This window comes from Hylaeus volcanicus, chromosome 5 (assembly GCF_026283585.1).
Source record: "Hylaeus volcanicus isolate JK05 chromosome 5, UHH_iyHylVolc1.0_haploid, whole genome shotgun sequence".
NCBI lineage: Eukaryota > Metazoa > Arthropoda > Insecta > Hymenoptera > Colletidae > Hylaeus > Hylaeus volcanicus.
The window spans coordinates 13,104,899-13,245,076 of record NC_071980.1 but is presented as its reverse complement, the minus strand read 5'-3'; the positions used below and the strand labels follow the sequence as shown (position 1 = coordinate 13,245,076).

General features: G+C 38.3%; 15 protein-coding genes across 24 annotated transcripts in view; 4 read left to right on the top strand and 11 right to left on the bottom strand.

The window, feature by feature from the left end:
* The window catches only part of LOC128877583 (DNA polymerase epsilon catalytic subunit 1), an 8,914-nt gene extending 1,885 nt beyond the window's left edge, over positions 1 to 7,029 (bottom strand). Inside the window, exons 1-21 of the mRNA XM_054124998.1 lie at positions 6,745 to 7,029; positions 6,558 to 6,678; positions 6,258 to 6,476; positions 5,955 to 6,187; positions 5,637 to 5,877; positions 5,233 to 5,549; positions 4,906 to 5,152; positions 4,289 to 4,841; positions 3,759 to 4,200; positions 3,456 to 3,693; positions 3,042 to 3,395; positions 2,760 to 2,974; positions 2,513 to 2,696; positions 1,895 to 2,440; positions 1,563 to 1,804; positions 1,284 to 1,488; positions 1,038 to 1,213; positions 791 to 960; positions 369 to 705; positions 103 to 292; positions 1 to 36 (exon numbers count right to left, since the gene is read on the bottom strand). The exon at positions 1 to 36 is cut by the window's left edge and continues 131 nt beyond it. Coding sequence (XP_053980973.1) covers positions 1 to 36; positions 103 to 292; positions 369 to 705; positions 791 to 960; positions 1,038 to 1,213; positions 1,284 to 1,488; positions 1,563 to 1,804; positions 1,895 to 2,440; positions 2,513 to 2,696; positions 2,760 to 2,974; positions 3,042 to 3,395; positions 3,456 to 3,693; positions 3,759 to 4,200; positions 4,289 to 4,841; positions 4,906 to 5,152; positions 5,233 to 5,549; positions 5,637 to 5,877; positions 5,955 to 6,187; positions 6,258 to 6,476; positions 6,558 to 6,678; positions 6,745 to 6,830 — 5,352 coding nt within the window. The 5' untranslated portion in view covers positions 6,831 to 7,029. The remainder of the gene's footprint in view (positions 37 to 102; positions 293 to 368; positions 706 to 790; positions 961 to 1,037; positions 1,214 to 1,283; positions 1,489 to 1,562; positions 1,805 to 1,894; positions 2,441 to 2,512; positions 2,697 to 2,759; positions 2,975 to 3,041; positions 3,396 to 3,455; positions 3,694 to 3,758; positions 4,201 to 4,288; positions 4,842 to 4,905; positions 5,153 to 5,232; positions 5,550 to 5,636; positions 5,878 to 5,954; positions 6,188 to 6,257; positions 6,477 to 6,557; positions 6,679 to 6,744) is intronic.
* Positions 7,030 to 12,413: 5,384 nt separating this feature from the next.
* LOC128876631 (pinin-like) lies at positions 12,414 to 14,931 on the top strand. 2 transcript variants are annotated; one of them, XM_054123152.1, is made up of 6 exons: positions 12,414 to 12,533; positions 12,612 to 12,794; positions 13,139 to 13,331; positions 13,415 to 13,588; positions 13,688 to 13,982; positions 14,058 to 14,931. In XM_054123152.1, exons 2-6 carry the CDS (start codon positions 12,634 to 12,636, stop codon positions 14,372 to 14,374), a joined length of 1,140 nt encoding a protein of 379 aa, XP_053979127.1. In that variant the 5' UTR covers positions 12,414 to 12,533; positions 12,612 to 12,633; the 3' UTR covers positions 14,375 to 14,931. The 2 variants fall into 2 exon arrangements, with proteins under 2 accessions (XP_053979127.1, XP_053979126.1); XM_054123151.1 differs by lacking the exon at positions 12,414 to 12,533 and having other exon boundaries at positions 12,542 to 12,794.
* A 9,575-nt stretch (positions 14,932 to 24,506) lies between these two features.
* On the bottom strand, positions 24,507 to 44,842 carry LOC128876630 (paired box protein Pax-1-like). Of its 2 annotated transcripts, XR_008457079.1 has the most exons (4): positions 44,055 to 44,842; positions 27,699 to 28,340; positions 25,824 to 26,707; positions 24,507 to 25,699 (listed from the first exon to the last, which is right to left on the bottom strand). XR_008457079.1 is itself a non-coding variant. In XM_054123150.1 (3 exons), exons 1-3 carry the CDS (start codon positions 44,071 to 44,073, stop codon positions 26,202 to 26,204), a joined length of 1,167 nt encoding a protein of 388 aa, XP_053979125.1. In that variant the 5' UTR covers positions 44,074 to 44,842; the 3' UTR covers positions 24,507 to 26,201. The 2 variants fall into 2 exon arrangements, 1 of the variants encoding a protein (XP_053979125.1); XM_054123150.1 differs by having other exon boundaries at positions 24,507 to 26,707.
* A 3,570-nt stretch (positions 44,843 to 48,412) lies between these two features.
* Positions 48,413 to 52,029, top strand: LOC128877400 (snRNA-activating protein complex subunit 3). 2 transcript variants are annotated; one of them, XM_054124681.1, is made up of 6 exons: positions 48,413 to 48,996; positions 49,083 to 49,269; positions 49,346 to 49,624; positions 49,704 to 49,948; positions 50,032 to 50,323; positions 51,889 to 52,029. In XM_054124681.1, exons 1-5 carry the CDS (start codon positions 48,800 to 48,802, stop codon positions 50,300 to 50,302), a joined length of 1,179 nt encoding a protein of 392 aa, XP_053980656.1. In that variant the 5' UTR covers positions 48,413 to 48,799; the 3' UTR covers positions 50,303 to 50,323; positions 51,889 to 52,029. The 2 variants fall into 2 exon arrangements, with proteins under 2 accessions (XP_053980656.1, XP_053980657.1); XM_054124682.1 differs by having other exon boundaries at positions 48,857 to 48,996; positions 49,103 to 49,269.
* LOC128877397 (protein O-mannosyl-transferase TMTC4-like) lies at positions 50,333 to 53,593 on the bottom strand. Of its 2 annotated transcripts, none has more exons than XM_054124676.1 (11): positions 53,452 to 53,593; positions 52,911 to 53,366; positions 52,660 to 52,843; positions 52,404 to 52,583; positions 51,882 to 52,342; positions 51,432 to 51,812; positions 51,249 to 51,356; positions 50,999 to 51,140; positions 50,815 to 50,929; positions 50,561 to 50,743; positions 50,333 to 50,492 (listed from the first exon to the last, which is right to left on the bottom strand). In XM_054124676.1, the coding sequence occupies exons 2-11, from the start codon at positions 53,246 to 53,248 to the stop codon at positions 50,356 to 50,358; spliced, it is 2,229 nt and encodes a 742-aa protein (XP_053980651.1). In that variant the 5' UTR covers positions 53,249 to 53,366; positions 53,452 to 53,593; the 3' UTR covers positions 50,333 to 50,355. The 2 variants fall into 2 exon arrangements, with proteins under 2 accessions (XP_053980651.1, XP_053980652.1); XM_054124677.1 differs by lacking the exon at positions 53,452 to 53,593 and having other exon boundaries at positions 52,911 to 53,136; positions 53,218 to 53,359.
* Positions 53,594 to 53,637: 44 nt separating this feature from the next.
* Positions 53,638 to 55,078, top strand: LOC128877402 (protein Mpv17). Its single transcript, XM_054124684.1, has 5 exons — positions 53,638 to 53,780; positions 53,935 to 54,108; positions 54,186 to 54,301; positions 54,418 to 54,639; positions 54,730 to 55,078. Exons 2-5 carry the CDS (start codon positions 54,018 to 54,020, stop codon positions 54,856 to 54,858), a joined length of 558 nt encoding a protein of 185 aa, XP_053980659.1. The 5' UTR covers positions 53,638 to 53,780; positions 53,935 to 54,017; the 3' UTR covers positions 54,859 to 55,078.
* Positions 55,079 to 55,251: 173 nt separating this feature from the next.
* On the bottom strand, positions 55,252 to 59,558 carry LOC128877398 (glutamate--cysteine ligase catalytic subunit). The gene is made up of 9 exons (XM_054124678.1): positions 58,871 to 59,558; positions 58,104 to 58,213; positions 57,815 to 58,000; positions 57,557 to 57,729; positions 56,993 to 57,207; positions 56,518 to 56,886; positions 56,084 to 56,434; positions 55,830 to 56,011; positions 55,252 to 55,741 (listed from the first exon to the last, which is right to left on the bottom strand). Exons 1-9 carry the CDS (start codon positions 59,018 to 59,020, stop codon positions 55,573 to 55,575), a joined length of 1,905 nt encoding a protein of 634 aa, XP_053980653.1. The 5' UTR covers positions 59,021 to 59,558; the 3' UTR covers positions 55,252 to 55,572.
* A 754-nt stretch (positions 59,559 to 60,312) lies between these two features.
* LOC128877401 (60S acidic ribosomal protein P0) lies at positions 60,313 to 62,401 on the bottom strand. The gene is made up of 5 exons (XM_054124683.1): positions 62,341 to 62,401; positions 61,791 to 61,881; positions 61,290 to 61,700; positions 60,834 to 61,178; positions 60,313 to 60,583 (listed from the first exon to the last, which is right to left on the bottom strand). The coding sequence occupies exons 2-5, from the start codon at positions 61,842 to 61,844 to the stop codon at positions 60,446 to 60,448; spliced, it is 948 nt and encodes a 315-aa protein (XP_053980658.1). The 5' UTR covers positions 61,845 to 61,881; positions 62,341 to 62,401; the 3' UTR covers positions 60,313 to 60,445.
* A 174-nt stretch (positions 62,402 to 62,575) lies between these two features.
* Positions 62,576 to 64,660, bottom strand: LOC128877399 (serine palmitoyltransferase 1). Its single transcript, XM_054124680.1, has 2 exons — positions 63,411 to 64,660; positions 62,576 to 63,328 (listed from the first exon to the last, which is right to left on the bottom strand). Exons 1-2 carry the CDS (start codon positions 64,309 to 64,311, stop codon positions 62,823 to 62,825), a joined length of 1,407 nt encoding a protein of 468 aa, XP_053980655.1. The 5' UTR covers positions 64,312 to 64,660; the 3' UTR covers positions 62,576 to 62,822.
* Positions 64,661 to 65,052: 392 nt separating this feature from the next.
* On the top strand, positions 65,053 to 82,230 carry LOC128877396 (adenylyl cyclase-associated protein 2). 4 transcript variants are annotated; one of them, XM_054124672.1, is made up of 9 exons: positions 68,378 to 69,443; positions 70,025 to 70,237; positions 72,058 to 72,412; positions 72,482 to 72,766; positions 72,907 to 73,145; positions 73,228 to 73,406; positions 73,489 to 73,695; positions 80,315 to 80,455; positions 80,547 to 82,230. In XM_054124672.1, the coding sequence occupies exons 1-9, from the start codon at positions 68,807 to 68,809 to the stop codon at positions 80,628 to 80,630; spliced, it is 2,340 nt and encodes a 779-aa protein (XP_053980647.1). In that variant the 5' UTR covers positions 68,378 to 68,806; the 3' UTR covers positions 80,631 to 82,230. The 4 variants fall into 4 exon arrangements, with proteins under 4 accessions (XP_053980649.1, XP_053980648.1, XP_053980647.1 ...); XM_054124674.1 differs by lacking the exons at positions 68,378 to 69,443; positions 70,025 to 70,237 and adding an exon at positions 65,053 to 65,212; XM_054124673.1 differs by lacking the exons at positions 68,378 to 69,443; positions 70,025 to 70,237 and adding an exon at positions 66,016 to 66,162.
* On the bottom strand, positions 73,702 to 79,700 carry LOC128877395 (homeobox-like protein HDP1). Its single transcript, XM_054124671.1, has one exon. It carries the CDS (start codon positions 78,258 to 78,260, stop codon positions 73,893 to 73,895), a length of 4,368 nt encoding a protein of 1,455 aa, XP_053980646.1. The 5' UTR covers positions 78,261 to 79,700; the 3' UTR covers positions 73,702 to 73,892.
* A 137-nt stretch (positions 82,231 to 82,367) lies between the features above and the next one.
* Positions 82,368 to 115,664, bottom strand: LOC128877394 (uncharacterized). 2 transcript variants are annotated; one of them, XM_054124668.1, is made up of 13 exons: positions 114,821 to 115,664; positions 92,026 to 92,197; positions 91,924 to 91,947; positions 91,445 to 91,560; positions 91,128 to 91,365; positions 87,967 to 91,023; positions 87,172 to 87,369; positions 86,264 to 86,966; positions 85,756 to 85,956; positions 84,877 to 85,035; positions 83,885 to 84,162; positions 83,612 to 83,809; positions 82,368 to 83,477 (listed from the first exon to the last, which is right to left on the bottom strand). In XM_054124668.1, exons 1-13 carry the CDS (start codon positions 114,902 to 114,904, stop codon positions 83,236 to 83,238), a joined length of 5,670 nt encoding a protein of 1,889 aa, XP_053980643.1. In that variant the 5' UTR covers positions 114,905 to 115,664; the 3' UTR covers positions 82,368 to 83,235. The 2 variants fall into 2 exon arrangements, with proteins under 2 accessions (XP_053980643.1, XP_053980644.1); XM_054124669.1 differs by having other exon boundaries at positions 84,877 to 85,011.
* Positions 115,665 to 126,675: 11,011 nt separating this feature from the next.
* Positions 126,676 to 128,181, bottom strand: LOC128876557 (uncharacterized). 2 transcript variants are annotated; one of them, XM_054123023.1, is made up of 4 exons: positions 128,107 to 128,181; positions 127,724 to 127,868; positions 127,434 to 127,617; positions 126,676 to 126,891 (listed from the first exon to the last, which is right to left on the bottom strand). In XM_054123023.1, the coding sequence occupies exons 1-4, from the start codon at positions 128,108 to 128,110 to the stop codon at positions 126,676 to 126,678; spliced, it is 549 nt and encodes a 182-aa protein (XP_053978998.1). In that variant the 5' UTR covers positions 128,111 to 128,181. The 2 variants fall into 2 exon arrangements, with proteins under 2 accessions (XP_053978998.1, XP_053978997.1); XM_054123022.1 differs by lacking the exon at positions 128,107 to 128,181 and having other exon boundaries at positions 127,724 to 127,909.
* A 3,188-nt stretch (positions 128,182 to 131,369) lies between these two features.
* On the bottom strand, positions 131,370 to 134,000 carry LOC128876556 (uncharacterized). Its single transcript, XM_054123021.1, has 4 exons — positions 133,858 to 134,000; positions 133,590 to 133,712; positions 132,978 to 133,491; positions 131,370 to 132,490 (listed from the first exon to the last, which is right to left on the bottom strand). Exons 1-4 carry the CDS (start codon positions 133,998 to 134,000, stop codon positions 131,984 to 131,986), a joined length of 1,287 nt encoding a protein of 428 aa, XP_053978996.1. The 3' UTR covers positions 131,370 to 131,983.
* A 546-nt stretch (positions 134,001 to 134,546) lies between these two features.
* Positions 134,547 to 140,178, bottom strand: part of LOC128876555 (uncharacterized) — a 24,268-nt gene continuing 18,636 nt past the window's right edge. The window contains exons 7-12 of the mRNA XM_054123020.1: positions 139,841 to 140,178; positions 139,228 to 139,408; positions 138,637 to 138,800; positions 138,096 to 138,299; positions 137,740 to 137,907; positions 134,547 to 137,062 (exon numbers count right to left, since the gene is read on the bottom strand). The exon at positions 139,841 to 140,178 is cut by the window's right edge and continues 32 nt beyond it. Of these exons, the coding sequence (XP_053978995.1) occupies positions 136,470 to 137,062; positions 137,740 to 137,907; positions 138,096 to 138,299; positions 138,637 to 138,800; positions 139,228 to 139,408; positions 139,841 to 140,178 (1,648 nt within the window). The 3' untranslated portion in view covers positions 134,547 to 136,469. The remainder of the gene's footprint in view (positions 137,063 to 137,739; positions 137,908 to 138,095; positions 138,300 to 138,636; positions 138,801 to 139,227; positions 139,409 to 139,840) is intronic.

The following is a 140,178-nucleotide window of genomic DNA, read 5'->3' as shown; positions in this document are numbered from 1 at the left end:
AATTACACTTGTCATAGGATCGCCTGTTGCCATGTCCTATGATAATGTGGTTTTATAGAATTATATCATTTAATTTCTCTTAGATAAAAGAGCTTTGCTTACTTGAACAGACGTTAGTTGCTGATTATGAAATGCAACAAAGGAGCTAGTTCCATCGACATCGTGAATATGATGGTATTGTAACAACGTATTCACTGCTAAACTTTCTAATTCTAATTCAATGCATATACTGGAATATGTGCCAGAATTATTTGCAGCACAGTGTGTACTTTCTTCAAAGTCTGTCAATAGTCTGCAAACAATCCCATTAAAAAAAAAAAGAAAAAAAATTTGTAATAGATTCAAATATAATCAAATATAATTACTACCTATTATCGTCATTTTCACTGCCTCCTAAATCTGGCTTCTCTGTTGGAGAACACCATAACACAAAGTTACTTTTCTGTAAGTTTCTAGCATAAAATAAGTCAGCACCAAAGAGGGTGGGATCTGCGGGAATATTTCCAATAGGCGCATGAAAATATCTACATTGTTCTGCCATCAATTCGACAATTTGTTGACTCTTGAAATAGTGACGTATCATTATTTTTGCACCAACTTTTTGCCACTCCAGTGTACTGTATAAGTCTTCAATATCTTGCACATGAGTATTAATCATTGGAAAATCGTTGAGTAATGGCATATGAGACAGTAATATTGTTTTATCTATGTCAAAAAAGCAACATAAAAAAATTATTTTTAAACTACACAAATTATGAAATACGATGCGTGGAGTTCCACTAAAATTTACCGAGAGCAGTTTGAGTAATAAATATCGTTGCACCGTGTCCTTCATTTTTATATGCAGTTATAGCTGCTTGCAGAACACGACATACTTGTTGAAAATTTGTTTCAAATCTCATTACGAATTGCATTGATTCCGGCAAAGTCTTTACTTTGTCTTCCCCGCTCATTGATACACTACCAAATAGTCAACTCATAACATTATCAATATAGCAGAAGTATTATTCATATATAATAGAATTCATCAATCTTACGCTGTCTTCCGTTCTTCGACGTATAATGTGTTTAAATTAGCCATTTGGTTCGACGAAACTTTGTCTAACACAAATATATGAGCTCTCTTGCTCGTATTTAGGAAAAGCCCCCACAATGCTCTTTGATGATTTGAACTCCAATGATGATACAGGAAAACGTAATTAATTTCATGAACCTAAGATAAAGGAGACATTCTCTTTCCAATCTCTAAATCACGATATAGTACGAAAATAAAAATACATTACATTCTTAAGGTATGGTTGTATAGCGATACTCTTAAATTCTAATTGATTTAAGTTGAATGTATCTGCACCATCCGCTATATGACGTGCCGCCTTGCGATCTACTGTGCATATACACCCTAACTGAAGAATAGCTCTAAACTCTAATGTCATTTGAGTCTCATAAATTCCTTCAATTTCTGGTTTACTTAAATCTTCTAGAAGCTCTCTTTAAATAAATTAAATGTGTTAGAAAATATTTTAATGTAAGAATTAAAAATAAATTTAATAAATGTAACTTACTGACTGTGCTGTAGATATTGCGCTTCTGGGACTGAGTATCGATATAAGTTGTGAACAGGTCGTGATCGCGGTAAAATTTTAGAGCTTTTCGTCCAAGACACCTTTTTACCAGGTTCCGGATCAGGTTTTGGTTTACGAGTATTCACGTAAAATATACGAGGCACTACGAGGCGTAACTGATGAAGATCTTGGTCGACCAATACCCACAACCGAAATAGACCAGGCTCTTTTGTCTCTGATATCTAAACGAAACAATGAATTATTCATATAGATGTGTATATATACATTTCCCATCTATGGAAATGTAATACGCTTAATAAACACATTCTTACTTGAATAATTTGCCAGGCCCTGGTAAGTAATTTATTCTGAGCTTGTCTCAAGAAACCACCTAAAGTAGCTGTTTTGGTATTTCTTTTAACGGCCCAACTAGCAGTATTGTCGTCGTCCATTGATGTTTTACTTCTTTTATTTTTTTGTCGTTGGCCTCTTTGCTTAGCTTGATGGGCCCATTTTTGTTTATGGAATTCTAACCACTTCAGCCTTTCTTCGATTGTCGTTCCCATTGATGGTGGCGAACCCAAAACATCTTTCCAGTTCTTATCGATGTCATCATCTTTATTTTCATCTGAAAATTGTCTTTTCCTTTTATTAACGACTGGCATTGGATGCTTAAATATCTGTTCTCCGCCCGCTATATCTTCAATATCACGAGAACTAGATGGACCCGGCTCTTGGTCATCATTATTATATTCTTGATCTCTTGGTGCTGCTGAAAATATATCTGTTATTTTCTTCTGTTTATGCGTTGCGCTCTTCTCCATTACTTTTTTGTGCAGCCAGTCTGGATGCTTTACTCTAGGTACAGGATTGTGAAGCTGGAAGAAAGATATATACGTAAATACAAAAAATTAATAATTGTAATTTTACACAAGAAGAATAATAAGTACTCCTTGCATTGCCGCTGGAATGGTGATAATCTTTTGAATAGTATTTCCAAGTCTTTCAATGTAATAACTCCAATCTAAAATTTGCCGTATATCATCACTTTGTAAGCCAGGATCCTTTAACCATTTACGCAAATAATGCCTTCTTATAGTTGGTTCCGATTGAAAAATGGCTAATGGTATTGCTCTGCAGTGTAACAAATTCATGGTTTAATATAATGTAGCGTAAAGAATGAACTTTTATTATTACCGTTCCGTAACTGGTGCACCCTGAGGTTTATTAGCAATGATGTATTTACATGCTAGACCAGCATCTTTCACCATTTGATCACCTAAGAACTCGGCCAGTCTTTTAGCAGTGGAAATGGACGTAGACTTTTGCTCTCCGTACTCTTCTAGTTTACGCGACATCGATTTATTTTCGGATATAAGTTCGAATAGTTCCGAATCCGGCATATCTGAACACTAAATTTTGTTTACAATCAGTTAATAATAGAACAAATTTGGCACAATTAAGAATATTTGTATTCACCTTGCTATACAAAATATCGAGCCAATAATCTGCATCTTTAGCCACTGACGCGTAGCACTCTTCCAGCGTGCTGCCCTTCAAGAAAGATTCAAACACAGAAGTCTGGAAAATTTTGATCAATTGAAGTTCACCCCTTCTCTTCACTTCAAACCCTTTCAATTCGGCCAAAGAGCCGTCAAAATTAAAGACCGCGTATCGCTTCTTTAATCTTTTTCCTTCTTCTTTTGCGGCAGGCAGTACCATAGCCAAGTAAGGACCGTCCACTTCGAAAAATATAGAATTTTCGCTTCTAATTTTATATGTTAAATTTTCAGGATTAACAAGTTCATGATACACGTCATTAGTGAATTGGTCCTACAAATAAAATCACAGAGAATAGTTTAAAATGAACTAGATATTCCAAGATTAGCTTACCTTCACCATAAAATTAAGGATAGCGTTCGGATAAGATATTGCAAGCTTCGACTTCTTTGGATGAGTGGTGTGGACGACCACGTTATCGGGGAAAGATGCAGGCAATACGCACCAAATACCATCGGTATCTAATTCCAATGGACGGCCAACTTTTTCTATAATTTCTCTAGCTTTCATGATGATATGTGCTCCTGTGTAACATACTATACCGCCCATTTCCATACTGAACCATCGGGATCTGGAATACGAAGAAACCACGTCAATAGTTCTAAACGCGAGGATCAATGTGTAATGCATACATACCCCTTTCTCATAACGTAACCATAGAAAGAATTTAAAATACATTTGTGGGCAAGTTGCAAAGAATCATAGAGTACTTCTCGACTCTTAGCCGATTTAATATCACCCGCGTCGCCCTTTGCTACCGCTGCCGCTACTTGTTGCTTCGCAACTTTAGTAAGCGCTTTGTATTCGTATCTTCTATCTCTGAACGCTCTGACAGTGTCAACGTAAAACGAATTCTCTTTCTGACAAATCGTTTGTGTTCTCTCCTCCGTTCTTGTAACTTTAACTTTCTTATATGCTTTTTTACAATATTCCGTAAGTCTCTTTTTCTCGTATGCAGCTTGTTCTTCATGAGACAATTCATGATAAGCTCGACGGGGACCGCCAGGAAATTTCGGTGGAAACTTTTCGGTTTCCAGCTGTTGTTGTATTCTTTGGTATTCGCTTAAGCTTGCAGCCACTGAAATTTGAAAGAAAAGTATACGTTTACTATAGTGAATCCTATTAATGTCTTTTCAAGTGTTTCAAGTGTCTTTTCTTCGTCTTACAATATTCTCCTCTCCACATCCACTTCATGTTCCTCTGACAAAGAGCTGCTGGTTTGTTGTAATCGCACGCAGCGCAAACGGTTTCATTTACCATCGCGGATGGTTGTAAACGATTAGTTAAAATAATGTTTGGATACATGGCACCGACATCTAAATGGTAAATCACAGGATTTTCTAATCTTAAAGGCTGACTTCTCAGGGCCTCCAATTTAACTTTGATTTCCTCGACCACTTCGTTAAAGTTCGTGACCATATCTATGGGTACTTTTTCTTCTTCTTGAATGGCATGCGTCAGAGCATTCTCAACGCCATTTATTAGTTCATCTACCGCACTAGTCTCTATCTTAAAACGGCATGGAATATCAGCTCTGAAAACCCCAGACTCTAAGGCCTCCACGTGTCCTCCTACGTATGTTTCTTGATCCAGTAAATGGCCATCTTTAGTAAATTTGCTTAACTCTGTTTCTTGTTTATTTGGAAATATAATATTAGCTCGAAAGGCTTCTACCATCAAAAGAGATTCGCATAATGTACCGGATCCCTTCCTAAGTACCTGTACATGAATAAACATCATTTTAATCGTACATTACGCGTTACATTTTACGTGAACAACTTACTTCGTCTGGTTCCATGGGAATGATAGTGCACAATGCAAATATAAAAGGGTGAACGTATTTATAATAAAGATAATATGTTGCAACTGCATCAGAGACTGAATAGTTTGCAAGAGTTGCTGGTTCCTCGGATGCTAATCTACACATATCTTCAGGATCCAGTTCTACTGGATCATATCTTAGTTTAGCTTTTGCAACAGCTTTCAGGTTTTGAGAACCAACTGGTAAGTATGAATCGCGCCTTACCCAACTATTATTAAAAATTCAAAATTAAAACCAATACTTTGTATGATTTTCAAAACAAAATTAATTTCATAAACCATGTAATACCTTAAGCAATCCATATGCATAGCTGGCCTACAAGCATAAACTCCATCGCGATTTTTTGAGAAACCAATCCGATCCTTCATGTCCATATTATGGAATGCTGCTCTGGTTTCTACAAATGGCCAATCGAAAAAATCACCGTTATATGTTACAAATATGTGTGGTCGAATGTCGTTAATGTGGTCAAAAAACTTTTTAATCGTCGCTTTTTCATTAGGTTCATTGAAAACAGTAAAAAGACCCTCGAATTCCGGTTTCGGGGTATACTCAAAATCTTCGATGTCGCTTGAAATTATTTCTCTATTCGTTATTAAATAGCCCTAAAATTAAATATGGTGCGTGTAGTAGGTAATAGTCTTACGTCAAATATTAAATTGTCAATAATACTTCTATGAAAAAATAAATACTTGTCCATCAATCATGTATGATATCATCATGATTTGGTCTGTATTAGCATCAGGAAATTTTAAAGGAAGCTTTGTAGTTTCAATATCATAAGCCAGCACAATGGGATCTGGAGGTTCAATCATGTCTTCCCTCTTTGTAATAATTGGCACTTCGTTTCCTCTTGTTTTTACTGAGTACCAACTACCACAAAAAATTTTCTTGTCTATAGAGATTCGTACATGATGTGGTACATCATATTCTCTACAATAATAAATATCTCATTACAGAAGAGCACAAACATTATTAAATGCAAAACAGTATCATATTATGAAACATACCTTATGTCAAGAATATTATCCATAAAATCTATAATTTGCCTTTTGGAATTTACCACTACTTGATCAGGATTTAACACGTTTGATAACATATCTGTGTAGAAGGTATGATTTTTTTCTCGTTCTCTGTTTGCTTTTACAGCTTTCATGATATCTCGTTTCACTTTAGCCAAGTCCAAAGTATTGGCAAAAGATAGTTTCATGTATTTTTGTTTTAGACCAATCAAATGGTTTGGCTAAGGAAAAGAATAAAAATACCGCATTATCCTCTTAAACATTTTTCAAATCATTTCAATTAGATCATACCAGGTCAAGATCTTCCTTATAAAGCGTTTCTACTTTCTGTATAAGACCACTATATTTTTTATTTAAACCAGTAGAGGTTTCTTCGTGCGAATCTTTTCTACATAAAATATAAAAATATGGACAATATGGATACGAGATCTTAAATCTAGTACAATCTTCTTCTAGGAAATAATAATCTACCCCACTGAACAATCTTTTATCATCTTCTATAATTTCTGTCTGTAACAAATATTAATATAATTTAAAGAGCAATACCACAGAGTGATTTGATTAAATGATACTTAGTATATTTTAACTTACTGCATGCATATTAATCAGAAAACCTGTTCTTTCTTTTACATCGGCTACCCTGTGGAATCCATATAAACCGTCTATTCTAATATTTTCATTGACTTCCTTTAATCTTCCTCCTGAGGTCTCTCTAAAAAGTATAAAAATAACAATACAATGAAATTGAAATTTACATTTCAAATTAAAAATATTATACCGTGATGATTTTCCTTCCTGACTCTGGTCATTTTTTAGACTTGACCTATCAGCCCTATATCTTCCAGTATTTTGCAAACTTGTCATGTTGCGTAATTGTTAGTCACATAGATAACAATTCGTATTATCCCCTGTAATAACTAATGCAAACATCAACAAATAGTGTAAAGAATATTATCGAAAATTGTTGTTATGTATGAAGGCACAACGGTTTTCGAACACAACAAGAACAGGTTGTAATTTGCCCGCCAAATTGGCGACGCCAGTAGATCCTATCAGTACTATCATACTATGTTACTATATACTAGTGATCCTCCAGGATAGTACTACACGTGCTTCGTTTCTGATTGGTCGTCGGCATTGGAAACAAAAACCGATAACAGACAGAGTAAACGAACAAAGACAAAGAAAGATAGGTTGAAGACAGACAACCTTCGACCATATAGTAGATACATAGACCGCTCAAGCCTACTCTTCGTACATTGAGCGGAGTGTAACTATCATTTTCATACCAACAGACCGCATCACTGTCGTGGAACCACCTACAATTTCGTTTCCTTTTTCCTAATCGATAATCCTCGGGAATTTTTCTTTATGTTTGTAGATCATGAATTTCTAGTAAGTTTCTTATGACGCCAAACAATCGAATTCAGTCGTAGGGTACATATAACTACCAAGAATAATCGAATAATTAATTATTATTTAATACTTTTTAACAAAGAAATAAATCACTAAATCACTCTCTGAGGGGGTGAACTAACAAATTTTGTCTCAAATATAGTAGCAGTCAATTACTAAACTATACTAATACTAGTTTTTGTACCAATGGCGCCATCAGTGGGAAAACGCCCAAGTTAGTAGTAAATATTTCCCACTATTGCTATTAGATGACGCTGCTAGCTAAAGAGTCGATAATTATTGCGGGTATGCATTGCTTGGCATACTCGTGAATAGTAAACGTTTTCTGTTTTATTTATAAGTGTAGGACAGGGTCTTTTTGTACTTCGCGTTTTCTATTAATAAAATATTAATTTTTATATATAATACTATTTTTTAAACGAATTTAGTCTCGAAATATTTGTGTTTATTAATAAACACAATTTGCTGATAGTATTGAATTAAAATTCAATAAATACTATATGATTCAATTTACATTATTGAAATATTTGTTTCTTTGTAAATTTTTCAAACTACACATTCAAATTCTATTTCTATTTGAACGTGTACAGTAGTAAGTATAAATTCTTTCCGTTTAAAATTTGTCGATATGTACAAAAAGCACGCTTCGCGATAGGTCGATTCCTGCGCCAAAGTAATATGATTTGTACTTTTTCGAATTTAAAAATATCCTTTTGCAAGGGAGTCACCTGTTAGGAGATAAATACGAATCTTGAAATTTTTAAGTAATTTATATTATTGTAGTCATGCTAATAATATTTTTTTTAGAATTAACTCAATTTTGATTAAACTCATTCTTTTTCATAATTAAATTTGTTCAACTTAATGCATACTTATTTTTCAATTTTGAATTTTTACTTAGTAAAAGTCGAGTCATTTTATTTAAAAATAAAATAATACTTAACGAAAAGATGCTAGCCCGCTTAGGTTCTATTATAATAGAACCTAACCTAAATATAATAGAACCTAGTAATTAGATAATTATAATTACTTAATTACTCTTTCAAGCTCAGGATTTTCAGGTTTAATCCATCAGTATTCGTTGTCTGAACTCATTCACGTGCCCAGGTGCTACTTGGATGAGCGAAGGCAATGGGCACGATGACTTAATCTGTAATATTAATCCATTTTTATATGAGCGACTGACTTTGTGCAAACGTATTCGTGCACCGGCGCCGGCGTACTTTCCACATGTGTGTGTGTGGTTAGGATGTGGAAGTGCGTCGGTTAAGAATTTCTTATAATCTACAATCAGAGTGGTATTTATTAATACCAGACTTTTACTGTACTGTGGTATTAATACCAGATTTCTACTGTACTGTGTTATTTCACAATACCAAACTTTAACGTCAAACTTTTATATACAATGAATTATTTCACGATTAATTGTTTTATTAAATACATATTTTCATATTGCATATGGTGATAATTGTAATAAGTACTCGATTGAATATATATAAAAAGTAGCTTGCCAATCTTACTTGTATAACAGGACGACAATTATAAATTGATGAACCTGTATATAATTTTTAATGATTGCATCACCTTAAAGTATCGCGTATAAATATTTATATATAATATTTAGATATACGCAATGGTCGCTAGCCTTTGTCAGTCGATTTCAGGAACTGGTACGTACCTTAAGGTATGTACTCTAAATTTAGAGTGTGAATGTTATGTATGGTATCCTCGGGTGTCGGAGGTGTCCCGGGACACCTCTCTAGTTTAGGTCGCGCCCGAGGACCTTGAACGAGGATGTTTGAACGTATGTGTTGGTGTGATTGTTTTGGCATTTTTAAATATAGGGTTAGGTAGGTAGGTAACTTCTGGTGTGTATGTTAAATCCCAGTAGGTAGGGTCCAGGGCAGATCTCGTCACTTTAGTTGGGTAGGTCGCGCGCGTATGTGATGGGTCTGCACCTGTAGGTGGATTTGAGAAATCGTTGCAATGACGATGCAAACGGAGCTTCTGTCCGTTTGTTTTCGAATCTGCTCTCGATTCCTCGGGTCTCGACTCTCTGAGTCGTTGCTTCGCGGTCGCGGTCGTGATCAGGTTCCCTCGAGGTTCTAGACGTATGGTTCACGTGTGGTTCACGTGTGGTTGAACGTCTACGTATTGCACTGAATCTCGACCATAGCTATAAGTTTCAGATGGGACAATGCGTCCGAAGAAAGAAGAGGCTGTATGCCGAAGTGGTCCTGACAAATTGTCGCAAGAAAGGGCTGCAACGAATGGCTCTCCATCTTCGAATTCGAATTCGAAGATGGGGAGTAATTACTATTACTATTTTGTCACTGTACTCGCCTGTAGTTGTAGTAGTTTGTTTCTTTGGGTCATGTACCCCAACGTGGGATATCATTGCGTGTCAATTGGGCAATTCGCGTTTTGTTTTAGTGTTGCGTATGAAGATATGAATCGCGTTCGTTTGTTAGGATTGTTTCAATTGCTTCGAGTTATATATCGCGTCCGTTTTTAAATAGTATTTAGAGTCAATTTAGCTTCTAATTGCTATGTATAATGTCTAATCATATCGGGTATATTTTATTTAACATAAGGTTGAATTGTTTCACTGTTATGAACCATAATATATTATTGACGTCTTATAAGACGTCCCTGTGCTATCTGGGTACTTTCCTAGTTACATATTTTATATATTTCAAAATTACTATCTTATCAGTAGTACGATAATGATGATGATGATGATAGAGTCAATTAACTATTTGATGTTTGATATTATTAGTGAATATTCATTATTAGAATTGTCACGCGATATAGTCTATCTTTTAATTGCCGTTAACTTCCAAGAATTTTGAAGTAAGAATGTAGAGAATATTTCCGGAAATATTGAAAATTTGTTGCATAATCAAAATTTGCTCGCGATCGTTATCCAATTTCATAACGAGTAAAAAGCTTACACTAAAAGAGTACGCAAATGCAATTCGATGCTTCGTATCAATATGAAAACTCTGACTAGAGTCGATATTATCTGTGTTCGTTATTATTCTTTCAACTAAGAGTAGAGTCGTTACGGAAAGTTATTTCTCACTTTTGCTTAAATTATTATAAAATAATACTGTTAATCTTTTAAACTTTTTTTTCTTGGCGTTAAGACGCAGTTCATTTCTGATTCAAATTTATTTTCAAAGTATTCGTGTCTCGAAACTCAAAATTTAAATTGAACTTCTTTCTATTTCAATTTTACTACGATTGGCAATGATTTTCATATCGAGTAATTTATGTGTGTACGTTTGCACCATAAAATATTCTTCTCAGCTTTCATATTTTGATTTGTATATGTATATATTTTAATCTATTGAACAAGTTTATGTTTCAGAGACGATATTCGTCTTGAAGAGGAATGGTCAAAACCAATTAAATACAGAACTTGAACTGGTGTGTCTGAAAAACCAAACTTTATCAAATTCTGTTTAGTATGTTCCAGTTCATGCTTCAGAAATTCTTCTTGCACTTCATCGAACATCACCGGAGGCTGGATGTGTTGACACAATTAGATTTATAACATATTTGTAAGAAAAGCGTAAGTAGATATAAGAAAAATACGATAGTGATTAATTATACATATTAGCCATTCTGTATTAAGTTATTATATATAATATTTAAATTTGAGCGCTCAATTAGCTAGAAACAGTTAGTATTTAACGACAAGACAGACAAACAGTAAACTAATTACATTGATCAATGTATTTTCCCCATCTTCCTTTCCTATCACACACGTAGTACTACATCAGTGTTAATTAAGTAGATTATTGCATGGATTCTTTGTATAATATGTATGCATTTCTCTTGATACTTGTGGTGTTAATTAAGTAGATTATTGCATAGAGTCTTTGTGTAATATGTATCCATTTCTCTTGGTACTTGTGGTGTTAATTAAGTACATTATTACATAAGTGGCTTGTTGGTTGCATAATGTTTTTTTCTATTTTTATTAGTGCATGTCAGGGTGGCAGGTACAAAACCTAGATTAAGGAAGTGTGGCTAGGATGTGGTTTTGTCTTGGCCACCAAAATTTTTGGGCTTCCATATGCAGCAACCTCCACGTGGTGAGATCTGGGCCCTCTATATTATTTGAAGTATGTAATTGCTAACTGCATCGCCAGTAAGGGTCAGATGACATTATCAATTGCATACCAAATAATATGAGCTAATAGCTGCAATGTTTCTTGTTTACAAGTAAATGAAAATATGCAGTTTTAGAATTCACTTAGAATCACTATTATACATGTATAAGAGAGGGATGATTATTTTTAGATTTTATAAGGTCTAAAGATATATCTATTCTAGTCTTCAACTTTAATACATTTTAATTAATACATCTATGTATATGATATTTGAAATATAAGATGTGGTTTAATGTATCCAAGTTTACTCTCGAAAACGTTAAACGTGAATGTTATAAATACTGGTGCCTTTAAAAAGGTTATGGGTGAACGGGTTAGCTTAGAAATTTTTTGTTCCCATACATAGTGACCGTCTTTTAGTTGTAGCTAATTATTGAACTATACTAATACTGGTTTTAGTACCAATGGCGCCATCGGTGGTAAAACGCCCAAGTTTGTACTGAAAACAGTTTCCTCTGCTTCTGTAAGATGACGTCACTGATACTTTTAATCATTTATTCTGTATTTTTTATAAATGCATAATTAATGCGATCCTTTGGTTCATAACACTTCTGAGTGTTTCGAATTTATAATTTTTATGAGTTATTTGAAGAAGCAATAATTATCGACGCTTTAGCTAGCAGCGCCATTTAATAGCGGTGGTGGGAAGTATTTACTACAAATTTGGGCGTTTTCCCACTGATGGCGCCATTAGTATAAAAACCAGTATTAGTATAGTTTAGTAATTGATTGCTACTATGTTTGAGACAAAATTTGTTAGTTCACCCCCTCAAATAGTGATTTAGTGATTTATTTCTTTGTTAAAAAGTATTAAATAATAATTAATTATTCGATTATTCTTGGTAGTTATATGTACTCTACGACTGAATTCGATTGTTTGGCGTCATGAGAAACTTACTAGAGATTCATGATCTACAAACATAAAGAAAAATTCCCGAGGATTATCGATTAGGAAAAAGGAAACGAAATTGTAGGTGGCTCCACGACAGTGATGCGGTTCGACAACAATCGTTGTGACCTGTTAAATAAATTAGTTTTGCGATTTCAGTGAACGTGGCTAATTTAAATAGATGAGAAAATTAGATCCACAAGAGGCCTGGGGGGCTGACAGGTTAGAAGCACAATTAGAAGCAGCTCGAGATGGTCTTCGAGGGCTTGATCGGAGTATTCGAAAAATCTTGGGCCGGGATCTTCCTGATGGAGAAAACGGACCAGTACAACCACCACCAAGGTTAAATTCATAATAATTCTTCTGTAAACGTTCCTAAAATACCTCAGAAAAATGTATACACCCTGCAGAATATATCTTATTCCATAATTTCATTGATCAATGAATAAAACACTGTTGTCTATAAACATAACCTAGTTCTCGTACGCTTCGACCATTTCATTACATTTCACACAATTTCATTGCATTTATTTGTAACAATTCAGCAATATAATAGTAAATTCATGTGCTAATTTTTTTAATTTACGTTAAACTGGTTAAGCCAAGTAGAGTTGTTAGTCTAAGCAATGTCATTGATTTATTGTGTATAATTGTTCATACATTAATTTGCAATTCAATTTTAATAGGCTGACACAAAAGAGGCCATTACAAGAAGATAGACGACGTATTGCATCTGATTTTGTCAACAATGATGTAACTGGTGGAAAACGAAGATGGCAAGGTTCAAATGGGGAACCAAAAACAGTTTTCAGTCGTTTAAGTGCACGCGTTCCTTCCAATAATGATGATAGTGCAGATGAAGATGATACTATTTTCAAAGTATGATTATATTACATATACTTATTATCATTTATCATTTTTAATGCATCACTTCAAATAATATTGTTAAATATCTACTTTAGCCAGCTGTATCTTCGCGAATAATAGCAACCCCACGAGAAATTCCATCTCGACAGGAAGTAATCAGGCGAGAAAGGACAGATGAACGGAGTCGGCAAAGAAATAAGCGAATGTTTGGAGCTCTTTTAGGTACACTACAGAAATTTCGTCAAGAGGAAACTAAACTTAAAGCAAAGGTACACCTTTCATTGATATTAATGAATGTCTAGATTTTCGCATTGTAACACGCAGATTTGATTGGGCAGTATTTATTAATTATGGATTACATTGTATAGGAAGATAAAAAAGCAGAAGTAGAAGCGAGAGTTGAGGAGGCTCGGAGAAGAGAAAAAGAAGAATTGCGAAGAGAAAGGCAACAACTGTTTTTGTCACGCAAACGACAATTAGCAGAAGTACGAGCGTTGGAGGCAAAGTTGGCGCGTAGTCGACAATTTCAGGATTGGCGTGCTGCGCAGTTACCACTTGCTTCGTTTATAAAAACGCGTGCGCAACCTCCTATTTATTATGCACCGAAGCGTAAACATCCGCAGACCGACGTTCTCCTAACTCAATCAGCAAAAGAACTTCATGGTGCGTATTTTTGTAACGAGCGTTGCTTACGGTAAGCAGAAAATCATTACTTTTTGTTATTATTTTGTGTTACAGAGGAAATTGAAAGAAGGGAAAAAGCATTGGTCGAAGAACTCGAATTAATAGAGGTACAAGTAGGTCTTGGAAAGCATCAACAGAACTTTGATGGGTCCGCATCGCTAAATGCGACCGCTGAAGTTCAGCAGTCGGTAGAAGAAGGGGAAGAAAACTGTGATCCGAATCCGGAAAAGAATTCGGAATCGGAGACTAACGAAGAACCCGAGAATATTTCGGTGAAACCCGAGAAGGTCGAAAACTGCGATATATCGAAAGAAGTTGAAAAAACGGAGGAAGTACAAGTAAATGAAATAAAGGACGAGAATAATGGCTAGTATTAAATGTACTTACGACGCTTGTACATATTACGTACATTGGATGGTCCAACGAAAAAGGAAATGGAGTTTTTCTTACTCGATACTTTATGCGTGTGGATAACTTTTACAATTTTTGAGAAAATTTCACTTTCTACTTGTTCTCATACGGATACAAATTCATTCCCTTCGTCGTATCGCATACTCATTTCTTCATCAAGCGTCGATCGACGGGTGTCGTTCAAATTTTCCATAGACATAAGAGGTTAGTTGCAGTTTACTGAAATTCCCTATTTTTTAAATGTTGCATATTTGTATTATGGTTATCGTAGTGTGTCATTTAAATGATTACCACTCATCGAGTAGAACAAAACAGTCCGGTGAAGAAGTAAGTATGTCGATAGCATACCATAAGACAATTCGAAATTTGTTTCGATTGGAAAATTATGTATAATAGTCTGTTCATCGTTTTCTTTGTATCAGTATGTCTTTTAATACATATGCGAGAAAGAAGAGCATTAAACGAATTTAATGCTTTACGTGTATGATCAAATAAAATATATAGATATAAACCTCGAGCGTGTCTCCTGGTGATGTAGCGTAGTCCAAATTCTTATACGAATTTGTACATCTCCGTTCTTCTAATTAAGCATGACATCAAGAGAATTCGTCGCGTATCAATGAGGGTAAAAGAACACGGGTAATTTTTCTGCATAGCAATATTAATAAGCATTCGAGTTTCGCAAAGATCGACCTTTCCTGCCTTGCAAGACGGAACAAGAATCCTTGTCTATTCTTTATAAATTGGAAATAAGAATTAAAGAACCTATGAAAAAGTAAAAAGCTCGCAGAAGTAAATTTACAACAGAACCTTTTATGAAAATTTGATTATTTTCGCTTTATTTGACTCTTGTTTCGTAATTATTCCTTTATAAATTTTACGTAACTGCAATAAAATTAATCGTAAAGTTGAACACCGACAATTTTTACACAATTATAATTTCCTGACTGTTTAGTTCAAGTTGAATATGACAAATTAGGTACATGTATCTGTTTAAGGCAGCGGCCATCCTCGACGCATTTCTCTTGCGTTCTTTCGGATGATCTTGGTGCGTGCACGTTGTAAAATTAGTCGCTACTTATCCAGAAATTCCAAGCAAATCATGAACGCAGCAGAGCTAGCGATGGGATCAATCCATTATGTACCTGCAACTTGTCATATTAATTAATTTTCTCTCCTTGATATCAATGTAATCGTTATTTACGATACATTCATATCTTTTTCATTAAATACGACATTTAAAACAAAAAAAAATCGCGTAAAATGTGGTTCGATATTTCCAAGCGTTCGCATTTCTCTATCGATAAGTATACACCGTCGATAGGTATTTCAGAAACGGTTCAACTCGATCGAAAGTGCAAATACTGCAATTAATCTATTAATACCAGAGTAACAACATTATTAATTATTCAGAGAGCTGGAAACTTCTGTAAGTAAAATTTGTATTTATATCGATATAATTATTTCTATTTTTAATATTTCGTTGGTTTCCAGGTTCACGAGCCAACGATCGAATTTCAATACTTCGCAAAGTACAGAAATGGGCAAAATTCTTATCTAGATTCAATTTCGAATAACATGTGAAATATAAAAGATAAATAACTTTTTATCAGTTACTTGTTGAGTAACACTTAGAATTTCAATTATGGGATGAAATTATATTTCATAGTGAACGAATACGCATCGCCAATAGATCGATAGATATTTCTATTGGCCATCTTTTCCAATGAAATTTTCCTCGTAGCTGCCTTGTCTTGCGACAGAAAAAGGAACAGTCGGTAAGAAACGTGATTAAGCGCGGCAATTCGTTAACCAATTTACACGAGGAACGCGGTTTGGACGCTCCGCCGGCAGATTCTCTGAGACTTTCTATCTTCCCGGTAATATTCGAGGGCAGGAGGGGATGGTATGAAAGGGGCGTTCCGCCATGCAACCTCGGAATATGGCTAATGCGTCTCCGTGCCGACGTCTATCCTCTTTCCCTCCATTCCCTCTAGTCGTCGACGAAATAGACACTCGGAATGGTAAAATAGTAACCTTTTTACAGAATCTATACCGAAATACAAGCCACAATAATACTCTGTACCAGGGAACCGCAATGCAATTATAAACGATTCGTAACAGAAAGTTTGTCATTTATCATTGATCTGACGCAGCAATTCTTAACTATTATTCTGATCAGAATAAAGCGAAAGTAAATATGAAGGAAATATGAAATATTACTCTGCAATGTTAAGCATATAATAGGTTGTCAAGTTTAAGTATAAGCAAGGAATATGGTTCTTTGAGATTTTCGCGAATCTACTGTTAATGTTAAGTTAAAGATAATACATGAGGTTAACATCGTATTGATAATCGTTTTGGTGTCTATTTTTTCTATGCTCAGTAGCAGTAGCATAACTAGGGGGTGCAATGCATACGTGGCACGCAGGAAGTCAATTTCTAGGAGCCCAAATTTTCTAACAAACAAAAAACAATCAGATTATTCCTATTTGCACAAACTTTTGTTCGTAAATCTAAGTTCCTTTTAAACATCCTACCATTTGCTTGATCTTTGCTCTTCCATTTATTTTTATTAACTTTCCTTTCTAAGAGTCCAGTTTACGCCAATGTCCAATTACTTCAAATATTTGACTTTTACCAGTGTTGCTAAATAAACAAGGAAAGTTTGTGCAATTTTTACAGGAATGTTTGATCCAAACACTCGATTAATCTTTCTTCTTCCCTTTACTTTTACTACCTTTTCTTTGAAAAAGCCCAAGTTGCACAATTATTAGTTACTTTAAATATTTGCCGCTTATAAGTAGACTGCGGATCTTTATGCAAAATAAAATCTTCGCGAACGTGCCTACAAAAATTGATCTTAAACAGGAATTAATTTTATTCTGCAAATACATATTATGACATGAACTATACCTTCAATATTTTTTATATTCTTGCATATTGCTTGCATTTTGTAGTTTCTTGCACATTGAAATTTCCTATAAATGCATAAAGATCCACAGTCTACTTATAAGTGTTAAATAAGCAAGGAAATTATCTTGAATTTGTCTGTATACAGGGGTGGATCGTGACCGCCATTTTGCTGGTCGAGGAACAATTCCCTAGAAAAAGCGGGAGTCGGGATAAATATACGCCATTTCCCGCGTATCGCGCGGCGCCGGTCCGCGGAAACGAAAAAAGGAAGTAGATCGAAAGTAAGACTGACGACGCCCGGCATCGGGTAGCGCAGAAGCGTGAAGCGTGCGACGCGACGCTCAGCGTCACGAAGACATGAGAGAAGCCGACAGGGGCCGGGGGGACTCGGAGCTATTTGTATACACCGAATGGAAAACGTGGCTCGACTCGTCTCCAGACGAAAGGAACGGGAAGCTTTCTTAATTACCACGTTCCACCCTATTCTCGCGTTTTCCTCTTTACTATTCGCTATCGCGAAAGACGAGGCTACCGCTGGAGACCTTTAAACAAAAGGTCGAAAAATTTAATTAAGTATGGCTCATTAAAAGAACCCAACATATCTTTCTGTTAGTAAGGGAGCGTTTCCATATTCATACCACTTCAGATATTTTAGTTTACATTTACTACAGTAAAACTTCATTTATATCAAATTGTAGGGCCAATTTGATAAAGCAAGTATTAATAATTATTATTTAGTAAGCATCGAGTATTAGTAAAAAACATATATCATGAGATCACAGCCGGCCTTTATAAAGGGGCCTGGGTGTAAGAAATCATTTGGGGCCCAACTAAATTTTTTGTAAAGTAAACAAAAGTACAAACTCGAACATATATTGCTAATCCATGTTTATTTAATGTGTGATTTTGTTTTTGCTAATATATTAATTACTTCAGAAAAATTAGTGCATTCAAAGGTTCTGCGCACATGCTTGACTGAAGATAATTCTTTATTAATTTTAATTTGCTGAAAGAGCGATCAGCACTTGCTATAGTAACTGGCAACATAAAGAAAAGTTTTAATACAGTTAATACATTCAGAAATAACTTATTCAATGTGCAAGAGTACATAGTGTCTTGAGTTTCTGTAGTTCTTGATCATGTTGGGGCCCCTGAATCGCGGGGCCCCGGTTCATAGCATCAGCCGCACCCTCCAGATGCCCAGCCCTGCATGAAATATTAAGTATAAATTATGTTTCGTTAAAACAAAATTAATTATTGTCATTGAAAACTTTACTAATTACTAAATTCTTCGAATCTTGCAAACATTCCAAATTAATTGCATTCGGTTTCCTTTGTGCTTTCAATCATTTAATAACTCCATTCGAAGCATGGAGGGCATCAATACGTTTAGGAACTACTTCATAGGGACCATTTTCAAATTGTCTATCTTTCCAGAAATGGAGTAAAATACAAGTACAGCAGAAATTCACTGAATCGGACATTGACGAAAATTTCGCCCCGACAACTGGAGTTTCACTCGATACTGATTTTCACGGATATTAATATTATATTTCTCGAGTAGTTCGTCAGTTCGAGAGTGTAGCAAAATTGTATCATCCTCGTCACGCCGCTCCTCGTTTTCAGAAAATCGAGCATTCCCCGGCCAACTTTAAGAGAACCTTCCAGTCGTAGGAAATCTCGGGCCATTAAATCGCGCGTGCACTTCTAATACATTCTACTCTATTCTAAGCGTGGCAGATATGCGCCAAACCGTCCCCTCTCGCGGAGGGTTTATTTACCCGTTAATTTATTAGCGCGTGTTGCTCGCGGCGCAGCTCGTAATCGAGCGCGACGAAGTTCGCGAACACTGAACGCCGTAACAGCAAACGCTACCCACTAGAAGTCACCGTATTTTAAAGGGGTTGCCGCAGACGCTAGAACGCGGACACCTTTATCTCACGCTTGAATCTACCTCCAACGAAAAAGGACTCGACGTGTATTTGCCGTGGAAATTTATATGCCTATTCACGGCCAATGTCTGTCCACTCCTCTGATATTAGAAAGACGAACAATTCGGTGAACGCGTAACCGAATTGTCTGCGCTGCATTCCGCATCTTGAGTCATTCTCGCGGTGGAAACTAACTGTGGACGATACAACATGCCGAAGTATTCGGATTCTTATATTGCTGATACATACACTCTCCTATGCAGGATGCTATGCACCGGGGCCCGCGATTGAGGGAGCCCCAATATGATCAAGAACTAAAGAAACTCAAGAAATAATGTACTCTTGCACATTGAAAGTTGACAATATTACTATCATTATCGGTATGAAGTGGTGAGCGTTCTTTCAACAAATTCAAATTAATAAAGAATTATCTTCGGTCAAGCACGCACGCAGAACGTTTAAATCCACTTGCTCTATTAAGTATCGGAAAAGAAATTGCAAAAACTTGTAACTTTTCTGAAGTAATTAATATGTTAGCAAAACCAAAATCACACATTAAATAAACATGCATTAGTAATATATGTTCGTGTTTGTATTTTCTTTACTTTACAACAAATTTAGGGTCTCAAAGGGTTTCTTGCACCCAGGCCTCTTTGTAGAAAAGCCCGGCTCTGCTCCTATACATTAAACATGTTTCATTCATAAATTGTATGTATATAACGTTTTACAGATATACTTGGATCACAGAGAACGTGAAGAAAATAATTAACCTACTTAAGGATGCAGATATTCGATACACATCTAACAATAAGAACAATTACATAAAAGACAGTCGCTAATAACCAAAGTCGTTGATGCGACGTTAAATATGGAAGAATAAAAGAGCCTAGAGTGGACTTGGATTAAGCATTTCAGGATCTCAGGATCTTCATCCTGTTGGTGTCATTCTTTTAACGCGTTGATTGTCAGATCAGTAATCGTCAAAATTTCTACGAGGTTAAAATTTTGTTTCTACTCAATTAGAAATGATGTAATTTAGCATTTGTGACGAAACTCGTATTTGCAACCCCTTTGAAATTCATCGATCCTACCAACATTTATTTTCTTCGATCCACTATGGGCTCGTGTAACAGGTCACAAGCTAATGCATCAACATTTTATCAAGTAATTTTAGTTTTTTTCACAAGTTTACGAATACGTCTTAATTATATGTATAATGTCTCTGATAACTAGACTGCGGATTTTTATGCATTTATAGAACATCTGAACGTGCAAGAAAATATATGATGGACACAGTAGCCAATAAAATAAAAAATATTAAAAGTAAGTAGGTTCAGTTCTTGTAGGTACGTTTACAAAGACTTTATTTTGCATAAAGATCCGCAGTCTACTGATAACCAATAAAGCCAATGACAATATTGACAACGGCTAGCAGCACCATCAACCTGAAACATCAAAGTAAATGGCCACGCGTGTGTGACGTGGCGGTCAACGTGTTAAGAATCAATCGTCCCAACAAAGAGTTTTCAAGAGAACGCAATCCACGAAGGTTCCCTAGTTTCTCCCTTTCCTTCGCCGCGCTTAATAAGAACGGTGCGCCCTTAATGAGAATGAAGAAAGCCGACACCGAACGACTTCCAAAGAAGTAGCCCCGTGGGCAGGTTCTGTCGCTCCTTTGACTACAGAAACAGAGTATCGGGGCGGGGTATCTCACCGCAGAGTAGATAGGGGGTGTTCGTATTTCAAAGGGACGTCCGTCACGCCGCAACGGTTCTCATTAAGTTATGCGCGCCCAAAACGTCAAGAGGAAAACACCATCGCTCAGTTATATGTCGAAAGGAGGACCGACAGACCAGAGACTTTTACGCGGAAGCGGCTCGTGAACGTCACCTAACCGAACGTCGCTCTTTGAGATCGTTTCCGATCACTCCGATATCCGTTCGTTATGACATAATACGATGTCTTGCTAAAATTTGTCTTTGATTCGTCTTTGAGGAATCGGGGAGAGAAAATGGCCCTTGGCGTGCTATTACTAAGGCAGCTTCATTAACCCTTTCGATCGAGACATTTTTAACCGACTTTGAAAAGGAAGAGGTTACTCAATTCGACATGTATATTTTTTATTTTTAAGATACGTTCACCGATTACGCCGAGATGCCTTGACCAATCGGGATGAAACCTGTTGCATCTTGTAGAGCATGTCTTCGGGGTGGTCTCATTATCAAGACATTTTGCGATATCTCATTTTTTACTCGTTTTTTTTTCAAAAAACCGAAAAATTTTGTACTGCTTCTTACTCCGAGATCGATTGACCAATCGGATTGAAACTTCTTGCATCTGGTAGAGTATCACTGGCACTTGGTCCCATAAAAAAATCATTTGACCTTGGTTTATTTGTTACCCCTTTAAATCACTTTTTTTTGGGGTAGATTGGGGTAGATTATAGAGGATGTCCCCTAATTGGCAGATTTGTTTGTATTTATGCTTAATCTTTGGAATTCTTTGTTCTAGATCAAGCCTGGCAGGCCTCAAATAGTTTCACGGGCCACTTTGATAAAGCGTAACGTTACAGCGAGCTGCACTTTAGATAAACATACAGGTTAAAGAATATAATACATATACAAAATACCGCTCGACGTCTTTGTTCCACTCTTCTCTATTACTAAGAACAAAAATGTGTGGATTGTTTCTTTATTCATTTATTACATAACTGTATTCAAATTACAAATGAACGTTACTGATGGTTGCCTATTGGAACCGATTCATCCAGTAACGTTTGACGTTCGTAGATATCAGATATAGAACTGGAGTTCGTAATCGCACTTGCGCGTTATAGCAATGACACATGTAAATTTTCATTTATTAATGTTTTAGATCCTTAATGAAAAGTCCTGTCACCCCCTTCTTGTGTGACGCCATGACCAACATGTTGAAAATCTTCAAAAAATCCACCGAGCCTTGAAAACTTGAGTACTTTGGAGGCTTATTATTTAAATTCGCAGGAGAGCCATAAGAGAAATGTTTCAATGGCTTTTTGAATAGGCTTCCATTGGAAAAACTATCATTGGTTATTTTGGCCGAGGCCCATGAAGTCGGGAACGCCGAGTGGGTGTCTAATTTCGTCGAAGAGGAGGGATTTCACGCTCGATCGACGCTGATTGGACGGCGCCGCTCCGTTTGCTTTTATATCCCAGTGTGTGCGGGCGCACGGGCACCCAAGGGGCGACTCCACGCGATCTGTAGCCGCTATTTATCTGTTCTTTTACCGAGTAACAAACACTTGAATGTCTCGGTATTGTTGACGTTACAGACGCGTGTAGCCAACGTATAGCTCGTATATTTGAGGCTGTAGAGTGTATGAAATGTAAACCGTGGATTTACATACCCTCGACCGATGGGGTTGAAACAATTTTCTATTACAGTTTGTATTTCCATCAAAGCTAAAGTAATCTACCCATTTTATGATCTATCTCTAAGTATCTGTAACTCGATTCAACGTAAATTAGTCGGCAATTAATTTTCACTGCACTAGTCGAGGGTTAACTGCGTTATTCCACAGGGAGGATCCGTTTCTGTGAAAAACAAGCGAGGAACGATTGATTTAGTAGTAAGCTTGTACGCATTAAGAACGATATCGCAGCTCATTAAACATTGCGCGCGCATTATCAACGGTTACAGAGAAATGGTTCCGATTATTCGGAATGGAAGCATCAATCACGCCAGTCGCTATCGGCCGTTACGCACGTATGTTACAAGACGCACAGCGTCGCGTCCGCGAGAGACAAAACGCTGTGTTACAATTATTTATCGTTGCCAGCGAATACATTTCACGACTGGTGCAACTCTCTCCGATACACGCGGATTTCATTATCACTGAATAAACTCGCTGCTTGGTGGAAGTCAACAAACCAATCCGAGAACAGATATTGCTCGAATTGTCGAAAGGTGGTCATTGAACCAGTTTATTAACGCTAAAACTAAAACTGCTTTGAGATGTCTCGATTGTCGAAAGATGGTCATCGAACTAGTGTATCAGCAATTAGAGTAGGTTCATGCAGATAGCTAGGAAAGCATTGCGATATTATACGTTATGTATACAGTGTACAGCATACGCAGCATTCTTTTCATTTCAGGTTCTCGTTAGTTCTCCTCAACTGCAATGAAATTGGGATGTAACGTACAGGCTCCTCGCGTCCATTCGCGAGACTCTCAACTATTACATTGGCCGTTTTTCAAGAGCCGACTAAAATGAATACGCGCATTGTGCTTCGATCGATTGGAAACTCGATTGCGCGAGCATGGACAACTAAATCCCGTTTTTCTCTCGCTGTCTCTGAAACGAACTTTCCTCTCGAGCCACGGAAGTCGTGACCATTAAGCAGATCGTCGCGGAAGATTGCCTTCTGCTGAATTGGCACAGACTGTTGGGTTCTCCGGCCCTTATAAGAGATCGTCTCGATTTTAATAATCGTAATTCTAATTCCATTTCTGTTTTGTTTTTAGCTATCAATATCTAACCGTTCCGTGGCGAAGATGACCGAAATAACAGCGAAATGGTATCACAGTTTATGCAGTCAGTTTCAATTTCGGTTTAATTTAAATTCCAACGAATTTCACTTGTCGCTAATGGACCGAACAATGGCACTTTCGATCGTGGTTTCGGTCATTTGGGCCATCCAGGCGAAAGAACCGTATCATTCAAAGGTCTGGGCGCACCGTGCCAAGAAGGTCCGGAATCGCAGGGAATCTAAAGCGCTGTTGTATTCTCGAACTCTTCAGCGTGCCAACCGAGCCGCGAGCTAGGAAGCAGATTAATGTCGGCTACGGAAAAATTTCGGTTAATTATAGTGGTGCCGTGGCGCAACGAGGAGAGAGTCCATCCGAGATGCATCGTTACCAGCTAATTCTTTCAACGTCCAACACCAATCTGTGCTCGTCTCCTGCTAAACATTTACGAACTGCCGAAACTCGACGGTAACTCTAACGCGCTAACGCGGTTTCGTTTATTGACATTTAGATTGTAAAGAAGAGTTTGTTTTGTTCATCGATTCGTTTTAGTGTAAGATAGCGTTGTAAGTCGTGAAATGCGAAATATTACGATAATGTGCCATTTTTCCCGTCTAAGATTTAATTTCACCTGCTCTCGGGCTTGAGCCTTCCTCGATTCCACGAGTCGGTCTAAAATAAAGAGAATCCATAGCGAATCTATGGATTGGCGTAATTTATTTAAGAGGTAAGGCCACTTCAGAAATTTCAGAAAATCAATTTTTGTTTGTTAATATGTTGCCTTAAATCTTTAAGAATAAGAAAAGCAATATTTCATAGCCCAGGGAAATCTCAAAGAGGTCGTTTTCGAATGTTCTCCCAAGGTATCTCGCAACGCGCACCAACCACGCGGCAATGACACAGCGGACTACGTTTTTCAAATCGGGCGAAACGATAACTCCTACAAATCAGGTCCTATTCTCTTAAAATTGGCCTGGAGTGGCCCTCACCCTTTAACCATTCCAACGCTATCGCAAACCGTAACAGTAATTGAAGAAATCTTACCTGTAGCTGTCCGATGGCTGCATTCGGCATCGAAGGATCGAAGGAATCGGTCGAAAGGTACGTCGTCTTTAACTTCGAGGAAATTATATATTTCCCAATGAGAAAAGTTACATTCCATACAAAAAAAAAAAAAACATAGCAGAAGACGTATGGTTACGCAACCGTGAAACGATTGTACTCGTTTATCAGTTAAATAACAGCGATATAATCCTTTCAGTTCAACGTACAGATTCGACGAGTTATCGCGTTGGTCACAGTCTATCTCGAGAACGGACAACGCTCCCTTAACGACCGCGTCGTTAAATCTACCCAAGGATCGAACGAACATACAAAAACGGACGAATGGGATAAACTCTGAAAAGTGTGTAAATCTTTACAAAAGTTGCAACAATCTTCTCGCTCCGTTGTTTTCCTCCAGTTCGTCGGGTATACGGTAAATACTTACATAGAATTACGTTTCTTTATGGCACTCGGAAAAAAGGCACTTTTGGCATTCAATTGATGGCACACGGCGATAAAAATATATAATACTGGTGACGATATGTCCTTCTCGTAGTTTTCATCGTTCGAGTTACCGGCAACGAGGTTTCACGAATGTTCTCCGAGTCTCGTGATCACTTGAAACGATATCATTCGTTTTCTCTTATTGTAGTAAGGCACAAGAATCTCTTTCGCGCGAAAACATCTACGGATACTATGAAGATACACTTTTAAAAGTATTGTTTACGATAAACCACATCTTCTCACTACACTTGTCAGGCCTGCTCCATTTGAACGTATTCAGCTCACAGTTACGCATTTCTTTCAGATCGCTTCGACGATGAAACGCGTCCAGTCTCACAGGAAATCATCCCCAAGTGCAACTCACTCTTTTGCGTAGCGATAGTACTAGAAACGACGAAGCTGTTGTTGTACGATTTTGCAACAGTACGGTTAAAACTTTAATAATTATTTGGAAGTTTCAAGACTTTCGTATCTTAATCTCATTATTTCTTTCTGATATTATACTAACCTGTTAGGTAATACGAGTACCACGAGACCGTATGAGCCGTTCACTGCACAAATCATGTAGCTCCACCCAGTCACATAAAAATTGTAACATTAATGACGATTATTTCTTGGCTATTCTTTCTTATTAATTTTATATACCGTTAGATGAAAGCTACATTTGTATTTATCCATTCTCCAATATTTATTTGAATTTATATTATAAAGGGAATTTTAAGAAACAATGTACATTATTTCGTCGCATTTCTCAACCTTTTGTTTCATGGAGTTAATCAATTTGTGCAATGAACGGCTCATATATCGATAGCTTCGGCATTCCAGACACTAGCACCAAACTAAAGTCCCTCGAAAAGCGAGAGTTACACTTGGACCCGTCTCCTTGTCAATTACACGGACTGGTTGGTTGGCTGTTCGCCGCGGAGGACTGCATCATGATTGTCTGGACGGCGAGGACAGGCGAAGCGGTCACCACCGGCGTCGCATTGTCCCCGTGGTGATGACGATGATGATGGTAGAGTGCCGACGCGTAATACTGCTGATGATGATGGTGATGCGGATGATGGTAACCGCTGACGCTGGTTTCCTCGTTGTCATTGTTGTTGTTATTGTTGTTGACAGTGTTTTCGTTGGACTGGTGATGATGATGATGATGATGATGGCCGTGATGATGATGATGGTTGTTGTTTACAGCGATGCATAACGGCGAGGTCGGAGACGTCATCGGCGAGGACGCTGAAGAGTTGACGGTAAGATTGCAACCACTGGCGAGGATGTCGTGGACCGTATGAGGGCTAGGCCACTGGAGACCACTGGCAGTCGTCGTCTGGTGACCGATGTGGATCGCGGTCGGCGACGATGGCGACAGCTTGCACGGGGGCGTCGGTTCAACTGGAAACGCACCGGTACCGAATTGGTAGGAACGGGTTGTTGCGAATTCGATAATCAGCGCTCGTATCAGGATGGAAGAAAGAGACGCGACTGTTGCCTGATATCCCGCGAGCTCGCTGCTAGAACTGAATAGAGCCTGGGTCAATCCACGCCAAATCGATCGCTTCCTGTACTCGAGGTTACGAATATCGATGAAATTAACCCTTTGCATTCCAAGCAATTTGGTTCTATACAGATAGTCAACTCCGAGACCATTTTTCTTAGATTTCTAAGCTATGGAATGGCCACGAAAAACTCTTTGCAGTTTGTCAAATTGTATGATTTTTTTTAGAATTTTACATTTTTATTGATCAAACAATCATACACAATTAATAGTTTGGTGGAAATATTGTCCTTTGTTTGATTATTTATGTGAAGTTGTACTCACGCGTAAAATTTAGTTATCATTTGTTATTATTGTATAAGAGTATGTTTCACGTATTAATTTGAGTAGCAGAAGTATAAGAGGCATGAATGTTTGGAATAATCTAATATATAGCTGTCTTTGCGATGCAATATTACTGTGTGTGTGACGACTATACCTGTCGTACCTTGACTCTCACGATACACATAGGTCCGCGCTCTGAAATCAGGACGCCACAGCCGACTGGTTGAAACTCAATGACAAATTGTGGGTGACAGGTGGCCTTAGGAGTGCATAGGGTTAATGTATCCTACGGTCTTTGTAAACACAAAGGTTAAATGGCTCAAAGTAACGAGTACAGAAAGCGATAGATTTGGCATGGAATGAACCCTCGATCTTATATGCGTCTTACGAGTAAAAAGACTAGGAAACGCTGTCACAGCGGGTAGGTTCGCGTAGACGTCTGTGACTGTGCGTACAGTTTGGAAAAGTTACTTGGCAAGTTGATAGCAAAGCGTAAGTTTGAAAATGTTCTCGGTCGGTATCGATGCGAAGAAGTAGAGACAGAGAGGAATTTCAGCTACCAACCTGGATGATGATGATGATGATGGTGATGCGTTACAGCGGGTGGCGGCGTCGCGTGATAAGGCGTCGGCGGATAAGGGACGGGACAGAGTGCAGCTCCCGCGGCGGCCGCTGCCGCGTACAGGTGATGATGGTGATGATGCGCTGGATGATGATGATGCAACGCGGTAGCGGCGCCAACCTTGTTCCTCAGTATCCTGGAGATGCTGCTCACCGATGGCACGTTGTACTTGTCGCAAACGCCGTCGGCCAGCAGACGATCCCTGATCTCCCAAGCGAAGATCCCTGGATCCTTGAGCTTCAACTGCTTGATGTACTGGACCACCTTAGGCGTTGTCACCCGGGGCTTGCTGCCGCCGATCGCGCCAGGCAGTATGCTGCCAGTCTCGTGGTAACGGGCCAAGATCTTGCTGACACAACCATGGCTGACCCGCAGCTGCCGCGAGATGTCGCACGGCCTGATGCCCAGCTGTGCAAGCTCCACTATTCGCAACCTGACCGCGTTCGGCAGGGGTCGTCCGTTCACAAACACACCACCCAGTTGATTCACCTCGCCGTACTGTTGCTGCTGGTGCTGGTGATGTTGCTGTTGCTGTTGCTGCTGCTGCTGTTGTTGGTCCGCGCCCAGCTCGGCCGCATTGTTCTCTGCTCGCGAAAAGAGGGAAAGTGAGGATTAGATCCGTGTGCGTTCGCTGAACCAGAGGCCAGAAATATTGGCGTTTTTAAAATACCGGGGCCCCAGGTAGCGGTAGCTGCGAAAAGGAATGATAATGAGACTGGGAAAGCCGATAAGTTTACTTGCGTAACATAGTAATAAACTCCTTACGATTTTTGGTGGAAAGTAGCGCCAGTAATTATTAACACGTTCCGTAGCAAACCGTTTTTCCGCGACTTATCGATGAGGCCATTTGATATTTTGACGAAAGATTGATATATTATCAGACGATATTTCGTTACATTATCAATCCATAAGTAGTTAGCTAATTTAGAGCAGTTATCATATCGTGTACCGCTTGTGCTGCATTCTTTGGATGGAAATATATTTTACAAAATTAAATTTATCGTAAAATATATGTTTTCAGCGAATTAAATAAATATGTACCACCGGTGGTACACGTGGCACGTGGAACGTGTTAATGAATCATTTATTATTCTGTTATTTTTCTCAACTACATACGAATTCACTCTCCTCTGATCCGAGGTTCGTCGAAGGACCAGCAGTTTTGGACCGCATCGAACAAGAAAAACGAGTGGCATCGCTCGATTGGGCAGACCTTTTGGACCCTTTGGACCTTTTGAAGCTTTTTATAGTCGACGTGTCGTAGTCGATTACGACGAGGGCTTTCGGCCCATTAAACTCTAAATTTTATTTTCTCCCGGCGTTTCGGTTACGCGACACCCCCGGTTTCCGAGTTCGCGTAGCGCGCCGCCGCGCCGTTTCTGCCGAGGGTAGCGATACGATTTTGATTAACAAAATCGTCGCCAGCCGTTGCTTTACAACGGCCAGTCGGAATGCAATGGAGCTGCGTCATCTAACAATAAGATCGAGTCGTCGAAATAACGCGACGATAATATACACCGCATCGAGACATACACCTGGTGTCGAGAGTTCGTTTTAATGAGATGCAGATGTATACGGGCTCCGTGTCGTTCCTGTTAATCCAATCCGCCTTGTGTAACAGCCCTTAATTAGCGAAACGATGCCCTAGCAATTGCTTCTAACTGCATTCCGAAAACCCACCCAAAATTCCGTCAGTCGGTAACCAAAGACAAACAACCCGTTGCGAGCATAATAAGAAGAGCTATCTTTAACCCAAGACTCGAGCTACACTCCGACTTTCCCTGATACACGACAACAGGGGAAACTCGTTACATCCATCTCCATTACGTGCGAAACAAATTACGCGGACCGCATACCGTTTTCGTTGCGTGGATTTCGTATTGATTTCGCTGAACCAGAGGCCAGGGGCTGTAGCTGTGTTTCATTGTAAATGTAGCTACAGTACGGGCTTAGCGGTCCCGAGGTACCTTAATTAAAATGGGGCCAGTAGGCCCCAGCAGACATGTAAAGCAGTGATGGGCAAAACCCTAGACTTTGAATAAATCTGAAGTTTGCCGACGTGTTTCTCTCGTTTCCTTCTTTGGGAAATGTTCAAAAGAGGAAACGAGACAAACATATCGGCAAACTTCAGATTTATTCGAAGCCTAGGGTTTCGCCCATTACTGATGTAAAGGAACGTAGTGTAAGTAATTGACACGTTAACTGCCGCGTGCATTTTACGTGGTTTGCCCATAGCGCCAACATGAATTTTTCATTATGCGATATGTATATTATGTTAAAGTATTATCCACGGCAGGTAAGATGGGTTATGCAATGGTATTTAATGTATTTTTCGTGGTCACCGGTGACCCCCACGGCAGTTAACGTGTTAAGGATTAACCCTCTGCACTCGAAGCCATTTTATTCCAGAATGTGCTAAGAGGAATCATGTTGTATTAAATAACGTAGCATAAAAAGCATGTAATTTATTGTCACGCTATTGTGATTTATTGATTGATTATTTGATTTTAATTGATTCACGATTGCTGAAAAGTTACTTATCTTCGGTGTATTATTCGAGTTGTTTATCTGGACAAGAATTCCCATGTTTGGCGACGAGAGGAAGCGCGAAGTCGTCCCAGACGGAACGCGGAGGACGCTCTTTCCTGTCCGCGGAAGGGACGCCGACGCCGCCGGTGGTGAAATTTATGTGGCTCTCTCCTCTTTCTCCCTTCGTTTCTCTTTCCGTGCACCGAGCAAGCTGGCCGGAGGTACTACGGAGACGAACAGGAGCAAATAAGAAAACCGCGGTCGGAAAGGAGGGCCCTACGATGGCCCTCGTGATTCCTGGAAGTGGAGCACCGTCGCCGACGCCGACGCCGCCAACCGTAGAGACGCGTTTTTGCGAGAGCGCCCATCGACCACCATTTTTTTTTCTCTTCAGCCTCCCCGCGAACCCCTCGATTTCCCTTGCGATGGCGAACTTTTTGGCGAAGGCGCGACCCTTTGCTCTTCCCTTTCAACCGTCAACGTTGAGCCAAGGATGTTGTTCGCGACGTCACCTGTGTACAGGTGCCAGTGCTTTTCATCGAAGAACCATAGAAATTCATTTTGAAAGTTATGTGTCAAAGAAAATGAATTCGAATGAAATACTCGAACTTCAATGAAGTTTCGGAGACAAATACCACAGAATATGTTTGGCTAGCTGCATCCCGGTGTTTCACACTTGTGGAATACTATTTATTTTATGTCGTTCGCATTCGACCGCGTGTTCTTTCGTGAATCAGTAGGTGACTATCTTTTGTTTTCCATAACTCAGATGTTTAAATCGATATTTCCGAAACGTTGCAACCCCTTTTTACCCCCTTAGGGGTTGAATTTCGAAATATCCTTTCTTATTCCTTGTATACGTCATGAAAAATTTCAACTCTGTGCAAAATTTCAGCTTTCTAGGTTCAAGGGTTTAGCCTGGACGTTGATTTTAATCAGTCAGGACTTCATTTTTATATAATAGATTATGTAGTTTCCAATCATCTACAGCAGTGTCATAATCACAGCAGAAATTTTCAAGAGTACATATTGGTGCGGAGTCCACGTGATACTCGAGTGATGGAATGCTACATGAATGGAATGTGGCAATATTTAATAAAAAAGAGACTACAGAAATTTTATAGTTACGGTATAATGACTGTCAGAAAGGTGAGAAAATATTGTAAAAAGAGAGAGAGATCACTTTCACATATTAATTTGAGTAGCAGAAGTATAAGTGGCATGAACTTTTAGGACGACCTAACACATATAAATGCATAACTATTCTTCAGCGTCCGAAGAACACATACGAGACTCGTTCCAAAGGTAAACTTGTTTCATCCTGATAATAAAATACACCAAAACCTAGAGCATCGTATTGCCATCGACTGAGTGATTGCTTCTTTCCAGGTACTCGAATCTGAATACTGCAGTCGATGAAGGTAGATCGATCCGACGAAACTTTTCTGCCAACGTCAAACTTTTTAATTGACGGAGAGGCATCACGAGTTTTCCGGGAATTACCCCGACCGGAGGAGGAGTTTTTTAGCAGATCGACGATTCGTGGAACGACCCCGACGTGGCCCGTTAAACTCCAACGATTTGGACTTAATGATCCGCGTTACGTTAAAAGCCCCGTCTTTTTGCGGCGAACAGTCGATCGCGAGGGAGTAGCGCGCGCTCGTTAAACAAGGAGACAGGGCTTCGTGGTTTATGTCGGCTCGTTTATAGGTGAGTAATTAATGAGCGGATAAACCGCTGCTTTGATAGATTTACAGTTATGATGAATTTCGTGGCTTTTCAGGGCCTCGGCTGTTTCTGTCAGCGCCCGCGTGAACCGTGAAGCAATATTCTTCTCCGAGGAGCGATTCTTGACTCTTCACGAACGGACATTTTGGAGCACGAATGTTAAATAAATGCAGGACAATAATATACAGTCCATTTCATAAATATTCGTAGCGTCTATGTCTGTTGAAGAAGTTTGACTAAATTAAATAATAGTTTTGATATTACCAAATGAATTTTTCATTATACATTTATATATCTTTATATAGATGAACATATTTGTACAAACATACATTTGGAAACATCAAACTTACCATTTAATTCAACCCTTAGAAGCCTGATTTTCCAAATTAAATATTAAAAAATATCAATGTATTTATTATTTGAACAATTTTGACAGCTGACGATTATTTCTTTATCATATTTGAAACTTAGGGCATTTAAGAGTTAAACAAATATCTTCGATAGACACAGAGGGTACGAATATTTTTGGGACTGACTGTATATCGAAGGGTTAAAGAACCACGCCGAGATATAGAAATACAAATTTGTATCGTGTAGTATCGACGTTTGTGAAAAGCACGAAGGCTTTATTTTGGTTTTTTTTTATGGGCCCCCTTTTCATCTACTCGGGAACCAATGTTTCCTTGACCCTCGAAGCATTAATCTCCAGATCTCTAAAGTCTCCGCTACTAGAAATCCTATACGGGTCAGTAATAAATTAGTAATATCGAATGGGTCCCCAACTCTCCCACGCTAGAGAGTAGAAAATATTATGGGTAGACGAAAAACAATCGGATTACGTTTCTGGGCGAAGAGTTGGTTAACTAAATAACGGAGGTGTTCAAGATAGTAATAACAGTAACGATAACGATACCTAAGGCAACGCTATAGAGCCAATAATCTTAACCTCTTCAACCCTAGTGAGACATATACGAGACGTTCACTACACAAATCGACTAACTTCGCCTTTTGAAAAATCTTAAAAAGTATCAAAGCACTTGGTATAGTCGTAATTTTTTTATATTTATAACTTTTCTGAATAGCAAAGATTAACACCATTCAATTACAAACATTATTGCATCGCATTATCATTATTTGTACATTGTTTCGTCGTATTTCTCAACTTTTTGTTTTATGGAGTTAATCGATTTGTGCAATGGGTTAAGTAAACCCGCAAGAGTGTTGATTACAGTATCACCAGAGGTCCCAAAACACAAGTCACCGGAGAAGAGCGAAAGTCCCGGCGTCCCAAACGAGGGATCATCCTCCTCGTGTGGACCATGTGGCGGGGAGACGCGAACGCGCACACACGCGTGCAGCACTCATCTCGCTCTAAATACGTGTATTACACGCGTGTAAAATTACTACACGCGTCGGGGCTCTTTGATCCCGACCATTCATCACCGCACGCTCGAGAAAAAGTCTAATAATATTGCGTGCACGGCAACGTTCACGCGTGTGCGTGCGTGAAATGGCCGGATCGCCGGGTTCCACGCGACGATCCGCAGATGTATGCGACCGCTCGATCTTCCTGCAACGATTATATTCCTCCTCGATCCGCGACGATCCGCCGGGAAGCTCGGGCTAGCCAGAGAACGGAAGGGAGATAGATAGGGGGTTGTACTTTCTCTGCGAGACAACTGTGGACTTATTGTCGAACGTTCCGAGGCGAATCAGCCGCAACCATGCGTTATGCAATTCGTCAGAGATGGGCAGAATCTTATTCGAATAAGAGACGACGAGTAAACAGTACTCTGTCAAAGAATAAGTTTCTCTCTACATGTTAATATCATCGTTAGTTGACTGCTGATGTTTATGCAAATTCATGTTTTTGCAGATACAGAGAAAGATTTGAAAGAAACAAGTTTAAATGAAAGTACATCTTATTTTCTAAACAGTGTAGTGTGTACTGGATTGTTGATATTTTAACATATTGTTGTACTTGCGCATATTTTCATACATTTTCCCATATTTCCACTTGTTATAAATGCATAAACATCCACAGTCTAGTTATAATGTTTGTTGCCTATAGAATAAAGTAATATTAATGATGGTATTTTATATAATTTTGCATTTGTTACATTCTTATATATTTCTCCATACCTTACTATTATTGCATAAACATCCACAGTCTAATCATTAGATATACATATATGTACATTCTATACATCCTACACATTTCTAGGAAATTTGAATGTGCAAGAATTTATAAAATGCATACAGTATGCAATAATATAAAAAGCATTAAATGTTTATGTGTATATATATACAGGGTGTCCCAAAAATGTTGTAACACCTTGAAAGAGGTGGTTCGGGAGGTGATTTGAAACAACTTTTTCCTTAGCGAAAATGTTATCCGAGGCTTCGTTGAGGAGATATTAACGGAAAACACTGACCAATCAGAGCGCGCGGATACCATTGGAGCGGGGCCGCGCTTGTACGCGACAAGCGACTCGACGTGCATCGAAGGACATTGGACGCGGCCACTTAGCTCGTAGCCTTCGCTACCACGGCCGCTCCAACGGTATCCGCGCGCTCTGATTGGTCAGTGTTTTCCGTTAATATCTCCTTAACGAAGCCTCGGACAACATTTTCGCTAAGGAAAAAGTTGTTTCAAATCACCTCCCGAACCACCTCTTTCAATGTGTTACAACGTTTTTGGGACACCCTGTATATATATAAATATATACATTTATATATATATATATAAATGTACCTACGGAACTTGAACCTAAACAGGAATTTATTTTACTCTGTAAATAAATGTCTCTGTAAATATATATAGATATTTACAGAGTAAAATAAATTCCTGTTCATGTTCACTTTTCATAGGTACATTTGCAAAGATTTTATTTTACGCTTCGTACTTTATGTTTGGTTTTCTTTAGACGAAGACTCAGATTTCATGTTGTTTTAGGCTCAACGAAAGAATAACGCGACACTGTAGAAGTCAAGCTTGCGATCGAGATTGATAGCGCGACAATAACTACGACGGTGATTAATAACGTTCAGTCACAATATCTGCCACCGTTAATATTTCGTTGCTTTTATAACGAGCGCTTCGATTCTGTAGTTAATTGTGCTCTTTAGGGAAGTGGAGTTGGGCGAGAATGATGCGCGAGGTGCGTTACGCTGATGGAATTACACTGTCCAAAATGATCGTAGTGTCGCGAACGTGTCGGAGATGAAAGAAATATAGTTGCGCCAACGTCTCCTATAAACGCTACCAGAGAGCTTAGAGTACCATCAATTTCTGCGAGTTGTTGCTTACATTTGCCAAAAAATTCACTTTTAAATTGATCGCGACCGCATTTTCTGAATGAAAGTAGTCTCTCTCTCTCTATCTCTCTCTTTCTCTCTCTCAAACACATCGTGAACATCACTCACGGGCAACCTTTGTAATTCCGCGCAAAACGATAAAGTAATTCGAATAAACGACCGCCCAATTATTTCGAGCGATTTGTGCCTTCAATTCCAGAGTCCCCGTGCTCCGAGAGATACCGGGGAGACGCAATGAAGCTCCAATAAGAAGTGTCGCGCGCTGCAACGGAGAAGGATCGGCTAATTTCGTAACTGGAAATTTGCGAAAACGATACCCCGGGGGGGCGGAACAAATTGTCGCGGACAAAAGGACGAGCAAAAAAGCCGGCCGCGGTGTATAAGTAGAGAAGCGAACGCCGAGGCATGGTCCGAGATGTGGGCGTGCACGAAACGAGTGATGGATGTCAGTGTCACCCTCGAAAACATGTGTTTCACTTACGTAGATGCCCCCGAACGCGACCAGTGTTTGTCTACCATTCTCACTCGCTAATTATCGACCCCCGAGCCACCGTCCCCTTTGTCGGTCTCCTTCGCTTTTATAGAAACGGATCTTTAATTTAATTTCAGCGGTGCCAGGGCGCACATGTCAGTGCTTAGGTTCGTCGAAGCGGCGCGTCAGAAATTAAACCTTCTTATCCTCGGGCGTCAAGTTTAAACCGTCCGAGGAATCGTCTAACGCCTCGGATTAATGTATCGTTAAAGGAAGTTTTACTCGAGGAAATTCGATAAGAGGAATAAGTTGATAAAAAGGAAGATGGTCTCTGCAGAAAGCCAGGATCTGTGAGAAATCTGACGCAGTAGTAGAATTCTGGAATGTACGGACTTTTACTCGAAAATTTGATCTACTTTTAGGAGTCCTACAGACCAGACGGAAGAGTGGAAGTCACTTGTACACTTTTCAGGATATGACGAAACTTCATAAATTTTGACAATTAACCCTCCATGGACTTCATTTATGTCTTCTGCAAACGACTTGCAAGAAATTTACTCTCATATTTCAGGTCAATTTTGATATTGGTTATCAGAGACATTATACAGGGTATCACGTTTAAGTTGAGATTGTACAAAATCTCGAAGGCACGTGATTTAAAAAAATTAACTGACTGTCATTTGGTGTTTCGAGTGGGGGATAAGATGGCACTACTAGTTTTTTAATCCGTGGGCGTTTTCAAGCTTATTTCAAGGTGATTTTCTCTTACTTTTTATCATAAACCCATATTTTTTTTATTTCAGAATCACTACGTAAAAAGGTAAAAGACGGACACGAGTCCATCCGAGGATTATAATTAGACTGCGGACGTTTATGCGAATTCATATCTTTCCAGATTTAGATAAAGAACTGAGATTTAAATGAGAGTACGTCTCATCGTCTAAACAGTGTAACATGTGTTACTGATATTTTACATATTTTTGTATTTGCGCATATCTTTCTACATTTTCCAATATTTCCACTTGTCATAAACGGATAAACATCCGCAGTCTAGTTATGTTTGTTACCTATAGAATGAAGCCTAAATCGTCACGTATATCCACGACCACATAGATGGGATGTCTCCTCGTAAGACAGCACTCTTGAGAATCTGTACGACAGTAGATAGTCCCGAAGTCTGGATTCAAAACGCATTTTGGGCTTTGAAGTTTCGAAGACTGACTGAGGAGGAAATACGACTATTTCGAAGGGTCATGAATCTCAGAATCGAGTCAGAGTGTCTGAGGACGGGGTGATGCACGTAACGCACCTAGATTCGTACCACGTGTATCCGCGGCCGTTCGAAATAGGCCTGTCAGGCTTCGTCATTATTTCCAGAAGTCTCATAACCTGGGCACCAGCCAAACGGCATTATCTCCCACCGGAAAAGGATTCTTGGCAGATCAAGGCGATTTTTGCATCGCCGCGTCTAAAATCGGTCACAGTGTCGAAGCTTCCTCGATTACGTTATCGCGCTCGATGGAATAGACCAAACGTTATCGCGCGAGCTCGTAAATTCGTGACATTTTGAAAATGTATCTTATCCGCTTATCGGCCAAAAAAATCGATCCCGAACTTTTCCTTAGATTGTTGTATCGTCTATTTATAACCGCATAGTTTATGCAATTTGACGCAAGAGGAAATTAATTATGCGCTAATCGCGGTGCACTTTTCACGATAGCCGTTTGACCTCGTCGAACATTGTTTCGCCATAGCTTCGTCAATTTCTAGACCCGTCTGCTTGAAACTGAATTGCAACTTCACTTTGCATCTACTTCTCATTTCGATAGTAACACTTTATTTACTGGCCTATTTAAAAACAGCTTACAAAAGGATTTTCTATGTTAGTATTACGTAAACTAAAAAGTAACGTCGTTTCTTTTACATTAAATTCAAACAAATTTTTAATAAATCTCTACTTTTAATTAATTATACAATCGGCCTCGTTAATCTTAGGTAGAGCAGGATGTTTCGATAATTTGGTGTTTCGTGCCATTGCAAATAACTCGCAAGGAAGAAGCAATCTCGGTTTCCTTCTATGCGTTCGATTTGTATTTTTCTCTCCGACCTTTCGCCAAGTTTTCCAGTAATTCTTCCTTCGTACCTTTCTTCGTGCACCTAAAATACATCCGTGCGAAATTTATCTCGCCACGTGCGTGTACGCGCGCGTGTCACGCGGGAACCCGCTCCCGCATCTGGAATACGCGATGACAGTGGGACCGAAATATATCCGATCGACGAACAAAAAACGTGCACCGGCAAAAGTAAATCTCTTCTTTTTCTTTGTCGATTCCTCGAACGTGTCTCCGGTTTTGGCGAAAGACTTATCGAGTCTCTTCTTATCAACTACAACCTTTGATATATAAATAATCAGCCCTAGTTTAATACAATCGATTTCTAAAAGAGAAACGAACGAAATACAAACCGAAAAATGTTGGGTTGAAAAAGGTGAAATAGAAATTTATCTTACCCTGCGAATTTTATAGTATGAATTTTACTTTTAATATTTTATTTTTTTTATGTTATTGCATACTGTGTGCATTTTGTAATATCTTGCACATGAAAATTTCCTATTATTCAAGCAAGTGAAATTGGTACTATCAACAACATAAAAATACTTAATTGAGCTGTTATATTTGAAAATGAAATAAGTCCATTTGGAACTAAAAAAATCGTTTATTTCTAAAATAATTTTAATAATTACTATTTTATAATAAAATTCAAAAGGTGTATAGTGTTGAAAACATCACTCGAATCGATTAGCGTTTGCCAATTATTTTTAAATTAATTCAAATGCAAATCGGTACATGAAAAAATGGACATTCCATTTTCAAATATAACAGCTCAATTCTTGCAGTGCATAATTGCAGTCCAATTCTTTCAGTAACGGATCCTTTCGAATACACGTCCCGAGCTCCAGCTACCATTTCGTCCATCTTCGTTGGAAACCCCAAGATTTGTTCGATGCAAAAGATGAAAACGGATTTAAAAAGCTCACGGATCGAAGCTAACATTGCTGGCCGACACGCACGCTAAACAGTCGCGCGAAGTTTTTGGAATAGGCTATTAGAAGATTCCCCCGATGGCCGACAGCCAGGATTTTGAATCACGGGACAGGTATGCACGTCCAAATCGTGCAAGTAATAACTTGTCAACGATACATCTCGGAATCGTTTCACCGTACGATCGTTGTCTGTAGGCGAAATAGCCCATACGATACGTTCCACCTTGTCGCGTTTTCATAGCCGAACCATCACGGGCCAAACGGCGAATAATCTAAATAAATATTCGAGCTGAACGCGTTAATACACTTTGCATCGATTGCAAAAGTGAAACGATGTTTGCTCGTTCGACCAACAAATAAATGAAATATATGTATAACGGTAGAAGCATCCCGATATTGAATCGTCTTTCGTAGCAATTCGCAAACCTCAACTAACCTAAGTAATTTTAATAGATTTTAAATGACGTTCGCATATCGTTGTGCCACATTTGACGCTCGATATCTACTTCTGCACAGCTAGATATTTTATTTATTTCAATGTCGGATTGTATCCCAAACTATGATACGTTACGAATTATATTTCTGGTACTCTAATCGCGAGATGATAATAATAGCAACTAATAACATCCTTATATAATATTTAATTAAACGATTCGGAAGATCCCGATATCGGTTTCACCAGCGTGTAATGCTATGTTGTATAACACTCTAAACGAACCGACGAAGACGCATCGAGCCGTTGCTTAATATTACGATAAAAAGAAAGATACCGTCTCCTATGTTTCTGCATGATTTATGCTCGCCATCTAATCGACGAGTGCCCTCTTCTGTAGTACTCGAATTTACGTCTGGGCTTGGTCGAAGTTCAGATAAATACATATTTTAGTGCCCTGTAGAAAATTGCTCGGTCATCCATGCTTGTATTGCACGCATTCGTCTCAATACAGTTTAATCAGAATAACTTTCACGAATAACTTTCTGTTTCGCTCGAATACCGTTTCGAAGCTGTTTCTCTTGTCAAGATTCTCTTGTCTTCGAGGAAGATAGTTCCATGTATTTTCAACGTTTGGAGAAAGAACGCTTGTCGAGTATTTGCAGAACCTTCCAGAATTGGTTAATTTGTAATTGGCAAAATTGCTTTTAGGGAAGTGAAAGTTGCAGCAAACACGGAAAACTCTTTGGTAGGATTAACTTTGAAGGTAGAGCGAAATTAGCGACAACGAATTGTCATGGGCACTTTTAAGAGTAGACGAGCGGTAGAAAAGTAGGGAAGGATACACGAGGACCGACCAAAACGGTTCCTAGGTAGCTCGAGAGAATTCCAGGAGCTAGTACAAGTATTTGCGCAGGGTCCTTTGTCAACCAGACCTTTTAAAAGCTGGCTTCTTTATTTAACTGGAACAAACGGTACTAATTGAACGCTAATGAATCTGTAACTGCACATTTCCTGACAGCGTCAATATTACAGGAGGCATCTGGAACCTCTATCCGGAGGCAATCTGATTTTCGACTTAGATCGCCATTGCAAACAATGTTTCCTTAACATTTACGTTGGTTATCGAACATTTTTCTGAAGGACCAAAAGATGTGGATCTACAGACCGTTCAGAATTTAAGAAGAAGACTGCAACTGGGAACCGAAGGACTGTGTTACAAGCATAAAAGTGAATTAGTCATAGTAAATGTCTATTTGATACAAAGATTATTTAATCTCTTCATATCCTTGGCCGCGTTTAGTTTTCTATATTTATCTGTCGATAATAAAAAGAACAAAAATTTGATAATAGCATAAAAAAATCGTCCCTGAAGAGGTTACCCCTTTGCTGTCCTATTTGAATTATTGCTAAAAGTCCTATTTGCTGAAAATTTGATTTGCAAAAGATTAAGAAAGAATCATTGTTTAAAATCATGACAAGCAAACAGAATTAGAAACAAATCGCAAACAACGTTTCCTTCATGTATAGTGTATACGTCGATTATATCGAGCATTTTTCGTCGCTACTCTTCCATTCTCGATGATCGAATCTCAGGCAAATATTTAATCGTGCAAAGTAACGCAGAAACATTGTGGTTAATCAGTCGGTCCCGAAGTGTCTTGACAAATTTTTATTGTCGACAATATCTCCCGCGTCCACCCGCTTGGAACAAGCACGCTCGGACGACTTTATCTCGCGACATACGTTTCCAATGTATCGCGTTAACGTATCAAGGTCTTGAATCGTACGTCTCTGTTACGAGTGTATTGGAGTCAATAATTTCGGGGGATTGTCAACGTCATCGGGGACAAGGAGAAAAAAAGCATGGGCCCCGATAACGCGAACGTCTCAAACCACAAGCATTATTTCCATGTATCGTTCCGCTCGGTGATCGCGTTCCGGTAAAATTAATCGATCATTGCGAACGTCTGTTTTCTTTAATCGGTGAACACAGTTTACCTGCGAACCACGTAGCACCAAATGTTAACGATGAACTTTAGTCGCGCCCTTTTCGCTTGTACCAAGACTGGTGGTCCACCAGTTACCAAACACCCGCTACAGTGGTCCCATTTCTCATCTGCTCGAATAAAAGTTTGCTCGCCTCTAGTCGCATCGAACACGCGAGAGGGAAAAATGATCGGCATTTGCCGCGAAAGGGTAACGTTAGATCTGGGTCATCGGCGGCTGTTTCACGCGTCACAACAACCGTAGCACATCACGGTGATTTATGCTCGCACTACCAAAATGTAGGTCACGATACCCGGCCCCTGTCAATATTTCTGATTGGAAGTGTCGCTCCTCGACTTGAACTTCTTCTCAACCGAGGATTGCGCATCGACCAAAAGGTTTCGAACTTTTTTCCCTGATTAAAGCAGTCGTTCTCGTGTATAGCTATCCTGTACATCTATTTAATACAAGTTGATGTACAATAGGGAGGAGACGAAAGATACAGTCCATCGTGGTGCAGGAAACGATTTCTAGAATTTCTATGAAATTGGAGATGTTTGATGAACTCCAAGTAACGATGAACAAAGTGTCTTGTCACTTAACTTTTGGAAGCTTCCGCGTGTCCAGTCGTTCAGGACGAGTATAAATACGTAGTCCACCGGTAACCAGCGACGTAAATCATGCTTATTGGAAGTCAGCTACGAAACAGTCTCGTTAGAACGGTCAGATCCGTTATTCCTGAAGCTAAGGAAAGACCGTTGACGTAGTTATTCGAACACTACTTCGACGAGTCGCGTTTAGCAGCCCCGTCTCGTTGTAGGTTTGAAAAAAAAGGATGAAAAGCAGAGCGATAAGGACCGAAAGACCGCATCCGGGGCTCGGCAAGGGCAAAGGTTGCCGACGAAACGAGTACGGTAAACTTTCTCTGAATGAAACGATCCGTCGTTCGTTTGCAGCTTAGGTGCCGTTCGGTGTCGAATCCGATAATTGCTAACCAGCCTATTTTATTATCGTTTCTGCGAAATTAATAAGTGCAAGCGGCCGACGGCGCCGTCGAGATACAAGCCGCCACGTCTCATTTAATTATAAATTCAATTAGGTCGAAGTTGATCGACACTCGCGCGCGACGTCGCGCGGCATTTTCAGTGTTTTATCGCGGAAAAAGGAAAGGAAAGAAAGTTTAGAACGAACGCCCTTGGAAAAGAGGAACGACTGCGTCGCAAATGAAGTCTCATCCAGCGAAATCGTACGGTTATCGACCATTTAGATTTGCATCACACATTTCTTTTAGGGAAAAGAACAATTTTTGCTCTTCAAAGCAATAAACAGAAATCAATTTAGGCTCGGTGTCCACGGAGGTGTCGCTGTATCGGCGCGTATCAGATACTTTACGCTTATTGTAAGCTTATTGTACGCTTCATTGGCACGACAAACGCGAAGGAATGGACATCTGTCCACGAAGTGTCAGTGTCGTGTTTTCGTTGCTTGCATGCTTTCGTTACGAAGCCCGGCATACGATATTGTCGGTCGATAGGCGTATTGTAAGGTACGACATAGATCGGAAATATCGTTTCGTGAAATTTCTGTATATGTTACGTGCTATGTCGGTTACGATATCTGTTCTTTTGCGCTTAGCGTACGTAGGAAAGAATATTACCGAGGGCGTATTGTCGCGTTAAATACGCTTTATTCAAGCATCTATGCAATGACGTTCCGTGGCTTACTCGAGAGACGTTTTTTCAAACCATTAGGCCGACCGCATATGGGCGCAACTGATCAGTTTCAAACCACTCTGAAACTAGTTGCATGCGACCGTGGATCTAGGTAAAACAAAGATAGTGGAGTAGGTAAAACAAAGAGCGCAAACGGTACACTTTGCAACACTAATTTCAAATCGGTTGCGCCCGTGTCCGTTCGGATTTTGGTATGGCGATCCCCTTCAGAACAAGCGAAGTTAGTACTCCAATTTCTTGTATTTCATGGAGGACAATCTGCTATCTTGAGGTTTGTAAAGTTAATTGCTTCGAAGATCAAGAATTTTAATGCTCCCTCAACCACGATCAAACCCAGACGAAGACAGTACATTTTATTCACTTTTAGAACTTCATCAGAGTAAGCGAATGATTCCATCCACCAAATTGTAAGGGAAAAATAATTGTTGAGAGACGACACTGTTTCTCTGATCGATGGAAAGCATTGTTAACTATCCTTAGGTATACACAAAAGAGCGACTGAAGAGTCGACTCGGACGTGGCAACGAAACCGAGGTGTCGAGGATCGACGAGCATCGACACTTTATCATTTTTTCGCAATCGTCTTGGAAAATGAACGATTACGTAGCGACATTAATCATTCATTCTTTAATTCTTTACTCCCTTAATTTTACCGTAATGAAATACTGACTTTTAAAAGCGTATTTCCTTACAGAATGAAAAGCGAAATGTACGGAAACTAGCGATCCAAATCAGGTAGACAATTTTTAGAACCTACCGTATAGAGTATGTTGAAGAAGGCTGGGACCAAACACCAATACATACCCCTGAAATTGGGTCCCATTTTTACTCGAGACATCGTAACCTACGTAACCCTGTATAAACTACAACTACCGTGCAAACTTCGGTTCTTGACATTTTTTTTCGTTCTACCAACAGATCTCTCTACCCGTGGATCTCTTGGTCGACTGTCCAAAGGGAAATCGGTCCCGACAACCTCTGTCAGCGGATTTCATTACACGGTTCGACGGAACAGTATTTGATCGCTTGTAAATCGCAGGAACGATCGCTCACCTAGAACTATGGGATCCATCGGGAAGACCACTCGCAGCCGTCGGCGTCGGCTACATACAACGCGGTTCCTCCGTGATTCTGCGAACCCTGCGCAGCTTCTTCCACTCTCCTTCGACACTTGCGCGTTCGGTTTAAATTCTCGATCCGAGGAATCGTCTTAATTCACGGGTTAAGTATCTTCTGGACTTTCGTAAACTCGCAATCCAACCGTCAGGTAAATCTTCACGCACTTTGAACTCTCTCGACCGCGATGCGACCGTGTTCCCTCGTGCACCAGCATCCCTTCGATTTTACATCTTTCCCGTAAGTATCGGCGTTCTTCGACAACGTCGCAATGTTTCAGGAGAACAACAACGGGCACTTCACTGACGTAACACGCGAGAACTTGGTGCCACGGACGTCAATCGTTTCTGCATCGGAGCGGAACGGCGTAAACTGGCGGACACTCGAGGGGCTACCGCGTCACCGAACGATCAAAGAAGATGGTAACAGCGAGCGATCCGCGACGTTCATTCACGCAAGCCAAGGAGAGACACCCGACGCGGGAAAAACGCGACAATGTAGCGCGTCGGTAAATAACCGGTGCAAACAGCGTGCAGTGTGTCCATGTACACATCGGTTCGCTCTACTGTGGAGGAAAGAGCGAGAAAGGTAGATGCGATGCGCCGTATGTGTGTATGGGCGAGAAAGAAAGGTTGCGAGGAACGGAGAACGCCGAGTTGCGGCTAGAGAAGACGAAAAAAGAAGCACGGACACGGTCAATGGTGCGCGGCTCGCCCTTCGCTGCCTCACTGACTGGGGCGACAGATTTACCAGAGCAGAAATAAGAAATCTCCTCTCCGGCTACTACCGTGGCCTTAGAACCGCGGCCCCCGCCCGCTGGCTGTGTAGTCGTTCCTTCTCTCGTGTATGAGCACACGCCCGCGCGCGCACCGAGACCGTATCTCGCTGTTCGCGTCAGCGTCAGGGACGGCTTTTAGATTAGGCAGACTAGGCATTGGTCCAAGTTTCTGCACGGAATTCGTCTCATCTGTTTCTTGTCGTTGAATGTGTATTCTTTTCATCACATGCAATTACTCGAGAAGTAATCTTGCTGCTTGTATCTACTACTTCGAGTTAGCTAGTTTACTTTTCTTACGAAACAAAAGTTCAAAGATGAAATTATCATGAATTCCGATGCATTAAGCACTGGTCGTACGTAATCTTAAGCCGATCCTGGTAAGCGCGTGAGCGAAAGACGCGCCCACTGTACTGCTCTGACGTTCGCGATCGTGCACGTCCCATGCAGCAAGAGCAAGCAAGAGGAAACTGCATATCGCCTTGGAAAAAGAGAGATAGCGAGAAAGAGCGGCTCCATCGAGAGAGGAAGAGGTCGAAGGAGAGCGAATAACGCAACAAAGAAAGATGTGCAACTGAATGCAAGTAGGAGAAGGACGCACAAAGATAGTTTCGTGAGGACTGCAAGTGGTCGAGCGACCAATCGGTGCCGCTCACATTCACGTGTCGCACACATCCCTGCGCACTCGTTGCACTCGGTGCATAACTGCAGTTTTGCTGCAAGTGTGCGCGAGCCGCACACTGGTGCGCAAGCTCGACCAAGCGCAGCCAACAATCACGATGGATACTAGGGGGGAAAACTAGCCACGCTTAAGAGGCGGAGCTACATTCGCACGGACCATTGGCTCGAGCACTGCACCGTGAGCCAGCGTAGTTTACGCCTCTTCATTGTGCGCTCGTGCCTTACGTTTATTGTCTTATTCTACCTCCCTCGCTGTATGCGCGAGGACCCTTTCAGCGTCCTACTATGCTCTACTTTATTTACGTGCGACCGCACCAGGCTACATTTTTACGAGTATAATACATAATGAATTCTGAACACGGAATATTTATTGATTTATCAGTGATATTTATTCAAGTCAAAAGATAATATTATCAAAAGTATGAATATATTATTCCGGTGAGGGTTACCACGAACTAACAATGTTTCTCTTTTCTCTAATGGAACGACCAAAACTGATACCGATTGTTATTGGTGGTTCATAAATTTATTTTTGTCTTATTTTTAGTGGACTTGTACCGCAAGTCGCCAGAATACGCCAGCGTACTGAAACTTTAGTAGAGGATTCGGTAACCCTCAGGAGCTGTAGCTATGTTTTTATTTCGAGCTACAGTACGGGTTTGGCGAACCCGAGGTACCCGAGCCATTACACTGTCCAACAAATTTAAACTTTTTTTCAATTCCGCGATATCCACTAGGTGATTCTTATAGGGTTCCTCGTCCTAAATACAAATCTGAAAGTGAAATTGCTCCATCACCCTTAGTTTTCGAGAAATTTGAGATTTTGTGAATACGGTCGATTATGAGAGAAAACGTAGTACTACTTGAAGACTACGAACCCTAGAAAGTTCTATTTAGTCTTAAAAGAGAGAGGAGTGTTTTCTAAATATGAAGACATATTCCTTTAGAATTATCTGCTCTTTTGAATGCCTGTAAATGAACACCGAAGTTCAAAAAGTTGCCGACGCGAGTACTTTTCACGAAATACTTTTGTATTTTAATGAAAAGTTATTCGTCTAGGTCGAATTTACTATGCATTATAGGTTTCTGTAAACATTTCTGAAGAGAAAACCACCCGCGGCAAATGTTGGAACGTTTTCTAGATCGTACAGATCCTGAAAATATTAATTTAGAACGCACGAATTCTGTTTGCCGGCGTTCGAAGGCTTCGCTCGCTTTATATCGGTAAATCAGGGCTGTCGTCATGCGTTCTGCACAATCGTCGCCACGCGCTTGAATAATAACCATCAAATTTTCGTAACTTTGTTAAAGTTCACCCCACATTGACGAATAGAACACCACTTTAAAGCTTAATGTTTCTACTTTTCGATACTTTAATCTTTTTTTTTATTTAAGTTAGTGTTCAGGGGTAAACTCTGCTCTAAAGAGAAATTTGTTAGGTAGCAATTTTCATTAAAAATTAACAACAAAATATACAATTATAGATTGAATTAATTGTTAAATAATTCAATTTAGATTTAAATAAAGTTTGCTCAATACCAAATTAGCAAAAGTCGAATAATTGAAGACAAAAAAACGGGAAAATAATGATTAAAATTTAAACAGTGGCCAATTGTCTTCGTTTTGTTGAGTTGCAGTATAAATGAAATATTAAAAATGAAGAATTCCTTATCTGGAACATGTAAATGTAATACAAAAACCGATAGCGCGTGGCACCGATTAGGCGAATCCCGTAGCGACGGCCCTGACTGACCGAAACATACCGAGCAATGACTGTGCAGCGGCAAAACACCGTTCATGCGTACCGAGTTGACATTTTGTCAAACCGTATGGATTAGAAACCGTTCCAACATTTGCCGCGAATGGTTTTCTCTTCAGAAATGTTTGGAGAATCCGATAACGTAGTGTAAATTCGACCTAGGTGAATAACTTTTCATTAAAATACAAAAGTATTTCGCGAACAATTCACGCATCATCACCTTTTTGAACTTCGGTGTTCATTACAGGCATTCAAAGGAGCAGATAATTCTAAAGGAATATGTCTTCATATTCGGAAAACACTCCTCTATCTTTTAAGATTAAATAGAACTTTCTAGCGTTCGTGGTTTTCAAGTAGTACTACGTTTTCTCTAAAAATCGACCGTTTTTACAAAATCTCGTATTTCTCGAAAACTAAGGGTGATGGAGCAATTTCACTTTCAGATTCGTATTTAGGACGAGGAACCCTATAAGAATCACCTAGTGGCTATCGCGGAAAAAAAATCGTGTTGGACAGAGACCATTGAGCCTTACAAGACTACTAGTGAGGGTGTTAGAAAATAAAACGATAAGAGTAAATAGAGTAATGAGAATGTAACATGTGAAAGAATGTAAAGAATACGTAACAAAGTCTCATCTAGTAACGATGCTTGTTAAATAATTGAGTAAATATTGTAGAAAAGAGTGCTACAGATCTGCGTGGCCTACGCAGTGTTTAGAAGATTTCGTTTTTAATTCTTTTTTTATTAATGACAAATAGTCCTGTTACATGTGTCTTTCAAATATTTACGTGGCGAGTACATTTATTTCAGTTTTTAACTAATTTAAGATAATGAAGTTTACACCTGTGAATACATATTTATAGGATAAAGATGTATTCAAATTTACGCGCGTTTCTTCAAGGAACAGAATATGCTGCGCCATCTATCAGTAAAATGCTCAAGTTTGTCGTATAATAGTTTCTATTCATAGTGGCTAGATGGCGCCACTAATACCTTCTATAAGAAATTAGACGTAAATTCAATTTAAAAACTCTAATGCGATAGATTCATTATTTCATCTCCAGATGTGACATCATTTTCCACATGTAATTCTGTTTAAAATAAATCAAATAGGATTTGGTAGCGTCATCCAGCGCCAAGAACTGATAGAAATTATTTTGTTACAAATTTCGGCATTTTGCCGTTAAAATCGTCAAACGAATAGAAAACGCAAAACAGCAACGAAACATCGAATCAATTGTATCATTGAGCTTCTGTTCAAATTACATGTCACGTGGCTTTGTTTACTGTTTTCTTGCTGGACGAAGAATAACGTACAGTGTAGAAACTTGTCAAAAACTGGGAAAGAGACAGCGTTTAGCATATAATATTTCACGATTCAATCGATCTCTGTGTGCCTAGAAAATTGGTTTCGTAAATTTTTACCAACAGTTTACGAATTACGGTATTAATCAAATATATTATCGATGGATGACGTATATAGGTTATACAATAACAACGCGTCACCAAAGGTTCACATAAAAGAATATTTTGACGAATATCTGAACATGATAGCTAACACAGAAAGTTTTATACCTATGAAAAGAGATGACAGAGATTTGTTAGGACTTATGGGCATCCACCTCGGCGAAGAAGAAATATCCATGCTAGCAAATTATTGCAGGTAGTTTTCCTTACTATTTTCATGCCAAGTTGCAACAGTGGTGTATTTTCTTTTATAAAATTGCAAAATATATGCATTGTCGTCAGTGTTGACAATTTAACTGTAGAAGGAGAAATGCCAAAAATAATTAATCATAGAAAGATGAGAAAACAGGAGACGTTTGATCCTAAAGAACCAGAAGATGTGGATCTACAGACCATTCAGAATTTAAGAAGAAGACTACAACTAGGAACCAAAGTACTCTGTTACAAGTATAAAAGTGAATTAATCATAGTAAATGTCTACTTGATATATTGATCATTTAAGAAAGAAATTATTGTTGATATATAGTTATTCTATTTTTGTTTAGAATCATGACAAGAAAACAGAATTAGAAGCAAATGGCAAGTTTGCAATTCCTGGGCGAGATATTATAATCTATGTTAGGATTTATTATCCTTTCATTCAACGTGCAAGAAGTACACTAAAGACAGAGTGTGGTACTTTACTTAAATTAAACAATATCACAGCTATTCTAGGTTCTCAAACACTAGCTGATTTGAGAGATAAAATACCTTGCATTGCTGATCATACAATTTCTAAAGAGTGTAGTACAAATTTGGACAATGCTATAGGTCCAATGGCAAAGGTAATTTTTTCATGTATAGTTTGTATACTTTATAATTTATATTATATCTATATTTTGAAATGTTTGTATTACTTTATAGGATATCTACAAATCAGGATTTTTTTTCATCGAAGACACATTTTATAATGATACTAGATGTCCAACAAACGTTGATTACAGTAAGGTGATTCTAGATTGGGCTAAAAGACGACCAAAATTAGGACCTTTTAAAACTGCTTCAATGGAATATTGTCGATTAGATTCTTTATTCTTAAGGTTTGGTTATCCATGGGTGTATAAACACCAAGGTGGTTGTGAGCACTTGATCGTATTCAGTGATTCAAGGTAATTCAGTAAATTACACATGAATCTTAAATGATTATGATAAATCTATGTATACTTAGACTTAATTGAGTTTTCTTATTCAGGTTGATCAATCGTAACGACGACTTAGCTTTAGCCGCATATCCGCAAATAGTACGAATAAGACCTACTGGTTCTAAGTTTTGTATGATATGTACAGTGTACAGTGCACAGTGGATCACATTGGAGCATGAGAGAATACCACACAATCCTTGTTACTTCTGTGACTCGTGTTTCAAGTCTTTTAATTATATCGATGACAAAAAAGTTGGAAATTTCAAGGCATACCCCTATCCGCGTAATACAGAACTCGTAAAGAAAATAATAAATCTATAATGAAACGTTTTCATTTTTATAGTAAGTATAATTCTATTATTCTAAAAATTAAATTATTTTATTGATGACTTCAGAGAATACAATTTCTTTAAATTATCCCTTGCACTATGAAGTTCTGGTTTAATTTCCAATGCTTTCTTGTACATATATTCGGCTTCATTCAATTTATTCCATCGATGGTAAAGTACGCCTAAATTTTATTGATATTAAAGTTAAATACATACATTTAATATTCGTATATAAAATTTCCAAATTTACCCAAGTTTGTAAAAAACATAGAATCTGTTGGATTTTTCGATATTGCAATTTTGAAGTGCATTTCCGCTGCTACAAAATTTCCAGCTTTGCCTAATATATTTGCAATATTAAAGTGAATAGAGGCATTATCTGGTAGGAACTGTAAAGCTTGAGTCGCTGTTTTAAGTGCATCTTCACGCATACCTAAAACAATGCATATATTTACTGTATTATAGTTTATACGTATAAACGTGTAATTAATTTTATTTAGATACCTAAATCATCAAGAAGTAATATCATGTTCGTCCATGCTCTTCTGTGAGTTCTTCTCTGTCTAGTAGCCGCTTCCCAAGCTTTTAAAGCTTTATCGTAATTTCTTTGTTCCAAATACTGTAATCAGAATTCCTTGTTTTAGAACAAATGATTTTATTTCATTGAATCAATGTCCATTTTACTAACCAATACGCCCAAATTGTATAAGCAATCAGGGTATTTGGTTCTATGAGAAAGAGCCGTTAAGTAACTCTTTTCAGATTCTTTGTACTTCTTTAGTGCCGATAGGACAATACCTAAATTCATCCATGCTGTGGCAAAGTCTTCCCTAAAACTCACAACTTAGTGACTGTTTCTAATTCAAAAATTTTAGGCACGACTACATAAACTTTTTCATCTGCTTGCATCTCAAATAGTCTATTATAATCAGACTTACTGCAGCTCTATAGCCCGTTTAAATAAACTTTCTGCTTCTAAATATTTTTCTTGATCCTTGAGCAAGTTGCCAAGGTTGTTCATAGCTTGAGCGTACTTAGGATTTAATCTGTTAAAAAGATATTGAATTTACATTAATCCCTGTTGTTTTACTTAGAAATATATTTCGCGTACATTGTTGTACCTTAAAGCTTCTTCGTATGCGTACTGTGCCAAGGTCGAATTTCCAGCATCAGCAGCATTTTTAGCAATATTATAATGAACTTTCGCGTTTAACGGACAAACAAGTAACGCTGATCTGAAAAGCGATGTTTCAGTTTTCCATTGATCACTTCTCATCCACGATCTCGTGAAAAATAATGAAATTAAAATTGTGTATGCTAATAATGCATATTGCATAGAAATACGATTACAAAGTTTATGTAATCCTATAACGAATAAGAGACAATAACCAGCAGAAGGAATGTATAAGGTTCTCTCTGCTAACACAAATCCAACATTAAAAAAGATATTACTAGCTGGGAGAAATGGAATGACTAGTATCGCCAGTCCCATAATTGTATATCTGTAAATAAAAAAAAAACATTTCTTACAGTAGCTTTACAGTTAAATAAATTTATGATGATATAATTACCTTACAGATTTATCTTCATGTGGGTTGAATGCATAAGTGAACAGTAGGCCAATAATCAGCCAAAAAATAAGAACATAAAGTATTCTTATATCATATGTAGTAATTAAAGGTACACAACCCATAGACCAGTCGAAGCATAACCATTGTGGACATATCAGAAGCCATGCATTTAAACAGTAAATATAACTATAATTCATCATTCGCAAAAATATATTATCTAAAAATGATGCTGGATTATCAACAGGCTGAAAAGTAGGAGGTTTAAATCCCATAACACTGAATCTTGAAATTACGAGTATTAAACCAGATAGAAAAAGTATAAAAAGCCTGATCAATAATTTTCGTTTCTGCATAATAATATTCTTTATTTTTGTGTAAGAGAATTGTATAGTCAGAAACGTGATCACATCAGAAGGCAGCACCTTGTTTACCACTACAAGATCATATATACTGCAAATACCCTGAAATAAATTATAATTATTGGTATATATTAACATACAATAAATTTGTCATGTTTCTTACAATTGCTGTAATTCCAGTCTCCTTGCATAACATTGAAATTCCTATAGATATGATGCAACCACACATACTGCACCATCTACATAGTAATCTTGTTCCATAGATTGAATAATTGTATAGCAAAATAGACAACCACATAAATAGAGCACACAACAATTCTGCTCTACCTACAATACCTGAAACCTAAATATTAAAAGTATTACTCAAAATTATGTTTGTATTTTAGAAAAAAAAAATTAATTTAAACAATAACTCTTACAGCTTCTGTGTGTACTGGGTGAACAGCAAATAATATAGTAGCATAAACTGCAATGTTTTTCTCTTTTGAGCCCAAAATTATGTTAAATACAGGCAACAGTAATATACATACAAGTGTATGTAAAATAATATTTACTATATGATAATCTTGAGCTACAAAAGTTTCACGAAGCCAGAATTGTAATCTAAAAACGTTAATATTTCTCAGTAATTGATGTTCAAATATAATATTTCTTATAAACATATTTTTACCTGAAGGTAAGAATTGTAAGTGGTCGGTATGATCTATGACTTTGCTTGTAAGTTAATTTAGTGCCCCAAAAATCATTTTTAAATAAATCTTTAAGAGGATTTGTTTGTACATCTTCATTATTTATAATGGCTTCAGAATCATCAAACACAAAGTCACCATTGTAGCTATTAGCAAAGCACAAAGACAATAATGTGATTATAAGTAAAGAAAATGGTAGTGGAACGTCTGAAAGTACGAAATTATTAATCAAAGTATTAATTCTGTTTATAATTTGAACTTCGTTATAACAGAGGTATAATAATCTACCCGGTAAGCTAACATCCGTTTTCGGTAACATATTTGTTTTCCTCAATATTCACTTGTCAAATATTTACATTGAACATTTACATGTTTGTGCAGTCCACTTAAAGGATAAACAAGAGGATGAAACTTCTTATTCGGCACTCTACAGTTAACTATAAGTCAAAACAACAAATATTTCAATTACTTCCTGAAATAGTATTAACCTTAAAGCTAGCATTTTCTGGAAATTAGTGTTACCACAAACAAGGTATAGAATAGATCGGTCATTCGATAGGAGTTTGTGATACAATCTCTGTGGTTTAATCAGGTTTAATATGAACCGAACCGAAATATCGACTATAATAACTACTGATTTATCGCGAGGTCGCCATTTCAATTAATTAACTGTAGTTAACCGCATAGGAATCGGAAACAATCGGAAGTAAAATGGACCAATGACTATATAGTACACTAATTTATTAGGAAAGGAAATATCTACAAAAATAGAATAAATCAAATCTTTATCTATTTTGGAAAGCCGACTTTGATATCGAATATACATAAAACCACCAGTGTCGCAATACAAGGTACGATTTTGTAGATCAAGATTTATTTTATATACTAAGTGGTCCACGTGCTCCGAATTTTTAAATCAGTCGCATTTTACAAATTTTGTCGACCGTTTGGACCGTATTTGTATGCACACGTATTAATATGTAAATTAAATACTTTTTGCGTTAGATATAGGTATTCAGTCAACAAATATGGATTTTAATTTATAATTAATGAGCTTGTCGTAATACAATAATTGAGTCAGTGATATAATGGCACTTTCAACAAACATGTCGCATATTATAAAAATGTACCAAAGATTAACATCAAAATATCCATTGATTGTTCAAGCTACCCAAGCTGGTAATAGAATAACAAATATTCTGTACTTGTATAATAAAAACTCATACTTGTAATTAATTGTATTATTAAATGAACAGGTACATTGATGGCACTTGGTGATCAGATTGCTCAAAACTTAGTTGAACAAAGAAAAATTAAGGATTTAGATTTTGTAAGGACAGCCCAATTTGGAAGTATAGGTTTTTTTATTGCTGTAAGTAGTTATAGTATAACGATATTTAAAACACCCATTATTTAATTGTACTTACATATTTGTTTGTTGAATTATCGTCTATTTTATAATGATTTTATAAACTGAACTTATGACAGGGTCCCGTAACACGAACCTGGTATGGAATATTAGATAAATATATTGGTTCTAAAGGAGGAGTTGTAGTATTAAAAAAAGTATGTTATGATCAAATATTTTTTGCACCTTCATTTTTACTAGTTTTATTATCTGTAATTGGTATGTTTAAAGAAAATAGTGCAGAAAATGTTAAAACAAAATTAAAAAACGAGTATCCTGATATTTTAAAAAATAATTATAAGGTAATGTATAATGTGTGCAATGGGATAAACCTTCTATATTATTCCAGTTATATGTATTTTCAATATTTGTGGGTGCAAATTCTGTTTCAGGTTTGGCCTGCAGTACAATTATTTAACTTTTATTTTATACCTTTACAATACCAGGTTTTAACAGTACAATCAGTAGCTCTGTTGTGGAATACTTACATTTCATATAGGACAAGTTTAGGAAATCAATAGGTTTATGAAATAATTACAGGTTTAAAAACATTGATGGTATATGTTTAACTTTTTTAATACAAACATTCTCTTAAGTGTTATATTCTAAAAGTTCTACACAGTAGAGTAATACAAAAATTGGTGTCTTTTAAAAAACAAATGATGAAAATGATCATAAACAATATGATCTTGCAATAACAATTGTAATATTATAAATAACGAATAAAAGAACTATCTCTTTCTCTCTCTATCTCTCCCTCACACACACACACCCTTACCTTTTTACATAGCAACAGAATTACACTCCTTTACAACTAATTGACAAACAGGATTATAATCATAAAGTGTACTCTACTTTTTATAGAATAATATTTCTTGTTTCTCTATAGTTTTCTGGTATTAAAATACAAAATATATGTTCCCTTGAATTTATTATTTATGTATAAATAAACTATATAAACAAGCTTCACATTACGATTTCTTTTTCATGATTAAAAGTATTGATATTTTTTACAAAAGGATACATTTTGAATATGTTAAAAATAAAATTATTTTACGGAATGTAACTATTTATAAAACTGTTAAATGATCGAGTACAAACACCCAGCGTTAAGCTTTGTGCCAAAATACTTACTACTCACACTAAATATGTACAACATATAAAGTGTAGTAAAATAAATAAAAATTTTATCTAAATTATCTATGATCTATGTAAGTGTAATTGCTATCAACAATTCATAGTGGAACTTTTTCAGCTTTTGCAACCGCAGCAGGTATAGTTTCATTAGTTTTAGATGATATACACGTACCAAGTAATTCTGGACACAATAATTCATTTGTAGCAATCTTCTGAATTTTTTTTAATAAATCATAATTGATACGCTGCGTAATTACGGAGTCGGATCTATATTAATATAATATAATAATAATTATGTAACGATATATTTTTATGCCTTTAATTTGTATGTCTATGCATATAAGGAAGCACGTACTTGTATTCTGGATGTGAAATAACTTCCTTCCTTAACCATGCTGCAGTTGTCAATAATTCTCCTGAAGCTCTCTTTTGTATCAATTTCAAATATGCTTGTACGGTGCAGTGTGTGTCAGCATCTACATCCATACTGGCTAAGTACGAGTTTACTAGTGGTATTAAACCAGGAAAGACGTCATCCTAAAACCAGTTAATATGTTTTTATTTTTGTTAATTTTTCAATTGATTTTATTTACCAGAGGAAAATTATACCTTTCCATTGATAATTTCATTAATGGTAAACTCCGTACATTCCGCTTGTCCATTATCTTGATTTTTTGCATCGGATGTAATATCTCGGCGAAACCAAAATTTTTCTGCTTTAACTGCGTTCCTCTTTTGAGCTCTAGCCATATTTTTATCAACTTTACTAATCGGTATCAATAGATTTAATTTGTAACTTAAAATAACTCTTGTAAGTAGAACAACGAAACAAACTATTGCAGCATTTTCGAAATCGGTAATTTGAACTTCGCATGGGCGAAATTCAACTCGCCACCCTATAGAAGAGTTTGGTGGTGGTGGTTTAAACCGCATTGTTTGCCAATTGGTTGATTGAATGTTCTAAAATTTTACGTTAATGTATATAAAATAATATACTCGCAATATATATTATGTTATATGTTACTAATAGGAACAATAATTACTTCAAAGTGATCAGTATCTTTTTCATCATCTTGATACACTTTTTCAGAAAATAGAGACACAGAATCCCTGATAAACAAATGAGCTATGTGTTGTGCTAATAACTTGTCAATTCCATTATCCTGAAGCTGTTTATATATTTCATCATCATATGTTAATGGCACATCATTGTATTTTTCTCCTTGTTCGCTAAGATATGAATCAATAGAATCATATCTAGATTTACTGATTCTGAATTTGTTTTCCTTCAGAGGCTTTAAACCACGTTCTTCCTTTGTTCTGCAGTCGACAGAACAAGATATCACATTCCATCGACAATCAACGTCGCTTATATATCCTCGATAAAATGGACTAGCTGCGGTTAAAGCCAACTGTTGAATGTTAAACAAATGTTCTGTAATGTATGCGCGAAAAAAAAGCTAACTTCGCATTTTTATCTTCTAGGCGAAAATAACAATATTGTTATGCGTCACTAACCATTATTGGACACAAAGGTGTTAATTGATCATACAATGTTCTTGCTTCCTCTATATTACACGCTTGAAACGTAAGTTGCAAACAGCAACATCCCATTCCAAATCCCATAGCATCCATGTAAATATGATCTTCTTTTGCTGCGCTACTAGATTCATTTTCGATCAAGGTACCAAAATCCTCTTTAAATGGATTTGGAACATTTTTATCTTTATAAACTGTAAACAAATGCTGTATGTTAAACTTAAATTGTCTTATCTACAGAAAACTAAACATGAAAGGGATACAAGTTCTTCGTTACCACATGATTGTTCAAAAAATTAATTTGTTTTACAAATTTGTATAAGAAATTAATCTGAATTAACATTGTTTTCCTTTTCAAAACTGGTAGCATACCTCAAGAAGGTCACAGGAAGAAAGCCGTTGTCAATTAAATAAATAAACTATTCTCCACACGTTTTCTGGAGTTTCCTTTACTTGCTCTTACTTACTGATAAGAAAGGGTAGATACTTTTGAAGTATATCAAATACTTCAATATGAAGGCATTAAGTAAATTAAATACATACTAGGAATGTTTATAGCAACTTTTTCTCCACGCCGTTGTCTTATGTTGCCTGTTAATGTTTTGAATCGTGGATGACCTGGAAATATAGCTTCATCTGGGAAAAATAAACTTCTCGATACACTAGTACTTGGTGTAGGTTGTGCAGGAGGATCTGTAAAATCAATTGCTCCTGTTCTATAGGATGAGATATTCGTTAATTGGATCTATATTAAATACTTATACATCTATCATATTCTGGTATGAACACTATTTTATATACCTTGGAAAATTAGTTAAAGACATTAGGACCTCATTGGGTTGAAGCAATTTTGAAGCTTCTTGCCTTCGATACTTCATATTTGCTTCAACAACATTAAAATGAACTAACAAACCCCCATATGGTTTTCCTGGTGTTCCTTCAATCATATAAGCTCCATATTCAGGTCTCCATAATGATTTAATATTGCTGTAAGGAATTGTGTATTAGAATATGAGTTTAATATAATATTATTGTTTGCTAACAAATAAGTTTTAATTTCTTGTTTAAGGGAGGAGAAAAAAATATTTACTCTGGATCATTATCTTCTTTTTCATTTAAAATTTGCAGTATTTCTGGAGCCCTTAAGCTGAGCTTTGCAGTTTTTGCTACATCATCAAATTTAATAATCATATATTCCACCTGTGTTAAAACAACGAATAAAATGTTAACGGCACTACAACAATTTAGTTTTAATTAAACTAACATTAAACATTAAAATAACATTAAAACATTAAAATAATAAGTAAATTTAGAAATCACATGGTAAAAGCAAAAGTGTTGACTCATCCATCTAGATGTATTTAAACTGTAATTGAAATCAGGAAAACTCAAGGTTATGGCTTATAATAGTTCTGGAACTACTACTGTACATTCATCAATTACATCAATTAATAACCATGCAACAATGTTGACGATAAAAGCAAATCAAGGATAATCTCGCATAAATAATACATACATGAATTAATAAGCATCTATGTGAAATAGAAATAAATTTAACTGAAAAAAAGGTGATTTTTCATGTTTATTGAAATGTGTACTAGAATGACATAACTATATTACTTTATCCATTAGAAGATGATAATTTCAATGTAAAAATACAATTTTTCGAAATTTAGCTATGTATTAATAATATGTATATATTAAATAATATTTTGCAATTTGTAATACTCTTTAAGACAGATACATAAGGTAATATTTTTAGCGATTATTTATGATATCTAACTTTTTGTAGCATGACATAGCAAAATAAGTTTATAAGTGTTTCAGGAATGTGAAAAATTGAAAAATGGATATTACCTCATCACCCCATTTCAGCACATCACCCTGTCGATCTCTGAGCCTCTTGTACAAGTTAATAAATTGAATAATTCCATGCTTTCGTACGTGATCGGCAAGGTTTTTTGTTTCCTCCCAGCTTAAAGGATTTCCCACAGACAACAAACCCATATTTGTAAAATGTACAGGTTAGCAGTTATATGGGTGTGTTTCAAAATTTGATACTTAAAACAAAATTTCGCGCAAAAGTGGCTCAATCCGACTTGTGCCGAGGTACACCGAGGCACAACCACACTTGTGTATTAAAAATCACCGAAATTTCACAATGAAATAAGATATATACAGTACCAACGACGCTTTATATACTACCTACAGTCTTCGTCGAAGTATCCCGTCACTTTTAATGATATATATCGTTGGGTAAATGAAAGAATCGACTTGGGAGACCTCCTACCATTTGCTGTGTAGAAGTAAACTCTTCCACCACTTCCTACCTCAACCGGCAGTTTGATTTTCCGGAGTTTGATAAAGATGGGATTTAAAAGAATTTTATAAGAATGATGCGTAATGTTTCCTTACAGGAAAATATAGGCTATCAAGACGATAAGAATTAGATGAAGAGTAGAAAGAGTTATAATTTCTTCTCCTCCCAAATTTTTTCTATTGTTAGAATTTCAACCTAACCATGTTCTCTTACTACCACATTACATTGTTTGAAAAATAATGGTTTCAATGATTCGTGAGTTATCTTTTACGCGATAAATATTATGTAACCGAGTATTTCCTTTTACCGTGAGTCATATTTTAAAACAAAATTATTTCAACATTAAAAACCATGCTTTTAAATAAGTGTAATTTGATACTTTATGCAACTAATAATTAGTTACAAAACTATAATTTGCAGAGTTATTGAATATTTGTTATTTTGTATGAACTTGTGCAATATTTACATACTTATAATAGTATTATATACTGCATATAAAAATAGTTAATATATTAAATAAATTGAAGATTACTAATGAAAAGTTAAATAAAATGGAAAACAACGTTGTTTGCCAATCATAGAACTGTAAAATATTTCAAATATCTTGCAACAAATTATCAAGAAGATATCATTTTTATAGATAAAGAAGAGTTACAACTTCATGTTTTCTTACTACCACATTATATTGTTTGAAAAGTAATGATTTTAATGATTCGTAAGTTATTCTGTTTTAAAACAAATTATTTCTATTTTAAAAACTATATTTTTAAATACGTCATTTGACACTTATAGTTACTTTATGGGACCAATAACTAGCTACAGCACTATGACTGTCAGTCTTATTGAATATTTGTTATCTTGCATGAACTTGTGCAATGTTTACATACTTATAATTATCACTAGATGTAAGATTAATGATACAGTAGAATTGAAAGGTAGGATAGGGGGCATATGTCAGAGGATTAAGTATGTTGCAATATGTATGACAAAGCATTTTATTACAATTGTTTCTTTTTTACAGATCAAGCTTATAACATTGTGTTATAAGTTATAGATCCGGTTTATTTTACATGATCTGGCCATGCTGAATAATACATACACATGTATGTAGTTTAGTCGAACAGACCGAATCCCATGTCTTCATCTTCGGATTCTTCCTTCTCTTCTTCCTTCTTTTCAGCAGCGGGTGCTTCTGCAGCAACCGTGGCCGGAGCAGCAGCAACAGCAACTGCAGCAAATTTGCTTGGATCCTATGAAAACACCATTACGAAATAATATAAATGTACATGTAAATCATTTTTAGGAGAACTATATATTCTCCATTTAATTTCAGACAGCATTTCATGCGTTTTTTCAACAAAAAATCCTAAAGTGTCAGTGGGTTCTGCTATTGCTAGCTCTGACACTTTAACTAGGACTCTCAGATGTATGTTTATCATCATACTTATATTCATAAAAATAATTGTTATTGTATACAGTAAAGAAAAGTATTGAACATACCTTGATGTATTCCTTGATTGTTGCAGCTTCTGCAAACTCAATTTCAGTAACAGCAGCAATAGCCAACAGATTCTTGAACCCGTTAACAATACTGTGAGGAGCACTAGCTACTGTAGGATAGCCAATGGCTAAACAGACTGAAGCTAAGTTTGCAACGCCGGCCATGAATTTTTCACGGAGATCTTCTGGTTTGATATCCAAAATTTCAGGTGCAAAAATAGTACCAGAGTCATAAACTTGTTCGACAATTAAACCATATGAGAAAGGAGAAATATTCAACATATTCAGAAGAGTGGCTTCTGATGCACCAACTTTATCACCTGGCTTCAAAATGTGGACATCATTCTAAAACAATAAGTGTTAATTGTACAAAACCTACATATATTATAAATGATGATTTGAACCTGAATTAATACAGGTATACAATAGGGAAATTAATATATAATATATACATACCACAATTTCAATAGTACCCTTGGAAATTTTAGTGGGAATACTTAGAGCTTGGAAGAAAGATGTTTTATCAGGACTAAGTCCAGTATTTTGAGCAGGTACAATTACGCTAAGCGGTGCAATAGTTCCTGCTCTAGCTGGTGCTCTGACCTTATTTTCCAAAAGTTTGTCTCTTACTTCAATTAAATCTCCACGAGTAAAAACAAAACCGACATTCCCACGAATGTGAGGTAAAAGCTTTTCCAATGCTGCATTACGTTCAATATGACCACGAATTGCTTTTCTCATCATGGTATTTTTTCCCATTAATACAACAGCATTCCCACGAAGGGACATGCGAATTTGTTGCATCTGTTTAGAGCCAACATTGTCTGCACCCACAATGAAACATTTGGGATAGTCATCCAAAAGTTGCTACAGAGAAATATAATTGTTTCCATGAAAATGATACAAATTACAGGCACCTATTTAAACATTAGAAACATTCTGTTACGAGATACTTACAACAAGTTTTGTGAAGTAGTTTGACTTCCATGTTGTCTTATCCTCCCTACCCATCTTGAAGTGTGTGTAGGGATTACGAAGAGTTTAAGGACTGGAAAAAAACAAAGATCGATCAAAATATGGCTCACCGCACTTGTTATAATATTTGTCATTCAAATTAGAGTCAGACATAATAATTTATAATCTTTTAACCCGCACACAGATGGGTTCCGCTATTTCTAGCTTCCGTGTGGTTCTCGGAATTATCAGACGCGTTATTTTATCATCATATAAAATCAGTATTATATAAAGTGTACATGAACGTTCAGAAAAACTTGTTGAAAATTTGTAAATAACTAGATAGTGTAGGAAGTTCGCTTATGGCCACATGGCACGCTAACCCTATTAACTGTTTCTTTCAGGTTATTTGAACAAATTAAACTAATAATTTGTATTTTTTCAATTCTATTTGGTAAATATAGCATATATAATGTTGGAAAATAATGATTGAATACGGAAGATTAGTAATTTCTTACTTTACTAGAGAAACAGTAAATCGAACTTTACTCACCGTGACAACGGTTGCGGGTACAATGGAGGAGAAAGGAAATTTCGTCATACAAACCTATCCGCTATACTACAGGAAGTTGTCCTCTTACCGCGAAATTTTCTTAATTTTAAAAAGGAAGTTATAAGTACAAAAATTCATGGAAGTATAAAATTGCACATTGTATTTGTACTTCATATTTATTTGTTTCTTTTAAATTACATATAAGACAATATATATATATATATATATCCAGAAATACTGTTAAATCAATTTTTATTATATATAAAACACATCACAACTGCATAGATATGACACGATTCTGAATAAAAAATAAATTATTTGTAAAATAGAGAAATGTTTTGCTTGTACAATCAGGAAGAGATCTTTATGCGCTTGTGCAATGAATGCGTAACTGTACAAATTTGTTGATAAATAGGATGTACATAGATAATTGTGTTAATTTTAAAGTATTGTTTCAAACAATTTTTTGATTTTCCCCTGTCTTACGCTGACAGAACTTCTTCTGTACATTTCTTTAATATATTCAATGCAAAATCAATATCATTCTTATTGAGAAGAGTAGAAATACAAAGTCTGAGACTAGGTCTAGGTAAATCTCTTTCTGCTTCTAAATAGATAGGTGTTACAACAGCTAAATTATTTTCAATACATTTTTCAGAGATTTTGGAAAGTATGTTTTTTTCTGTGTCACTATCTAATTTTTCTTTCAGATATACATGTTTTACAGGAGATTCTGGGAAACTTGAACATTCTAAACAGTGAATGTCTTGAAGTCCACTATTAATGGCTACACAATTATCTTTCAGCGATTTAAATATTTGTGGATTATTTTTCATAATATCTAAAGAAGTAATAGCAGCTGATGTCAGGAGAGGTGGCAGAGATGCGGAGAAGCAGTATCCAAGTCCGGATAAACGATGATGTTCTATAACAAATGATGTACCTACGCAAAAGCCACCGATAGATCCTATTGCCCACTCCAAAGATCCTAAAAATAATATAAATAAATTATGTAAATAGATTAATAACCAATAATCACAATTATTATGCATTCTAATAACACTAGTTACCCATAATCATGTCAATTTCATGTCTAGGAATACCAAAGTGTTCTGTAACACCTTTTCCTTGGGCACCAAGTGTTCCAAATGATATTGATTCATCGATAAATATTCTCAATTTATATTCCTTACAAAGTGAAACTAGTTCTGGTAATGGACAAATATTTCCTGTATTCATATAAATACCTTCAACTATTAAAAAGCGTTTAATTTTGGTTGCTTTCTTAGAATTTTGTTTGTCAAGTTCTGCTTGTTTCATTAATAGATTTCGAAGATCATTCACATCATTGTGTTTAAAATATTTAACATTAGCTTTAGATGCATCTAAGCCTTTTTGTATGGCAAAATTTACTTTTTCATCTACAAATATAATATCTTTGCGCTTACAATAAGCTGCTATGGAAGATGCTATTGTACTAAATCCATAAGAATATACTACAGCTTCTTCTGTGTCTGTATAATTTGCTAAACGCTCTTCTAATTCAAGATGAACATCAACAGTACCATAAAATCCACGTGGACCACAAGATCCTATACCATATTTTCTTATAGCTGCTATCGCTCCTTTTTCTATTTCATTATTTTCTGTTAAACCTAGGTAATTGTGCGTACCTAAATTCAAACAATCTTTGCCATCAACTATTATTCTCTTCCCTGCTTTAGATGTTATACATCTTGGATATAAAGAAGAATGATTGGCTTGTGAAGTGGGTATTAATGGTTCAGGTTTCCACTCTGCAAGTTTCTTCTCCACTTCATCTTCTGTTGGCACTCTTTCGTGTCTATTGTAACGTTTCTTAGCTATAAACCAAACAAGCCAAAGGATCAAGAATGATCCTAGCAGTGTATGATATTGAGGTATTGTGCTTAAAATCTCCATGGATTCGATCAATATGAATTTTGTGCACATGATGTTAATTGTATGATATTTTGTGTACCCTGTTTTCAATTCGTTGTAGATTAACAAAATCAATCACTTTGTATATCGTAATGTACAATGCTTTCTTAGCAAAGTAGTAATGTTAGGATGTATTTACGCGATATGATTATAGTAAAATTTATAAACATATCATACGGACCCAAAATATATGATACTATGGTAGCAATATGTGTACTTTCATTATACGGGTAGAGTTATAAAATACTACGAAATCTAAAACTTCATGATAATGAATACTAATACTTCTAAAGAAAAATAATAGATAAAGTTATTTCTGACTCAGCGTAATTACTGCAGTCAGCTTTTTTGACTGCAGAACTAGATGGCAGCACTAATCAGTTATATAGATCAGTGCGGAACATTCGAAGAATTGTTTTACATTACATTTTGTGTTAAATTCAGAAGGTACGCATACATTTTCGCAGGTTCTCTATACAAGTGGTACTGCACTTTCAATTACACCTTATCGTTTTGAGTAAAACTGTGTACTAAAAAGTGTAGTACTGAAATTCAGAGTCATTTAAAAACGTAAACAGTGACGACATTATCTATTACTTAGAAAAGTTTTTCCTCCTGTATCGTATAAACATAATAATTTTACTTATTTACAGAAATACTGCAAAGAAAGTATATGTCTCTTTTGAAGGTAATGCGCTTGAATCTAGGCGCATGTGCAGTTAACAATTCTAAGCTCTTATAATAGCAAGAGTAGTAACTTCCGGTATTCCGTATCCGGCAAACGCCCCAGTGCAGTACTATTGTCAGATTGAATTTTTGTCAGTTGTTTGTCGTGTTTGTTGCGTTATTATCGAGTCAGTTGTCACAAAGTGACAGCATACATGTTACTGAACTTCATCGAGGCTTCATATTGGTGAGTGAGTGCGCATATTTCGCGTAATAGTTATTAAAACGAACCACAGCCGCTAGGTATATATCAACTTTTCTGAAAACATTTCGTTATTTATGAGTTTCAGTAGTTTACATTGTTCGAATTTAGACGAATTTATATGTATGTATACATACGAGACGTATAATAAATTTAATTAAGCGATCGACGAAATTGGAACTGTAGTTGCTTTTGTTGAAAGATACAAAAGAGCATTTTGTTTGGTTATGGTTATGAACAGGGTTATACTTATGCAGTTTACACATCCTGCACTGTTTCGTCTGTGAGTCATACTAAGCTACACCTAATACTTGACACTTGGTAACGTATCTTGATACTTTGTATAATTGACTAAATATACGAAATTTGATTAAGTAAAGTACATAAATGATTAAGATATGTATTCATATAATAGAAATGAAAATGTTTATTTCTTGAGTGTTCTATTCACAAAAGACACGTTAGGGTAGACAGTTGTAATTATATGTCGTCGCTGATTTAATAAGAAAAAATGTATCGTAAAATATAAAAAAATATAGCCATTTTTGTTTGTTTAAAGTATCCGTTTTAATCGTTTAATAATGTAAAAATGGTTTAATTAGAAGTTAGAATGGAATTGAAAAAAAAAAATGAAAAATTTCTTTGCTGATATTTTTTATTATTAGGTTGGTTGTATGATACGGTCCTGTGATTCTGATGTGAGATTAAATTCTATCGTGAAAGCTGACGAAGTGATTCCGTTATTATCATTCATCGGTTAAACGTCGAACGTATTAGTTTGTGCATCTTATGTAGACGGTGTTTTGTTAATTTTTTGCGTAATTCTTAACGAAAAGAAAATTTTTCGAAAATGTCCGAAGATCGTAAAATTGTACAAAATGGGTCTCTAATGGTACCAGGTGCTTACAAAAAGGTTTTAAATATGTGGAAGGATCGTGAGTAACAAGTGATTTCTTTTTTATACGTCTTTTAAAATCATCTTAAGTTATACATATATTACGAGTTAATACATGATGTAATTTACAATACTTTTATTTACCTATTTTATTATTTACGCTTTATAGATAATATACCTATGTTATTCATTTCCTCAAACAATATTAGATAACATTTACCGCTATCAGCGCAAGGTATTTATATACATACAATGAAGTCTTTGATAAAGCATTCAATAATACATTTATAGGTGTGTCGCAGAAATTACATATTCGCTCATCATATGAATCATCATACTAACGCACCTGTTACTTCGAACAGCATAATCTGTTTGATAAAGCATTTCCAATTTATCTATGAAAAATGATTCAGTGTACTAAAATTTTCTTACGAATACAAGTTTGTTTTATATAGTTTTTAAAGTATAGAAACATGATCACGCAGAATTACATACAACACTCGTTTTCTTTTCGTATAGAATTTCTTTAATAGCGACGGAGAAGGAGAATTCAAAGTTTCATAGTCCTGTTAGATACGAAATCACATTTCGAAAGTTCCATGGTGCACGTGGCTCCTAAGGACTTGCAATTGCTTCGGGTCTCGACCACTTTGTGGCAGCACTGCGAGTGTTGGTCATTACCGATAGAGTATTCCTCCTAAAAAACTTGCAACAATTTCGGGTCTCGACCACTCTGTGGCAGCACCACAGAGTGCCGGTCGAAACCAGAAGCGGTAGAGTATTGCGCCGGTTGCTTCCAAAGTAGGCTGTTTTTGAGGGCAGAAACTCCACCCTCACGGGTCTCGTAATTGAATACAATTTTTCCACTCGTGTATTAATTTGAATTCACGCGATCATCGAGTGGTAGTTATACTGGAATCGCCGAAGGTGGAAATATCCGCCTATTCCAAGCATTTGAGAATTATTCGAAAAGCGAAATACGTTAATTCGTACAACGAAATTGAATGAAGTTGCATTGATAATTCATAAGTGTGGAAAATTTTGAATGAGCGTCAGAATATATTTTACGCGGGGATTGATTTATTATCGAAATACGATATCAGTAGTGACACTGATACGGTGCTAATTTACATAGTTAGACTATTTGTAATTAAATCAACAGAAGTGATTCACGGTAAACGAACGTATGCAAAGTTTCGTTAACGGTTGAGTATTCGTTCATTCATATTCTTGTTCGTCAAGGTATTACGTACGTGATTTTGCTGCATACATTACTTGCATATATTGAAATGACATGTGCTTCTGATGTCGTTTATGTGTGCGTGTTTATCACTTGACTGTTCGCAAGTTACATCGAATCATCAGTTTCTCCTGTGCGATTATGAGAAACGTGGCTATAGTTTGTATTCGTAGGGGTGTATCATTCTCCTTAGAAAGGGCGTGTATTTGCTCGCCGACGCAACATTTATCTCACCAGTGTTTCCCATTAATCGTAATCGGAAGCCGTTAGAGGATGCAAACGCAGTATCGAGACGAACGTGTGTAACTGCAATTTTGTGATTGTTTCATCACGAGAACCCGAAACTCGGTTAACGTGCAACGCCCTTTTCTAGCATCGGGCTAATCTCGAAACGTAAACTTGTACGTAGCTGAAATTGATCATCACGCCATCCAGAGTATTTCGCCGAGTAAATACGTTGCAAATCTTGGTTGACTATAGTGTTTTAAAATTTATGGGAATTTTATGCGTACGACATTGTGCTTTCGATGCTTTATCGAAATATTATTAAATTGTTATCAAAACTGTTGCTCCTACGTCATAGTTAAAGAAGACGTCCGAATTATTGAAGCGGACAAGTTTGACGCAGGTCTCGTAAATACATATTTTATCTCTGTTGTCTCAACACACAATTTGTCCAGTGTACGTTGCCTGTTAAAATTACGCGTTTCGGTAGAAAGAAGAAATAATAGATGTTAATTAATTATCTCGACACTTTCATTGTGTGTGCACGTAATTCGAAGTTGACAACGTTAACGGGCGCTGACCGTGAACACACAACACAGGCTGTGAGTAAATGTAATTGTATTACGTTTGTATACTGAACAATTTACAGTGCGTGTGATTCCCGTGGGAAATCCCCGCTTGGAATAGAATATTCGATCGCCAAGTACCGCTGCTTACTAGCAAAACATGTACTGAACCTAAATTATTCAAGTACCAGTTCCACTTTGGCTGTGAAGGGTCAGCACTGAACTTGAGTCTAAAATAGTAAAGTGTTCTTACTCGTTATTACTTTTCATATGTCTGGGTTAATGTTGTTACATACTAAGGAGTGTTTTTAAATCGAAACTACGATACTCGAATCGTGAATCAACGCCAAACATTCAATTCATAGTCAATATTTTACATCGTTACGACCTTATTCCTTACATATTTCCGAATTTATATTTCTCTCGTTGAAACGTAGTTACGTATTCTACTCGATTTTTTACCCGCGTTTTACATCGATTGCTTCCGATCCGACGGATCGATCGTCGTGACATAGAACGAACACGATCGATATTGGAAAACAGCTAACTACTTACGAGCGTAAAGGTAGTACTTTCAAAGCATCGAAATTTGGCTGAAAGCTACGAAAAGCGTTTGCCGTTGACACAACGGAAATCCATAATCGATATCGACGATGTTTAAATGTTGTGTGTGCAACAAGAGTGCAAAGAAGGAGAAGACGAACGGGGATGTGGCAAAGCAAAGTCAGAAAACGATGGCCTCGCAGATAGTTTCAGTCAACTCGACGAAAATCGAAGAAGACGGACCGATTGGACGAGAGGAGAAGTTGAACGGTGACGTGCAGAGATTGGAGAAAGTTTCGCCATCTATGGAGAATTGTTCTGCGGAAGTAGTCGACGACTTAACTGTCAAGAGTCCGTTACCTTCCGGTAAGCGCGATGAAATCGACGATGGTTCTCGACCGAGGAAAGAATCGATAGTGGAATCGAACAAGGAAAATGGCGATGATGCTGCAAATTCGATCGATCAAACGAAGAAGAATAAGAAAGATGAAGAGAATGGAATTAAAGATGCGAGTGGAAATGTAGAAGTAAATGGGTGTGATAATCTGAGTGGGATTGGCGATGGGGGTGTGTTTGTAGAGGCGATATTGCATTCCGGTGTTCCTAGCATTGTCAAAACAAATCTTTACGACTCATCCGCCGCGTACATCGAGAGAACGATCGATGATGGACCTGAAGAAGAAGGCGACGATTCCGTTTTCGAAGCATGTCCGAACGACAACAATGCTATTAAAAAGACGACACCAGGTATATTTTCACTGATGGAGTGTTTCCTTCTTTGTTTTTTCCCCCATAAATTATTTCGTATACATGCAATTTTCTTACCTTTCTGGTTCTTTGTCCACGCAGGTTCCATTTTAACAAAGTACTCCAATGTAATCAAATTTCTTCGCCGATAACAACAACGTTTCACTTAACTTGCATTCAAGTTTCTACTAACGAGATTTATGTTATCAAAGTTATTGAACTTTAGTCGTAACGTACATGTGTCGTGTACCGTATTGAAATTTAACTTTACAAACAACTGGTAGTCTCGCTTCAACTGTTTCAGATCAGAGATATTCAAGATTCATGATTTGTGGGTTGAAGGGAGTGGAACGAGTTTATTATTATTATTATTATCAAACTTTAAATAAATATATCTTCTAAACTTAACATGATAGAGGATCGTAGTTGTGCGACATTGTTTTTCTAATAATTTGTATTAAGTAAAAACATGATCAAAATGCGGCGCCACGGAAATCGTAATCTTCCCATCCTGAAAATTGCGTGTAATGACAAATTGTACACGTGGGAAAGATGTTTATATTGAAGTGTATGATACACAGTTTCGTCAGTTCCTCGTTGGCTATCGGAGGAGGACGACGGCGATCATGATTCGGAAGAATGCAGCGGAATGCAAGAACCACCAGCGACACCGGTCGCCCGCGACGAACTAGCTTTAAGGCGACACAGATTCTTCTCCGATTTATTGCACGCCGCACAAACTACGACGGAGCACAGAGTGAGGTTTGACCCACTAGGACCGATGGTACACGCCGGTTAGGGCTCACCTTAAATTCATTTCTTATTTTATATGATTTTTATCGAAACTTATTTTTCGAGAATACATAGTCGAACACCTGAAATAACTTTTTTTTTTTTTTATCAATAATCCAATATACCGTGGGACAACGCTAGCCTTTACTTGGTTGTGTCCTTCTTTATACATATAAGCAGTGTTTTTCAAACATCACTTAGAATTTCTTTTGTTATTTCTTGGATCTAATTTGAAGGATACTGCTTTATTATGTTTGGATCCATGCAATTTTCTTGCGACACGTAACGCTATATTAGTGAGCGTCCTGTGCTATAGCTAATATTGGACAGCATTGCTATAAATTGTGTTAATATCTTTGTCACACTTTGTATGTGGTATCTTTGTATGAAATATGTTTTTTCTCTCTTCGAACTGTTAACTTATACACGTCTAATATGCGATATCATAAGTAATATTTCGCAGTATATAACGAGTGTTTTGTTTGTATTCAGGAGAGATTGAAACATCGCGAATACCATATATTGATAGCCATCAGGTTTACAACACACGGATATCGGGAATAATTGTCTAGAATTCTTTGTTTCCGAGTTGTGATATGGAACTCAGCGGCGTCAAAACTTTTCAATGTTTCATACATTGTATCATCTTTACCTGGTCTATTTTTACCCTGTGACCCATTTACCTTTCACCTCGACATATTATTTTATAAACTTCGTATGACAAGAATGAAAAAACTTTCGTACGCGTAAAACAGCAGTAAAAAGGAACGTTGCGACGATTGAGTATTCTTTTCAAAGCTTTCCGTAAGAAATTCTTGTTTTTATTAGGGCTGTAAAATACAGATCTTATCAATTTTATAGACAGAAATGGACTTTCTCAAGATATTTTATTCTCGATAACATTCATGTATGGAATATACATGTATGAAGAATTTGTAAGCTTTAAATACCTGTAAAGACGTGAGATCTACCATACAAAATAGTATCTACCCACGCAGAGTTTTTAAAGGCACGTTATACATATACGCGCGATTCAGTTTTCGCAGATTTCCTAAGAATAGGCCGGCGTATACTCGCGTCGAGTATCATTAGAACCGTGGTTTAGTTCTTCACCAATTTCTGAAAAGACGAGAAGGTCTCGCGGATACGTACGTTCATTCCTGTAGAAATAATTTTCGATAAAGTGAACAAATAGTTGTACGAGGTGTGATTTTAAAATTGTTGTACTATTAATTTTGAATCGAAGTAGCGATGATGAATTAATTAATTCGTCTATTACTGATCTGGAAAATTTGTGTATGATGTAAAGCAACTTAATGATTTGATTTTAATTTTCTAAGTTGATTGCATTTGTTATTTCGAAACTAGTAATAATAATATTAATATAAATTTTTGATCAGAGTCTGTTATAGAGTCTATTCTAATGCATCTATAATGTGCAATTATAGTTGCTTCAAATTTAATATTCATATTCATTTTTTATATTTAAATGGAAACGCGAATTTATTTGTATTATATACTGCTTGCAACATAATGATCTAGCGGCTGTGGATCTTGACACATCTATTTATACACTCATTCTATATTTAATATACTCGACATAAATTCGAACTTTCTGGATTATATTTCTCACAATTGTAACAAATTTCAAATGATTAAAAATTACAAAATTAAAATAGATCTTTTTTAGTTTGATTAAAATGTTCAAACTACAGTGTGAATAGGATTTTATTGTATTCTAAAGCAAATTTTGTTTGCATGTATTTATTATCTCTTTACGTATTCTTACATAATTACTCATTAAATTTATATTATATTAAAGGCTGTGAAGCTAGTGATAAGGAAGATCACTTAGAAGAACTGGTAAATCGATTGGAAAGTGTTACCAAACGACTGGAAAAAGTACAGACTCATACTGTAACTGAAACTCAAGATTCTGCTGTTCAAACAAGTACACCGTCACCAAAAAAGGCTCAATCAATTGGCAATAGTGTGTCGATACAGTCTGCCTCACCAACTCGATTGCTACATAAGCCAGCAGTGGACAAATCTGTCAGCATGTCAGTCGCAGGCTATGAAGATCTTTTGGCTGGTCCTGTAAAAGAGTACTTGCAGTTGAGTCAGAAAATTGGCGGCGATGTTGCCACCCACAGCAAACTCGTAGAAAAGGCATTCCAGTAAGTGTTTCAATGTAACACTTTATTTTTGTTTACATTAATCACGAAATATTTGTATCCTTGTTATAGAATTCAACTGGAGTTCATTCGGACTGCGGCAAATCGATCGGCTCCGGTAAATCAATCTGAACAAATTTCTCTACTTGGACCTACATCTTCACAAATTCAACAAATTCAAGATTTTCGCGAGAAAAACAGAGGATCTCAATTTTTCAATCATTTATCTGCAATTAGTGAAAGTATTCCAGCTTTAGGATGGGTTGCTGTATCACCTACACCAGCACCTTACGTGAAAGAGATGAATGATGCTGGCCAATTCTATTCTAATCGTGTATTAAAGGATTGGAAGGAAAAGTAAGTTTGTATTGCAAGTCGTCAAACATTAATAGTAAATTACATGTTTTTTTTGTCATTATTATTCTTATGATATATGATTTAAGTTTCTGGAAAATTAATTACTGATGCTGAGTTCAGTTAGCCTTTTATATCTACAGAGATAAAGTACATGCCGAATGGTGCAAAGCTTGGATTCAAACGCTAAGCGATCTTCAACAATATGTACGTCAACATCACACAACAGGACTGGTATGGGCAAAAACTGGCTCTGCTCCAGCAGGCATACCACCACCTCCACCACCATGTATGCCTATGGGAGATGTGGCACCAGTCAGTATTGCCGATGACAGAAGTGCTCTTTTCGCCGAAATAAATCAAGGAGAAGCTATTACAAAGAGTAAGTATAGCATAATTGTAAAATACTAATGAAATAATTAACCAGGGAATTGTATGAAATTAACTGATGTTTTATTTTATAGATTTAAAGAAAGTCACTTCCGATATGCAAACACATAAGAACCCTTCATTGAGGACTGGTCCAGCACCATTTAAAGCACCAGCAGTCGAAAATGCTATACCATCAAAATCCGTGCCACTTCCGAGTGCACCGATTGAGAAACCACCTGTATTTACTAAAGATGGAAAGAAATGGCTTATAGTAAGTAACATTAATGTCTGTATTTTATATTCGTAAAAATGTAAATTTTATTCACGAAATGTATATTTTATTTTGATTGCAGGAATACCAAAGAGGAAATAAAGACTTGCTCATCGATAACGTAGAGATGAATAACGTGATCTATATGTTCCGATGTCAAGATAGCACCCTGATCGTCAATGGCAAAGTTAACACTATTGTCATGGATTCGTGTCGTAAATCGTCAATCGTTTTTGATTCTGTGGTATCGAGCATCGAATTCGTCAACTGTCAGAGCGTACAAATGCAGGTATGTTGTTTATTTTTCGTAGAAATAGATAATCGATTCGTATTCCATATCTTTGATCAAGTATCGTGTAAAAATATCTTTATTACCAAATGCGTAAATATATACATAGTAATATAATTAAATGAAGTACACACCCTGTATTAGAAAATAAAAGGAGAATATTACAAAAATATAGTTCCGATAATTAATTGTGAATTTTATAAATGCATTGAGTGTTGCTTAGGTTTTTGATATTCTGATACAAGCTTCTTGCAGATGTTTCGCAATTCTTGTAAATGTACAATGTTCGGCTCCTGATGGAGAATTTCAAGGAGCGCCATGTATTCGTCATTGTTTAATTCTTTAGGTGTTCCACATATTTGAAACTTATTTAATACGCTTTCCGATGTTCCTGAAACCTTTTCTAAATCCGAAATTGATGTACTCGTGTCGATTACAGATGGTTTAGCGGTAACATCAATTTCTCTTTGCTCAACGGAAAGGACACATATATGTTTTAATTTTGGGTTTGATAAAGTATCAGCTAACGATCCACTCTTTGTTAACGGTGTAGATGGATCAGGCGATATATTTTCGTCTAATTCATTACCATTTATGACAGAAGAAACGATGGTAACAATCTTGTTCATTATACTTTTTTCTTTTTCTATCGAGTCCGCTGAAAATGTTACATCCGTTTTATTAGATTGATTTTCTTTGTATTCGTTTAGCTCTCTGTTTTTAACGTATTCCAAGAATTTGTTCGGATCTATTATCTTTGCTGCATTTTTATCATATTTTGTGTATATGTAAACATATATTATCATTTGATCTTGAGGAGGAATGTTACTGTCAATGTTTTCACTTAAATTTTGTATAGTATATGATGCTTTCATCAAGTCTTGCTTGTCAGTATGATTCTTACTATCATCTGTCTTTTCACCATAGCTGTTTATTTCATCCGTATATTCATTATTTTCTGATTTGCCTTCTAGTTTAATAGATTCTTCCATTACATTCTCGTTTTTACTACACAAATTGTCCCTCCAAAGCATAGTCATTGTTAGCGGTCCCCTTACTGGACTTTTAGGTCTCGTTTCATTTTCTGATCGCCGCGCCGCTTCCAATCGGCTTTTTAGAACTGGTATACAAGATTTTGAAGAGGTTTTAGGTGTTAGTAACAATGGTTTTGCGCGAGTCTTTAATTTGGTTTCCAAAGAATGAGCGTGATTTATCGTGTTTGCATTCCTTGGGGATTCAAATGACTGTGATGTAACGTGATTTGCTGATGCATTTGATCGAAAAGCGATTTGCGATTGAGACCTTTTTTTGTTTAGTTTAATGTTATGTTCTTTATTGCGTTTAGCTTCGACAGACGAATTTCTGACTCTTACACATGTTGGAGTTGTATTACTTTCTGTTTTAGTATGAACAGTACCTAACAAATCTGATTTTAATCCTTTTACATTTTGTAAACCAGCTGATTTCTTAAGCTTTTCAGCTTTCAAAATGTAATTTTCTTGACTCCTTGACTTTATCATTGTATTTCCTCGTTTCATTGTCGTATTTCCTTTTTTTTTCCTCGGAGAAATTTGACATGATAATGTGTTTGACAAAAACATATTTTGGCCTACATTGAAACTATATAATTTGTTTCTTAATGTATTCGATTGTACTTTGTCGTCGGTATTTATATTTTTTGGCGATATTAAAGTATGATTATTATTATGCATGTTCAAAATCGAAATTTTATTATTTGCGACTTCATTTCCTTTTTTTGATGTTTGTTCCCTTTCTTCAACTAGCGGTATATTCCGATTTTCTATATAATCTTCGGAGGAGAATATATCAGTTTTATTATTTGTTTTAGCATCAGAGTTTGATAATTTTGGTTCAATATCTTGTTTGTTTCTCGAGTCTTTTGAATTTTCATCTGGGTAGTATACTTTTTTAGTGATTGCTTGTACGTTTGAATGTGAATGTAAATTATTTTCAGAATGATTCGAGTGTGTATTATTCAATTTAACGACAGAACTCGAAGCTTCGTCTGTAAAATACAAACTACTGTGCGGCGAAATGAGATTAGAATAAGATTTACAGAATTCTGTCTCGTTAATCGAATTTTCGTTACCTAAGTATGCAAACGAATTTCCTTGAACTGAACTATTCTGTTCATCTTTAAACGTATCATCCTGGTTACAATGGATTTTTGTTTCTCTGTATTTCTTTGCTGAAGCCGTATCTTCATTGTATGTTGGCTCACATGTTTCATAACTTTCTATGTCTACATAATCATATTTTTTAAGAGTTATTGTACTCGTTGAAAGTGTCTCTGCGTCTTCTAAGTTCACATGATCATCCCTAAAATTGTTTTTACTATCCGGCCAATTAAAATTTAACTCCTCATCGTCTGCCGATGTATTAATCAGTACTGTTATAGGCGGAGATTCTGCAATGTTAGCATTGTTTGAGCCATTATTTAGATTGGATGTTAAAGAATCCTGTATTAAATTAGTCTCAATTGAATTTTCTTTACTTTCAGAGGGCGATGATTCATATATTGCATCTACATTTTCTATTATATGTCTTTCTGCTGTATTTTTAATGTTTGTTACTAGTGTTTGCTCAATTAGTGAACATGTACCAGGATGTCTTCTTAAACTCAAATTTGGACTAGATGTTAAAGTTTCATTGCCTTCCATGTCTTTCTCATCATCCGTTAAATTTAATTTTTCTCTCAAATCGTTTTCCATACTTTTCGTAGGTAATACATTTGTACACTGTTTCAAAGAATCGGAGTCTAGGAAATTGCAACCTTCATTTTTATGTAGATTTTGATTCTCCTCGTCGAATAGGCTTTCGTTTAAATTTTGTGAGAACAATTCCACGCTATCGATGTTATGATCTATAAACTCGTCTGTATTATTCATACGTAAGAATTGTGTTTCAGAATCCTCTCTTTCGTTTACATCACTGTCGCATATTTTGTGCCCTTTTATATTTCCTTCAACATATTTTAAACAGTTTATAAATTTCTTTTCTACAAGTTTTTCATCGAACTTACCCGAAAGATGATTTGAATATTTTATTCGTGAGTTATTTGGAACCATTTCTGCGGATAACTTATTATCGTTAATTCCATTCCTTTCCTGCGATATGTTACTAACACTGAAGTATTTGGAAGACGAAGAAAGATTCTGTTTCGAGTCAAAATATTCGCTGCATGTATTCCGATCCTCAATTGTATTTTGATGTGTAAAGTCTGGTATATTATTGTCGAATGTTGATGTACATGGTAATTGTTTGTCCTGCTTTACATTGAAAAACATGTAAGTTCGGTTTGTCCTGTCGGTGGAGCTACTAACAGATTGTTCCTCTGATATTATATCCAAAAACTTGGACTGGAGATTATTGTTAACGTAAGAACATTTACTATATTCTGATAGAGATTCATTATTCATATTTTCATCCTTGTCGTCAATGTAACATGTTTTCTCGAGTTCAACGCGTGTGAGCAGTGCTTTTTTGAATTCTAATGCTTCTTGAAGTAACAGTGCTGTAGATTTATCGTCGGATTCGCTGTCCTTAGATCTTTCTGTACGGCTCGAGGTTGGTGATAGTATTATCAAATCTTCATCGGTTTCCATCGAAACAGTATGCTGATTAGAGATGCTAACTGACTCTGCTTGATTGCTTTCAGTGTATATGTCTGGTAACGTATAATTCTCTGTCACAGCTTTTTCCTTGCGAATATTTTTTTCATCAAAGAAATCGGATGAAATGGTATAATATACTCTTTCAGGAATTTTATCGTACTTAATAGCAAAGGGATACCCATTGTCTTCGTCGGATTTTTGATCGTTCAGAGAATATATTTTATTGTCAGATTTGTTTAGAAGCGACCAGTGAATATCGTTGATGTTTCGTGGATAACGCGTATTGAACATGTTGGAATAATTTGGAATGGATAAATCGGAACTTCTGCCCGTTTCGTCACTTTCATATTGTTCAGAACTGATGTAGACGGTTTGTTGCGTTTCGTCAGAATTTCCTTTGGTATCGGTATCAAAACTTACCCGACTTTGTCTTTTCTCGTTCCTGTTGTCGACTTCTGTTGTAACCGAAACAAGCGTGTCCATCATATTTTGACAAATGCTGTTTATTTTCTTGCTGGTTTCTTGTTCTCTGTCTATTCCCCGTGTATCAGGATTTTGTATCTCGTACATTCGTAACACGTTGTGCAAACTTTCCAGCTTCTTCTTCACTTGATATAAAGTTTCTTGAGACGTTCCCATATATTTCTGCTGTTCACAATGCGGTATCAACATATTTGAAGCCGATTGCCGAGAAAACACCTCTGTGCAGAATGTTATATTCATTTTTGAGGGTCTCAAATGTTTATCGAGTAATTTTAAAACCGGGTACATTGCATTTGATAGCTTCAGACAATTTGCTTTGTTCTGTTGATTCAAATCTGTTCCTTTTAAATTTATTTCTTGACCTGCGTTTGTTTCATTCACGTTCGGTTTGATTTCTTCGAATTTTTCGCCAAGTATATCGTTTTGTTGGACACGCTGCTGTAACATAACCAATAGCGATATAATAATTTTTTTTAGCACAACATCAGTGACGCTTTATCTTAATTAAAGTAAAGAAATATTACCATCACTGATCAAAGTCTTAATGAAGTAGTATTTCTCTTATATTATGTAATTTGTTTGTTTATTGTCTCAACGAAATTAAATTTAATTTAAACATGCTTTTTATTTTTATTTTTCAGATAAAGTGCCTAAATTCTATTTTGTCTCGGGTCCGTGAAGGTATAAAATGCGCCACTGCGCGTTATCCATATTTACCTCCGTTTCCGCCCACACATTTTTCTTTGATGACTCGTCACTGATTTCTGATGAGCTGCAGACTAATCCCAGATTTTTATTGCTATCGTGTAACTCCTTCAGATATCGTTTGCACTCGTCCAAGCTTTTTATAAATTTCTTACAAGGCCAGGTTTCTTTGTCAGTTTCAACAGTTTTGTAGACCTGGCTAGCCGATTTGCTATTTCTATTTTTTGAACAAAGCGCAGACGAGAACGCGTTTCTGCTCTGCACTTTGAAATTTTCGCTTTTCGATATTTTGCGCTGCTTTTGACTGGTCGCCCTCTTAAACGCGGAATTCAGCCTGTAAGCACAATCAGCTTAGAATATCGATGGGATTTACAGAAGTTGCATCTAGTGCGTGTAATTGTACTTTAAAGATTTCTCGCTGCTACTCTTCGAAGATTTACTGCTATGCTCCAATGCCAAGGCATCGCGCCGAAGGTACACGGTTTTCTTCTTCGCGTCGAACAGTTCCGTCAAACGATTCCCCGAAGGATAATTGTACTTTGGACACGAAACGTACGACTCGTTTCTTCTGGGACTAAAGATGCAAGATTCTGATAAAATGGAAACTCCTGTTTCCCACGATAGTGTTTTCCAACAGGAAATAGTTTGTAGTTTGTTTCGTTACATAAAATTTTGGAAAACACTGCTCTCTTCTCCTTTTCGCAGCTCATTTGATACCTTAGTAGCACGTGTTTTATCCATTCGTTGCGATCGTTGGGATTGGACAGGGTTAGTCGAAGATTTCGGAGATTCTTTCTGAAGTTCGATTTGTGGATTTGATGAGGCAAAGGCCAAGCGCCATACTGCATTTTATAGGTCAATATATTAACTTTGAGCTCCAGATCTTCCACTTTGTATCCGACTTTGTTGAGAACTTCATTTTCAATCACAGAGTCGTTCATGTGCTTCGATTTGGCGAACATTAGACGTAGCAATATGGTGAGAACGAGGAACCCAGCGAGAACCTTCAAGTATTATTGATTTCATTAATATAATACGTATAGAGTAGGGAAATATTCTCTTTTTGTGTTTACTTTTCGGTGGGCTAATCGTGAACATAGCGTTCAGATAGAAGAAGTCAAATCAGTTTCAGGAAGAACTTACCCGATCGCTATGTTCATAGACCTCTAATTCGATATTCATTTCAACTGAAAAATAATAATTCTCTGTACCCGCCAGACTATCCATTCGTTCTTCAAGCAGTCAAGGACATCGGTTACAACTTCACTCCAAATGTAATTTGCAATTGCTTTTGGGCATTCCTTCCAGTCCAGCTCACAGATTATTTGCACGGGTTCAAAATTTCCTCCTACATACGTGTACGAATCGATTAGAACACTGACCAATTACGTTTCAGGACCAATTTTTATTACACAGTTAGGTTTGCTCGAAACGAAAACGATACATTTTATTTCCTAATAAAGGTCAATGAAATCTTACCGAATTGCCAATGCATTCTGACAAGAGGTGTTATTAGACTGTAGGTCTCAAAGTGTAGGTTTCAAGAAGCCATCAACACGTATCCACTATTATTTAGGATGTGTATTACGTGAAGCGTAAAATGTCCGGTCTTCCAGAGATGTTGCGACCGGCACTTGTTCTTTTTTGTAAACACGGTGAAAATATCGATGTTGCATATAGAGTGGTTCACTCGAAAAAGAACCAGAGAAAAGAAATAATTATACTGTAGGAATATGATTTTCTAAATCATATCAATTTTTAAAAACTATTTTTATATGTTCTGTTTGTCATCACAGGTACGTGAAAAGGTACCTACTATCTCCATTGACAAGACAGATGGCTGTCAGATGTATTTGAACTCGGAATCAGTGGACGTAGAACTTTTCAGCAGCAAGTCTAGCGAATTAAACTTCATGGTACCAGAATCAGGGAGTTATGTAAGTTTTCTACAATACTAATATCATTGCGTGTGCTTATTTTCTTATCCTCTCTCGTTGACTTGCATCTTGTATTCTTTTGCATTTGCAGCGCGAGTACGCTGTACCGGAGCAATTCAAGACGACTATTACTCCACTAGGTCCTAAAACCGTTGCGATCAATTCAGTGGATTAAAACGCCAATAATTCAACTACTCATAGCCTAAAGTTAACGTCTGTCTAAGAGTACGGCTCATTAGAGGTATCATCTTCAGAGAATTCGTCGATTTATTATTTATTGCTTCTTCAATTAATTTAAGAATTCGGGAGAAAGGCGAAGAAGTAGAAGAGAGTAGTTTCATCCGCGCGCATAGATCTGCGATTCTGTGTCGTATTCAGAGAATCGTGGAATCGAATTAGATAAATCGATTAAACAACATTGCAACGTTACAGCCCTATCTCTTTCAATGTATTTGCGCATTTCGTGGGGATCATCGATTCTATGCAGATCGAAATTGGAGTCAAGTGAGAAAGGATGCTTGATCATACGAGTCTTGTCAAATTTATGTATGCTGGTATTCGATAATCTGCGGCTCAATATTTTGTAATATAGCACCGATTAGGTTAGTGATTCGTTAAGCAGGTGTTCATATAACGGAATCGACATTCTTCACGAAAAATTATTTCGCACGTTGGTGCTGAGATTAGGGGGCTGTAGGTTGTATTAAGAATAGGTATGGACAAAAGTTTTACTACCCTCGAATCGCACTTTTATACATTTACACCATTTTCTATTGTGATCGAACTTTTGCCCAAACCCGGTCGCTTCAAGATTTCAATCAACTCGCCAAGGAATTGCCACTCGATCGTTTTCGTGGAAGAAAGGAGAGCGAGTATCGCACGTACACATTTGAGAGTATAGAATCGAGAAACATTCATGAGCCATTTATAAAGTGTTAGGGACGTCATATCAATAGGTCGATATATTACCTCTAGACTTTTGCAGCAAATAACTCTCTTCATTGTGACTCTTCATCAGTTTCAACGCATGGAATTACCTTGGTTCGGGACAAATTTCTTCATGAATTGTATATGTTGTATTCTTAATTCTCTTTGACGATTTTAAAGCTTAAGTAATTCAGTTCACGTGTCTTCCGAATCTATGAACGTTCGTGATTTGTAAATAGGATTGAATACTAAATTTGTTTTATGTATAGCATTCGACTCATCGTGAATTTGAGAATTTTAATAACTCTTGGCGCGGTCGTTGAGTGTTGAGTGTAAATTGAAACGATCAAAATGGTTGTGCAAAAGTCTTGATGGTACCAGCGGTGAAGAGGAAATACCTTGAACAATAAAAAAATTGTGAACTCAATATTGAACTTCAAATGCGTGCTGTTTGAACGTGACGTAAATTACATTGTGATTTTTACCATTTGGTATATTGTGCTAATCGTAGGTATAATCTAATATTAGAGCTACTTAACTGAGGCACGATTTAGAATAACAAGATCGTTTAAGGTAACAATGGAGCCAGCAGTTCGATCCTTTTTACCGAAGAGACTTAAGCAGATTCGAACGATGCGATTTTTCTATCGTTTCTATGGTACTAAATGTGTTTAATTACGGAGCGACGATTATTTGACTGAGGATCGTACTGTCTTTAACACAGTAATCTTTAACAGCTTTCATTTTAATATCGATAGAGTATTATATCGAAAGTAATCAATATTTATTTCCGAATATGATTTTCAGTGCTATTTCTAATTGTCCTAATAAAAGGTAATGATATACCATCTAACCTTATTATTGTATCGCAGTCCTTTGTTCTTTTTCAGGAACCGACGTATGATTAAACAGTAATACTTCAGGTAAAAAGTTATGCAGGATGTTTTTCTTTTTTTTTTTAAAATCCTTATTTATTAGCATTAAAAGATTTTTTACATAATACATTAGACACGATATATACACATTATGTTAAAAATCTTCGAACTTACAAAGAGACTGAAGTAGTGAGCACGATATACGTGGCCTTGAGATTCGTTTTGCAGCTACAAAGAATCAAAATGCCAGGTTCATCTAAACATTCCTAAGCTAAATATATTTGAGTTGTGCGAATGACTTAGAGATACTATTCTTGGCGACTATTCGTATTGTCGTGGAACAAATAATGCCGCAAATAACCTAACGATTGCCATTAGTCGATTTACTTTTACGATCCTAATGCATTAATGTTAACTATTCAGCACGAAGATAATTGCATAGAAAATTATACATCAGTGTTCGCGGTATCACCAGTTATCATTAATAATCGAAACTCTTAACAGCGCTCACCGATGTTCAATACATTTTCTAACATTTATCGTCAGTTTTCAATTTCTATCTATGTATTGCACACATATAAAACCAATGAAAATTTTATATTTTACAAAAGTGTTCCTACCGATTCAAAATCAGTGCAAATTCTAACATTATCCTCTAGTGTTCACGTTTTTTTTTTAAAGTTTTTATTTTTATCTAAAAAGTCACTTCTCGCGTCTATCTGCGGCAAACAGACTATCGTTGGGATAAAATTAATTGGTTGCTCACGATCGCAGTTCCAACTGTGAATTTACGCCAAGCAGCACGTCTGTTTTTTCCAATTGATTTTGGCCCAACTATTCTTTCGTTGCCAGCGAGCAGACCAGCGGATTCTTGATCTCGTTTATCGTTAAATTAATTAATTCGTTTGTTCGATGCTTGCACAGCTGAACAGATAAATACGCAGGGATTCACGTACAAATACGATCAGTCTTTTGTAATTATAAGTTAACAGGACAATTACGTTCATTGCTACCGTCCGAGCATTCTAAAAATTCATTGCATACTCGAGATTTTGGTAAACATTCACCAAGTGGACATCGATGGCCCTTGCAGGACGCTATCGATGATCGTATGTCTTTTCTCGAAATTGTATGCTCCATCCAAGGGAGGTAATGATGAACTTTCGTGTAGACTCCAGGTCTCCCTGGTCTTGCGCAACCGTAACCGTTCGAAGTAATACCTGGAGAGAAAGCCATACAATTTTAATGATTACACTATCTCGCAACTAGAATCCTGATCAATCGCGTTTACAATATTTTTAATCTTTTCTTATCTTTTTTAGTACTACAGTGTGCGTGTGTGTGTGTGTCTTACCATGAAGAGTGTACTTGTTGTCCGATCCCGAGCAAACCAGAGGTCCACCACTGTCTCCTAAACAAGCATCTCTTCCTCCATTCTGTAATCCTGCGCACAGCATTCCCGATGTGATCCTGTATAAAGGAAGGAACAGAGTCTTCCTTCGACACTCCTCCGTCGAGATTACAGGTAGTTGTACCTCTTGCAACGTATCCGCTATTTAATAAAAAGTTAATCGAAAATTATTAAAAGGTATACATTAAAAGGTATATTATCGAAAGGTATACTTACGAAATATTCTTCCAATCTCAAACAGTTGTCCCCATCCCGTCACGGTACACATAGTACCACTTTTTGGCTCTGTTTCAGGAAGACATATCGGTCTAACGTAGTCGCTGAATACCACCTGCTCTTCGAGCCTCAGCATCGCTATATCGTTTATAAATCCGTTGTCAATGTACTCGGGATGCAAGGATATGTGGTCCAAACGTAACACTTGTTCGTAAGGACTCGGGAAACTCCCCCGACGCGTTGCTCCGATTCTAGCCACCCAATATTTATCTTGAGCACTGTCAAAAATATCGTACTTCGTATAAGGAAACCTCAGGTATACGTGTTCTTTTCATTAATTCAAGGACATTTTTTTATGTTTACAAATATTTATTAAAAGGTCACAATAATTATTATGTTACTATGCCAGTCTTATCAAGTTTTTCTTCAATCGTTTGTTCGTAACGGTGCTCGGAATTGAAGCCTAGTGTACTACTTTCATTTCATGATGAACCAGTTTCTTATTCGAGCAAGTGCAGCCAAGATTGCTAGTAATTTCGTTAAGGGTTCCACACAATGTTATTCTGGGCAGGTTGAACTAGTACCTACTGACCTATTTCACTCTCGTTTGAAATAGATTCAACGATAAAGAAAAGAAGTACCGAGGTAACGTAATTTTCCAGCGTTCCTGGCTTACTCTCATTCTCAAATGTCTTTGGAGTATAAAGAAGGCCAGTCGGCCAAGACTCGCTTTATTCGTCGGTACAGGATGCTTCAAAAGACGCGAATTCATGTTTTATCTAGCGGAACCAATGGTACAAATACCACAAATGTTTACGTTAATTTGAGTTATCGACAGGCAAATTAAAAATCTGAATATCTCTGATTGCTTGAAGTTTATAACTATCGTTTATTTACTGTTTGGATAATGACTTTGGTACCTTACTCAAGTTTTTGATCAATTTTAATTGAATTCATTTCTTCGATTTTAGTAACATGTTTCTTCCACTTACTGATAAAAGCAATGCGCTGCGGATACGACCCATCTGTCGCTGATGAGAGCACCGCCGCATTGATAATCACCTTCCTTGTAGAGAGCCACTTGCCACGGCCAACTTCCAGCCGAAGAGCTACCACCTCCGACTATCCTGGAACGTCGAGAAACATTCGATCTACTTCAATGCACACATTTCCCACAAATACGTTTACACATTTAATTTTCGTGTACCATGTCTATCAAAACCTTCTGTCCTGTTTAATATTAGCGCAATAACAAAGCAAATATAACGCGTAGAATATTGCTTTAATATTCTAAGCGTCGAGAATGCATAATGTGAAAATATCAGGTCTATCAAAACCTTTTGCTATTTTTAATATTAACGCAATAATAGAACAAATATAACTCGTAGAATATTGTTTTAATATTCTATACGTCGGGAATGCATAATGTGAAAATATCAGGTCTATCAAAACCTTTTGCTATTTTTAATATTAACGCAATAATAGAACAAATATAACTCGTAGAATATTGTTTTAATATTCTATACGTCGGGAATGCATCCGTGGGATGTGGAAATAACAGAACGTTTCGATGGATTAGCAATATTCACACGAATCTTGATAAAAATGTACGATGCCGATACATGGTATTATAGTTGCTCGTCTCGGAGCAATAACGACCGTTTGATATTCTAATTTTATGCGTATCCGTGTACCATACTTTTCTCTCTCTCTCTCTCTCTCTCTCTCTCTCTCTCTCTCTCCGACCGATATATTATTATTACTGAAACGCAGGAGGAGGGCATTATCCTTGGGCGTAGTTTGTATACAAAATAGTTGTATAAATGTTGCGGTCGGTATATAATTATGAGAAACTGGTTCAGTGAGTATACCTGGCCTGCGATGGTGCCTGCGTTCTTATTCCGCACTCAAGGTTCTTGCACTTGACCCTGAGAATCTCGCCGCTCGGGCATTCGGATGGTTTGAAAGTCAGGATCGTTTTGTCCAGAGATTTCTCGTTGTACGACAACGTGTAATACGAGCGACTGGACGTTGGCCTTTCGTCCAATACCTTTTCGACTGTCTCGTAATCTCTGGAGAACATTTGTCAATTCGTTGATACATTTAGCACGTGTTCTAATGCTCATAAGCTTATCATTTTCTTTAAAGGGGGTTCGAATAAATATCAAAGAACTACCCAACGTATTTTATGTCTCAATATTGAAACTAAAGTACCAGTAAAGAGTAGACTCTGTATGTTTAGCTGTGGAGATCAATTGAATTCTATCGAGCATAAGAATTTGACCAGTTTCGAGACACTTCATTTTTTGGTAGTTTATATTTTAGAAACTTTAAGAGAAAAGTGGGAAACATCAACCGATAGTATTATGTAATACTTACTGATACGTAATCGCCTTGCAAACCGCTCTGCCAAGATCTTCGATGGTCCAGGTAGCCTGTCTCTCTTGCAACAGATCATCCATCCCGCTTAAACACAATTTCCCCCATTTCCCGTTCTTTCGTATGTTTATGTAACCCTTTTCGTTGTAATTGTTAATTTCCTTCTTGACATTGTTCGTGGTCATAGCCTCGTTATTTTTCGTATTCACATGGATCGAGTTCCCGTGAGCCAAAACATCTTTCGTGTTTGACGATATTTCCCTTCCAGATACGAGGATAGTGGCGTTAGATCGCTCACGATTATCGAAAACCGTTCCTTCTTTAACCGTTGACTCGTTCTTCGTGGTTATAATTTTGTCCAGTTGAACGTTGCTCTTGGATGCGCGGATGGTCGTCGATTCCGAGATGGAAGACTCGACTGCTTCTTGATCGAAGACGACGTCCTTGTCAGTGCTGGATTCTATTTCGGAAAAATATTCCTGCGGGAGTGCGTAGTCTTCGGTCACGGTAGGCTCAAAATTATTCTCATATTTCGAGGACGCACTTGTTTTCTCGTGGTTTGGTATTGCATCGTCTTCTATGAGTGCGGCACACTTTTTTTCGTCCTCTCCTTCGGGGCAGTCCGCGAAGCCATTGCACACCTTGTCTTGATCCACGCAAGATCGGCTGTTACCGCAAACGAATTGCCCCTCCTCGCACCAGTCTGACAAGCAATCGAAGAAAAGAAATTATTTTGTTGAGCCCTCTGTTCCTTGCAGAGAAAGAAAAATTGTTCATTACTTTATCAGAATTTGTTCCAATTTCATTACGCGTGTTTAATGATATTTTCGTCTTATCGGAATTGTGATAGTATTGAAACTGTTTGTCAGATGCGATATCTGTCAATAATCATTTGTAAGAATAAATACCGCAGTCTGTTTCGTCCGAATAGTCCCAGCAGTCGGCCACACCGTCGCAAATTTTCTGGTGGAGGAGCTGCGCTTTTAAAAAGTCGGCGCACGTGCAGTTGGCTTCGTCTTCCGAATTCGAGCATTCACCCAGCATGTTGCATCTGCCGCTGGAGGGCAGACATTTTCCGTCTCTGCATAGGAAACCGAAACAATCGTCTGTGAAAACGGATGGCGTGGGATAAGAATTTTTAATCGCAGACAAAGTGATCGCTGTGTAATCGTTTCAGGGGTCACATGTACCTGGACACATTGAAAGAAATTAGTTTCTGCTCGTTGATAACATAGAAATTTAGTCTCTGACTTTAAAGTTTGCCATTTTATTAGGAGTATGCAAAAACCGCTCACATTTCGATGTCTCCTTTTATGAATTACGCAAACATTATTGTTTATATTCTTGGTAACTTTTTATATTCTGTGAAACTCTTTTTTTTCTTTTGCGAAAGTTGCGCGTCTTTTTATACCGTTAAAAATGTTTAAATACACCGACGATAAAGTGATATTCCAACGCAACAATTCAAGGGAATCTTTTTCAAGGTGAGCAATGGTTGTAGCAGCCGAAGATCAACACTTTAATTCATGGTATATTTCATTTTGGTTTATTAATAAATGAACTTTTCAAGTAAAAACTTTTGCATACTTCCAATAATAAAATTAATAATTTTTAGAAATACACTGGAAGAATAATCCCAGAGTCGAGACCATGTCCAACGATTCAGGTAGATACAACCCCTTAAGATGTTCCCAAATAGTTACCAGTTTCTATACTTTTCTCTGTGGTAGAAATCATCTTATCGCCGCGGTCTTCGACCTTGGTCAGAATCTTGGTGAATATCTCGACCCCGTCGCGAGTCATCGTGAACCCCGCGGTCGAGTTCATGAGGGTCTTGTTTCCAGTGGCGATGTCCGCGATTTCCTTCAGCTTCTCAAAGTCGAGAAACGGCCGAGTTTCCTGTCCCTTCGAAACGTGAGGCTGCGACGTTCCGATCGGTCTCGAATGATTCTTGCTGCTCTTCGCTGGCTTGTCATCTGTTCCTATCTCGGCTAATTGTTTCAGTTTTTCCAACAAAAATCGATTCTCGATCGCGGAGATCTTCCTGTCCGACGTCTGTATTGTTTGCGCCTCCGTACCCGTCAAGGAAGGCGTCTTTTCTATTTTATCTCCTTTGTTTGAATCTTCCACCGCCGTTTCGTCTTTAAAAGAACGATTCTCTTCTCGATTCTCACCCACGGAAAGTTTTTCTTGTACCGATACTCGCGGAGTCGACGCTTCCTCTTCCTGGAGTTCCGAATGTATCACTGGAAGAGAAGTGGAATTGGTAACCACAAGTTTCAATACGACAGGATTCTCTTTAATGTTCGAGGATATTTTAGTGCTGATGGACGTCACCACTTCTATTATCTGTTCTATTCTGGGATATCCGTCGCCGGAGTTTTCGCGTTTTGTCGTGTTCCTAGCGCGATTCTGAACGCCGAACAACTGCTCAAGAAGTATGGCATCGTCCGTCGTACTTCGGTTCGTGGATTTCTCGACGTTCTTCGATACTTTCTGGCTATCCACCTTGGGTCTCGGCCTCACAGGTCTGCCAATGGCAGTGTTACTCTTGACAGGTGCCAGGGTGACCAAGTTTTCCACCACGTAGGCCTTCAAAGTATCGTTGTAGATCTTCTTCCGGGTCTCCAGCGATCCAGGTCGATTCATGGTTCCATTAGAGGCCAGGTCCGATTCGACTTCTGTAGACGGTCTACTTTCCGACCAACTGCTGTTTTCGACTTCTCCAGGAGTGTGCTTCAGGGTGTCGATTTCAATGAAGGTGGAGTTTCTCGACACGTTCGGCGTTATCTTTTCTGGTGGCGTTTGCTTGGTGTCTTCGTTCTTTAGAATCAGTCTGTCCACGTTGTTATACGATGGATGAATCACTTCCGAGTAAACCTCCGTCGTGCTCATCTTCAAGAATTTCTCGTCGTCTATCATACCCTGACTGTTCGATTCCGTCGACGTTACGCGTTCGGACAGCTCGAGCTTTTCGTGATCCGCTGGAATATTCGCTTCGAAGCCACCGCCCTGGTCTTCGAAGAATGTCTCTATCTCCACAACTTTTTCCAGGTTCGGCAACTCTTGCGACCCATTCTTCTGTGAATTGCTCCCAGTCCTCGTACTCTGAGCCTCCTCGACAAATTTCTCCTCGCCGTTGATTATACTGTCCGTCACGGCGTTGGTCTTTTGCTTCGACAAGGTGTCCTCTTTATCGTTCACAACCGACGCGATTTTGTCAACAGGTATCGTGTGCCTGAAGGGTTTCAGCGTTCCAGAGTTTTCGATTAGACTCGGCCTGAAGCCAGCACCGTTGAGATCAGGTGTCTTGTAGCTCGTGTAGACTGGCTCCTGGGCAGTTTTGTCAACCTTTCTGTCCTGCAAAGCGTTACTATTGTGCTTGGTGACGGCTTGGATGTCCGAGTATCGATTCCTAGGCTCCAGTTCGATGTCTGCGTCGGGAACGGGCTCTGCTACCCCTACCCTCGAGATTTTCGTGGTGAACTCCACGCTCGGTTCGGTGGGTTTCTGCACGTTCCACCTGGGAGTACTTGAACTCGACATGAAATTACTCGAATTCTCCTTTTCCGTGTCAACAGAACTTTGGTCCACTGTCTTTTGGCTATGTTTTAGGTTTTCTAATTGACCGACAGATTCCTGTTGTCCAGCTGCCGTGTTTGTGTACGAAATCCGCGAACTAGGGACTCTCCATCCGGTCTCGTTCTCATTGGTGGACCTGTACGGTTTAGTGAACGAAAACTCCATTTTCTCGGGCTGAGCAGAGGTTCGAAGCTTGATGTCGTACGTCTCCGCCGGCAACTGACCCGAGACTTCTATTTCCGGTTTCTCGATCTCGTCCATTTTCGGAGGCATAGTGAAGATCTGTCCGTCCTCCATTAGTCCTGGTATCTTGTTCTTGAATTTCCCATTCACCCGGAAGTTCACCATCTCCTGGGGCACGATTCTGTCGTGCGGAAAGTCGCTGTCGCCCGTGTCGAACGTGCTCATCCCGGGAACGTCCGCGAAAGAGTTCTCCGGCGGTTCTGGGAGCCACGTTTTCGACGTAGTCGACTCAGGAATTGCACTTTGTACGGTGTGCTGAGGAGCTTTCACCGTTGACTCGGGGACAAATGCTTCCCCAGGTTTCGTATTGCTGTAATTCACTTTGTTGTTCGTCGTTTCGACATTACCAGGCAGTAATTTCAATTCCGTGTTCACGTAGGGTATGATCGGCTTCCACGGTGACATCTCCAAGTCTGGCTTGCGGAAATCCTTGAAAATGTCCTCAGCTTCGATTCGAGTGGGAGCCATCGTGGACGTTGGGACTCTCGTGGTAGATTCTTGGATAGTTTCGTTGCGCCGTTCGTTGTTTGCGGTGTAATTGACCTTCTGTTTGATTTTAATGGGTACAGTGTGCGCGTTGCTGCGAGTTGGCTCCTCCGTTACCGCCGCGGAGGACTTAATCGTAGTTTCCTCGAGAGCTAACGGTCCCTTGGTACTGTTCTTCGCGTCGGGCTGCGTTTTAACACTCTCGGTGGCGTTGGCCTTGTTTTGAGACGTGGCGTTCACTTTTGTTGCTTTGTATGTGCCCTGAATCGTAGGTATATTGCTGAAATCGATTTCGGGCTCGCTAGACTCTGGCTTGGTCGGTTTCGTTTTTGATTTCGGGCTTGTTATCAGCGTATTGTTTCGACTTGGACGCAGAAGTCCGTTCTTGGTGATCATCGCGTTCCTCTGCTGCGACTGTTTCTGACTTCCAGATGAATCTTGATTTATTCCTGAGTTAGAGAGAAAAAGAATACGCTCATTCTAAGAATAATATTCGAGGTAATTACAGTAATTAATTTATCGGACTTAATCATCGCTCACAACGGGTGCTTACTTTTCACTGATATCGTGGTGAGGTCCAATTCCATGTCCTTAAACAGGGATGACGTCGAGTACGTCTCCTTCGCGATAATGTCTTCGATCGTATCCTCGATATTCGTGATCGATCGTGGTATCTTCCTCCTGTCCAGATATATCCTGAAGAAGACTTTCAGAACACCGTTTTCGAATTTGTCTATGACGGTCTTCTGATAAGCGGTGCCCAACACGCTCCTTCTAAATAGGAGCTCGAACTGAAACACGGTAATGGAACTCGTCAGGTTGTTTTAATTTATTAAACCAAAATTCCTTAACGTTCGTTTCTATACTCACTATATTCTTATATTTTCGTTCCTTCTCACGAAACACCATGCTCGTATTTAATTTCAACATGGGATTGTATTTTTCACCTTTGGCCACCCTGAAGGTGCACGTGAATCCAACGATCGCTGAAATTATTAACGAACCCTTGAGTTACTTTCGTGGAATTTGTGAATACTGTTCGTCGGGCAACCTACAACTCAATTTAAACACTCTCATCGAGTAAACTGTAATCGTAATTCAGATTTACTTAAAGTGTATTACGAATTCATACTAGTCGTAAAATTATGATGGAAGCGTAATTAAAGTTCGTGCTTAATGGAGAATAAATGCTGCATGCATAATTAGTTTCAGGTTCGCGAATTAATTTATTCAAAGTACGGGATATACAAAATTATTGAAAATCATTCGAACTGGGTGACGATAGATCGTACACTCGATCATTTTCGCGAAACTGTAATTGGGCGAGATAATTGAAATATCGTGCTTACCATTTTTTGAGTCTGTCCGAAGAGCTGAAACAAATAAGAATAATTTGACTGTCTAGCGATTATAGGCGACGCGAGAAAAGGAATTGTAAATCATAAACGAACCTCCCATCCATAACGCTAGCCCAGCGATCGCGAAGACGGCGATTAATACTAGCATGGCGGAGATTATTAGCATTGCGCTGCCAACTTTCCACGTGGTACTGCCTCTTTGTTTCTTGCTTTGCTGTGGAGACACTCTGGACCATGTCGACCGTGGTGGTAAATAATAATCGTTCTATAATTAAACAGAAACGGATACGTCCATTTTATACGAATTCTCGGCTGTGCATTCTTAATACGCGATACTGCATTCGTCATTGCAAAACTCTCGCAAGCATCGATCGTTTAACAAGTATGTGTATCAACTAACAGCGATATTTTACGCGATAACGTGAAATTCCTCGAGTTCATTCGACTACATTCAAACGTTTTATTCTGTTCGCAGTCGTATGTAATTAACTTCAGAAATTCACTCGTTCGTAAATCGCTTGCTCGCATTAGACTGCAGACTTGATAAATTCATTGCTACTTTGCATACGTCAATATATCTTTTTCATTTCCGTCTACACTCCACATGCATAAAATCCGCAGTCTGGTTATTATACGTGCTGTATATCCAACTATCCCGTTTTGGTCTTCTATATTTTATTAATCAATGACCAGCGTCTAACTGTACATTTAAAAATGTAAAGCGATGCGTGTCGTTCGGTTCGCGATGATAATAATAATTTTCTTGTCAGTTTTATGGAGCATGGGTGGAGCATAAAAGGTGGTATCATTTTGTCCCGCGCTGTATCCAGTGACCAACTAACCGCCGCTGTTCGACGATTCAATAAACCGAACCGTCGATAAATTTAGTCAGGCGTACAGTAATACCAATAACGGTACCAGCGTCGAGATGGAATGCTTAAGAAACAAAATGAAAGGAAGGTTTCGAAGTGAAGCACGGCAGGTGGGACCGTACAGAAAACTCATATCGTTCCGATCAGCGGTACGCGGGCCATGATGGTTAATATGGAAATAATCTATTACGGCGTGGTCACACTTGTATTCCCGACCAAGTGGTACTGTTAGCACATTTGTCACGGTTCTCCTCCGTGAATTTCATACTACGCATGGCTGACATTCTGCCGTAACTTTTAAAGATAAATGATAGTATTTTCTTGTTCGTCGTAGAAGCAACCTTCGTCCAATATTTATCTCAAATAATTTATTTTATTGTACAGATGGTCACGCAATTCGGTCCACTTAATTCAATTTCCGTCAACAATTATTTATTATTCTTCTATAAACTGGATGTAAACTACAAGCACAGAAGTTACAGTAGTTGCTTCGAGATAGTCAGGTTGGAAAATGTAATTGGACAATTTTTTTTAAGTACAGTCTTACTGCCCTCGCACGCGCTTAGAATAAATTAATAGGTATATAATCATAATACTCATAATAATCATAATACTCGTGAAATGATTGTGGCCACAAGGGTGACTATTACTGCACGACTTCTCTACGTTCTGTTTCAGATTTTAATGAATTATATTTCACAAAATTGGCGCGGTCAGTAATTGTTATTTTTCTCTTAATGATTATAATTCCGGTTTTTGTAACATGTCAAATTTTCAGCAAGTTCCTACATTCATGTGAAAATCTGTATGATTCATAAGGGTCTGTGCTAAAATTACACAATTTTTATATCGTGTTTCATAAAACTGGAGTGGTTAATTTAAATCGAAACAGGTTTATATGATTCATGTTTATTCAAGGAACAATCAAGCGGAGTTTTGTTAAAATCCTCCATTAATAAATAAATTCGCAGAGCAACAACCTTAATAATTTATTCTTCGTGATTCGTCTGTTTTCCAACTTCTTTTATGAAGATTAAAAATGGAGATCATAGTTCTATGCAATCGCTTTGTGTTCGTGGAACTGTCACTCCATTCTTTGTATCCTTGAGAACAACGAAGATATCAAAGTAGTCGAGACAAACGAATCAATCAACATACCCGTCGTAGTTTGTATAGTATTCGAGTAATAGACTCGACGTCTGTCGCGAGTTGACACGCGGAACGTATTCCGACGTGCGGTGTTGATGACGATGGCTAACGACTCGATCAACGGTGAAAAATAATTTCACGCTTAAGTGTTATGACCGATCGAGTCTTCATGGCCACATAATCGGAAGTCTGTGTGTACTCCGAGGTCGTTGGCTTCGAAATGAGGGAACCAATCGTCCAAGAGCAAACTGTGACGCAAGTAGAATGTCATTACGGAGTACGACGTGATACTTTTTCGACGTACCATATTTATATGGATTAATGTATACGTATACACTGGTCGTAAAAAGTTACGAATGATTTCAAATATACCAGAACATAATTAGAATTTATTTATATCATTTGAGAAGCTTATAAACCGTTGATCTGAGTGGAGATTATAGACGTTTAGACGGTGGAATATTTTAATTAGAAATAATTTTAATCCACAACTAACAGGAAGTAAAGTGTTACGTGCAATAGTACATTGAACGAATCATCCAATCCGAAACAGTACGGTTTGTTAGATGAGTGGTCGCCAACCGAATCGAATTGAAGATTCGCCAGCGCGCCGAGAATTCCATGGCCGTGCACCGTTAAAGGTTTATCGATGTCGTGATTCGCTAAGAAATATCGTGCAGTGTTTTTCTTGGTCTTTTTCTCGCACAATGGCCAGCGCAGCAACTGCACACGTGCTGCGTTCAGCTGTAACCATCAAGATGGTCACGGATGGAACACGTTGTAGACATTGGTTTGCACGAATCACAATGCAAATCTCTCAATGTTTTTCTTACGTACCGTCTCGTCGGGAATACTTGCGAAGATTTTACAGTCAATTCAGTCGCTTTTCTTCTTTTTTTATTTTCCAGACTTCGTACGTTACGTACGAGATTACAACGGAGCTTCTATTATGCGTTAAGACGACGTATTTGCAAGACAAAGACTTGGCGGGGAAGGAAGTGTTCCGAATCACTCGGAGGTCTGCAAAGTCGTAAAGGTCCATTCTTTCCAGGGTCTCCTTGATTTATTGCCCGCCATCTTTTTCATTAGCATCCAGAACAAGGAAGAAATGAGAAAAATTAAGCGATAAAGCATCCACGTCGAAGCGAGGGCACACGGTTTATGTATTTCCTCAAGCTCGCTGAACGCATTCGCCAAATGGTTCGACGTGCTTTGAAAGTTGTAACGAAAGTTTCATTCTGCTGTATCAATATCAGATTATATCTCCAGGTGTACGTCGATCGCAGAGAGTAGAAAATGACAACGTACGAGAAGGTTCGGCGTGTCTCTTGGCAGTTAAGTGTATAGAATGCAAACGGATCCGTAGAGAATTGTCGTTAATGAAGCATTCGGCTCCTTTGAAACGTTATTCGCATAAAAGCTCTGAAAGGGTCGTATACGGTCTCTGTCAAGCCTACGCGCCGCGCCAGCTTATTATTATTATTCCCATTCTCGAGGGGCACGCCAAAAAGTTGAAGTTCGAAATTTTACGATTGAATAACAATCGAACTCCAGCATCGTCATCGTTGCGGGTTGATTACAATTCCGCATAAAAGTGTGCCGTGGAAGAGTCCACGAATTTAGCATTTTGAGACCGCTATAATTTATTTCGATCCCATTTATCACGATTCGGAACAATTGGTGAAAATGAGCTGCCAAGTTAATATAGGAATATTAATGTAATATTTCGAAGGGTGATTTAGGAACGTGGCAGCATGTTTACATTTTGTTTCGAGATGGTCACGTTCAAAAGTATAATTAGGAACTTTTGCAAAAGTACAAGATTATTCACCAAGGAATTGAATACATAACTTCTGAAGATAATATGTTAAACAAAATAAATCTGTGCAGGTTCTATTAGCTTGGCGAAATTGCAAAGATAAGTACTAGTTTAAATTCAACAAAAATAATTGTCGGTTATATAAAAACAAAGTGTTAGACTTGTATAAATTTGTACGAGTTGTTTGACAGTCAACCTGTTAATTATTTCAGGTATCCGATTGGTCATGGACCCATCGGACGTTAAATTAAATCGGCTTTTAAAAGTGGACAAAGGCGTCGATCAACCATGCTGATTTATGCGATTCTCATTGACAGTGACTCAGCGTCATCTCGTCAGTATGCTCCAGAATGATAGTCATCTGCATTTGGGTCAGTCCCTTGAGCAATGGTGCATCGATTTTCATGTAATTTGCATTCGTAACTGCGGCTGGAACGGGACGGTCTAATGGTTCGATTTGTCGAACGATTCATGGAAATTTTAGTGGCCATATGTAAACTTGGCATGTTGCAACGTTTTGTTCGCGCACTTTGAGAACGTCGCGACCGTCTTGTGCCTGGAAGGGAATTAATGTCGAAGGACATTCGTAGGTTATTTTTTTCTTCGACTATGTTTAAACTGTCATTAGGAGGTGTTAGAGTATGTCAACAGTGGATGTCCGAAGGTTTCGATGTCCCTGAGAGTGTGTTTGATTACGACGATAGCACTTTATTAGAAAATAGAAATTTTATGTGTTGAATGAAAAATCTTGGATCGTATGTACACATCATTTTTTTTACATTAGAGTAAAATAATAATTCTAGATGTATTTAAAAAAAAAAATACATTTTGATACTCGGTGCTCTCCCAATTTACATTTAGACTCCGAGAATGGTCGACATTTTAAACGAAACGGTTCGACTGTCTCGTTGGGATCTATTGGCCAGTCCGCAGGTCGTTACCAGCTCCAACGACAAAAGAGCCGTTCGACTATGCAATTCCCGTCGAAGGACGAGGGTTTGTCGGCGACTTGGCGAAGACGTAGTAGAGCCCCCCGTTAGAATCGCCATTATCGTCGACAGTATCGACACTCGTTTGGCGTAACCCTGGAAAGGCTTCGAAGTACGTCGTCGCCTTCAGGAAGCTAGCACTTTCCGTGAGGTTTTCTGGACGCCAATTGGAGAACCGGTATCGTTTTAATCTATTGGGATATATTCTTTTAATCATGAGATAAAAGAGGATAGAGTGATAGAAGGGAGAGCAGATGAAACCGTGACGAAATGGATAAGAAAAATAGAAATGAAAGGAAATTAATAAGAGACTAAAGAGAATACCAAAGATGTGATAGTATATAATTTTAGTAGTTGCGAATTTTAGACACGATGTGGTAGATGGGGAGTAAATAAGTATTATAGATGTAAGTTTAAAAGAATGGCGTAATGGGAGGAAGTGGGAGAATGAAAGTAGATTTGTAACCAAGTCTTGGCTGGTAAAGCCGAATTATAATTATTATATATGGTAATTATAATAAATATGTATACTATTATTATAATTAAAATATACAGGGTGTCCCAAAACTCGGGGAGGAGCCGGCAATGGGAGGTAGCTGAGACGATTCTGAACAACAATTTCCTTTGCAAAAATGTCGGATGGGGCTTCGTTAAGGAGATATTAAGCGAAAACCCCGACCAATCAGAGCGCGCGTAGACCGTTGGAGCGGCCGCGGTAGCGAAGGCTACGCGCTAGGTCGATGCTTCGATGCACGTCGAGTCACTTGTTCGCGTGCAAGCGCGGCCGCCAGCGCGTAGCCTACGCTACCGCGGCCGCTCCAACGGTTTACGCGCGCTCTGATTGGTCGGGGTTTTGGCTTAATATCTCCTTAACGAAGCCCCATCCGACATTTTTGCAAAGGAAATTGTTGTTCAGAATCGTCTCAGCTACCCCCCATTGCCGGCTCCTCCCCGAGTTTTGGGACACCCTGTATATATATATATATATATATATATTATTTTTTCTTTTAAATCGAGTACGATAAACAAAAAAATCACAGTTAAGATTCACCATTGAAATTTATTAATGAATTTTCTGTTACAAGTTATTCATGAGCAGAGAACCAAAGGGCAAGATTCGCTTGTTCTTCGATGCAGACCGGTGCACGGTTTAATGGAACGTCCAAGTTCAAACGCTTTTTACTTGACTGTTCATTACTCTTTCTACATTTCTGGATATGCGCAAGCTGCAAAAAGAATTAGTGGTGCGTACTTAAGTCGCGTTACCGAGCATATCCAACTATATGGATCACAAAGCGTGGTAACAGCTACGCGATTCTTATAGAGGGCATTAGCTTTGGCGCACGCGAAAGTGCGTTATTAAATCCAAGTAGAATAATACGGAAGTAAAACCTGCACATCATTACTTTTCCTGACCGGTAATCACGTTTCGTAAAAGGCGTTCGATTATTGCGTCAGGTGTAGCCATGGGTACAGTTTCATTCGCGCAATGCACGAAGAATAGATATTTTTATCGAGATGAGTACAGCGACGCGTTATGGGACTGGCGTCTTTCCACGCTTCACGTAGCCCGTGAATTTTGAGAATTAAATTTGACGGTACCTCTTGGCTTAGGCGGAACATCCATCTCTGTCGGCGTTTACTCGAAATAATGACGCGGGAATGATTAACGACATTGCTGAGATATCTCTGCTGGACGAAGGATTTATTTGAAGGCTTGAATATAATTCTCGGATTGGGAAAAAGGACACGATCAACGTTCTAACTCTTTTTGATCTGAATCTTTTTTTGGGGGTGAATAAATATTTTACGCGTGGCTCTAATTCATTGGTTTTCGTTTAATATTGTACTAACAATTGCGGTATATAATTCCAGTGTAAAGTGCATGAATGAAAGCTTTATTTAAAGAAGAGTCACGACTTTTTATATAAATCAGGAAAGGTATGTTTCAGAACAAAAATATTACTTAGTTGCAACTATGTTAGTACTAAATTATTTGCAATGTTTTCTAACCGGTGTCGTTAATTGTTTACAGAATCTACACGAAGAACTCGACGTAAACGTGCAGCGAGCCTGAAGAAGTTAATTACAACGGTCGAAACACAAAATCGGGAAGGTGAACCGTGCGAAGTCTCTCGTCTCATACATCATTCTGCTTATCGTTGAATCACTGCGGCGCCTTTAAATCGTCGCCGGCAAGAATGCCATAAATCATCGAACCGATGAAAGCCGATAAGTCGAACGGAACGTCAGTGGTCTTCGCTGAGTTACCGTTTAATGTAATAATATTAATAACTGTTCGGTTTTTCTCCCGCTGTTTATCCAAAAGAAAATTGTCTAATTTATTTTTGTTTTAATTCGAAGACATCGAGGTATGCAGAAACCTAGAGTGTTCGAATTTAACCGATGATAATACTTGTTCTAAGGGGTGCATCACTGGAACAGTCGAATTTTTTAAAAATATCACCTTATAGAGAATGATAAGATGAAACTTTTTTATATTTACAGTTTATTCATACGACGTTTAGTTTCTAAAATAAAAATTAATAACCTAGAATTCCGTTTTCTTGAAATGCAGTTACATTAGCAACGGTGAAAATGAAAAGTATCGTTAACTGATGATTAAATATTAATAAACAGTAATGGATAGAAAGAATTTCGATGAAATTCGGCCAAGTTACAGCAATTTATATATTTTATAACGTAATTGAATTTCGGGGAAAAGGGCTTGTAACATTTCGGATTTTTACATTCGAAACTAAACGTCGTACGAATAAACTGTAAATATAAAAAAGTTTCGTCCTGTCATTCTCTATAAGGTGTTATTTAAAAAAAAATTGATTTAACGTATTCAGATATATCTCTGAGTGTAATTGTCGAGGACAGATATGTACGCCCTTCGCAGTCAGAGGTTTGATAGCACCGAGAAAAAGTAAGGTCAGAAAAAGGCAGAGATCGGCACAGGTGCAATGTGCATGCCAGGTGCGTGGACCATGACCTGGGCGGAGCCATTTCGCGGCCTTCGATGGGGCGGCATGAAGAAAACGCGAGGAGAAGATGCGACTACGACCGGCGAGTGCAAAGATCTCTCAAGGACGCCACCGTACCTCTCGTCCTTGTCTCGCTTAATGAGACTCCTTAGAAACGTGTACGTACGTTCGCAGGTAGATACAGGTTGTAACGAATGCCCAGCTCCGGGCTTAGACCGCTCGGGAAAAGGGCTGCTAGCGGAAAAGCATCGAGTCGACTGGCCTCTTTGCCTTCTTATATTCCTGGAACAGGTCCGCCTTGATGTAGCGATTCAGGATAAAGCGTGTTAAGATACCTCTGCATTCGGTGAGCATCGACAAATGCAGGTAGCCTCGGGCCCCGTGCCATTAGCGTCACCATAGCTGCTAATTATTTCGTGTGCACACGTTGCAAAGATTCCCGAACCTAAGTGACCTAAGTGACCTACCTGGTTGCGAGACCCATGTTTGAAGTATACAGGAACATTAAAAAAATCATGCTTCGTGTCACGATTGTGGGGAAAAGATACGAACGAGTTCGAAACATTGTACGTAGAACATCGCTTTAAATCGGATCTTCACATACTCGTGAGATCTATTTTGAATTTTATAGAGTCGTTCTGTAAATAAATGGCCGAGCTTTGAAGTAATCCTACCGATGAGGCTGAGGAATGATGCAAACGAGTTCGAGGAATTCGATGCGATATATCACGTTTATGTACTTGTGAGATTCATTATGAGTTTTATAAAAATGACCTTGAAGTTATGGCTAACTTTGAGGAATATATCCTACTCGTGGCGGTGCTAAAAGGCGCGAACAAGTTCGAGATTATATAGGCGTGCTAGAAATAATCCTAGCGACGATAAAATTAAGAAACAAGGAAAGGCATTCAAGCTTAGCCCGATTTAATCTCCACGTTTATGCTAACGAATGACATCGAATTCTAGTCTAACGTGCATACATGGTCAGTGCATCTTATTGCAATATATTAAGTGGCGCCTGTACCGGTAAATGTTTCGCATCTGGCCGCGTCTTCCCTTTATCTGGCGTTGTGCTGATCCTCGACCAAGAGGAAAAGCAACTGGGAGAGGCGGCAAAAAACCGACCGACCGAGACTTCGCATTTTTCTCTCGAGATACCCGTTTGGAGTGCCATTACCTGGTACAAATATAGACACGCCACGAATGGCTGCGTACAATTGTCTAAATAGTGCATTCATGTTTCTTAAACAATATAGAATGGAAACGGAAATTAATTAAGCTGTCGGCCATTAATTTCGATATACCACTTATAACTTCTACAAAAAAGGACAAACGTAATTAATGTAAGCGATGCTTGCACTTATTCATGTCATTCAGTTGTCACAAACTATTTCATATTCATAACTTGCTAAATAACGAAGTTTATAGAGAACAGTATTAACCCTTTGGCGCTCAAGGCATTTTTCTATAGAATCAAATCCAGTCCATTTTTATAATAAATTTCTGTGAAACCAAAAACTCTACTTCGAAGAGAAACATCTACGAACGTTCATGACTCAATGTATTCTTATTTCAATTAATAAATAGTTGTATTATGATCTAAGTGAATTTGAAATTTCACGTTCACGAAATCACTTTTAAATTACATATGTCGCCCTAGAGGCGCCACCCGGGCGCAAAGGGTTAACCCTTGAGGGATCATCTTGACAGATGCGATCAAGAAGAACGAATTGCGAATAAAAATCACGTGTAGGATATACTCTAAGAGAAATGGGAGACTTGTATCTCACCTTGAAAAAATTACAAATACGGTGGTGTGTTGAAATTAATGATCGGTAGTGTACGTTCACAAGTGACATCCGGAGATAAATAACGTTAGTTTCGCTATGACACTAGCTTCCACTGTGAATGGTCGGAGTAAGAGAGTTAGTATGCGCTCCAGCATCTTCCGCATGAATTTAGAATGCACGGAAGGAAGCACGATCCGTTGGTGGTTGTTCTTTGATTATAAAATGACGTTACGTCAGCGAAATCATAGTGTGTCTCAATTTTTATTTGTTAATTACAAAACGACGCGTAAGTTTATTCTATAAAATTATAATTTTACGTTGGTCAGTAGCTAACAGTGTGTGTAGAATTTATCAGGGAGAGGAGTTTTCGGAAAGGATCTAAAAAAATTGATTCCAAAAGTGAGACAATAGTGAAAATATAATAAATTTGGATAGAATTTATGCATTAAATAGGTTAAAGAATGAAATACTAGGACAGATGTTAAATTATCTAATCTTCAACAGTCTCGAGACAAAGTTTTAACTTGGTAAAAATTTTCGCGAGTCTTAGCCTGGCAGTTAACGAGTTAAAACTGTTACCATTTTTAGACGCCTGTTTTAGTGGGGATTCCGTGGACTCGCAACGATCGTGTCAAGTATGAAATCCGAGGCTTCGTGAACATTTAAGAATCTTCTTGGCGAAGATTGCGATCTCCGGCGCGCGTGTAATTGCTGTAACCGTTGTTAGCCGTGTGTCCAGCAACAATTTCCCCCCGTCGTTTCTGTAACCTCAACCCCTTAGCCGGTCGTGTAATCATCACCCTCGAACCACGAAGAACTTGGAACGGTCGAGCAGATAATATCCACGCCCGGACACTTCTTCGAGAAGACACCCTCGAGAATCTCCTCATTTTTGCCGCGTTTGATCGCAACCACTTAGTTATTATGTCCTGGCTCGTGCAACTTCCAGAGTTGGCAAACTCGCACTTTAATGTTATCTTCAGAATTATCCGGGTGTCGTTAACGTTTATCATTTCGCCGTTTTAATACTCGACGCGGCCCTCTTTTTCTCGGAAATTTCTCTCGACGTTCAATTAGCCAAGAATTTTTCGACATTAACCGATTCGAATGATAACGCAAAAATTCGAAATTAGCTGCGCTTACTTACGTCTTTTGGGACGATAATATCTATACAATTGTAAAGCATAAGGGCTGCCTGACCGGATACACCTACACCGAAAGTGGAGGCCGGAAGTACGCATTTGATTCTCGAACGCTGGGAACGATTTCAAATTTGCATTTACGTGCTTCCATTGAGCATCACGTCGGCTGATCAGCGTTATTATACGAAAGATTTCGTTGAGGTTACATCCTCGTGTGTGCGTGTGTATTGTATATGATCATACTTTTCTTGGCTGTGAGAAAAATGCGTATTGTTATTGAGAATTCTGTAGATTGCTTGTTAGGTGTAATTCAGTTTATGGTGTACATAATCTGTTACAAGCTAATTAATCATTTTTATTAAACGTTTCGACCCTCCTTTAATATTCTACTTTTCAGTTGTTTAAATATTTACATACTTTTCTAAAAAAAATAGGAATAATCGACCTCATATAACACAATGACTAAAAATATAATTTAAACATGATACATTTTAATCCCCGTGAAAATGTGATCGCCAATACCCTAAGGGGCCATGTGACTTTAAATAATATACACCCCCGCTCAGAAGTATGTGGACACTAAATATTTAATAACAGTTGCAAATCTATTGATATCAATTATATTATTTATCTTTCGATATGTTTATGTTGTATTAGCGAATATATTTTATTAATAGTTTTTTTTTAATATCACATTAGTAATGATAAAAAGCTTTAGAGATAACCAGATAATGTTAACATTTTTTTTACCAGACTTGGATACTATTAATTTCTTCATTGTATCCGAAGTAATATTATCTCTTTATTTTGTAATATTTCGCCACAAATGTGTTTGATATATTGAACATTCGTTCTAAACTTTTTTATCTAAACGATCTCATATAAAATTAAATATGGCAGTCAAAAAATGTAATATAATTAAATGTTGTTAAATATACATCAAATATAGAATTTACCAACAAAAATTGTATAGTAATAATTTACGATGTATATTAATTATTCATTAAAAGTAGTACGTGTCCACATATTTATGAGCGAGGGTGTAAGTAAGAAAAAAAAAATGATCTAGTCAATTTTTAATTTTGTAGCTTAATTGTAGCTTAATGCTACGTTTATTATAACATTTTACCGAATAGGAACCAGATATAAGGTTGAAGCGTTTAACAAAGATAATTAAACACGTGCTGATACCAGCCAGTATTATATTGTTTCACATTGACATTGAGATTCTCGTGCAGGGCGCGAGCGCAGCGTGTTTTTGTACGCGTTTCATTCAGTTTCGCCTTTCAGAATGTCGTAAGTCTTGATTTCATTGAGGAAGAAAGTGAACTCTCGTAGGTACAAGCACGCGCGCACGTCATGTCCGTTACGGTGTTCCATTTGTCAACGGTTCCGTACGTAATCGCTGACGGTTCTCGTCGCGATCGAGCCTGTACGTGATTTAGTTAAACTACGAGAATGTTAATTGATAATCCTACGCCTTTTCCCCCAGGCTTTGGCACCTCGTGACCAATCCACGAGTTCACTGTTTTCACGGACGTCGGACCGTTAACTCGACTCCCAACGTAACGATTGCATAATGGAGAGTAACGTCCAGTATTAAGGCGTCGGTTACGTGAATTTCTCTTGACCTCGGTGTACGGAGCCTGATGGAACGTGGAGGATATACAGGATGAGTCAGAATCGACGGTCTAAATTTTGGGTATTTTTCAAAAGGATTAGTCTTCAAAAGTGTTGGTAATAACTGGGGCTCTAAAAATCTACAGATCAACTTCTTACTTATTCGGATGACTACAGTATGCATTTAAATTTAGTTCACTCTGTCTAGAATGTACTTCGTACCATACCATCACGGTCTCAATTTTAAATAGTTTTGAAAAGCCCAAATGTTGGTAACTAAAGCTCTAAAAATTCACCTATCCACTTTTTATTTATTTGGATGATTACACTATGCATTGAAAATTTGGATTACTCTGTACAGAATGTACTTCGTACAATGGGATCACGTTAACCATGGCACGATCGTCTTGGCCTGTAACCGTTTTATATAGTTTGAGTTAGTGGCTCCACTAAGTGAAGCGGAGATGCCGTGCAGGATCTCCGCCTCTTCATGATTTACCACGAGGCGGAAGACGCCGAGACCGTGGAGTCGTGATGTACCGTGTTGGATTGACCTTCTGGGTCTCTCAGGACCCTACCGTTTAGATCCAGGATTTCCAAGCGACCTCCGCCCGCTTGGAAACCTCCAGGGCGAGTGCCGGGTATCATAGATAATAATAACAATAACGTCTTTATTATACCATAAGTAAATAGAAGCTACGTGCACGAAGAAGTGTAGCTGATATCCAGCTTCACTTTATACAGTTACGTTTGCGGTGCCTATGGAAATTCACCTAGTCGGCGTTTTTCTCAGCAAACAAGCGTTCCCTTTGTTATGTTAATTATTCTTAGTGTACACGTGTTTAATGAACCGTTGCCGGCAGAATTTGATTTCTGGTACGAACGGAAGAAACGGAAACGCAAATGTATCTTGTCAATATTTTCGAAGATAAGATTTTAGCAATCGAGAGGTGTGCTGGAATAAGGAGGCAGCTCCGAACATTAATCCTTACCTCACCACTATGAAAAGAAACCATGGAATCCGGAATTACCAAATTTCCTAATTAGATACCTGTGCTACGATATGAAAAAGAGAAAGAAAGAAAATTTCAAAAATTTGAATTTTAAAACGTGTTTTTTTTAATTTCTCAAAAATTGAAGAAATGGAGCTGCCTCCTTATTGATGACCCCTCAATTAAGAAGTGCTATATCGGTTGCATCATAGTAGCGTAAATGATTCTTCACCGCTTTCATTTTAGTTGCTTCCACGCACGAACGCGTTCCTCGCGATAGACAGCGATTTAAATCATGCTCATTAGGCGAAAAATAAACAAGGGTAATAGAGAGGAAAATAACGTAATAATACCTATTACGTTGGTCCGCGCGTTGTTGAGAAGTTTCTAGTAACTTGATATGCATCCGGAGGCAACTTCTGAATACGCGAATGGTACGTGATTGTACAGGAAATAGCCATTCGAATCCTCGATACTCGAAGCTTCGGTGTAACCATCTCATTGTTAGTAAATTAGACTTAATAGGAGATAAAATGCTTTTTGTCGGTCTTATCTAACGATGCCGACTCTTTTCAGGAGAACGAGATCTTAACGTCGAAGACGAGGCACGGAATACAAGGAAACTCGTAACGGTTAACCTTTGGCTAATATCCACGGTGTATCTAAACATCAGATTAAACGCGACAATGATGGAAACTCGGAGTGAGTCAATCCTCATTGTTGGCACAGTCCTCGATGCTGTGATCATCGTAATCTCTAATCGACTTATTGCTGTCGTAAATATAATTGAGTTACAGATTACGCGGATAATCGGCTGTTGAACGTGACTTTGGTGACGTGCAAGCGTCCAGATACACATGCAGAGTTACAGACTCATAATCCGGGTCCGTTGAACCTAACTGTCCGCCTTTACGGCGGTCGTGGCTAGACAAAAAGGAAGGTCATCCGTCGGCTTCACGTTTCTATTTCGATGCGCCTCCCGCCTCATTAACGAAGAGATCTGATTATACCTGCATTCGACTTTGAATGAACGCAGCCAATATTCGAGTAGAATCTAAAAGCAGGTAATTAAAGACTGTTAATATCTTCTGTACGTCGCGATAATTAACTTATCAATTCTGGTTCATTTCATTCACGCTTCTCGTCGTTCGATTCAGCGCGATGGAATTATCGATACGAAATTAAACGAAAGTATGAATGTGGCTGTAATCTGGAGCATCGATATCAAATCATTTGTTTAGATAAATTAAAACCCCGATTCCTAATGCTGATTGGTATGATAGATAATTCACAGCAGATAGGCACTCAATAATTCCGAAATGTATGCTAGTTTGAATGGACTGCAGATTTGTATGTATTTAGAGGAAATTTGAATGCGCAAGAATATAAAAAATACCGAAAGTAAAGTTCATATTATAATACTTGCAAAGTAAAATAAATTCCTATTTAGATTCAATTTTTGTAGGTAAGTTTGCAAAGATTTTATTTTGCATAAGGATCCGTAGTTTAATTATTGATATCAATATCCAACGATGAAAGTATATTCCAAGGATATCATACTAATCAGATATCACCCTTTTTAACATCCTTTACGCTTTAGTAAATCTGCTTTGTCCAATGCCCTGCGCAAATATTGTTCTTACTCGTGTTATTTCTCTTCCATTTCTCGTATTCTCGTTCTCGTATCCCTCAGATTTCCCCATTCCGTTTTACATTTTGTTGCGCGCGATGCGCATACCGGCCTTTGAAAATAGCTCGCAGCTCAGCGTTGAACTAGTACGATAACTATTCGCCTACGATCGAGCGTGAATGGACGATCAAGCATCGCGTGTTCGCGAAGATCAAGATCGTGACCGCATACCGACGTAACGATCGATGCCAATTTCAGCGTTCGAGGTCACTTACGCGCATTTCGTGGCGATTCGCGTGGAAAATTGGCAAGCATCTCGCGCACACCCCTGCATATCGTATCCTAGATGTTTTCATGATCGTTCCTCTTTCCATGCGTGTATAAATAGCCTTATAATTGAACCCACAGGCAGGATGGAACACTTTGGATAGCGGTTACGCGTTACAGAAAGAGAATCGAGATCAGGAATTTAACCCAGATATCGAAACGTGTGTTTGTTTACAAATAGAGTCTTAGTTAACACGCTGGCCACCACGTCATCCATATTAAAGGTGACAGGACTTTTTAATTTACAGGAATTTAATTTAATTAATTTTAATTTAATTACAGGAATTTACAGCAAAATTTTCGCGAAGTCTTACAAAACTGCGAAACAGCATTAGTAGTCTCTCTTTCAGATGTCATCGTACAGTACACAATTAACAACCAGATCAATAATGGAGATAACATGATCGTAGCAAAGCTTTTGGTGGATACTGTACACGCACAGTTACAAACACGACAGGATCTAACGACACGAGCGTTCCGTTTAACGCAATTTTGTAATTCAGCGACCCGTGCGACCTAGAATTTACGCGATCTTATGCGGGAGAGACTATTTAAGACTCTCCGCTAATGTACAGTCTATTTAAAAACATTTAACACGTTGATTGCCAGACTGATTCACGTGGAAATGTCTACGGGACTAAAATTTTGTCTCGAGACAATCGAAAACTATAGAATCTAACATTTGTCGTATCACTTATTTTTGTATTCTCGTACGAATTCTACCCAGACTCGTTTTCATTAACACATAGCCTTTAGAAATTAATTGTTGATGTTCCTTAGCGAAAAGCTCTATCGCCCATATATGGGTGACGTGGCATTCAACGTGTTAACACGGTGGTTTTTCTTTTCCTAGTCATTAAAGTGTTGCACCCTTTTTATTCGTCGTCCTGTACAACGGAATAACAGTACCTCCTTAACCGTGCGATCGTTATGCAATGTTATTCAGCGTTAATATATTCGCGCGGCGTTTCAAGTTCAACTACAACGTTTTTAGCGGCGACAGGTGTTGTTCCAGATATCGGCGAACCGAATGTCACTCCGTAAGAACGATCTACGCGACGTGAACAGAATTTGTATGGAACCTGTTCAAAATTTGTCCCGGGTCTGTCCCTGGGATCGTTGATAGCAATAGACTTGCTCAGAATAAGAGGACCCAAGAGCAAAGAGTTTTACGAGGTTTCCGAGTACTTGCCTCGATGAAATGTAACAATGGACAGGGCTTGTCTTTCCATTCTGTTTCCTGGTCGGCCTTTTGAAGGTTCGTTAGAGTAAGAACTAATAAATAATCAGTTATTAGGCGCCCGTTTGTCGTTTTACAAACCCATCACCTCCGAATGGGAGCCGGTATGGCCGTATAACCGAGGTACTGTTCCACGGAAAGCTAAGACATATATTACATGTACGAAATTTGTCCAGGCGGTTTGGAAGGAATTCGGACGATGAACCCGAGCATTCAACCTTGACTGATCCACGGTATCTAGCTCCAGATGGAATTCCTGATGCATCGCCGTTCGTCTGCGGCGTGCTCCGTGTATCTTTCACCGTCCGTATTCATTTGGTATTCGAGCCCGAAGTATGCCAGTGAAATAACAGTACCTACCAGCGAGCTGGAGAGTCGTGGAACGGTCCAACTCTGGTGGTCCTAGCCAGCTAGGTCAGTGCCACCTTGAATTTAGTGTCACCGCGTGCTCGGTTATCGAATCGCGGAGGAGCAAGGAAAAAGCAAAGAAGAGAGAAAAAATAACAGGGAAGAACGGACACGGAGAAGTGAGCAAGGAGTAAGGCCCCTGACGATGACAGCGTGAAGGCGGCAGGAACGCTGGCAAACAACGTAACGCTGAAACACACTCGAAGTAACGGCCGGAACGAAGGAAGGATGAAGAGATGAACGACAGCATTGTTATCACAGCTTTAATCGCGGTCTTTGTTAACGTTCCCTGTGTGCGTTTTCTTAAGAATCCTCAATGGTCTCGAGCACATCTTTAGACGTGATTCGAGTACAATTTTTAAAGGAAAAGGATACATGGAAGAGAAACACTCGATGTCTGACGTATCGCGTTACGCCCGTGGGAAACTTCTGTCGATTTTTTCGATCACTCTTTACGGTATCATAACACGAACAAATAGCAACGTGTCCGTTACTTTTAATCGTACCAAGGATCGTGCGAGGAAGGAGATTATTCAAATGATTAATCGCGTCACGTCTAAGTCAGGAGCTATCAAGTAAGCTTTGCTAATGAGTCCAAGCAGGTTTAAGATGGAGTTGCAGTAGTAAAAGGTATGAGAGTGGTGGTGTATCGAAATTAACGTAAGGGTATGAATTTCGTGATCCCGCCGTATTAGAATACGAATTTCCAAAGTTTTGCATGGATGGAAAATTACTGATAGTTGATTTCCACGTGAGCGACCTCCTTTTAACAGACAAAATTAAATACACGCAATAGCGGAGCAACTTTTATTCGCGAGCGTATGTAACCGTACGATCAGAGCGAGAACGAAAGGGCTAAGAAATCGCGCTACATAACAGTTCACGCTGTGTACGATAAATCAGCGATAACCCCGTAGGTAACTATTTCAGGTTCTCCCGTTTATCACGGCCAGGTCGAATGTCGCACGCGCAAAAAGCGACAGGACTTTCCCACAAGTCGAGTGCTTTAAAGCGGAAGATTAACGAAGACGAAGCGTTTACGGTTCGTAATAATGGCGTTATTGATGCGCGCCGCGTGTGCGTTCGCCCGTAAACGCGGAACTTGTCCGCGACGTCTTTCGGAACAATTTCCTACGTTCACATTGTAACGCGCGGGCTCGAACGCCAGCGGTTGACAAAGATGAAAAATCAGTCGAGGGATTATAGTCATTACTCTCGCGCAATGCCGAGGCTGATAGCGATTTGTCCAGGACGTGCATTCCGTGCGGCCTCCCGTTGTCGACAAAAGGGACCAGGACGAGAGAGAGCCGTGCCTACCTTCTGTATTATTCCGTCGGGGCTTCGTTTATAAATCGTTATCGTTGGTTCCCTCGCTTCAGATTTGACGCTGGAAATATTTTTGTCAAGACGAGTCTACATACGTATTAGGTCTACCGGAAAGTTCTGTTCGTTCCGGTTACAAGTTTCAACGAGCATGCGCATATTCGTTAAAAATGATATACAAATTGCAATCACGCCGGCAAGAAGTCAGAAGTAATGATAAAAATTAAATTATTCGATTAGATTTATTCGAGGTATGAAAAATTTATTCTTTTGTTTTATTCTAAAAAAGGACAGAACTTTCCAGTAGACCTGATACTTAGATATTTAGTGAAAATGATTTGTATAGTTGTTACGAACAGATCTATCCTTCTTGATATGTAAGAGAAAGTTTTTGTAGTATTCGTGGCTTCCTGAAGGTTGGAGAGTCTGATTTCAGTCTGGATTATTAAGGATGGGTAGCTTCGGTACTGTAAGCCACGAATACAACGAATAATACCCCCGAAAGCCTTAAATCTAAAAGCAAGTATTTCCCATGTCAAGAGCAACTGTAACTAACAATTTCAAGCTAACGTTATATTAGCATGAATCAGCAAACCGTGATAGTAGAATCGCGCGCTGTGCCGGTCCGTAATTACACGAGCTGTCAGAGAGTGACACCTTGACTACAATCGTAGTCACCGTTCAAGGCTGATGACATTGTCGCGTGAATCAGATATCGTTCATCCTTCGATCTATACACGCTGGCCACTCGAGTGTATCAAGGATGAAGTCCATCTAGAGGATCCCACGGTTTTGCATTCGTTATTCAAGGCTCGGGCGTCGCTTAGAAAATGTATCACGGTTTAGTCAACCGGAAACGCAGTCGCTTATGTTGGAACAAAAGGATATTATATTTAAAGCAGTGGATAGCAAAGATAATGTGGCACTTTTGCAATGCGAAGGGTGAATTGTCGAAGACACCGAGTCACTGTAAATGCAGAGAATTTCTTGGCGGAGAGGTAAAGGCATTCTTGAATATTGGAATCATGAACGACAGGGAGGATACAGGGGCCTCTGGAACAATAGAACATCTGTCCCTCTAGGGTCAACGAACATCGCAAGGTGAAGCACGCATGTCTTTGACCGGAATGACACGCAGAAACGCCTCGTCTTGATGGGAGGGGAGACCTTAATTGCATTGTAGATTTTAATTGTACGACGCTCACCGTTCGCAGCCTGCGATTTTAACGGAATATTGTGAAAATGAGCGAGTCTGCGCGGATAATGCACGCTTCGAAATTGATGTATCACGGAAAAAAAAAGAGAAGAAAGGTGCATATTTCGAGATAACAACTACTTTTCTCAGGTTGAGACGGTGGTGTCGTGCATTAACTCTCGTTCGGTTCGTGATGTGTTAATTTCTCTGTTAGGGAGAGGTCTGCTTGCACGCACCGTGGATCTTTATCGTGCGTTACACGAATTACCGTGGATAAGTACGTCGTTATCTTGACACGTATCATTCGTCAGTAATTCGTGAAATGTGCTAACGGGAACGAGCAACTTTCAGGATACGTATCAGGAACTTTGAAACGAAGTTTAAGCTTACAGCATAAGCTGTACTACAAGTATGGTAGAGATTCGATAGAATTTAAGAACAACGTTAAATTTACATGTTATCGAGCTAGGTAGAGCGAATGCACGCATTGTACTGAAATTGTTCGCCGTACGAATACTTCTTCCATCCACTGTACATGTTTAGGGTCCCGTAGAATAGCGACGGGCAAGGCATAGGACAGAGTACAGGGTATCGAAGCGGCAAGGAAAGGCAGGTCGAGACAGTGGGTGAGAAGAAGAGAGGACAAGAAGAAAGCCGAAGAATGGCGGAGCATCATCTTCACGCGATGCCGAGCGAGGCGAACTTATGTAATGCTTTCATGCAAGACAAGGCCAAGGTTTCCAGCAGACGCAGACTCGGTACGTGTGGTCCGTTCGTTTCATATTGTTTTATGCGACGGTCAGGCGACGCATTTAATTACGTCTATCGAAAGAAATCCTATGGGTCTTGTTCTCTGGACCACCAAGTTGGCGGAATTCAGAGACGGAAGGCAACTATACTCGATTGTAGGTATACTTCTCTTGGAAATTTTCAGCAGCTTTAGAATCGCAGGCTTTGGAGCAGTACCAAACAAAGTAGCTCAGGACGAAGGTCACTGTACATTAAAGTAGACCTTATTTTAATGATTTTCGAAATCTATGTTACGCACCCCCTTAAATACCTTGGAAATACATACAACAAAATTCCTGCATTTGAGTTCTCAATTTTAATATTAACACGTGCCCCAAATTTGCGATAGTTTCAAATGGAAAATACATGGTATTTTTTCAATCGGTTACTTCGTTTTATTTAACTCAAATAAAAATTAATAAAACGATTTGAATTTTTGTGGAGTTATTGCTTATAATAATAGCAACAAGAATAGAAATTCTTCCTCAAGTATTACGAATGTATAGTCAAATCCCACAAATATTCGTTTCAATGAATTTTTCATTATAAATATGTATATGAATATACTTATACATGTATATATTTATATACACATCGACATATTTATACAAACATACATTTGGAAACATCAAACCTACCATTTAATTTAAACAAATTTCTTCTGTAGGCATAGAAGGTATGAATATTTATGGGACTGACTGTATGTGTAAATATACGCATTCTTTTTTTTTATGGACGTGTGCGAGAGCATTAAGACGGTGCTTTTAAAGAAATTTCCAATTACACTTTCGAACCTGACAATCTCGAAACAATTACCTTAGAATGTATATTTAATAACAAACGAGAATCACCTGTATAGTAACGTTCTAACGTAAACGCAGATTTCGTAGATCAGTAATTAGTGTTGCACGCCCATTGTCTTTTGTTCTTCCGTCGTATCTTTGACACTGAAAGCATTCTCACTCCTTAAAGGCGCTATCAGGATAAGTCGCCGTTTATCTCCGGGGAAGTTTTTCCCCGGTTTTCTCACTTTCGTTGTCCTTCCCGTGTCCGGGACTGCCATTGTTCAGTGTCGTTCGCTAATAGCGGGAAACGCGAAACGGAGCAGGAGTCGAGAACGCTTTTTAACCGGCTTCGCGGAAAAGGCGAGCCAGAATAGTTGGTTCCCGTTATTCGTCACTCTCGTTATCGATGGGTACGCCGATCTTGTTCGATGCTAATCTTACGAGCCCACTGCGCTCACCGCCTACCAATTAATTACCGTACACAGTTTTCTAATCTCGAGAAATTACCCTTTACAACTTTATTATTTCGTCGAGGCCTCGTTGACTTAATTAAATTAACACTCGTTGTTTTAACCAAGCTCCTCTACGTTATCTCGTAATATTCTTTATTTTCCATTTCTGTCGACTATTTTCATCAAGGTTTCCATCATTTTATTCGCGTAATTTAACATGTAGGTACATCTTGTTTGCGACGTTCTCGTAATTTTTATTTATCAACAACGACGCGACTCACAGTGATTGCGTAATACGCTAAATACAATAATTCAATGTCTATATGCAATTACATATTCGTCAGCTAGCAGGTCTTTTCGAGAAGTAATAACCAATACGGTGAAATATATTTGTAGTTCTGACTTCATCGCAATTCCGAACATTAACATTCTTATTGTCAGCACCTTAGGTCATTTTAATTCAAGCGTAATTCCATTGTGCGGTTTTACGTAAAATCAATTCTAAGGCAAAAGGTTGAAAGGATGCTTTCTTCCTCGTTAGATCAAACAACGATAATTTAGTTTTCATTTGCAAATAGATTAAGATACTGCTCCGAAACGTCTGGCAATTAATATTTTCCAAAGCAATTCTTGTCTATCGGTTTCATCGAGCATCCGCGATAAAAGTCAAGCATATATTACAGCAAGCAGTTCATTAAAGCTGGTTCAGCACTAGATGTTCGAATTCTCTTTTCGTAGCCGCCAAAGCAGCGTAGGCCTTAGACAATTGATTCTTCCATTATTCATGATATTTTACTCGTGTCGTTCGTGCATGCTACGAAACGAGTTTTCCTTCAATATATTCAGTCGCGTTCCTCGTTTGTAAGCTTAATGCGTTCGCTGCCGACCACGTCAAAATGATTTCCGGTACAAACCATAACGGAGCCAAAGTGTAAGCATCCGAATATCCGGAGAAGATGCTAACGAGTGCGATAATGTTCCGTGAACTTCTTTATTACTTATAAAGATTAGCGACGATAGCACTACGAATCGTAGGAAAAGCCTTTGCCTTAGAAAACCCTTAGAAGCTCGATTTTCGGCCTATCCTCTTGCTGATCCTTACATTTATTATACTATCAGGGGGACCAGAAAGTAATGTTTTTTCTGTCGATACTTGTTTATCATTTATTAGGTATTGAAAATTTGCACACTAGGTAGCGAAAACGAAGGCGATTATATAATTGACTAAAAATAAGAACTAGCCATAAATTTATTTGTTTGAATTTAATGTAAAAGAAACGACGTTACTTTCTGACCCCCCTAATACCTTACGAATTCTTTATGTTCTATGTCGACGCAGTTCACACGGAAAGTTTCAACGAAATTTAGTCACTCACCTGATAGGGGTAGGCACCTGGCCTGTAATAGCTACCAGTGTTTATCGCTGGATAGCTTTTCGTGCTGCCACACATAGAAGCCATCTTTCACCGATTCTTCTTTCTCTTCTGGATTTTTCTCGATCGTTTTCCCTCGCGCAGAATCTCCGAACGACGTTTTAAATAATTCGAATCGCGTTCATCGTAGAACTTTACCAGGTATCTTGTCGGATGCTCGAAAGTTCCAGAAATCGATTGTTCCAAAAACGAAAGAGCAGCCTTATCTCGATGAAACAGAATCGTTATTCCCCTGCTTGAATTGCAGATCCGCGACCGCGTATGCGCATAGGCCGAGTGTATTTTCGTGTTGCCGCGAGGTAATTCAAGGTCACGTGGTAGCACAATTTTTTTAGCGTCCTGAACAGTCCCGTTAAGCACAGTCCCCGATATATTCATACGCGAGTAGCATTCCTTTTTTCGTAGCTTTTAACGCGGTGACCCATAAAAAAACCAGTTCATTTTTCAGACCAGTTTTAAATGGTTCCGAACATTACCCACGTCGTTCCTCTCATAAAGAATAGTCTGCTCGCTTTCCTCGAGGTCTATTTAGTCCTCCAATTAAATTTCTGGGATATTCTTTCGCACCTTACGGCGCAAGGTCAAAGTCCTTTGGCAGTCTGTCGACAACACACTGCAACATCATCTTCTCCCTTGTCACCACGTTACGTTTGACAACTGAAGCTTCCTTCGTGAAATTGGAATTGAGTTTGCACTTTTCCTTAATTAGTTCAGCGTTCCCAAAATATAAATAGTCGGGTTGTTAAGAGAAAACGAGGTTCGTCGACGATGAATGAAGCGAGGTAGAAAGCACTCCGCACTACGTCCTTCCTCCGAGACGGTTGACCACCGACTGACAGCAGGAGATCTTCACGCACCGTCGTTCTTCATCTTCATCCTTCCCGTTCAGCTAACCGACCGCTCTTTGCCGCTCATTCGGTTTCTTCTTCGTCCAGCGAGCTTTGTCGGCCGACTGCGCTTCACGCTACTTTACTTTTTGGCTCTGTCTTCCTCGTGGGAATCACCGACCGGTGAACTTTTCTTCCCTTAATTTTCATCGCCGCTCCGCTTCTCCCGGTTCTCCCTCTACCTCTCCCTCTCCCTCGCCGCGCACCTCTTATCTTTTTCTTATTCATTCTTGCACCCTTTCCTTCGTTAGCCTCCGCCGGTTCCCCGCTTCGGGCTACCTTGTTGCAACGCGCCGATCCTCACGGTTCGCGAAGCAATTTGTTCCGATCCCTTGGCGAATGCCCCGATGCGAACCGACTGATTATCGTTAAAAAACCACGGAGATCCCGTTGATATCCGATCGCCTAACTCGTGCATCCCTCGACGCTCGATATACGACGCTTACGGGCGCTATATCGCGGCTCCCGTGGAGATTTCGATGCCTGGAAAGCGAGACGCAAACTCGGTGATTTCGATGCGCGCATGATGCGTATCAATGCTCCCCTAAATCGAGGCCACGATCAATATTTTTTTAAATTGTAATGGTACTGATGAGCGTACAGAAGAAGGAATTTTTGATTCGATGACTCGGTTTCAGAAACTAGAAAATGTATCAGGAATCATTTTATTTGAATCGAAGTTGGTCAAAGGAAGAATGAAATAAAGATGCACACAAAATTAAAATTTATACTTACACAATTTTTTTTGTACGTTTATTTTTAGTCGCATCAACTCCACAGGTCATTAGCGACTACCGAGTGATTTGTTCTTTAAATAAGGTTGCTGAGGTCTAAAACTTTATCATTGAGAGCTTTTTTTATATCAAGTGGTATGTTGTGTTTATCCCTATTGCAATATTAAACTTTGGACAGACTTCAACCATATGCTGAACTGATAAGTTTGTGTCACAGAGGTTGCATTTGTTTAAGAGGATCTCTTGTTATCAGATGGCCATGGGTCAATCTTGTGTGTCCAATTCTTAAACGGGTTAATATTGTTTGGTTGCGTGTGTTATACTTACATTTTGTTGTTAATAATTGAACAAGTAAATGCTCACGCAATTGGATTTCACAGAGCCATCTAATAACATCGCTGATGCTTGATTAGTACAATGTAAAAAATAACCGTACCAAGATAACGATCATTCAACAGTTTCGAGGTCCACGATCGCGTTCATTGTATTGGCGTGTGATCAAAGGAGTGGGTTACTGTGCTCCCTCATCTCGTTAGAAACTTACGAACCGCTCTTGGCATTATCCCGTTCATTATCCGCGCAATCCTGCTGTTTGCATTAATGTTACTCATTATTCGACCCTTAATAAAACGGATCACCCGTTCCGCGTTCCATTGTTAGCTCTCTAACGGTAATACATTTCCAGTCGCGAAATTTCTCACGATGGACACACGACGTTGTTGCGGCCGTGGACGCATTTTGACGGCCTGATTCCTAACCGTGCTCGGAATCTGCGGGTAATTAACGTGAATCATATTCGTCAAGCTGCGCGGTGTATTACGTATTCCCTCGTGTGCCGGAAGATAAACGATCGTGTGGCTTTCTTTTTAACGGATTTAAAAAAAGAAAACGAGAATTATGCGCCCGTATTTCGGTGTGAAAAATAATTGTATCGATGTCCCTTCTTAATCGTTGCTTGTAACGCCATAAATTTACCATTAATTTAGTAATTTTTATGCCGTGCAAAAATTTGTAATGAATTAACGAAGTTACTTTATATGCGAAAGGGCTTCGCTTGGAAATATCGCGATGAATATTCTTACGTCATTCGCTACTACCTGTTATATTTTTGGTATAATACAAATAATATAAAGCGATGTAGCAGAGGTTGGGAGTCGCTGTCGTAATATCTCATATTATTACAAAGTAATTTATATCGTGTTACAATTATTTTTTAATGTTTCCTTGTATCTGAAAAAAATTGATTACATGCTTGTTTATAATGGAGCAACATAGCAGTTGTCCTTGCGCGATTTAACGGCACTTCGAGACTGTCCGGCGCGCGTTACTGCATTTTTGTAATCGATACGTGTCTCTTTTTCAGCTGGAGGAGACTTTTTGTAATTGCAATTACGACACACGTGTAATCAGCGTAATCGAGGGCGAAACACAGTTCGTCGCGATGATTTGAATTATGTAAGTGAAATTTTACTTCGCTGAAATTCCATTCATATCGAAATATAAATTTTGCGTATCAAAATTTATCTCCATTCCAGGATCAACGTTGAAGGATGAGCATCGTCGTGTATAAGAGGTAAACGGTCGATAGTTTTATTTCTGCGGTTATGACCGAGTTAGTGTTTTTCATCGTTCGACCAGGCACACCTTAGCCAGGCACTTCGGTCGACGCGAAGATAAATAGAGTCTATGGTAGCAAGCGAAACAAAGCGATGCTTGAGAACCTGGCGAATAACACTTGATTCACAACCCGGTTTTCCCACAGATAATAACGCGAGCTCGAAGCTGCGATGCAGGAATGCGCATCAGATTTAGAACGTTTACGTGTTCACCGATTTACATCGTTATTGAGCAGATTATGGACCTTTTTTCCATCGGATTTGCATAAACCTTGCCCGTCATCATGCTGTAAATCGGACCTCGTAGCGCTTGTGACTCGACCTTACTTGTACTCAGTTTGGAAAGAAGGTACGTTTCTATTGTATTTTTACCATATCCTGTTTTTATTTGCCGTTTGATACGAGATACGCATCCTGTATAAACATAGAATACGCATCGTATACTTAGGACGAGTTTTGTTGATTCAGGAGGGTTGAGTTTTTAAAGAAAATATTTCTGTTACCTCTCTATACAGGACACGTTTTAAAGGATATATAGTATGGATTTTGCGTTAATTTTATATTAACTATGATCGTATCGAAGTGTTTTATTTTTGTTTGAGAAGTGTTTCCCCTATAGTAACCTTAATCTATTGGCGCCAACCTTCGGTTTCTAACGTTTGATTTTTATCGCGTTTAACGCACGCCAAGAATAAAAGCGTAACGTAATGGTGTCTTAAGTAACTTTCGATAATTGATGTAAAGATTTATGCGACGTAACGGAACGCGATTCGCTATTTTCTATAGCATAATCACTCTAAAAATTTCGAATTCTTATTACATAACGTATCGGACGATTACTCTTTCGAATTTTGAGGGACTTGTGAATTTACAACAAAGGACTTTTCAGGGATTTAAAAAACTTATTCTGAAGACAAGGTGTCGAAGAAAATAAATCTGGATAAGATTGCTAAATTCCGATAAGGTTGTAACATTATATACTTTGACAAATTTTAGATTATGTCATTTTCAATAATTTTAACCCTTTCAGACCTGGCGCCCACAATTGAGGATTGTCCAAAATTTAATTTATTACCAACGCTATTCATGCACATAAAAAAGACCAGTTTTCTTAGAAAACTACACTATTTGGATTTTTTTGTTTATACTAATTTAAGTCCAAATTAACTATAAAAATTCAATTACATTACTACGAGAAAAACAAATGATTCAGGTCTGAAAGGGTTAAAACAGAATGTTGGCCTCATAAAAATGTTCACAAAAATCAGCGTGGCAATCAACGTGTTATTGCATCCACGTCGAAGAAGGAGACCAAGTGTGACACGACAGAAAGAAGGCGTACGGCAACTCCGTTCCTTCCATATCGAAATCGACCGAGCCATGCGTCGTCGTCGTCGTCGAATTAATTATTGGCTGCGTCTCGAAAGAATTCTCGATAACGAGCGCAATACATCCAGGCTCTAATTACTTCGTTGAATCGTTGGCGGACGGGGAACGATCGCGGCGCGGCGCGGCGCGTCGGATGGATCGTTCCTTCGGCGAGTATATACGCGGCCACGCAACGCTCCGCTGGATCGTCAGAAGTCGGACAAAAAAGTTTTTCCTCCTCGGCTCGTGGTATTTCATTGCCCGTATAATCATATCCGACATAACAGTCGTTATGTGGCCACCGGCACGGGCACGACGATCCCGACCGCCTGCTTTGGTAAGTGTCAGTTTCAATTTCTCCCTTTTCCGTTTCTTCCTTGCCCCTCCGGTCTTCCTCTTGCGCTACTTCCATAGACGTTTTTCTTTTGCGTTTCTAACAAGAAGTGGCGATGAAAATTGCAGCTTGAAAACATTGCAAGTTCAGGGACTGTGAAGCAACGAGCTACCGTACCCGACGAATACAAATTTCGAACGGAAATTGGCCAACCTCGATTGACATATATTCCTCAATGTCTAAAGATGCGTATAAATTACATATCCTATAAGTTACATCATTTAATACGACTTTATAAAGATTGAGTAACTTATAATTTTCCTACAGTTTAGTATTTTCAATATTTGAATTCTAAGCGGAGACGTTCGATCATATCTCGTTGCGTTTGATTTTCAAGATGCCCTCCCGTAATTACCACCCTCGCCCCTCGGTTTCGCTCCGAAATCTTTTTACCCCCGTCTCATTTTTCCCCTCTTTACGTCGTCCCCGTTTTTCTGCGTCCCTATCCACGCATTCATCTCTCCCGCGTTCTTACGCCGCCTCGGTGCGCGTCCTTTCCGTCTTCCTTTCCAATTATATACAGCGTGTTTCTCGTTTATTTACTAAGTTCTAAGCGTGCCGACTTTCAGTACGTCGGAACGCGCCGGTTGAATTCCACATGGCATTCTGCCGTTTTTCCCGTCATAATGCCAGACCACTTTTGTTCTCTCGGCTTCGGCCACGGTCCTGGCATTTCGTTGTTATTTAGCCACATCCCTCATCCCCCTTTTCGCGTAGCCCTTGAATCTCACCGATCGGACCTCGCAATTCACGTCTGTTTATAGGTGCCAGCAGTTGCCTTTCGGCGCTCCGCTCCTCCCGGAGTACATTGTAATTTTCCTTTCTTGCCAATTAAAGCCTTAAGAGCCGCGGCCAGATAATAAAGCTCAACGGTTGCCCAGTTACCGAGTGCTCCTTCGGAAATATCGAGTCCAGGAAGGAGTTTTCCAAGATTTCGTTTCGTTCGACGAGAATTAATTGTGCTTCTCTTGCCTTGAAGCGCTAGAAACGAGACATTCACTTAAAGAGAACTCAAAGAGAACAAGAGAATTCATACGACGTAACGGAACGCGATTGGCTATATTCTATATCATTCTAAAAATTTCGAATTCCTATTACAATACATTTACGCATTGGAGGATCAATCTTCTGAATTTTTAGGGACTCGTGAGTTTATAAATTTCTGTGATCCATTTTCTCATCCAATCGAATATCAACTTAAGCTTAAAGAGAATTTATTCCAAATTCTTTTTCTTTTATATGAGTTCAACGTCGCATCAACTATGTAGTTTGTTTTACAATATCTTATAAATTAATTTAGTTTCTTTTATTTTCGTTAAATCGTGGCTTTTCTTGTCATCTAAATTGTCCTTCAGAAAAGGTTCCAATGTATATTTCTGTCTTATTATGTCGTATTTTGCACAGTGCAAGATTAGGTGGTCTATTGTGATTTATGGAGATTAGTAGTGGTTCCTTGGTCCTAATTCTTGTTTATTTATAGATTTCAGGTATAATAATTGCATGTCCTGCCAATTTTCAAGAGTCTGATCTTTCCACTCTCGTTAGGAGTCGTCGCGAACCATAGGAGTAACGTGTGGTGCCCGTAAAGTATCGGTAATACAGCTGGTTATCGTGTAAGGAAGTTGCGAACGTACGTAATTAATCCAAACGCCGCTCGACTGATCTCAACGCGTGGTAGTACACGGTATCATCGTCCGGTTAATAGTGTTACACATGCATTACCACGTTCTTGAAGCAGTTCCTTGATTAAGTTAGTTCATAGATTCAATAAATATCTTATTTTATGTAGATAGACTCAAATAAATATCTTATTTTATCTAGAATTTCACGTGATCATCGCTATACAAATATTTATACTCCTAGAAAGATCGTCTCTTACGAAATGCGAGTCGCTGTTAAAAGTACCTCTTTCGTTCTTATTTAGTATATACTAACTAACGTTGTCTGTTTCATCTTCGTCTGCCTTCATCTGCCCTGGGATAAAGCGTTGCTCTTCCTTTCGTTACATTCCACGTGACGATAAGACACAGTATTGCTTTCAATACACTCCGCTTACAAAAAGTATCCTCGATGGTGATTCATTGTTACTAAGTGGATGTTTGAACAGCTAACAGAAAGAAATTAATCGCGGATTCCGCATTACCATCACGAAATGGCCACACAAATCACGGGGATCTCGCAGTCCCCTTGGATCGTAGCCAAAAAGTCGTTCAGGATATCGGATGCTCATTGAGAACGGATCGAAACGCATCGATAAATCATACACTTCGTATAAATGACTCTCACGTAGGTCCGCCGAATAATAAATTTTTACGTCTCGCGTGGTTCCCTTTCTTGCATTACCCCTCGCCGATGAATTTTTCTGTCAGCTGTTGGATGTAACCGTTTCTTGCCCGTCGTTAGAACAATACAAGAACGATAAGATTAATCATCGCGCGCCTCGATATTTTATATGAGTCTAGCTACGCGTTCTTTTCAATTAAACAGTTGAAAATCGCTAAATATTTTATTCATGACGAGCTTGTTACGAGACTGCAACGAGTTAAGGGTTTGATGAAAATTCATAAATACATACTTTCATGATTTCCGCATGGCTGAATAATAACGACCGTTTTAGATTTGTAATTTTATGCCCCGTTATCTGGAAAGTCGTGCACCGTGTAATTAATTACTAACTAAATATTTTCCCAAGGTGTAAGTGTACGTTGCACTTGTAGTAAGATCCAGGACCGAAACTTATTTTCCTGTATTAAGTTTTCGTATTTTCTCTTAGAAACTGAGCGAATACAGGGATCTACGCTAATCCTGTAAACATTCCTTCAACTTGTCATTTTGGCTACATGAAATCGTCCCTGTACGGCACAAAGCCAATGCTCGGGTCGTAAATAAAACTTTTATCGACGATACACCCTTCCCTGTTAAGGTAGTTGTTTCGAAATAGTCACGTTCAAAAGTATCATTGGGGACTTTTGTAAAAGTAAAGACTTACTGCTCTCACACATATCCATAATAAATCGATATGTATATTTACACATAAGTTGGCGATACTCGAGAAATTATCGTGGCAATAACGTTGGCTGTTACTGCGCAACTAAGATTAATTTCAGATTTTAATGAATTATATCTCAGCAACGGCACGGTCAATAATTGTTACTTATATTTTAAATGGTTCATAATTTCGATTTTTACAACATCAAATTTTCAGCAAGTCCCCAAAATTGCATTTTGATTTAAATTGAATAGCTCCACGTGGAAATTTGTATGCTTCGTAAGAGTCTGTGTTAAAATTACAAAACTTTGATATCGTTTTCCATAAAATTGGCACGGTCAATTTAAATCAAAGTAGGCTCATGCGCTTCATATTTAACCAAAGAACAATCAAGCGAGGTTTCATTAAATAAGTCCACGGAGCAACTACCTTAAACGTGCATCGAGATAAAGTTCCTGATAGATATCCGGCGTCATAATGAATTCTTTTCGCGGTGGCTGCACCCTTTCGAACGACTTCTCGGTACGTCCCCGCCCTCTTCGCGTCCGCGCCCGTTCGCCTCATTATTATTATTATTATTATCATTAACTATAAAAGAAGAAAGGGAACGAACGGCGAGAAGCTGGAGGGAGGCCGGTAGTAGAAGGAAGCTGCAACCGAGCCTCTCTCGGTCCGCTTGCATTTGCAACGCGAGAATTATCGATCGCTGGCAAGCATTGCATCATAAATTACTGTTTTTATCCGCGGGCTCCGATTTCGGGGCCCCTCTAACTTTCTTTTTCCTTTTCCGCGTGGCAGAGATTTATCTGAAATATTAAAAGTCGCTTCCTGCATCGCGAGCCACGCGGCCCCGCAGTCGGTCGGTCATTGTTAGGATTCTTCGGTTCCGTACGTTTTTCCCATCGGTGTTTTAAGTAAAAGCTTCGTTTCGACGGGAATCGTCAGTCACGCCAAAAATTGACGGAGTCGAGGGGCAAGAAATTTTAGTCACGGAATTGAGTAAAGAATTATGATAGATAAATCTTACCCGTGGGAACGGAAGTGTGTAGAGGATCGAGATGTTGACGAAGAAGTGTTTGAGGCGTTGAAAGGATTTTAGGACTTTCGGATGTTTGCTATGCAACCCTAACCTTCTGTAGATAGAGAGAATGCAATGAAGAATTATTATTTTCTGTGTATTAACACGTTGGCTGCCAGTCTAACATTTTATTCCTATACAACTGAAGCTTATTATTATAGAATAATATTTATTAAACTTGTACTTATTTTCTTTAACTTCTTATATATCACAATTAATTTATGTATATTTACTTCTTTATTAAAAAGCCCTGTCACATATACATATATATATGAGTGACAGGGGGACCAATATGTTAAATGTTTCGTAAAGAAACTACCTGTGGTAAGATTCTTTCTAGAAATAGCAAAAGATAATTCAGCCATAGCTGGGTTAAAGAAATTTTCAATTTTCAATTGTCATTTCACCTTGATGAAAAGAGTACAATAACAGTCAATATCGGAAATTAATAAAGAATATATCAATAATGCAATAAATTTCATGAAAGGAAGCCCAAGAAGCCCAAAAAGCACTTTCCTAAACTCAATTCGAAACAACTCGACAATTCTACCATGGATCAGTAAAAATATACTCTGGAAGCAGCCCACAAAGGGTTGATAATCTTTCTCAACAACCGTAATTGTTTTCAGCGAGCGAGCCCATCTCGATCTCGCGTTTAATCGTCTATTATCATTGCGTATCATTACGGAGGTGAGTTCCGACCGCGAGAATCGGCGATCGACGTTGATGCGCGTTGTAAATAACAGTTTTTACGTCGTTTTTATATCCTCCGTCGTTTCCCCGGGTCGGAGATTTATTTGAAAAATTTTTTTAAAATACCCCAAACCCCCCTTTCTCTTTGGCTCGTTGGCCCATCTCGGGACGCACCCGGCCGCATGAGATCGTCGTACTTTTGCTGAAGGTACCCCTTGCAGCAGACTACGTGGCGGAATGCGTTGGCGAAGTCGCAGTGGGTGATTTTTGCAGGGCCGTACCGGACCCTACCTGTCTTATACGCTGAAATATCTCCGCATTTCACGCCTGAATCATTTTCGCCGATAAAGTGGACCCTGGATAATAAAATGGACCGGCTTCTGGCGAAATGTTTCTGCACCCTCGAGCAAATCTCAGCTGAAAATTTTTTCTTACGCAGCTGCCTAGCAATGCCTACTATCTCAACATTTCGTTGACAGATATGTGTAATACTTGGTCGATTTTAGTTTGGTTTAACGAATAAAAAATTGTCGGGAACTAGATAGAGATAGACAAATTTAACGAATGTTCTTGAGATCACGACTAGCTCTGTGTATCGGTGTTTTACTAGTCATCATCTCTCGTATACACTTTTTTAATGGAGCAATTGAGTCTCTGGAGGGTAAAATAAAGAGGTCGTCTGCAGTCCTCTGCAATTTTAATGGACTGCAGGATTTAATGCATCTAGAGTTTCTTAAAATGGAAATAATCCATTTCTGGCGATCTTAAATATAGAAAAAATCGATGGTATGTCGTAGATACGGTCCTGTTCGTACCGAAATGTGCTGGAGGGCCCCCGTTACGTTGCGCTGTTCGACAAGAAAATTTGCCTTCGAGCTTGAACCGCGCATATCGCGCGCACAAGTGTTCACGTATAAAACTCACATGGACGCTGTTGAATACGTACGCGGCCACGATGGCAAGGCTGATTTATCGGTCGACATTTTTTCGGGGGATTTTTATTACGTTTTGATCCTTCCGCGCATACATTTTGGCGTCTGCTACCGCGTTGGACCGCGCGCGATCCTCGCTGCAAAAATCTCCCGTCGCCTTTTTTCCTTTCCCGAATCGCGTTCTCGTAACGAGTCACGAAATGGACGATATACGTGAATTTTTTTAACGAAAACTACGCCACGTAGTTAGACGTTAACACGTTGACTGCTACAGGAAAACACTTGAATATTTCTACAACGTTAAAATTTCATCTCGAGGCAATTGAAAATTGGATTATCTATCATTTCTCATAGTATTTCATTTTTCAGACCCTCCAAGTTCACGAATTATATTCAGATTTATTTTTATTAACACCTTAACTTCGGAATTAATATTTTTAGTTCTTTAATGTAAAGTCCCAGTTCTGGGTGACATGGCAATCAACCGTGTTAATCCACCTAGGAAGACGTTGAGTGAATTCTTGTATATAATTTATTTTAGTAACGTATGAGGTATCAGTAATGTTTCAGTGGGCTGTCGATAATGATATTGTATTATGACAAATAAAAAAAAGGATACAGAATGTTGTTTTATACGAGTATCGCTATCCTCTACATAGGTACAATTACTATGTCATTAATATTAATTTATCGCTCGCACATAATGAATGCGTTACATAATAGGTTCGAATTAACCACGTAAAGATAACTTTGACCCAAACGGTTCAAAATCAGGACTGGTACTAATTAATATTGTTACTAAACAATGGGTATATATTCTATGTACTCGACACAAGACAATATGAAACTAATTTAATTATACACACAGTCGCTATACATATATACAAATCGCCAAGTGTAATGCAATCGTTGCAACTTAACCTTAATAGATATTTCCAGTAATGCAAAAATCGTAAAAATTAAGCTTCGAAGCACTCTGCGGAAACCGACTCGATTTCATAAATATAAATAATCTCTCGCGTGGGTAGCTGCGGATGATTTTCCCTTGCAAAGTCACAATTCGTAGATAGAGTTTTGGTGAAAATTTCTGTGAAATGTGTCCCTTTGTCAATGAACTTCCCTGGAAACGGCGTCGATTATCCTTTGGAACGTGGCGCTGTCCAAACCGCAGAAAGGCATGTCACGTGGAGACACGTACAGTGCTCTTCGTTTTCTTCGACGACGAAATATATCGTCGAACTCGTCATCCGTGGTCGGAGGGTTCACTTTAGCATAGTAAAGCGCTGCGAAGCTGCTGTAGATGAGGAGGGCCGCGGTGGCCAGCTGCAAAAGTTACGTTTTGCATTAGAAAATGGTTGACAACGGTGGCAGACATTTCCGATTACTAGGCACAGTATGCAAGAATATAAAAAAGTATTGGAAATAGTGTTCATAATATAATATTTACAGAGTAAAATAAATTTATATTTAGCTTCAATTTTTGTAGGTTCTCAGTCTATTGATTACTAAGTCGTTAGGATTACGTTGTTTATTAATTGAGGTCCCATATGTAAGTAGATATGATTATTGTTAGTCCTGGTAGGGCGAGGTGAAAGGTCCGTCTTTTTAAAAGTTCCTGTCTGAACGCAGACAAAATATCGTTCCTATGCTCACAGAAAATTCATGCCCACTCAAAAAATAAAAATTTGTTGTCCATTTTCCACATGTAGACATTTAGGAAGGATACTTCTGTTATCTCATTTCTTTCAATACTTATACTATCATCTCACCAATCCATGTTTGTTTCAGGATTGCTCTTTATATTCAAACAGACCAACCACCACTTTTATTTTTTAAGAGAAGGGGAAGAATCGATCGAAACTTACTTGAAACACAGCCCAGAACTTGTAGCTGCCCTCGTTGATGAGGAAGTCGTAGTATCCGCCCCAATAGTCGACGTTGGAGTGCGCCATAGCCTTCATTTCTTTCTGATCGTCCATATGATCGTCGTGATGATCGTGTTCGTAATCGTGTTCTTCCTGGTATCCGCGCCGGTACATTCTCGGGTGTCTAACAGTTGGGAAGAAGAGAACACTGATCAATCTTGTTTAAGCATCGTTAAATCCGCGCACCAACTCGGCGAACGGTTCGCGGAAGAGGGTTTCAAAATGGCTACCTGTATGGCTGTACGGCCGTAACGGGCGTTGAATTTTTGTCGAATTCATCCTTACGCAGAGGTGTCTCGGTCTCATGAAAAGCGGCACCAGAGACGCAAAGAAGCAGCAGAAGATAGCGACAGACTAAGTTCGGTCGTATCCTGTCTGAAATGTCCCAATGCATCTTTCTTTCTTTTATTGTATCTCCAAATATAATTACAATTTGTCCAGTAAGGACAAGCAGGTAACTTGTGATAGCAGGTGTAAAAATGATGTATCTTAAAATTATTTATTTCGAGTTGAACGCTAAGATTAATTTGTCAATGAAAAAATAATTCTTTGTTGCGATAGTTGCCTATGAAAATAGATAATCTTGACATATAATCAAACGTAGAGTATGTACCCATAATTTTTCTTCTTCTCGTTTAACAGCAAACTGGTCAGGGAACCCTCTGGATCGGTTTGAATGGCGTTTTATTCCTCTCATTCGCAAACACGCTTTTCGTAGCACTTCTTGTTCATATCTCACAATTTTGCGAAGACGATTCACGTTCAGAGATGGGCTAAACTCTCATTCAGATAAAGAATTTAACTAATGTTATTAGTTATATGTTAAACACGAATTACAATCAAATTATGCTTCACGTTGAAACGTAAGTTTAGCGGAATAACTACTAGAATAAATCTGTGCACAAAGTCTCTATTCTTTTATTCAAACAAGATTGTGCCCATCACTGTTTGCGGCTCAACTAGTTTATTTATTCCTCCGAGTTCATCGAAATCGTAGCACGTATGAAACCTTGCTGCATCGAACTTCCAACTACCGTTTCCTATCGGCGACGAGGACTCGCGATTGAGGAACCGTCAGTGATAAAATCTGAGGAGCAACTGAAGAGATTCGTGGATCCAGTTCAAACATACTCCACGGTTCACGCGCACTGGTAACTGTATCAGCAGGAACGTTAAGCAAATCCAGCGTGCCACGCTAAAAGCCCTAATTGTTACAGATCTTACGTATCGTTTCGTCGTCTAGAAACACTTCAGACAGGAATTTGCTTATAGGTAAGTAAATGTCCTCGTTCATTCTCGTTCTTTCATCGACGGTTACATTCATCGTCCTGTTCCCATACAGACGTGACACTGTGTATCTTAGCCACTTCCAATAGATGAGTCGAGGTCAATTTAGTTATACCACCATCCAAAAGAGATTCGAGTTAAAAGTATGGAGAAATTTAAATTATTCTTTACCTTCTGTTACAGGAAACTACGTCGTAGTAGCTTTGACGACACTGTCCTCGATCGACAATGTTTACCTCGTGGAATTTATTAACCCTTTGGACTCGAATGTCGCCTCTCAGGGGACGTTGGAAGTCCAGAGGACTTTCGTAGGGATCAGACAAGATAAATTCGTACACTTCCTTGGAGGTTTCCATTCAAGTAGCATTACAATAAATTACATGCTTTCTGTGCTACATTATTTAATACAACATGGTTTCTTTTAGCACATTCTGCAGCAAAATGGCTTCGAGTGCAAAGGGTTAACTGCGTTGTTGGTTGGAAGAAACAGATCAAATATATCTAGTAATAATAAGTAAAAAATAAATATCAGTCTATATTAATATACATTAATGTTAAAAAGTCTTTTCCTATGTTGCAGTCTGTTTCCAAGTACTTAAAGTGTCAAACGTATTTTATTATAATTCGCGTCGCGTGACTAGTTCACGAAGGAAATTTTGAGCATCGCTTTCGAGCGAAGATCAACTCAATTATAGCCTTTCTGTCTGGAGAACCACAGTTCCCACAGTAAAATTCCACTTGCTTCTCGTTACGGGTGTATCGTTGACTTTTGGGACCTTTAGCAAGGTAAACAACGTGGCCATGGTCCGGCATTGTCTTCGTTTCAAACCAATTCGAGCGTTTATCTGTTTTACACGTGAACCGTTTAGTGTCGAGCATTGAATGTGCGAATAACGGAAGGTTTTCTCCGTACACGATGAAACTTTTTGATGTTGCCAGCATCCCCGCGAGGGATATCTAGGCGATGGGAACGCGAACGGGTCAGTTAGGCGAGGCACATCCTCCTGCGCTATTAGGCTACGCGATTAGCGACTCCTTAAGCAAGTCCCGTTGAAACAATACAATACTAAACCAGCGGTAATTAGTACAATTACGCGTTGTAAGTTCAGTTAGAAACTCCGTACGTTGTTGCTTGCATTGTGCATACATGCATGCAACATTGTAGTTTAGCACTTCTGTCTAATAACTTCAAGTTAGCTTGCGTTAGCTTGCATTTTACAACAAACAATAGTGTCTTTTACTTTACAAGTATCGTAAGTGAAATAAATTCGTCAGTCTTGTCAAGTTTGGTGAATTAGCTTTATTTTTTTAACGATGAAGTTTGTGAGCAATCCAGTAACCCTTTCAGACTTGGCGTCCACACTTCAGGACACATAAGACTCATACATTATCGACACTATCGTTTAAGACGAATGTTCTTATTTCTGCACATTAAGAAAGACCAGTTTTCCTCAAAAACTACACTTTATTTTTATTTTTTCCATAGTGATTTTAGCCCAAGTTAACCTTAAAAATTATATGAGTACGAGAAAAAAAAAAGAATACTTCAGGTCTGAAAGGGTTAATTCCACAGTAAGATTCGCAAGGCGAATTGCAAATAGCGTCGAGGCGCGTTGGGTGTTCCATTTCTTCGTTGGACAGTTATCGGAAGTCGCGGGGGAATTCTTATGTATTAAATGCATTATTCATACCCAGGATGCGCGAAAGTGTAATATGAAACGATATTTGGTATTCTCGGTGCGCGTTGAAATCGTGGAATCATACGTGAAAGGAAAACCGAGGATGAGATCCGAACGAGGTAAGCGTAATTGGTCGAAACGGAATGCGAGACTGTAATTCTTTCGATTCTGCCGATACTGACAAATTCCACCTCGTTATCCGTCCAAAAACTTGCGCCGTGACTCCTCGCGCGACGGTAAGAAGCAGCTATAACCGAATACGCTCGTTTCTCGGGAATTTACGAACGTGACAATGTCGAGGCTCGACGGCGTTCACCACTTATCGAGGATTCACATGGAGGATCCTCCTTGGAAAACGAGTTCTAAAATTAAACTAACTTTTTCGGTGGCGGGGGCAATATGAAATGAATTACGAGAATTGCGATAGGTCCTTACTTTAATCATCTCCAGTACGCGTTTTCCGTAATATTTATCATGACTTTTTAGATTATATTTATGCAAAAAGTTTGTTTCATTTCTGGGTTGAACCCCCTGTGTGATAGGAACATTAAAGGTAGTCAGTACTATCGATTTCTATTTGATAGAGAGGATCCTTCGTTTTAAGTGAGAAGTCATGGTGAGAGATTCATATGTATTGCATTTATGGAGCTAGTATTTTTAACCCTTAAATACCTTAAGTTTCAAATTTGATACCGAACTTTTAAATCGAATTCTACACTTGCAATAGGTTTGTTTTTAATATTTGATTCAATCAAATATTTAAAAACAAATTTAATTTGGAAAATCAGGCTTTCAAGGGTTAATATCACCTCGCCCTATAGATTCCTGCTAAGGATTTGGTAGGTCAAGCAATAGTGTGTCCTATCACATTTCAAGATTGATCGTTTATTAATTCCATACTCTCTAAATAAATAATACATAGGAGAATATTTACAAAACCCTTAACTATAATATTTACACATACAAAGTACATCCTCCGCACAGTAATTCTCAAGCTTAAGCAAGTAAAGTTATGTAACAGATACACGCGTATAAAAACAGTAGGAGAGCGAATGAAATGGGGTGGAACTCTCTTTGAGACCACTCTGAGACGTTATTAAACTATCAAAGATTCTTTGGAGTTGCAGAAAGCGTAAACAAACATCAAAGATCCTCTGCAGTGAGTAAATAAAAGAAACGACAACAATTATTTTGCTCTCGTCAAGACTGACGTACCCATTCTTAAAGTAGTTTCGATGCCCACAATGCTTGTATTCATACTATCATAAATTTCTCAAATGGAAATCATCACTAGACCGCGAAATTTTTGGCATTTTTATGCATAAACTATAAAATGCACACAGTATAAAATAATATAAAAAACATTGAAAGAAGAGTCAATATTATAATATTTGCAGAGTCAAATAAATTTCTATTCAGGTTCAATTTTTGTAGGTACGTTTGCAAAGACTTTATTAGAAAAATATGCAGTCTGATCATCGGTATGTTCGTTTCACGAGTGAAAGAAGTTAATCAATCGCTATTCTATGTAACCAATCCATACTTCTCCGCGAAGTTCTCCACTCCCTCGAGTACCCGTCCCGTAAGATCCCACCAGCTGGAGTCCATGTGCGATCTGGAGTGCGCGACAGCTTCCGCCAGATGATTGGGGAACGTGATCTTGTGTCTGGCTATGCTCTTCAGCACCAGGGCCGCGATGTAGATGATGAAGTAGATGCTGAAGTACAAAGGAACGTACCAGAGCTTCTTCCCTATGTAGTAATAAGAGTAGGGCCTCTTGTCGAGCCTCTGGTCGTTCATTTCCGGCTGCTCGGTGTGATCGTGCTCGTGGTACTCCGGTATGTGATCGTAGATCACCTCGTGGTGGAAATCGTGATCGTCGCTGTAAGGAGGATGGTCCAGGTGGCCCGAGTACTCGATCGGTTTCGGTGGTGTGTCGCCGTTGTAAGACGAATCGGATGGAAAATCGGGGTAGTCGGAGTCGTGATCGTGAGAGTTGTAATGAGGGTCTGGTTTGTAGGAGTCCGGAGGCTGAAAATGAAGAGTCGAGTGACGACATTGCTGCTATGAAAGTTTTCTAAAATAATATTACAGGATAAATTTAACGCGTTGACTGCCAAAGTAATAATCGTGAAAATTCTTACGAGGCTAACATTTTGTTTCTATACAATTATAGATGACGAAATCTATAAATCTACATATAATTTTTAATAATAATAATATAATCTACAAATAATTTTTCCCAACACCTCACTTTCAGGATTAACGTATTTATTCCTCGGTGAAAACCCTAGTCGTCCATAAATGGAAGACAGGACTCTTCGTTAAGGAAAATTCCAAAAGCGTCGATAAAAATAAATCTGAATATGATTTGTGAATTTGAAGGGGTTAAAAAATTAAATACTACAAGAGGCAACTACTCGAAACAAAATGTTAATCTTGTAGAGGTATTCGGGAGTTTTAGTCTGACAGCCAACGTTCCGAGGTAATTTTCATGATTTTTGTGCACACAACGTACCTTGTCGTTCGTGTCGAAGTCTTGGTAATCGTTCATCGACAGAGGTTTAGAAATCGGCTTATCGCCGAGGTAGTCCGGTGGCTTGGCAATCGGCTTATCGCTGAGGTACTCCGATGGCTTCGAGTTCGGTTTGTCGTTGAAATAGTCTGGTGGTTTGTAGTCGTAGCTGTCCGAGAATGTTGGCTTAGAGAAGTCGAAGCTGCTCGAAGATGGTGGACCGCTGGGAGAGTCATCAGGTGGTCCACTGGGTGGACCACTGGGAGAATCATCGGATGGGCCACTTGGTGGTCCCATTGGTGGGCCAATTGGTGAAGCATTCGGAGGACCATTCGGTGGACCACTCGGTGGACCACTCGGTGGACCACTCGGTGGACGAATAGGTCTCGAGACTTGTTTCGCGTCGTTTGCAGGACCTCTATTCTTGAAAGAAATGATCGGTGGCGGATGGTATCTGTCTTGAATTGTTTTCTTCGAATTTAACTTTGCTATCATCTCGTGGTCCAGCGTCGAGTATCTATCAATCAAATCAAAGTACAATAATTTTGCTACCTCGAACACCTTTTCGTTTCATCACCTCTGAATAATCAAGTAGTCGTAAATGTTTTTCTGTACCTTACTGGTGAATAATTAGCAGCTTCCCCGTTCTGCAATTTCGGAATTTTCGGCGCAATGTAAACTGGTGACATCGTGATGGCGATGTGTTTGATGCTCCTGCCCTCGTCTTGGGTTCCATTGCTCGGATAGATCATTCTGAACGTGAACGGTGGAAAATTATTTTGCCATTTGTAACGGAAAACTTCATTTCGAGCTACCAGTATTTGTAAATCGAATTCAACAGCGATTAAATAGTTATTTTTATTTTTAAACAAGGAAATCTAACCTGGTGATCCACGAGGTCTGGTCGTTGCTACTATCTGTTTCTTCCTGGCCGTTTCGCGATACTTTCGCGTATGACATCACTTCTGGCAAACTCGTGGCGGTTGATAGGTCCACTAAAAGAAGCGAAATTAATACAGGCATCATCTTGTCTGCCGTCTGAAGATGAATGATCGAGGGACTCCGACTCTGTCTGCTATATAGACTCGTAACTGTAACTGCCGAGCGAGAAACTGTAAATGTATCGTCCAAGCTCCGATTCTAAATATCCTCGTATTTAACTTGTTTCTTAGCTTCCATTCTCTCCACCTAACGACTTTATAATAATTAATGGAAAAATATTCGAGTCCAACGTCACGATTTCTTTTTAATCTCTCTTAGTTTTAATTAATTTCAACGTTGCATAGATTCGCGAACAGACAAAACATCTTCCACGAGCACGAAGGTGCTAATGGCTTCGAACGAGGGTTGACAAAATCGTTCTAATCTGTTCCACAAACTGTAACACACCGTTACGAGGATTCCTGCATACCGAAATGTGCCGAGGAAGGAAACAAATGATCGTTATGTCCTTGACCGGAAAATTCCTGATACACCCAATAACTAAGAAAAGCTTTTTTACGTTGCTTTTGATTTACGATGCACGTATCACTATCAGAGGAAATAATTGAGGCAATAAGGAAGTGTTTTCACTTATTTATAGTTCCTTTTATTTTTCCATTGAAACTATGAATCCACGAACGGAGGATAATTAATAATTATCCCCTTTACGAATGTACATTGTGCGAGGCTCGCAATTACGCGCTATTTCCCGCATAATTATATCACATTGTTCTTTCGCAGCACTATCAGTAGCTTTTCATCGTTTAGCAACTTCGAGCGTTTTGTATGTTTGTCCAGATTGGACATTGTCGTGCGTATTTTGTATAGTACCTACAAGATCAGGATCGATTAGTGTGACGACTAAACTATTGACTTTATCACGTAATGGTAAGCATTCTATCCATTCCTCAGAGTCTAATCGAATGAAAGTTACGATGTTATCATTAGACTGCGAATCTTTATGCAAAATAAAATCTTCGCGAACGTACCTAGAAAAATCGAACCTAAATCGGAATTTATTGTATTCTGGAAATATTATAATGCAAACTTTACTTTCAATATTTTTTTTATATTATTGCATACTGCCTGCAGTTTTTGTAGTTTCTAACATATTCGAATCTCCTATAAATGCATAAAAATTCCCTGTCTAGTTATTATTATTTTTACAGATCGTAAGGAAAGTCAAATTCGACGTTGTAATGTAACAAAGTTGAAGATCACACGATCGAGGTACCAGAGTTAGATAGCAGTTAGGTTCCATATAACGAGCCCGTGGTGTTAGCATTAATATAAACGCCGGTCTGGTGATTTCAATGCGTGGTAAGAGTATCATCGACGGGCTCAAAGTGTTAATATAAACTATTAAACAACCGTACAGTATTTGCGAAACTTGCGTCAATCGATACGCTCGTATTTTTACATTCACGTTACACTATTTAGGAGAAAAAAAAAATATATATATAACGCTCCAACAACGATAACAAATATACTCTTTTCATGCGTTTCAACGTATTTCTATTAACACTTATGCTTATTAAAATTACATCAAACTCTATTTAATATCTGATATCCTCCTTTAAACGTAGAAACTACGCTGTCTTTATTTTATATTAATCTATGAACAAAAGAGTGTACAAAATAGAGAGTCAACGTTACCCTAAACATTAAAAAGCAAATGTTACATTTACATTTGGAATCGTTACGTCGCTACATGTTCGATACTAAAAAAAAAAAATATTTAACAAAAGTAACGCGATATTTGACATTGTGAAGTACATGCACGATGGTAATTAAAGTGTAACCCGACCTTTGAATAACGGATAAATAAATTTTAGAGCATTGTGTACAACTAGTTTCATTATACAGATACGCTTGTATAGACTATGGTCGTGATTGTGTGTGGTTATCGATCGCAATAATTGTACGTAAAGTACGCTCGTAATTATCTGAACGAACATATTAAGATGTTTAATATTATTTTTCTGAATTATTGGCACAGCGATATGTACCTATAACAATCTAGACTGTGAAATATTTCTTTGACGAGCCTTAAACACAATTTTATTTGAAAAAATGAATGCGTTACGTAATGATCGTATATCTTTTTATTTTAAAAACTTGCATCTCTTCTTATAATTACGAAATGTGAGACAAAGTATTGTTCTAACAATCACGAGCAGTACTATCTTTACCCAAGCAATCTTGAACTAGATATGAGTATACAGTGTTTATACAAGCACGAGGCACGATGAGAAATATCCATCGCATTATTTCTTCATCGTTATTGCTTCATTTACAGCCATTGATAAAATGATTGCAAACACCGAGGAAAGCACAGGCGTTTCGAAACTTGTTAAACAACGAAACAAGCCTGTTTAATACGGAAAACTCTTTCTTTTCATGCCTCTAGCGTAATTTTATCAACGACTGTAACACTCTGCTTGATTGAGAATTGATTTATTATCGATAAGAAATCAAATCGAAGGGAAGAGCATCGAGATCTCTAGAGGAACTTCATTTCTTGTCGTTAGGTTGGCTCTCGACGGTGACGTTAGATCGATTTTGATCGTCGCTTTCGAAGCTTGGATTAGTCGTGCCGTTCTGTTTAAAACTATCTTTCGCTCGATCGCGTTCGTCGGTTTCCGTTTTGTTGATCCTCTTCGCGCCAAACTTTTTCCTACTCTTGTCCTCCGCCTTCTCGATCTTATTGAGGTTCTTCGCGTTGTTTACCAGTTCGATATTATTCGCGGGTTGTCTCTCTTCTTCCTTCGAGAATTTCGTGTTCTCCTGCTCATTCGCGAAGCTCTGATTGTCTATTCCATCCAGATCGTTAGACCCCTTCTCCTTTTCCTCGTTGCTGCGTTGCTTCTCCTCCAGCCCTATCTCGATGATGCCGCTCTCCACGCCATTTTGGTTCTCCACTTTCTTGGGCTTCTTCTTCACGATGTCGTTCCCTTCTACCTGTGGACGTTTCTTCAGGTACGCCACGTTGAAGATGTAGTACATCATGCCGGTGATAAGAGTTACCACCGCGAATATGCGATAGGTTGGTCGAGTTCCGAACGCTTTCATCAGGTAACCGCCGATCAAGCTTCCAGATCCTTTGCCTGGAATGTTAATAGTTTCATGGATTGATCGTAGGAACAGAAATGTTTGGAGTTCAACTTTGGACATCCATATTGTTTTGGTATCTTGAAAGTTCTATTTTCTAGGCTTATAGTGAATATATCACTCAACTGTTGCCCGGAAAACATTAGACATGTATTTTTTTATATCGCCTAATATTCATGTTCGACGGGTGGAAACTACCCTCGAAGTTGTGAACGAAATACCTATTTAATTAAATTCCTAAAAAAAACTAGCAGAGATAAAAGAAAACGTTAAGTACAAAAAATGTTCGGTTTTTAACGAACAACAACATGGACTAAATATGAATGGTATCAAGAAATAGGTGGCGCTAACATTAAATTATTTTTATGTATCTCTGCTTTTTCAGACGTTCAATTAAATAGGTATTTCGTTCACAACTTCGGGGACAGTTTTCACCCCTTGAACACGAATATTAGGCGATATAAAAAATACGTGTCTAATGTTTTTCAATGCTCTACCTGTTTATCAGGTTTCATAAAAATCGACGTGTAACAGTTGGGTGATATTTCAAGTTTGATTTTATCTGTACGCAAGGCTAAAGCTCATGTCAACAATATTGATGCCTGGCATCGTTTCTCGTTAAATAAAAAAATTGTCAGAGGATGCGTAAAGTAAGATTTAATCGATCACTAACCGACTCCATAATAAACGCCGCCCAAAAGTCCTTGTATCGAGCTGTCAGTGGTGGTGGTGGACAATTTCGCTGCGTAAGTAACAGCGGCGGTAAAACTAAGCGATAAAGTGACAGATTCTAATGCCTCGAAGATGAGAGTGTGCCACGGGTTGTATATCAACGAGTAGCCTGCGAAAAGAAGTAACCATGAATATCGAAAATTTCAAATTTTTCGAATCTAGTGACGATTTTGGCAGGACAAAGGGACCTGTTTACTCGATAAATTTGAATCGTACCATGGAAATTATGGTAAAAAGAATAGCATGTTTGTTACAGTATCAAGATCATCGGATCTAACAGGGAGGAGGGATGCTTACCACAGAGTCTTATGGCGTAAAAAATGAAGCCTATGAAAAGTACATTGGCATGGCCGATCTTTGATATGATTGGGCCAGATAGGACCAGTAATGGTATACCGGCTATACCGCCTACGGTTATGGTGATACCCATGAGTGATCTTGATCCTCCTAAATCTTGTATCAACCAAAACAGGAACGATTCGATGTAGCCCCAAGCGGTTCCTATAAGAAAAAATTGCACGTTATAAAACTCATCTGTACACCGATCGAACGTCGCGTAACTCGAGTCACGTAAAGAATTCAGATACACAAAAATTTCTGGTTTAACTAGAACGATCGACACCGAAAGACGTGCCGTTTAAACGTTCACGTGATGATGCGATATCGATGTGGAATGTCAATGCCACTGCAATTTCGGTGTGTCAAAGACTAGCGGAAACGAGCAATAACGAAGGTTGCGTAACTTAAGGTCTGTGTTCATTTTCGCACACTCATCGCTACGTCCAAGAGCGTTTAGGAAATCTACGATCTTTTATGATCCTTAAGAGTGCATTCTTACCGAGGATGAAGCAGGCGATGAACAGAGCGGCAGCTTCTATGTTCCTCAAAACGGTAAAAACGTCGCGAACGATGTTGCTAGCTGGAGATTTGAATTCCAAGTTGATGGCAAGCATCAATATTCCGGACATGAGCTTCAGCGCTGCGTACAGATAAAACGCAGGCCTGGGAAGATACAATTTTTAATGTAATTGTCGTGTCATGATCGTAAGTTTCTAGGGGGTTAAATACATATGAATCATGTGAGCCTATTTCGATTTAAATCGACCATCTCGATTTTATGAATAGCGATATCAAAATTTTGTTATTTTAACACAGACCCTTATGGAACATTCAGATTTTTACGTGAATTGTTTCAATATAAATCAAAATGAAAATTAGGAACTAAGAAGAAAAACAGGGACGACCAGGCGTCGAACCCTTCCAAATTCTACCAATCGCACACGACTCACAGAATGTAAATACATGTATAAAGTGCAACTGGTTAAACCCAAATTAATTTGTTAAGATGTTTGATAAGTAATCATAAACAGAGTGCATCAGTGAATGAGAAAGATGTACCTATTAGGAAAGTACAATTCCGAATTTTTACCTGAAATCCGTGTAGCTCTTGCCGGTGCTCGCGTAATCGATAAGGAGTCCAGAAAGTGGCGACGATATCATACCGCCTATACTGCCATAAATTCTCTGAAGGCCATAGTCGGCCTTTTGTTCCCTCAGTATCGCGATCACCGCACCTTCGAACATGGCGAACGTGGTGCCACCGATGACACCTGCAAAGTTAATAAATCCGTGGATTATTCTTTAAGTATACTAGAAGTGTTCTCGTTATCGCTAGTTTCTTTAACCCAGATATGGCTGAATTATCTATTGCTATTTCCAAAAAAATGTCTTACTACAAGTCGTTTATTTACAACACAGGTGACAGTAAATCAATCAATCGATCAATCAATTTTGAAGACGAGAAGTTAAAGAAAACAAATCTGCGCAGAATTCATTTTAGCGAAGATCGAAAAATAAGTACCAGTTTAATATTCGATAAAAATAAGTTTCAGTTGTATAGAAACGAAGTGTTAGACTCATATTTTTCACAAGTATTAGTCTGGCAGTCAACGTGTCAATTCGAAACAGATTTTAAATCCTCTTGGTAAGAACATGAGTCATAACTGGGTTAATTAAATCGCGTAAGAAAGACCTGTACTCACTGATAAATACCCTAATGGCAAAGTACATCCAGAAGGTCGTGCTCACGTTGTATTCGACGATTGTGTCTTTGTTCGAACACATTTCCGTGCGGGGTGCGGTGACGATGCACCTTTTGCTGCACTCTTCGGTGCTCAGGATCCTGTAAGGCTCCGAACTCAACGAGTAATTGTACAGGGGTAGATTTAGGACGATTCTCTCGGTCTCCAGATCAGGGTTTCCGCACGTGATTTTCTGAAACTTGTCCTCGGCCCATGCTACTTCTTCGGACGAGTATCTTCTTCGTTTGGCATCGCGATCCTCGTCAGTCGCTTCGAGACTCTTCAGCTTCGATTTGTAC

Bases quoted from the DNA above. Each gene is read 5' to 3' on its own strand.
- LOC128876631 (XM_054123152.1), top strand. From the start codon at position 12,634: ATGAGAAAATTAGATCCACAAGAGGCCTGGGGGGCTGACAGGTTAGAA. The intron at 12,795-13,138 runs GTTAAATTCATA...CAATTTTAATAG, and splicing joins CCAGTACAACCACCACCAAG to GCTGACACAAAAGAGGCCAT. The intron at 13,332-13,414 runs GTATGATTATAT...TATCTACTTTAG, and splicing joins AAGATGATACTATTTTCAAA to CCAGCTGTATCTTCGCGAAT.
- LOC128876630 (XM_054123150.1), bottom strand. The intron at 26,708-27,698 runs GTTGGTAGCTGA...GTGCGTTTCCAG, and splicing joins TCATCATCATCATCATCCAG to TTGAACCGACGCCCCCGTGC.
- LOC128877400 (XM_054124681.1), top strand. From the start codon at position 48,800: ATGGATGACGTATATAGGTTATACAATAACAACGCGTCACCAAAGGTT. The intron at 48,997-49,082 runs GTAGTTTTCCTT...CATTGTCGTCAG, and splicing joins ATGCTAGCAAATTATTGCAG to TGTTGACAATTTAACTGTAG. The intron at 49,949-50,031 runs GTAATTCAGTAA...TTTCTTATTCAG, and splicing joins ATCGTATTCAGTGATTCAAG to GTTGATCAATCGTAACGACG.
- LOC128877397 (XM_054124676.1), bottom strand. From the start codon at position 53,248: ATGTTACCGAAAACGGATGTTAGCTTACCGGGTAGATTATTATACCTC. The intron at 50,744-50,814 runs GTATCTAAATAA...GCATTGTTTTAG, and splicing joins ATTACTTCTTGATGATTTAG to GTATGCGTGAAGATGCACTT. The intron at 50,493-50,560 runs GTAAATTTGGAA...AATAAAATTTAG, and splicing joins TATGTTTTTTACAAACTTGG to GCGTACTTTACCATCGATGG.
- LOC128877402 (XM_054124684.1), top strand. From the start codon at position 54,018: ATGGCACTTTCAACAAACATGTCGCATATTATAAAAATGTACCAAAGA. The intron at 54,302-54,417 runs GTAAGTAGTTAT...AACTTATGACAG, and splicing joins GTATAGGTTTTTTTATTGCT to GGTCCCGTAACACGAACCTG. The intron at 54,640-54,729 runs GTAATGTATAAT...ATTCTGTTTCAG, and splicing joins TTTTAAAAAATAATTATAAG to GTTTGGCCTGCAGTACAATT.
- LOC128877398 (XM_054124678.1), bottom strand. From the start codon at position 59,020: ATGGGTTTGTTGTCTGTGGGAAATCCTTTAAGCTGGGAGGAAACAAAA. The intron at 57,208-57,556 runs GTATGTATTTAA...ATTTGTTTACAG, and splicing joins AGTTGCTATAAACATTCCTA to TTTATAAAGATAAAAATGTT. The intron at 55,742-55,829 runs GTACGTGCTTCC...ATATTAATATAG, and splicing joins ATTTCACATCCAGAATACAA to ATCCGACTCCGTAATTACGC.
- LOC128877401 (XM_054124683.1), bottom strand. From the start codon at position 61,844: ATGGGTAGGGAGGATAAGACAACATGGAAGTCAAACTACTTCACAAAA. The intron at 61,701-61,790 runs GTAAGTATCTCG...ATTTCTCTGTAG, and splicing joins ACTACTTCACAAAACTTGTT to CAACTTTTGGATGACTATCC. The intron at 61,179-61,289 runs GTATGTATATAT...TTATTGTTTTAG, and splicing joins AGGGTACTATTGAAATTGTG to AATGATGTCCACATTTTGAA.
- LOC128877399 (XM_054124680.1), bottom strand. From the start codon at position 64,311: ATGTGCACAAAATTCATATTGATCGAATCCATGGAGATTTTAAGCACA. The intron at 63,329-63,410 runs GTAACTAGTGTT...TATTATTTTTAG, and splicing joins TGAAATTGACATGATTATGG to GATCTTTGGAGTGGGCAATA.
- LOC128877396 (XM_054124672.1), top strand. From the start codon at position 68,807: ATGTTTAAATGTTGTGTGTGCAACAAGAGTGCAAAGAAGGAGAAGACG. The intron at 69,444-70,024 runs GTATATTTTCAC...TATGATACACAG, and splicing joins TATTAAAAAGACGACACCAG to TTTCGTCAGTTCCTCGTTGG. The intron at 72,767-72,906 runs GTAAGTTTGTAT...TTATATCTACAG, and splicing joins TTAAAGGATTGGAAGGAAAA to AGATAAAGTACATGCCGAAT.
- LOC128877395 (XM_054124671.1), bottom strand. From the start codon at position 78,260: ATGTTACAGCAGCGTGTCCAACAAAACGATATACTTGGCGAAAAATTC.
- LOC128877394 (XM_054124668.1), bottom strand. From the start codon at position 114,904: ATGGCTTCTATGTGTGGCAGCACGAAAAGCTATCCAGCGATAAACACT. The intron at 85,036-85,755 runs GTATACTCACTG...GCATTGAAGTAG, and splicing joins CAGGCACCATCGCAGGCCAG to ATCGAATGTTTCTCGACGTT. The intron at 84,163-84,876 runs GTAAGTGGAAGA...TATTTTTGACAG, and splicing joins GCAGCGCATTGCTTTTATCA to TGCTCAAGATAAATATTGGG.
- LOC128876557 (XM_054123022.1), bottom strand. From the start codon at position 127,887: ATGCATTGGGACATTTCAGACAGGATACGACCGAACTTAGTCTGTCGC. The intron at 127,618-127,723 runs GTAGCCATTTTG...CCCAACTGTTAG, and splicing joins ACGGCCGTACAGCCATACAG to ACACCCGAGAATGTACCGGC. The intron at 126,892-127,433 runs GTAAGTTTCGAT...TAACTTTTGCAG, and splicing joins AGTTCTGGGCTGTGTTTCAA to CTGGCCACCGCGGCCCTCCT.
- LOC128876556 (XM_054123021.1), bottom strand. From the start codon at position 134,000: ATGATGCCTGTATTAATTTCGCTTCTTTTAGTGGACCTATCAACCGCC. The intron at 133,713-133,857 runs GTTAGATTTCCT...GATCTATCCGAG, and splicing joins CAGACCTCGTGGATCACCAG to CAATGGAACCCAAGACGAGG. The intron at 132,491-132,977 runs GTACGTTGTGTG...CTTCATTTTCAG, and splicing joins ACTTCGACACGAACGACAAG to CCTCCGGACTCCTACAAACC.